This window comes from Antechinus flavipes, chromosome 2, assembly GCF_016432865.1.
Source record: "Antechinus flavipes isolate AdamAnt ecotype Samford, QLD, Australia chromosome 2, AdamAnt_v2, whole genome shotgun sequence".
NCBI classification, from domain to species: domain Eukaryota; kingdom Metazoa; phylum Chordata; class Mammalia; order Dasyuromorphia; family Dasyuridae; genus Antechinus; species Antechinus flavipes.
The window spans coordinates 316,233,408-316,377,586 of NC_067399.1; the positions used below are offsets into that span (position 1 = coordinate 316,233,408).

General features: G+C 37.9%; 1 protein-coding gene across 2 annotated transcripts; it reads right to left on the reverse strand.

The window, feature by feature from the left end:
• Positions 1–19,047: 19,047 nt before the first annotated feature.
• Positions 19,048–84,343, reverse strand: ESRRB (estrogen related receptor beta). 2 transcript variants are annotated; one of them, XM_051977540.1, is made up of 6 exons: positions 83,943–84,343; positions 68,251–68,367; positions 51,380–51,490; positions 50,131–50,292; positions 29,288–29,557; positions 19,048–19,421 (listed from the first exon to the last, which is right to left on the reverse strand). In XM_051977540.1, exons 1-6 carry the CDS (start codon positions 84,334–84,336, stop codon positions 19,177–19,179), a joined length of 1,299 nt encoding a protein of 432 aa, XP_051833500.1. In that variant the 5' UTR covers positions 84,337–84,343; the 3' UTR covers positions 19,048–19,176. The 2 variants fall into 2 exon arrangements, with proteins under 2 accessions (XP_051833500.1, XP_051833501.1); XM_051977541.1 differs by having other exon boundaries at positions 50,131–50,323; positions 51,393–51,490; positions 83,943–84,074.
• Positions 84,344–144,179: the final 59,836 nt, after the last annotated feature.

Here is a 144,179-nt window from a genome sequence, read left to right on the forward strand (position 1 = left end):
ACAATCAGCTAAACTGATTGGTACAGTGAGAAAGCTTCCCTCTTCACAAATGGGCAGATTGAGGCTATTCTCTATGAGAGATAAATAAAGAATAGTATAGTATAGTATAATATAAACATAACTTTTAATGCACTGGGAAAACAAAAATCATGTGACTTGCTTTATTGTGGTATTCTCTTTATTGCAACTATCTGGAACTGAACCTTCAATATCTCCAGAATATTGCAATACAAAGAAAAAAATTCTATGAGCTACCAGAAAGAAAGATTTCAAATAGCAAAAAGTCATATCCAGATTGCACAAAATTTGGTAATAACTATTACAAAGGAGAGAAAATCTTGGAACATAATATTCCAAAAGGCAAAAGATAAAGTCTTACAAAAACAATAACTTATGCTATAAACCTAAGTATGTTTTTAAAAGGAGGTAGTTAAAAATTGAAATTCAGCGTCAGATATTTCTGAGCTGTGTGACCCTAGGCAAGTCATTTAACCCAATTTGCCTCAGCATTTTATCTGTAAAATGAAAGGGAGAGGGAAATTGCAAACCATCCAGTATCTTTGCAAAACAAAACAAAACAAACAAACAAAAAACCAAATGGGATTATTAAGAGTTAGACATGATTGAAAACAACTAAAAAGAGGCTAAATAATAATGAACTCTTTATATATCAGACTAGATTAGATTTAAAACAGATATGCAGGGCTGGTTCAATATTATGAAAATTAGCAATACCATAGAATTGAAGAAAAATTATTTTAATCTCTTTAATTGACCTGAAACTGGGGAAAACTGGGTAATTTTTTAAAACCAAGGTTGAAAAATAGAGGAAATTGCTTGAGGTATTATAGTCAGAGAAGAAATATATCATAACAAATAGTGAGAGTTTATACTTGGATAACTTGAGTTTAAATTTCACCTCTATCACTTACTGCTTGTAACTTTGGGTTGACTTTGGGTGAGCTACCTAAGCTCTCTGGATCTCAGTTTCCTCATCTGTAAAATTATGGGGTTGCATTGATGGTCTCTAAGGCCCTTTCAGTTCTAAATCTATTATTCAGAGAAAGCATCTTATGCTATAAGACATATTCTAGAATTATGAATACTAACTTTCTAGAGCTATTGTAGGGATGGGAGGGCAACTAGCACAATAACTATTGAAACAGTGCTTCAAGGTTGTTTCAGTAGAGTTGGTCTCATGTAGTATTGATGCTGAGCAACTAGGTGGTGCAGTGGATAGAGCACTGGTCTTGGAGTCAGGAAGATTCATCTTTCTGAGTTTAAATCTGACCTCAGATAATTATTAGCTGTGTAACTTTGGGCAAGTCATTTAACTCAGTTTCCTCATATGTAAAATGAGCTTGAGAAGAAAATGGCAAACCATTCCAGTACCTTTGTCAAGAAAACCCCAAATGATTGAAAAATTAGACTTAACTGAACAATAACAAAGTATTGACCTTGCTATATAACAATTCCTACATTATAGCCTGAACGAACAAGTTACTTAAGGTATTTTAAAGTAATAGTGTGCCATCTCATTGTCCCATTGAAGTCATTCCCATTAATCATTCCCTCTCAAAAAGTTCAATTAAATTCACAAACATTTATTAAGCATCTTCAATATACAGGGACTATATTAGGCTCTATGGATACAAAGATAGGAACAAAATAGTTCCTGCCCTTTAAAAGCTTACATTCTAATAATCTAAATAGGGCAGGCCTTGTGTAGAAGGCTTATCTGAGCTGAGTCTTGAGAGAAGCTAAAGATTCTAAGATGTGGAGTGTGAGGATTCAGTATCTTGCAAAATTAGCAGTCATCGGAGATGCTGTACCATATGAGAGGAACAAAGAGAAGGCTAGCTTGGCTGGAAAACAAGAGGAAAGAGAAGTAATATATAATGATGCTAAAAGGATAAATTTAGGACAGTTTATTAATGGCTTTAAAAGTCAAACAGTTCATAAGTTTAAAAGTCAAGGAATTTATAATTTACTAAAGGTAATAGAGAGTCCCTGGAGTTTGTTAAATAAAGGAGTGATATGGTAAAATTATACTTAAGAACAACCATTTTGGCAGCTTTTGTAGAGGCTAGATTGGCATGGGAGAGAGACGAGTCAGGGAGACTGATTAGGCTACTGGTAAGAAATGATAAGGTCTCAAAGAAGCTGGTGACTATATGAGGAGTGAAAAGAGCAGTATGAGAGATGTAAAAATAAAAAAAAGTCAAGATTTGACAACTTATTGGATATATATAATGGAGAGAGACAAATGAGAGATACAAAAAGAGAGAAAGAGATAGAGACAGAGAGAGACAAAGAAATGGGAAAGAGACAGATTCAGATCCATAGAGAGAAAATAAGAGAGACAGAGACAGAAAGACACACAGAGAAAGACAGAGGCAGAGAAGGACAGAGATAGAGGGGAGAAGGAAGGGAAGAAGGAGAAAGAGAGGCAGACAGAGACAGAGACACAAAAATAAAGACAGAGATAGAGACAGAAACAGAGACAAGAAGTTCATAATTCCAAAGTTATAAATCATGAAGACTAGAAGAATGATGCTATCCTCAACAGAAATAATAAAGTTCAGTAGAGAAAAGATTTTGAGAGGAAAAACAATGAGTTATGTTTTGGACTTTTTGAGTTTGAGATATCTATGAGAACAACAAATTTGAAATGTCCAATTGGCTGAGAACTAGAAAGTTGTTTTTTCCCTTTGTCTTCTAGCCTAATTATGAAGAAGATAAGTTTTTTCTCATTTTTCTTTTACCACAAGGAAGAAACTGATTTGTATCCCAAGATTCAATATAAGTATAAAGTCTGTGACAAAGCACAGTTGGCACTGCCAGTTAATGCCAGTGGTGCCAGAATCCAACCTGATAATGATGTTTGAATGATCCCTATGTATTGTGCTCATTGATATATTGCTTGACTTGTAACACAAAGAACTTTATTTTTGTATACCTCTGGAAAGGTTGATTATGATTTGTTTAGTGAGGTAGACGGAATTGTAACTAGAGTGAAGCAAGAAACCAGAGCTCCAGAAACCTAGGGGATATGTATATTACTTTCTCATAACAATTGTCAACCTTGCAGGAATTGTTAACTTTAGTGCCTCTCCCTTACTATCCCATAGAACAATCACTGTCAGGGAAGGGGGAATATCTCCTCTTGATGATCCTAAATAACTATGATCCCCTCCCCAATTCGACTTCCTTTGCCATAGTGCTTCTCTATTATTTTTCCCCATGAATGTTTTTAGGTTCCTTGAAATCTAGCTCATGGACAGCAAGTCCTTTGGTTTAGAGGCAACTCACTCACAATGCAGAAAGAAATGTTACAAAGTTGCCTCTGGAGAAGACTTTGTTAAGAAGAAAATGGAAAGATCATAGATCTGAGACTGGATCTTGCTCAAAAATTCTATTTTACAGTTGAGTAAATTGAGTCTCTGAAAAGGGAAACCATTTGGCTGTGGTCACACTGCACATTAGTGCCAGGTCTGAATCTCCACCCTACATCTCCTGACTCCCAGGTAAGTGAGCTTTTCATCGTATCACACTGCCTCCTTTTGGGGAATATCTGATCTAGTCGGGGAGACAAGAAACAGTGAGAAGATGATATAAGAACACAGAGCACCAAGGCTGAATTTGTGGAATTGTAAGTGCCACAATTCTCACCACTCTGTGGAATTGTAATTTACTGTACCAAGGTTGGGCAACACCATACGATTTTGAACTCAAGAGTCAAATACTGATTCAAATCCTGAAATTTTAGATTTTGAAGAGATCTTTGATGTCCTTCTTCATTTTATAGAGGAAATAAAGCCCTACATAGATTTAGTGAGTAGCCTAAGATGGTAGGAATCATAGGGGAAGGCTTTAAGCCTGTCTTCTCTGCCCCCAAAATGAGGGGATCCTTCCATCATCAATGATGCCATATGTCTCCAGAAGCAAGAAGCATAGAACATCCTTAAGGGAATTCACTCCTGGGCTGAATCTCTGAAATCTATGTAAATACTCTAAGTGGAGCTGACCTTACTTGTTGGGCATGTGTATAAACCTGCCCTTTGTCTGGGACTCTAGGTTTCCTCCAACCCTTTTATCAATCTTCTTTTCAAAAAGCTCTCCTATCACCCAGACTGTCCTTGTTCTGGCTGCCCTGGGTGACTGGCACACATCTGAGAAGTGACTTACAGGGGGCCTTTTCTTCCTGGGCCTGTATTTGCATCCAGTGATTGATGCTGATATGTCATCTAAACACCTCTGCATTTTGCATTTTAAACAAAGCAATTGCAAGAAAAAGGCAGGCTACAGGGAAATTGGAAATTTTCCTATAGGCTTAGAGGAACCATTACTCTTATCTCCTTCTCTTATGCCCAACCCATCTCCTCTCTCTGCTTAGGTCAGAGTATCATAACTCCATAGCATTTTAGAGCTAGAAAGGATCATTGAGGTCATCTGGCTCAACTCCCTCATTTTCTAGCTGAAGAAACTGAAGGGTAAAGAAAGGAAGTGATTTGCTCAAAATCTACTTATACCTGAACATGAGATGGGTCACATTGGGTCTGGCCCAGTTGTCCAGCTCTGTCTGTAACAGGGACACTGAGGCACATATCTGATGCTCAAGCAAAGACACTGCCTGTGTGATGGTAGCTATGTGTATATAACTAACAAAATAATTTCCTTTTAACAGCCCCATGAGGAAGATAGTTTATCTCCTTTCTCAAATGAGGAAATCACATTTTGGAGAAAGGAGATGATCTGAACACCGCTCAATAGTGTCAGAGTCAGGACACGAGGCCAAATCTCACTCCGTTTTCTTTTTATTTATTTATTTATTTTATTTGAAAAAACAGAGTAAGAAAAACAAAAAAGGAATGCAAAACAAAATAAAGTGTAGCAAGCCACAGACAGTGGGGGAACTCTCAGTAAGGTAAAAGACTCTTCAGCCCAGAGAGAACCTGCAGACAATGTCTGGTTCTGCTCCCCATCTCCCCTTGGGGGCATCTCACCCTTATTGAGAAATCAGGGAGCAGAGTGACCATCTGTGTTCTACTTGAAGCAGAAATACTTGCAGTAAAGGGGTATTTACATATCAACAGCAAGATGCTTATGGTTAGCACTTGCTCAGTGTGCTGTGGATATGGTGATGTAATGGTTCTACAGTTGGCACATGCTAAGTGTGCTGTGGTGGTATAATTGTACTAAGGCATTTAGGGGCTGAGAGAAATAAATAGACCATCTTTGACCATCCTCATGAGTCCCTGCCTCATCACTCCTTCACTAAGACCAAGGATTCAGGCTGGTCCCGAGATCCTCCAGAGAGCTAGTCTGGATGGTATATTTTGTCACCCCAGTGTGGGGGCTCTAGAAAGCATAGTACATTTTGGTACCCCCCAAATGCTTTTGAGGGGTCTAGAAAGCATAGTATATTTTGGTACCCCGAAAATGTTTTTTTGGGGTCTAGAAAGCACACTTCAATAAAGCAAAACAAAAGAATACATTGTCATATGCCCAGCTCAGGGCTCACTCCATTTTCAGTGTTCTTTTCACTGTATTACATAGAACAAAGTGCTTGACAAACTAAACTGCTATATAAATTGCTAGAAGAAAAAAAAAAAGAGAATATCAAAAATGATAAGAATAATTTCAGGAGCAAATATAAAGTCCCCTTTGAAAGACTTCCACAATTTGAACCTTTTCTACCATTCTAATTTTGTAGTCTACTCCCTTCCATCTACTTTGTGGTCCAGGGGACACTGGAGTCCTTGCCATTCCTCCTACAAGATATTCTATCTTCTGGCTCTCTACTTTTTTATTGGTTCCCATGACTGAGATGCTCTCTTTCATCATCTTTGTCTCCTAGTTTCCCTGGCTTCTTTCAATTCTCAGCTAAAATTCTCACTTTTTATAAGAAATCTTTCCAGATTAAATCTTTCCTGGTTGACAAGAAAATTTTCCCCCTCAATGCTAGTGCTTTTCTTCAAGTATTATTTATAGTTTATAAGGTATGTACGTATATATACAATTATGCATATGTATATATGTATTCAATGTATGCATGCTATATACAGACAGGTAATACATACATACACAATGAGTTCACCCACATATGTGTACAATGCATGTATGTATGCACAATGAAATAAGAATCCTATATACTATATTATATTCATGTATACATATAACATAATTAAATATACAAATATTAGAGAAGGTGATGGCAAATCATTCCACTATCTTTGCCAAGAAAACCACATGGGTAATACTGACATGCTATGATCCATAGGGTCATGAAGAGTATGAATGAACTGAATGAAGAAAAGTTTTTTTTAAATCTGTGTGTGTGTGTGTGTGTGTGTGTATACACAATTATTTGTGTGTTATTTCCCCATTAGACTATGAGCTAAGAGCAAAGATTGAGTTCACCTTTCTTTATATTACCAGGCTTTAATATAGTACTCAGGACATAGCATACCCTTAATAAATGCTAATTTATTTCAGCTGATGACTTAATAAAAATAATTTTCACTTCTGAATCACATAGAACATGAGTTTGATTTGCATGAGGAGGCAGTAGGAATATCTTGGATTCCATGTGGCTCTAGTTTTAGGAAATTACATATATATATATGTTTAATTTCAATGTTTAGTCAGAGTCAGGCCAAAAAGGCAGTTTGTTAAAATTGCATTTGTGGGGTTGGCTTGTTTTCAAAGTCTTTGATTTCTTTGCCTTTTATTTGTGTAAAACAATTCGATTTATTAAGAAACAACTAAGGATCAGCTTTGTATAAGATGAAAAGATTTTTTTAAAGTATACAAGTTCTGCCCTCAAGGAGTTTGTATTTTATTATATGGGTTAAGTGTTATACACATATAATACAAAGTAGAATAAACAAAAGATACAGATTATTTTTACTGGGAAAGTTTATGAAAAGTTGGGGAGGATCAAGGAAATGAAGAACTAGGAAAGGTGGCTATGACAAATGATTCAAAGTGGGGTTAAATAAGAGGGGAAAGTTAGAGATGTCTCTGAGGTTTCAAACCTGAATGAATGGGAGTACCATAGTATCATTAACAGAAATAAGGAATTTGTGAGGAGGGATAGGTTTATTGGGTAAGGTAATGTGTTCAGTTTTATATATGTTGAGTTTGAGTTAAGAACAAGGAATTCAAAAGAAATATCCAGCAGGCAGACAATTGTAAATGTCAGTTCAGTAGAGATTTTAAGGAAGATTTTATATATTTAGGAGCTATCCAGGGTAGAAGTGATCATGGAAATGGATCAGTATATGTAAGGGATAGGATGATTGGTGATGTTGAAAGGTATAAAGATATCAAATAGAATGAGGGGTGAAAAAAATATCATTGGATAAAGCAGTTAAACCTACAATAAAGACTTTATGAAGAATTTTAGCAAAGTGTAGTCTGAAACCAGGCTGCAAAGGATTGACAAGTTAATGGGTGGTGAAAAAGAGGAAATAGGGACTGAATAGTTCTTTATAAAAGTTTAGCAGTGAATGGATAGTGAGATATTAGCCTATTGAGGCTGGAGGATCAAGGGAAGATTTCTATTTTGGGGGTTTTTATGGTTGAGGAAGATTTGTACATGTTTGTAAGATGAAGAGAAGGAGTGTATAGTTATGGACAAACTAGAAGATAGATAAAGAATGATCACTGGGGCAAAATCCAGAAGGAGATGGAAAGGAATGTGATAAAAAGCATAAGTAGAGGAATTAGTCTTGTTAAAGAGAAATCCATTTCATCCTTGATAATGACACAAAGGAGAAAACGATGAGATATATACTAGAGAGACTTTGGAGCATGGATAAAATTTGGCAAGATAGTATAGTAGTGTTTCAGTCTTCTTAGTAATAAAAGAGAGGAGGTCATCAGCTGAAGGAGTAGAATTGGGGGGCAGGTGAAGTTAGAAGTTTGAGGGAAAAAAGTGTTTTGATTTGGAAGAGCCCGAGTAGGGAGTGTGATAAGTGTAGATATGCAACTTGTAATTTTGGTGCCTAGGGAAGGCAACAGGAAAATAAAATTTATAATCCATGACATAAAAATTGTATAAAAAATAAGACATAAGTGTTTTGGGGAGAGAAAATTGTTTATTCTAGTGATTTCTATACTGCTGAAGGAGTACATGTGTTAAATTTTTGTAACTGCTAAACTTTGGTGCCCAGAAATAAAGCCCTGGAAATCCCATCTAGCTAATGCTCTGGATAAGTACTCAGAAATGAATAAAAGGACTTCACTTCCATGGTGATTGAGCAACAGAACTCAGATAATGTTAATTTGCAGTGAACCCTGAGCTTCAGCAGCTCAGTTATAGAAAAATGGGTGGTGGGAATAACCCAGGAAGGTAGAATGAAGAAAATTGCCCCCATCTATGACAAGAATTGTCTGTGACTGTAGTCACTTATACTTTCTGCAGAAAAATGGGGAAGAGAATTGAGGTAGGTGGGTAAGATGCTGTTGAACATTTTACAGAAGGGAAATGATATGAATAAAAGTTAAGTGATTTGTCCAAGGTGGCAGAGCTGACAAGTATCTAAGATAAATTCAAGTCTTGCTGTCCAGGACTCTACCCTTATGCCAGCTAGCAGATAATATCCAAGTGAGTCAAATACTATTTAGTTGGAGTTGAAATAGTATAAATGAGACAATACTGAACATTATGGTGCTACAGGCTAGAGCCAAAAGTAGATCCAGGAACTCCTAGAGTTGCTAGCCAATACTAACCAATTCTAAAAAACAGTTAACTGTAATGAATTGAAATAAATGATTTCAATTCTAGAGACATTACTAAGGAAACCCACCTGTATGTACTGCCAAATGTGTTGTTAGGTCATTTGACTAAATATTGTTGTTGTTTTGTAAGCTATGATCAATATAGGGGATAGGAGTAGTGATTATGGGGAAACACATAAAATACAGGGACACTTTTGGTGCAGAAAGATATCTTTCTATAGCACTGGATGAGGAGTCAAGAGACCTCTGTTTTAGTTTCAACCTTCCCATTAATGAGCTGAGGGATCTTGGGCAAAAAAAAAATCTTGGGACAAAAAGAAAAGCTTGGATAGGAAAGTCTTGAATGTCTCTTCTAGCTCTAAATTTTATGACAAATACAGAAATCATTTGCCCTCCATAGGCATCAATAAAATGACATCATTGGAGTAAATGTTTCAAAGGTCTAGAGGATAGTATTATTTCAAGATTCTAATCTCCTGAACTTCAGAATCTTCTTTCTATTTTTCTGGCATCCTAACAAGAAGCTTTCTTCTGTAAATGATGGGTTACTTCTCTATTCCAATGAGACCAGAAGAGATAGTGAAGGACTTAAAATTCCTCTCACAAAAAACTAGACAAGCATAAAACATGGCTGTCCCTTCCTGTAAGTGACTCACTAGTGAAAAAGGCAGAGAGGTATTCTGGTGGGTACTGATTTTCTTTTGCTGACTAATGGGGCATGTCCAGGTAGGGTGAGAGGGGTTGTAAAAGTTGTCAAGCTAAAAGGAATTTAAGGTCACTTTAATTCTGAATATATACAGCTTTGAGTATGCTGAAGGGAGTGTGATTGAATGTCCTCCATCTTCTGAAGATAGGGTTAGGACAAGGAAAAAAAAAGAGACTTAACCCAAAATAGCAAAGAACTAAGGAAACACCCCATAAGGTGAGATTAATGGGTTATTAAGAAAGACTCTGCTCCCAGTTCTATAACTTACCACAGGATCAAATTTCTGTCCCTGTCTCTGTACTATGACAGTTCCCTGATCCATCAGGGAACTATGCAAGGATAGTTACATGAATAATGGTGAGAATCTTTTAACTTGATTAAATGAGCAAAAATCTATTAGTGTTTAGTTTATACCAGTGAAGTTTACAACAGTAGCCCAACAATCTCAAATAGATGAATATCCTAACTTCATATTTATCTTTGGAGTGCACTTTACTATGCCCAAATAACTATAAAATTGCAAATAGCCTCTTATTCAGTAGTGTCACTATTGGATCTGTATCCCAGAAAGATCATAAAAAGGAGGAAGTACACCCACATGTACAAAAATGTTTTTAGCAGCTTTTTTGTAGTGGCAAGGAACTTTGTAGTGGCAATGTTCACATTGAATGGATGCCCACTGATTGGGGAATGGCTGAATAAGTTATTGTATATGAAGATATTGACAAACTATTGTTCTATAAGAAAAGATGAACAGGCTGATTTTAGAAAAGCTTGGAAAGATTTGTATGAACTGATTCTGAGTGAAGTGAGTGAACTGAATGAACACTGTACACAGTAACAACAAGATTATGAGATGATCAATTACAATAGATTAGCTCTGTTCAAGCAATACAGTAATCCAAGGTAATACAGTATCCCATAGACTTGGGATAGAAAATGCCTTCTACATGTAGACAGAGAACTATGGAGCCTGAATGCAGATTGAAGCATTCTATTTTCACCTTTTAATTTATTTCCTTTTTCTTTGTCATGATTTTTTCCTTTTGTTCCGATTGCATGTATATAACCTATATCAGATGGTTTGCTTTCTTGGGGAGGAGGGAATTAAGAGAGGGAAGGAGAAAAAAATTGGAACTCAAAATCTTACAAAAATAAATGTTGAAAACTATCTTTACATTTAATTAGAAAAATAAAAATGTTATGGAAATTTTTTTAAAAGAATGCATTATAATTTTGAAACATAGTTACTTTCCCAATTCTATTTTATTTAAATTATTACTTTTTATTCCTAAGTAGAGATCAGGACAAAAGCCATAGGCAGGTAAAGAGAAGTAAGGGCTGGATGATTTAGTTATAGTAATAGTTATGTTAGTATTTGGGATAGTAGTACAAAGGATGATGGATATTGTAAGAAAATAAAGTGTCAATAATTTCAGCTCAACAAATATTTATTCACACCATATTATATATCATACCAGGTACCATAGATTTGAAGTTGGAAAATGTGAGTTCAAATCCTACCCCTTTCACTTCCTTGAGTAAATCACTTAAACTCTCTGGGTCTCAGTTTTCTCATCTGTAAATTGAGAAGTTTGGACTAGAAAATCTCTAAAATACCTTTCAGTTTTAAATTGAGATAATTAAATGGTGTTAAGACCTAAGATTAAATTTAGCCTTAGACACATACTAGCTGTGTGACTCCAGGCAAGTCACTTCACCTCTTTCCCTGCAGATAATAATATATATCAGGGTTATTGTGAAGATAAGTTGATATTTATAAAATACTTTGCAAACCTTAAGTATAATAAAAATATTTTTGTTTATTGTGTTTGGTCATTTTTCAGTCATGTCTGACTCTTCATGACCTCCTTTGGGGTTTTCTTGGCAAAGATACTGGAGTAGTTTGCAGTTCTTTTCTCCAGTTTATTTTTCAGATGAGGAAACTGAGGGAAACGATTAAATGACTTACTCATGGTCACATCTATCGTCTGAGATCAGATTTGAATTCAAGTCCTCCTGACTCCAGGTCCATTGCTTTATCCTTTGTGTACCTTGTGTATAAATGCTAACTAGTTTGATGATGATGATGATGAAATCTGTGATCCTATGAGGGACAGCTAGAAGGCTGGACCTCAAGTCAGCAAAATCTGAATTAAAATTCAGCTTCGGATATTAGTTAGTTGTATATCACTGTGCACATCACTTAACCCTGTTTGCCTCAATTTCCTCAACTGTAAAATGACTTGGCAAAAAAATTGGCAAAGTACTCCCATATTTCTGCCAAGAAAACCCTAAATGGGGGCACAAAGAATCAGAGTGAAATGACTGAACAAAACATATGATCCTATGAAACTAAGTGATATGACATGGTCAAAAGAAGCATGTAGTAAGGATATGGAAAGAGACTTTAGAGATTATATAGTACAGTTTTCTCACTGTATAGGTGAGGAAACTGAGATCAAGCTGTTTTGCCCCAGGTCACATAGATAATAAGTAGCAAAATCAGGATTTATAACTGGCCCACTAACTCCAAATTCAGTGCTTTCCCTATTATAACACACTTTCTTGTCCTCAAGGAGCTTTTCTTAATTTTCAAGAATTAGTTAACTGGCAATATCAGAAAGGTCTAACTTTGCCTCCTCAAATATCATCCTCTGCCCTGGCCCCCAGGTATATCCAAAGTAGGCTGAAAATTCGGGGGTGAGCATCTGTGTATGTGAGGGGGCAGAGGAAGAGTGGAGAAGGGAAGAGGGAGAGAGGATGGGGGAAAAGGTTATATCTGTCATTGTCTATTCCAAAGCCCAAAAGGCTTTGTCTTTTTAGATCATCTGTTATCTGTGACCATTAGTTATGTCAATACTTCAAGAGTCTGTGATTTCATCAATGTCACTATCTGGTCCCTTTGCCATTAACAACTTAATAGACAATTTCAAAAGTTTCTGTGATCAAAAAAAAAAAATCATTACCTGGTATCCAATCTTTTGCTGATGATGAGCTTCTGTAATTTTGTAGGCTGGTCCTCAGACGACAGACAAATGTCACCAAGCCATACTCAAACATTTCATAAGATTTAGAGCTAGAAAGGACATGAAGGTAATCTAGCCTAAACTCCTATGTTTGTAGATAGGGAAACTGAGGTCTGGAAGGGGACCTGCTGGAGATTATGCAGTTAATAAAAGCAACATTTTTACTAAGATCAGGCTGATTTCAAGACAAGCATTCTTTTCACTAAGCTACACTGTCTCTCAACTCCATAGAAAGAGTCACACCTTGCACTCCTCACTGGTGTGCTCTTTAGTCAATTGGTTGCTGTTTTTCCATCATTTCATTTGTGTCTGAATCTTCATGACCCATTTTGGGGTTTTCTTGACAAAGATGTTAGAGTGGTTTGCAATTTCCTTCTGTAGCTCGTTTTACAGATGAGGAAACTGAGGCAAACAGGGTTAAGTGACTTGCCCAGGGTCACACAGCTAATGTGTCTGAGACCATATTTGAACTTAAAAAGATGAGTCTTCTTCATTCCAAACTCAATGCTCTATCTACTGGGCCACCTAATTGCCCAATCAATCCATTAATAAGCATTTGTTAAGCTTCTACTAGGTGTTAGACTCTATGCTCAGCAATGGGGATACAAAAAAAGGGAAAAAATTGTCCCTGCCCTTAAGGAGCTTACATTCTAGTCATGGAGTCAAGAGAGTCTTCTCCACAGCACAATCAGGAATCAGAAGAGAGCTTCAGCAGAGGGAAGCCTTTCCTCACCATTCTCCAAATAATGTCACAAAATGTTGCTTCTCAGATAGCTTCCTCACACCCACATTTTGAGAACACTCTTCCCAACTTATACTCCTTTAGCCTTTACTGTTGAGTAAAACACTGACAAGAATTCTCGTTGAAATTTGGAGATTTTAACACACCTTGGAGCTGGTTCTTCTTTATGTCATGGACTGCCTTGGCAGTCTGATAAAACGTATAGATGGAACCCTTCTCAAACTAATGTTTAAATGCATAAAATAAAATTAATAGAATCACAGAGGAAATCAATTATGCTGAAATAATTATCAAATCAATTTTTTTTAAGTTCAAGAACCAAGTTAAGAACCCTTGACCCTTTGAATCTTTATGAAAATCTTCTCAATAATAGCATGGCAAACATTACTATTCAGTCTGCCTGAAATGGCACTAGAAAGATAAGCAAGGTGGGGGATGGGGAAGAACTTTCCATATACCTTTTATGATTTATTGAAAGTAGGGCTGAACAGTCTTATGGCATTTTGTGCATAAGGAGTTATTTAGGAAAACATAAACAAAGATGTTAGAGTGGTTTGTTGAGACAGTTGAGAGAAATGAGGGATGTTACAACATTGGGATGGTGTCTTCAAGTCTGAGAAACCCTTTAAGCCAAAAAAATAAAGTGATTTTTTTTCAGTGTTTGTTTGTTTGATTGGTTCTTTTGATCCCCACCATTCCCTTCCATGAAGATGGGTTCATAGATTTTCTGAGCTTCCCTATTTTTAAGGGTCAATGCTGCAAGTTGTCTCCTTGCTTCTCCCAAACTTCAATGGAAAGCTAAAGGAGACTCCCTTGTACAAGAGTTTATTTCCCCAGGGACAGCAGCTCAGATGAAAATGTTAGAGTTTAGCAGGAAAGGAAGGGGACCTTCAACAGGGAGGAAAGTTTGGGGAGTCCAACTCCATTTGCCCTAGGGAACCATTGAGAGAATTACCTGTCCAATTTAAAATCACCAGCATGGCCTGTGACACCTTGGTCTGGGAGTGAGTGCTCTGCTGTACTCCACGGGATGATCCCTACATCTTGTTCTTATATCTCCCTCTCTCTGATATGGTGTTTGGCTGCAAAAGGCAGTGTGTAGAAAGCAGGGGAGCCTCTTAGGGCCAGGAAAGTGAACACAAATAATAATAAAACTCTACATCTCTAAGGTTCCTCTGGGAGGAGAGAGGATTCAAGAAAGCCCAGCAAATACTATTTTCTCCAGAGTTGGATTTTTACATTTTATTTCTTGGTTTGTTCAAAATGACCTGTACCACAAGAATACAATTGATTAGAGTGTATTTCTTCTTTACAGATTTTTTTTTAGGAGCAGCTATTTTTGTATAACCTTTAGGCTAAGTTTTTTCTGGGGGGTATGTCAGTGCCCCTGAGTCTATCTTCCCGTCTTTCCATCTCTTGTCCCTTGGGCATCCAATATCCCATCCCAAACCCCTGATCCCCATGCCCAACATTTTAGCCTGCCTCAGATATCAGGCAAAGGGTATAGAAAGTGGAACCACTCCTACTTCTTCCATTAGAGATGGATCAGCTAACCATTTACCAAAAGTTTTTCCATTGTCAGTTATAACTTTTGGTTTCTGGACAAGTTCTGTATATATCTAAGAGGGAAAATTTCTTGATCCTTATCTTTCCCCAATAGTTATGAAAAGGGGGATAGCACAGAAGCACGGGTTCTATAATAATCTTGTTTGGGACAATGATACCATAATTCTGAGATGCAATGTCCTTCCTGTATCCGAGAATGGGACAAAGTTCAGTTTTGTCTGAAAGGTCCATCCCCTAAGATATTTAACCTGAATTGAGTTGACTCTCATAGCTCTGGCAACCAAGGATGTCTCTTCCCATATTAGATCATCAGCAGATAGCAGGAATTGTTTCTGAATCTCTGGGGGCAGAGATGTTTTTAATACTAGATTGGCCAGCAGGTACTTTGTGGGCATGCTGGAAGTGTCACCATGAGGAAGACCTATGGCCTAATTTTCACTTCTGGTGAAATGGGGACCATATCCCCAATGTCATCTACTTTTCCCCTAAGAGTTTTTTTTTGGTCAGAAATCACAAATTCCCATAAAACCAATCCCAATTTGTCCTTTGTGAAGTTCCTTTAGTTCAAACCCTACAGAACATTGGGAACTCTAAGGATATATTTTGTGGGATATTTTTACACTAGGTTTAGTTTCTTAGTTATAATCCCCAGATCCCAGTTTTGTGGCAGAGAGAGATAGAGAAAGAGACACAGAGAGACAGAGAAACAGAGAGGGGGAAGAGGAGAGGGAGGGGGAGGGGAGGGAAGGGAGTGGGAGGAGAGAAAGAGAGAGAGAGAGAGAGAGAGGAGAGAGAGAGAGAGAGAGAGAGAGTTATTGCTTTGGATGCTTATGACTATATAGATGAAGATTAACGGGTGAGTAATTGTTGCTGAGAGTGAAAAGCAATGTATGGGTTTGGGACCCAATGTTTCTACTGATTTGCCATATGACTCTAGAGTCTCCCCAAACCTGTTTCCCTGCAGACACACTGTAGGGCCAAATTGCTTTTTGTAGAAATTACCTTGTGATTTTAGATGAAATAGTCTATATGAACACAAAGTCACTATGTTGCTGCTGCCAACTCACCTATCAAGGCATTTTGTTAAACACTCTGGTTTTCTAACAGGAGCTTGAGCCTCAAAGAATGGCAGAAGACCTATTAGGGGTGTGATGGTTTTGGAATCTGTGGAGGGAAGAGACAGAGGGTATTGAAGGGGAGAGAAGTTCCTGTAACTGCTTCCTACTGAAAAGTTATTCAGGATCAGGGTAGAAGGAATGTGTGATTTCTAGTGGTGGGACCAGGAGGATTCTTGAATTCTTGTCCACTTCTGCCCTTGCCTTGTGGTTTGTCAAATGAGAAAAGGATGCAGCATCTGCAGAATGATAGGGGATTGAGTAGTAAGGGTGAAAGTGTGAAGATGACTGGTATTGGTTCCTATACAGGTGTATGGAATAGTATTTCTTTCTTTGTTCCCTTAGCAAAAACTGCCCTGCCTTATAAGATACAGTTTATATTGTTACAAATGAATCTTCTAGTCCCTCATTCCCTTGGTGAATACATGCAGGATTTCTGTAAGAACTCAAGAGAAAAATCCTTTTTTTTTTTTTTTTTTCAAGAAATGACCAGGCAGGACTCGTGAACAGCTGAATTCTTTATCAGTTGGCCCCTTAGCTAGTTGCAGAGATATGTGAGTTTGGTTCTGACTTTTAGGGGTGATATGTACTGAAGGGCTTAGAGGACTTCCTCAAGTCCCCATTCCCACTTCTAGGACTACTTAATTCTTTCATGTTACCCAGTCAGAGACTCAAGAGAGCCAATGGATTCACAAGTACAACCTCAGGTCAACCCCCATACCCAAAGGAGTCTTTGGGGTACCTCAGAGCATCCTTTATTTCCCTTCTGGGGTTAACCTCAGGGGTTCATTTTTATATATAGTTGATATGACCCAAACAAGTTGAGTGGTCTGGACCCAAGCATTGTTCCTTCTAGGACTAAGCCAGAGGGCAAATAAAACTATTGTATAGCTTCAAGAGGAGTGGTTGGGGGAGCCCAACAGTTTCTGATTCCTCTATCAGGTAATGCTACACGGACTCCCCAGCTAGAGACACAAGCCAGAGAGCACTGACACATCTGGGATTTTTTAAAGCCCAGGATGGAGAGTGACAGATTCTCTGAGGTTGAAAGTGCATTTCTTCTGTTGGATTAGTATGGATGCTGAAAGTGGGGTGAGGGAGTGGACAGGGCTTAGAATAAGGAAAACAACCTTGAGCTTTGCTTTCTGACAATGTTTCAGACGTTTTCTCACTCCCCGTGGGCAGTCGAGTCTGTTGGTATGAATTAAATACATAAATGACCTATGATTTCATCTAACTGGAAATTCTCAATGTGAGATCTGGCTAAAACCTAGTAGGTAAACCCTATGGATCTGTCTGATGCCCATAAAGGGTAAATAACTTGTTCAGAGTCAAGGAAACTAGTAAGCATGAGAGTTAACATTTCAACCCAGATCTTCAGAGCTCTGACCCTTTCACCATGCTGACTCTATTGAATTAAATGCCTCTTTGTAAAATCTTTACAATGAATTTCTTTGGGAAATGAGTGAGAGAGGGTCACAATTAACTATCATTCTGAGCTACTGTGTGGATAAGTGAAATCCAGAGACTATTAGTCTCCATCAGCCACTTTCACTCTTTTGCTCCCAGCTACCAATGTCTGTGACCAGACCAGCTGGCCAGGACCCAGACAAACTAGCTTCAGTGTTCTTCTTTCCCTCTCTCTTAAGCTAGGAATGTGGCTGATGAATGGTGATGAAGGGAGAAGAGAAGGGGAGGGCACCAAGGAGGCTGACCTCAAGAGGCAGCAGGGAGGCTGACCCCAAGAGGTACCAGGGAGGCTGACCCCAAGAGGCAGGAGGTAGACTGTCTAAATACCAGGCTTCTCTTCTAGCTGGATTATTAGCCCCTTACACATTAGTAATTAAGTGAGCATTCTGAATGATCTCCCCCTTATCAGCTCTTTTTTTTTTTTTTTTTTTTTTTTTTTTTTGTCCCTAATAGCTGAGGAGCAAAAGAAAGGATGAAAGATTCTGGTGTGATCTGAAATGCATAAATCTCTCCAAGGGGAAGAAACTCAACCTTGCATTTCAGAGGGTCTACAGATTAGACCCAAAACTCCGAGTCCCTCCAGAATAGAGCAAATTCTTCTTCCTTTTCACTCAGATTCACCATAATTCTGATCCCTAAAACTAATCCGGAGCAAGTTCTACAAGTGCTGTGCAGTAGTTAGTTATATGCTGGAAACACTTTCTGGATTTTGCATTTCTGCAAAATTTTCTCTTCAGATACCCTGCTTCCCTTCTCTATATATCAGTTTGTTTTTCATATTTAAATGTTCCCTTTGGTTTCTATGATGTCACATCACCTTAGCTGGATAACCACCCCAGCCAAATAAGCTGAAGTAAGGTTATATGTAGCCAAGGAGAAATCCTGAAGAAAGTGAGAAGGAAATTTTAAGTTGGAAAAGAACGTGATGAAGGTATTTGTTTCCTGTGGAGGGAATCACCAGGAAGGACACAGATAGGCTAGAGAGCACATTAGCACTGGCTGTGGCTCCTTCATCAATGGGGGTTCTGGTATTGAACTCTGGGGGAGCTTGACCGGGAATGTGGGCAGGTGACTCTCACCTTCCATGCCAGCAGAGAATTGCTGCTAGGTGGGTGAGAAGAGATGGCAGCCTGGGACAGAGGTGAAAAAAGGACTCAGGTCCAGAGAAGTTAGAAGACTGGTTTGTTATAGCCTCTCTGGTGGAGGTCTAACCCTCCTGGCACTGACCCCACTGACAATACAGAGATCCCCGATTGGACCAAATCTTCTCCTCTCTTTGAAATCCCTCTGGTTCCTCCTTCCCCTGCCTCAATCCTACTGGATAAAATTCTTATCTTCCTCTCTCCCTCATCTCATAACTGGCACATCCATGGGCAAAGGAAGGACAAGGCAAGTGAGGTAGGAACTGGGCAATATATGATTGGGGTTGCTAGTTGCAATGTTTCCTCTGGGGATCTCCTGTCTCCTCCCAGGAATAGGCCTTAGGGCTGCCCACCAAGAAGGAAGAAGCACAACCAAAAAGAAAAAAACAAAACAGAACAGATCACCAATGAGCCGAAAAGCCCCTCTTCCCCCCAGCCCTCCCCCTCCCACCCCCCCATATCCCCACTCCCCATTGTACATGTGATTCTGCATACAGACAGATGGACAGATGGTAAATGACTTCTTCCGGTTTTGCTCTTAGCCATAATAAATGATTGGAAGGTAAAAGCCAGTGGCCACGGGATTGATTTTTCCCTCCCTCCCCACGGCTGTCTGTGGGCTGGAGTCTGTGTTTGCTAGGAGTGGGCGCCAGGGCCGTCAGACCTTTGCCTCCAGCATTTCTAGGAAGAGTTTGTGCATGGGCACCTTGCCCTGCAGTTTGATGCTGTAGAAGTGCTGGACGGCCTTGGCGGCCGTTTGCCGCAGCAGGGGCAAGGTCAGCAGCAGCTTCCCGGCCCTTCGAGGCTCCTCGTGGCGCTGGCTCAGCTCGTAGTCCTGAAGGGCCTCGTGAAGCAGGTCCTGGAGCTTCTGCACAGCTTCCATGTCTTCTATGTGCATGGAGTCTGGGGAGAAAGAAAATGCCAGCCAGCAACATGGGGGTGAGGTCTAACTCCGTTATCTTCCCACTATAGCACCTGCCTCTTTCAGTGAGCTCTACCATCCTCAGAGCATGGGGCTGTGGAATTTCCATGGCTAACATACAGGTGCGACCACAACATCCCAACTCTGTCCCCTATGGCTTTGATTCATCACAGGTTGGAGTAAGAAATTAAATGGGAATTTGGGGCGAGTTTTTCAGAAGCCACAGATGACAGAGAAAAGTTTAGAAACTCAGAAGTGCATAATATATATATATATATATATATATATATATATATATATATATATATATATATATGTATGTATGTATATATGTATGTATGTATGTATATGTATATATAATATTGTATAATAGTGACATATTTTATCTTGTAATACCAGAATAAATTCGACTTCTTCTCAGGAGAGGCAAAACATTTTACTCAGATTTTCTAGATTGTGGGAGTGCCCAGTTCCTGCACAGATAATTGTACCTGCATTCCCTTTGTTCTCCACCCCTAGAGTTACTCACATAATTACGCATTAAGGCACAGGTAGAACTGACATTTGACACGTCTGTATTCTCTTCAAAGAATATAGGTAAGCTCTTGGGGCTTAGGGAGGTTTGTCTTTGTATCTCCAGCTCTTAGCAGAGTTCTTTGCATATAGTAGAAAATTAATAAATGCCTGTTTGTTTGAGTTGTCCCTGGTTTCTGTCCTGCTTTGTGTATATTTTGTAAATGACTGCTTTTCTATACCTCTAACCATCATATGGCTTATGCCTCTTGAGGCAGCTAGGTGGTGCAGTGGATAGAACTTTGGATCTGGAATGAGGAACAGTCTCAGATTTTAGTTGTATGAATCTTGGCAAGTCACTTAACCTCTATCTGCCTCAGTTTCCTCATCTGTAAGATGGAGATAATAATAGCCACCTGCCAAAAGTGTTACAATAAAACGTTTGTTAAAATGCTTTAGTACTATATAGATGCTAGCTATTATTATTATAATTTATTGAAGTGCTAACGAACTCCCAAGCATGTGTTCTGAGGTATAATAATAATATTAGTAATTTATTATAAATATTTACAATACATGTTATATTTATGTAACTATAATAATCTTTTAGGACACATGCTCAGAAACTCATTAGCACTTCAATAAATTAGCTAACATTTATTAAGGGTCCTCTATATGTAAGGTATAGTACTAGGGTCTAGGAATATGAAGACAAAAATGAAATAATAAATGTAAGCTCCCCAAAAGTCTTTACAATCTATGAGAGGAAATAGCATGTAGATATGTAAAATACACAACTATATTTGCAGATACATAACACACATACAGAAAAACACATACACATCACAAGTGGTATGGAAGGCAAGAAGGTCATATAAGGTACCTAGAGCCATCTCCCATCATCCTGATCTATACCTGGCTATTGGATCCAGATGTCTCTAGAGGGAAAAATGAGGCTGGTGATTTTATACAGTCCTCTCTAACTTATATCTAATTCACTTGTCATGGTATCACCTCCCTAATGTCATTCACGTTCCTCTTTGTGAATGAAGGATAAACAACAACATAGATGGTGAATGAAACCAGAATCAGATTGATTCTTCATGATGTTCCTTTGGTACTTCACAAGGAGTATAAATTCTGGCAAGACAAAATAAGGCAGGCAAAGTCTGTTGCCAAAATATTTCATCAAACATTGGTCAAAGCCAACTGTAGCTAGTGTTGGGATTATTGGGTGTTTTGAATTATCTAATTGCGGAAGGAAAGAAGGAAACAAGCATTTGTTAAGCATTTACTTTGTGCCAAGCACTGTGCAAAGTGCTTTATAAATATTACTGTGGCAGAGAAACCTGTGTGTAGGGTCCAACCTGACCTAACTGAGCCAAACTTTGGAGAAAAGGATCAGGGAACTATAGGGAAGGAAACGGCTCATCAGTATATTATTTCTCCTTCTTTGACCCTGTAGAACCTTCAATTTGCCTTACATCATGCCTGTACTAGTATTCTTCAGAGACTCTCTTAGCGAGGTAAGAGCAAGGAAAACATTTTTAGTCAAGGGGGGAGAAAAAGATATGCAGGAATATGTGAGTTTTTCTTTATGAAATATAGACATTCCCTTTTTCAAAAAATTCACAGCTGGTCAGATCTTATACCATGGTATGAAAAATTGTGTTGTGAATGTGTATTTTTAAAATATTTACTTTAGTTTCTGAGGAAATAAAATAATCTTGTAAAACTTATGTCCTAGGCTTATGCCTTTCAAAAACCCACTAGTTGGCAAGTTTCTTAAGAGAGAAACTGTGTCTTACTCATCTTTAGTCTCCACAGCATTGAGTACAAGACTTTCCATGTAGTGGGTACTTAATTAATACTTGTTGAATGAATGAATGAATATCCCAACATCTCCAGCTTTTCATCCCTATCCAGTATAAATGTACTAAAGAACATGACACTGGAACTTCCTGAAGTTGAATTGCTGGAGCACGCCAAGGGAAGGGAAAGGAAAGTCAGAATACCTCACACCCTTGCTTAGAAAACTCTGAAAAAGAAAAAATAAGGAACAATTTCTGGGTAGATTCAAATAAAAATATAACCAAAGAATTCAATAAAGTGGATATGTTTAAAGCAAAGCAGACAGGACAGTATACAGTGCCTTTGAGTATATGACAGTTGAAAGAACTGGGAATTTTTTCACCTAGAAAAAATTGAAGTGGGACATGATCCCTGTTTTCAAGTATTTGAAGGGCTATTTGTGAGGGAAAAGGATTTGATCTGACCTTTTTGGCTATAGAAGGAGAAATTAAGAACAATGGATACTAGTTGTAGGGAGGAAGATTTAGGCTTGGTGGAAGCAAAGATCTTCTAGAAATGGGAAGTGTGAAAAGTAGAATGAGCTACTCAGGAAATATAGTCTCTACTCTCTACCATTTGAAACTTTTATTTTTATTTATTTTTTATTTTTTTGCTGAGGCAATTGGGATTAAGTGACTTGCCCAGGGTCACACAGCTAGGAAGTGTTAAGTGTCTGAGGCCAGATTTGAATTCAGTTCCTCCTGACTTCAGGGGTGGTGCTCTATCCACTGCACCATCTGGCTGCCCCGTACCATTTGAAACTTTTAAGCAGAAGTTGGATGACCATTGATCAAATATGTTATCGAGAGAAACAGAATCAATTTCTTTCAGGTATGAATTAAACCAGCTGGTCTCCGGGAGCCTCTTCCTACTCTAAGGTTCTATGGGATTCTGCATGATTTACCAAGCCTTCTCTCTGAGCCAGAAGTTTCTTATTAGACTAAACTTCTGCCTCTGACCTTTTTTTTTTTTTTGCAGGGGGAGGGAGTTAGCTAGGTGAATCACATGATAGTTTTGTATTCTTAGACTCTTGCCTTGTGTCTTATTTTCCCGAAGGATGGCAGAATCCATGATGCATCTGGCCTGGTAACAGTGCCACGTTCTAGGGTGAGTGTTACTGGCTCCATTACCCTTGCTAGAAAAGAGCAGCTCAGGCGTAATGTTGTTCAGCAACCGGTGAGGGGTCAGACTCCATCCCGTGTTAGATCAAGTACATCCTTTCTTTCTTGCTCAGTTGGCAGGTTATAAAGAAATCTCCACTGCACCTGACCACAGTCTATTTGGAACAGAGCCAGCAAGTAGCCATGCAGAACCATGTCTCATCCCCTGGATTCCCAACTGCTGTCTGCTGTTCTTTTTCCCATCCTCACTCTCCCTACCCCCCATAAAGGAGAATGAAATTGGCAGCTGTCTTTAAAAAAAACTTTGCAGGATTAATTTCTTTGCAATCCATCAGCAAGTCTGTATTGATGGCATTGATAAACTGTTAATTACAAAATCAATGACTATGAATTTTTACTGCTGTCAGGGAACTTTGGGACTGCAGTGGTGCAGGGCGAATAGAGGCCAGTGGAGTTCCCAGGGGATCCTTGGCCACAATAGCCATCATGGAACCCGGTGCTCTCTTGTACTGGCATCTCAGCTCCTAAAGAAACAAGCCCCAGATACCTGGTTTGTGCTGCCCTGTTACTTTTAATTCCATAATATTTCCCTCATTGTTTCTACTGCTACTACTGCTAGTAGTACAGGCCCTTATTACTTTAGCAATTTGTCCTGATCTTTCATTCTGCCTTCAGGCCCAAATATACTGTGGAGAAATGTATCTTCCTAAAGGAAAATTCTAATAATATCACTCCCTTTCTGAAGTCTTTAATGACTCCCCTTGCAAAAATCCAAATGTAATACTTTTTATAATTTAGCACCAATCTGTCTTTTCAACTCTTATCACTTCTCTCCACATATACCCTAAATTCCAACCAAACTATTTATTGTTTTAATTCATTTTTCCCCTGAGGCAATTGGGGTTAAGTGACTTGCCCAGGGTCACACAGCTAGAAGTGTTAAGTGTCTGAGACCAGATTTGAACTCAGGGCTGGTGCTCTATCCATTGTGCCACCTCGCTGCCTCCTAATTCTTCCTTTCTTTTATTTAATGTGTTTTTTTTTTAACTTAACAAACACAAAATAGAATGGGTATTTCCACATACACAGTAGAATGGAAACAGGATTGCACAATTGAGTACCCTCGAACATACTTATTCTCTGACATGCCTCTATAAGTCTTTGTTTTTTCTAATTCTCCATCTGAAATGCCCTCCTGATCCACTAGTGCATATTGAAATCCTACCAGTCCAGCTCAGCTCTAACATCACTACAGCTATGGAGCCTTCTCTAGTTTTCCTTCTGACCCCACCATGCACTCTAAACTAAAAATTGTGGCTCTTCCATCAGTCCTCTCAATTCAATCAATCAAATATTTATTAAAACTGACCATGTGCAAGGTGCTATGTTAGGTGTTGCAGATACAAAGATTAAAAAAAAAAAAGTAGGGAACTACACTCAAGAAGATTATACACTAGTGGGGAGGGATGGAATGTGTGTGTGTGTAGAGGGGGAGATGAAAAAGAACAACAATAACAAAAAGAAGAACAGGAAGAGAAGAGAAGAAGAAGAAGAAGGAGAAGAAGAAGAAAGAGGAGGAGGAGGAGAAGGAGAAGGAGGAGGAAGAGGAAGAGAAAGAGGAGGAGGAGGAAGAAGAAGAGGAGGAGGAGGAGGAAGAGGAAGAGGAGAAGGAAGAAGAGGAGGAGGAGAGAAAAGAGAAAAGGAGGGAGGGAGGGGAGAAAAGAGAAAGGGAAGGAGAGAGTGAGATCAGGGAAGAGGAGAGAGGGAGAGAAAGATTTCTATGGAAACATAAGGTAATTTGAGGAGGAAAAGAGAAATAAGAAAAGGGGATGCAATATATCCACAGATAAGGAAATACAAGGTAATTTGAGAGGAAAAGAGAAGTAACAGGTGAAGAGGGGGAAGGTTTCATAAGGAAGAGACACCTGAGATAAGTCCTGAAGATAAGTATCATAGTGGTTGAGACGGGAAGGGAATGCATTCCAGGAATGGGGAGACAGCTTTCATAACTGCTCAGAGTCAGAGATGAAATGACAAGTTCAGAGAACAGCTATTTGTCCTGTGTGACTGGTGGGTAGAGTTCATGCAGAACAGTAATATGAGATGAAGCTGGAAAGTTAAATTGGAGCTATACCACAGTGTGCCTTAAACATCAGACTGTCTAGCACTTGGCATTTTACCTGACACACAGCAGGCAGTTAATAAATGTTTGCTTAGTGCAACATGAATATTTGTTGAGTCCCTAAAGGCAATAGGGAATCACTGAAGGATTTTGAGCAAGTGGTTGGTAGGTCTATGTTTTCACAAAGATTACTTTGGCAGAAGCCAAAGTAGCATTGTAAAGGGGAGAGATTGGAGGGAGGTAGATGTGTTAGGAAGCTATTAAAATAATCTAGTTGAGATGATGAGGACTGAACTAGGGCAAGGACCATGGGAGAGAAAAAAAAATAGAAGTATAGGTGCAAAAAATCTTATAGAAATAGAGTTAACAGAAATTGGCTACTCTTTAGCTGAGGCAATGAGGAAGAGCAAAGAATAGAAGATGACTCCAAGGGAAACAGGGGAAAAAAAAGGAGAACAGAGGAAAGGAAAGGAAAGGAAAGGAAAGGAAATAAGCATTTATTAAGCACCTGTTATATCCTAGGCACTATGCTAAGCATTTCAAAAATATTATTTTATTTGGTCCTGGGTGACTGAGAAGGTGGTTGTAACATCAAGTTGATAAATTATTTGGCAACATGTTTGAGATGCATATTCAAATGGATAAATCCTACAGGCAATTGGCAATACTGGGCTTGAATACAAAAGAAAAAAATTAGGGCTGTTTCTATAAATTTGAAAGTCATTTGTGTAGAGATGGTAACTAAACTCATTGAAATTGATGAGATCACTAAGCTAAAGAATATAGAGCGAGAACAGAACCCTGAAAGAAGCTTAAAACCAGCCAGGCTTAAGAGAAAAAGAAAATACTAAGTCAGGAGACTAAAAGGAGAGTTTAGATAGGCAAGCAAAGCAGAAGGGGGCGTATCATAGAAGTCAAGAGGATCTAGTTTATCAAGGAGTGGAGTTGGGTCAGCAGTATCAAAAGTTGCAGGGGTCAGGAATGATGAGTGCTAAAAAAAGAGCCTTTGGCCCTGGCAATTAAAAGATACTGATGACCTTGGAGAAAACAGTTTCAGAGCAGAGCCCTTATTATAAAGGGTAAAAAATGAGTGAAGAGTGAATTAGTTGGTAAGAGTAGACATCTCTTTCTAGGAATGTGGTTATGAAAGGGATGGCAAAATTGAACAAGGATGGGAGAAGAGCTGAGGATATTTGTAGGGAGTGAGGAAAGTACAAAAGAAAGGCTAAAGATGATACAGAATGGAATGGGATGGTTGCTGAAAAAGAAACCAGAAGAAAGGAAGAGGAGAGGATGAAAGTCACAATACCCTTGAGAAGAATCCCCTTTTTCTCAGAGAATAAAATGGGAAAGGGAAAGAAACAAGCATTTATTAAGTGACAACTGTATACTTGGCACTATACTATAAATAATTTCTCTTTTGAGCCTTATCACAATTCTAGGAGGCAAATGATATTATTATTCCCATTTTAACAGTAATGGAAACTGAGGCAGACAAAAAATAAGTGCCCAGGATCACACAGGTATTAGTGACTACTTCCAGATTTGAACTAGATTCCTTTTGACTTTAGAACCCGCCTTCTAATTATTGAGCTATAAGAATCCAAGATAGATGGCCTTGATTTTTTACTAAAGTGGTTGATAAGAACGTTTGATGAAAGAGAGAGTCCTGGGAGAGATGCAGGTAGCTTGAAGAAAGATGTTAGTAAAAAATTTTTAAGAATTGTAATAGAAGCCAACCTTGGATCAACAAAATAACTGCAATTCAACAGTGTGAGCCAGTTGAGATTACATAATATGAATAACTTTAAATCTCTTCCATTGCACTTTCATTTTTTTATTCATTCATTCAACAAACATTATTAAGCCTATAACTATGCACAGAGTACTATACTGGATGTTGGGGAAGATATGAATTTTAAAGCAGACATAATCTTTGTTCTCAGGGAAATTCATTGAGTAGTCTCCCATTCTACCTTTTATCATAGCTATTTGTTCACATATCACAAAGTAAGAGACAGGAAAAAAATACATCTGAATTCAGTGCTGGGTAAGAATACAATTTGAAGCCATTTCTGTTAGAAAAGTGGCTTTTGGTGGTGCAGTGGATAGAGCACCAGCCCTGAAGTCAGGAAGACCTGAGTTCAAATGTGGTCTCAGACACTTAACACTTCTGCTATATGACCCTGGGCAAGTCACTTAACTCCAATTGCCTCAGCAAAAAAAAAAAAAAAAGAAAGAAAAAAAGAAAAAAGAAAGTGGCTTGTCACTTAACTCCAATTGCCTCAGCAAAAAAAAAAAAAAGAAAGAAAAAAAGAAAAAAGAAAGTGGCTTTTCTACCTCATTTGTTTTTTTTCCATTTAAGTCAGACTCTTAACATAACTATGTTTGCATCAGATACTTGTGAAATAGAAGCTAAGATTATATCCCAAAGAGATACTAAAGAAGGGAAAGGGACCTGTATGTGCCAAAATGTTTGTGGCAGCCCTATTTGTAGTGACTAGAAACTGGAAAATGAATGGATGCCCATCAATTGGAGAATGGTTAGGTAAACTGTGATATATGGATGCTATGGAATATTATTGTTCTGTAAGAAATGACCAGCAGGATGAATACAGAGAGGACTGATGAGACTTACATGAACTGATGCTAAATAAAATGAGCAGAACCAGGAGATCATTATATACTTCAACAACAATACTGTATGAGGATGTATTCTGGAGGAAGTGGATTTCTTCGACAAAGAGAAGATCTAATTCTAGTTCTAGTTGGTCAATGATGGACAGAAGCAGCTACACCCAGAGAAGGAACACTGGGAAATGAATGTAAACTGTTTGTATTTTTGTTTTTCTTCCCGGGTTATTTTTACCTTCTGAATCCAATTCTCCCTGTGCAACAAAAGAACTGTTCAGTTCTGCACACATATATTGTATCTAGGATATACTACAATGTATTTAACATGTGTAAGACTGCCTACCATCTAGGGGAGGGGGTGGAGGGAGGGAAGGGAAAAGTCAGAACAGAAGTGAGTGCAAGGGATAATGTTGTAAAAAATTACCCAGGCATATATACTGTCAATAAAAAGTTATAATTATTTAAAAAAAAAAGACAAGGAGTTTAAAGTTAACATTTTGAACAATAAAAATATAATTAGCTTTAAAAAAAGGAAAGAAAGAAATAGAACCTAAGAATGACAATTGTCCAAAACCAAGTTGGGTCATCTCTGGAACAGCTCTTTGTAATTTGGGGCCCTCAAGGAAAGGTATGGGATGACATGATGAAATAGAATCTCTTGTTGGAAATAAACTGATGATAAATGAAGAGATTAAGAGATCAAAAAGATGTTTAGATAGGTAAGCAAAGCAGAAAGAGGCAGTATTATAGAAGTCAGGAGGATAGTTAATCGAGGAGTAAGGTTTGGTCAATGGTACTAAAAGTTTGATAGAGATAAGGAAGGATATTTTAGAAGGGCTCCTTGCTCAGGGATAAGTTAGAAGAGATGTTCTCTGAGACTTCCTTTCAACTCAGATAATGTGATCTGTGTCTTTTTTAATTGCAAGTTGACTTGCCCACAATGCCCAGTATCCTCCTGGCAGCAATATTATTCCTCTTCCCACTTTGCTTTGTCTAGCTTTCTGCTTCAGTATTCTCAGGAAATGAAATGTAAAGTTGTTTTAATGCTACGCTAAGCAAAATAATTAGGATGGTAAATCTACTCCCTATCAAAAAGTCACCATGCATTCTAGTACATAGTGTAATATAGATAGCATTTTCTAAACTAGGTGCCAGAAGGTCTGGGTTCTAGTCTGGGCTCTGCCACTTATTTATGTGGGAAAAATCAGTTCATTTTCCTAAGTCTCATTTTTCATATATAAAATAAGAATGCTAATAATGATTATGTCTACCTTACAAAACTGATAGAAGAAAAATACCCTGCAAATTGTCAAGTGCTAGATCAAAGAGCTATAATGATTATCATTTTTAATCCCTCTTCCTTAGATGAAATCATAGGAACTTGACTAAATCCTACCATTGTGCCTCCATAGCCTTTGCTAGTTAATTCCATTCCTTCTCTTCTCTTGGCTTCAATCATTGTTGATAGCCTAGACTGTCTAGCTCAGGATTCCAGGATCCATGAGCTCTGTTCTGAACTCTAAGCTGATGCTGTTGCCTATCACCTCCACTTTCCCCTGGCCAAGGGTCTCTCTGGTGCAAATGCAAATGCAGCCTAGACCATTACCTGAGTTGGCAAGGGCGAGGGCCTTGAGAGTCACAAATTCTTCTTTCTCTACCTTGAGCTTCTTGTACCTGCGCACCAACTGCAGGATGGCCAAGTAGAGTTCTAGCAGTCCTGTGAGGCGGGAGTGCTCCTCGTCCATGATGTAGTCCTCAGCGTATACCAATTTGTCATCATAAGGTAAGGAGCGGTACACAATGCCCAGGATGAGGATCTCCATCCAGGCACTCTGCAGCAGGCTCATCTGGTCTCCCAGGGAGAGGTTTGAGAACCCTGGTGTAGAAGAACAAGAAAGCCAAAACACAAGATCCTCGTCAAATTAAGGTAAGGGAGAGAAGCATCTGCCCTGTGGTCTCTAAGGTAGCTAATGCTTTTCCAGGAAAGTAAGGGAGAGAATGGTACCAGCCAACCACCAAACATCTGACCATGGTGTAAAAAGTAGTAGTAATGGACAGTGCAAAATCAAAAGTAATGAACAGGCAGAAATGGCAGAGACAAATTAGACTTGATTACAGGGGAAATGTTCTAACAATTAGAGCTATCCAAAAGTGGAATGGGCTGACTTGGGAGGAAGGTCTTTTTTCATTGATTATGTTGTAAAAAAGATTCTTGTTCAAGTACAGGATGGGCTAGAGGGTCATTGAAGCCCAATTCTACCTCCAAAATTCTGTATGAATCTGTATGACTAAGGAAACTGAGTTTAAATGTCAGCTCTGCCAGTTAGTGGCTGTTGGCCATTTTGCCCAGATAAGGAATAAGAGGCAGCATGATATAGTAACAAATACACTGAATTTGTAGTGAGAGAGCCTAGGGATTTGAATTATATCTTTGCATATATTAATCCCGGGGAAGTTATAATCTTGTTAGATCTTCACTTTTTATATGATAAATGAAGAGGTTGGACTACATGATTAAGCTCTTCGAGCTCAAAACCTTTTGGTCTAAGACCCATCTCTACCTTATGCTTAATCTCAGCTCCTACTGATCACTATTGGAAGAGCATTTGCCAATGACTTGTGTAACTTCATGGGACTTTGTTGGGTAGAGGGCATCCAATACTAAACTGACAAGAGTTGGAGGCTCTAAATGATTGCACTGTTTCTTTCGGTTGCTTTTTCCTTCCTTGGGCAGCCTTCATTTTCAGACTTGTCTGAGGGCACTGAGGGAGTGCCTAGATCTTTTGATTGGACTCAGGGCTTAGGCTTCTCTGTGGAATTTCATTTGTTTTGGATGAGTAGTATGAAAAGGAAGAAAAAGTGCTGAACTTTCAATCATGGGAACTGAGTTCAAATACTGTCTCTGTCACTTATTACTTGTATGACTGGGGGCAAATTAGTTAATCTCTCAGGGCCTCAGTTTCCCTCATCTGTAAAATTAGGGGGTTGGATAAAACAGCCTCTAAGTGTTTTCCCACTCTATATCTATAACATATATCTGGCTTTATGAAGAACTTGTACATCTATCTTTTCCCCCCAAGCCATTCCTATAATATTGAGGGCGTTAAGATTATTTTAGATTATGGGTCAGCTAGCTGGTGTAGTGGATAGAGAACTATAGTGGATAGAGCTTCAGACACTTAACTTCTTAGCTGTATGACCTTGGATAAGTCACTTGACTCCACTTGCCTCAGAAAAAAAATTTACTTTAGATTAGCAGCTGAAAAATTATCCTAAAACTAAACTTGGCTGCCTAAAACAAAACACGTTCTCTTCCTTCCTCAATAAAACACCCTATTTTCTTCCTAAATTTTTGATTTCTATTAATAGTCCCACCATTTTTCTGTCACCCAGGTGTGAAACTTTGGTGACATCCTTAATTCTCCTCTTTCCTTCATCCCTTCCACCATATCCAATTGCTAAGTCTTGTCAATTCTACCCTCCTAAGATCTTTCCCCACCCTTTCTCTTCTCTCCACTCATATATATACTTATCCTTGTCCAGGTTCTCATCTCCTTTCTTCTGGATTATTGCAACAGCTTCCTAATTTAATTTCCTACCTCTATCCTTTCCTCTCTCTAACTCATCCTCCATCCTTTCTTTCCAGACTTAAAACACACTGATTTTCATACAGTCTATGTTCCAGCCACCCAAACTTATAGCTATTCCTCAAGCACTCTCTTTTCTTTGTACCCTGTGCAGATTGGCCCCCAACTTAGAGTTGTTCAGTTGTTTGAGTCATGTCCAATTCTTTGTGACTCTGGAATTTTCTTGGCAGAAATAGTGTAATACCAATTCCTCCTCTAGCTTGTTTTAAAAAATGAGGAAACTGAGGCAACCAGGGTTAAGTGACTTACTGAGGTCACACAGCTAGTAAGTGTCTGACTCTGAATTTGAACTTAGGAAGATAAATCTTCCTGACTCCAGACCCAGTACTCTGTCTACTATACCATCCAGCTGCTCTGTACTTAGAATATCCTCTCTTATAGGTCTCTTTGAATCCCTAGCTTTCATCAGTTCATTATATCATGTCCTATATGATGCCTTTCCTGATCCCTCAGCTGCTGGTACCTCATATCTTCATATCTTTGTGTTTATTTTGTATTTATTCTGTATATACTTAAATAATGATAACAATAACATATAGATCACTTTATGGTTCACATATATTATGTCATTTTTTTCCTCACAACAACCCTGTGAGGTAGGCCTATTAGTATTCTCATTTTACAGATGAGGAAACTGAGACAGGGAAAGATTTACATATATGTTGCCTCTACCAATAGATGTAAGCTCCTAGACAGAGGATCCTTTTTGTTTTTATCTGCATATCCTCATCCCCTAACACCATATTTGGCACAAAGTTCTCTGGTTCATTGTTTGACTGATTTTTGAAGTTGAGGCTACAGATTTTTGTGATCAAATGGAAAGCAAGAAAGAGAAAGCCTTTGAGGTAGTTAAGGGATGCCAAAGTGATTAAATTTTATATTTTGGGGAAAATAGGCAGAATTCTCCTGAATATAAGTCCTGATACTTCTCTGTCTTTCAATCATTTATCAGTTGTTTTCAGTCATGTTTTTCATGATCCCATTTGGGGTTTTCTTGGCACAGATAATAAAATGGTTTTGCATTTTCCTTCTCCTGCTCATTTTATAGATGAGAAAATGGAGACTGATAGAGCTAAGTGACTTGCCCAGTATCTTGCACTTTATAAGTGTCTGGGTTTGCATTTAACTCTTAAAGATGATTTTTCCCAACTCCAGATCCAATGTTCTATCCTACCACCTATCTACTTGGTGGTACTCTAAATTAGAAATAAAGGAACTGAGTTTTGTTCTAATCTGGAGAGTCATTATTTCTGTACATAGATGATGATTGAAAATTGTTTTGATTTATCACATGCTTGTTATATGACTTCATTTCTCACTCAAGGTCTCAGTTGCTTGTTGGGAAGATAGGAGCAGAATATTACCAAAGTCCCTTTCAGCATTTGACAGTCTATGATTCTATGCTTGAGTGTATACGATGAATGCAGTATTTTCAATTTTAACTGAATGTGCATTTTATTTGATTGCTATAATTCCATATATCATCAAAGGCTAAATCCTAGGCTAGTTTCTCCCATGACTCAGAGACTTATAGAAGGCTAACCTTAAACCCATTTCCTCAGTTTTCAAGTTTCCTTCTAGTTTGCTGTGTGTTCAGAAGATGTAGACTCCTTTGAATATTAGCCTTGACAAGATAAAATTAGGAAGAGAAAGTATGGAGCCAAAACATTTCATGAAACATTGGCCAAAACCAAATATAATAGATGTTAGTATTCTTTGATAATCTATGGATTGTCTTGGATAATCTACACTGGTGCTTTTTCCTGTCAACTCCTCTCTCTCCCCTACCCCCATAATAATAATAATAATAGTAGTAGCCAGCATTTTTATTGTGCTTTACAAATATTTTATATCACTTTACAAATATTATATTTTTTGATCCTCACAAAAACCCTGAGAGATAGGTGCTATTTTGATCTTCATTTTACAGATATGGAAACTGGACAGGTTGAACTGCTTGTCCAGAGTCATACATTTGATAAACATCTCAGATCTTCTCCACCCCAAGGTCAGTGGTCCATCTATTGTACCACTCAAGAGCCCCAAAGTACTGTTCACAGCAAATGCCAATTAGATACAAACAGACCTCGTGTGTTCTTTAGTAGCTACTACAGAAGTTAAATTTTGGACTTCACAGGGGTATTTACAGACCTTTTCTTTTCAAGTATCTCTGACTCTTCCCCTTATCTATTTTTATCCTATACCTTCCTATGCCCTCTACCCTAGCCTGCCAATAGCCCTCTTCTAGAAATGGATTTTTTCTATAAATGTACTTTTCCTTTTCCACTTTCCTTCTCCCCAAAAGGGAGAATGTTGAAAGGATCTTAGAAGCCATTTAGTCCAACCACCTTCACTTGAAAGATGAAGAAACTGAGGCCCTTAGAAGTTAACCAACTTGACAAATCAATCACTTTGGATCATACAGGAGTCAATCCTAATTCTCTCAACTTCAGTGCTCTTTCCACCATCCCACTCTGCTTCTTAACATTCCTTTGCTCAACCTTATTCAGAATTCCTTGGAGCAGAGACCCATACTCAGGAAATGAATTATATAGACTCCCCACCACCCTTCTTGTCTGAGCATTCTTGTGCCCGCAGCTGGGTTTGCAGAGTAGAGATCTTCAATGATCATTTGATGTTCCTTGTTATCAAGTCAACAATTAACAAAAGAGCTGGTGATTGCTATATTGACTGGCCATGCATTGAGTTTTGATATATGTGTTATCTCAGCCAAAGATGCAGTAGCAAGGAGAGGGGCAGGTGATTATGTATTTTATCACAATGCTGTTAGTGTGAGAGGATGTGTGCGTGCTATAGTTGCCAGGGGAGGTAGGAGACGATAATGGAGAATCCACGGATGGACATCCAATTTTCCTTATCAGGCCACTGAAGAGGAGAAAGGCCTCAGGCTACATTAATTAACAGATACCAATCAGCAGGCACATGAGTGTGTGTATTGGAATATGTTGGATTGGGGATAGGGGTTGGGGGGGGCGGGGTTAGAAAGCAGACGGGGGAAGGAAGAGAAAAAAGGAGAAGGAGGCACAAGGGAGAGGAATCAATAGACCATTGAGTTGAGGAAGTGGTAAAAGAGGAGGGAGAAAGAATATGGTCAGAGTAAAATAGGGGCCAACACCTTTGGAAGTAGAAGAAAATGCCAAGCAAAGTCTTATTGGTGTAATCAGGAAAATAAAGCAGAAAGATTTTAGATAGCATGAATTCTGTCTAATGGCCATTGACTCCCTAGTTGAGAGGGCATTCCTGTGGAACTTGACCCCGTATTAAGGACAGGACCTTGGAAACCATCCAGTTGAAAATAAACTTGAACAAGTACATGGACTAAGTTTTAAGGTCACTGGCTTCTGCAAACTGTGCAGTGTGTGTGTGTGTGTGTGTGTGTGTGTGTGTGTATGTGTGTGTGTGTGTGTGTGTGTGTGAAGTAAGGGTAGTCCTGCTTTTAGGGAAATAGGTAATTCTATAGAAATTTATGTTGTGTTGCAATTATGTGCCTACCAGGTGTAGTAAAAACTATGAAGAGAATCAAATCAGCCTGAGTATTACTGTTATTAATAGGTGGGTTAGGTATCTGATTTCTCTTTCTCCCAGGTTATTTTTGAAAGTGGCCAGCCTCTTTCCACAGCCTTCCAATCCAAATTCTATGCCCATATGCATATCCATTGAAATGGCTTTTGGATGCAATGGTGACTTCCCCTCTCCTCTCTGTGCTCCTTGAAAGAAATGATCCAAACAAAAAGCGAGAGCCAGTGAAAAAGGATAATCTGAAGTGGAAAAGAGAAATCTTCACCAATGTCAAAATGTGAGAACAAGACACAGAAATGCAGGAGAAAAAGAAGAAATTATCTGAATTATTAATAAGATCCCTAAGTGGGGTGGAGCTCGGCATAAAAAAGTAGATTTGTACCTTTTGAATAAGAAAAGGCATTTTATGCACCATAGAATTATAACAGGAATTTATAGGTGTCAGCAAGCACAAGAAAATCAGATATTGGTCCCAGGAAGAAAATATATGCCATGTGGACTAGGGAATATTAGAAGAGGTCTTCTAGACCCTCTAGAGAGAGGATCCTTTCATGTGACCCATACTGGACCTGGAATCCTTTTTACAACATCTCAAAAAATGGTTACCTAGTCTGCTCTAAAGCAGCTAGGTGGTGCCATAGACAGAGTGCTGGGTCTGGAGTCCAGAAGATTCATCTTCCTGCATTCAAATCCAGCTTCAGACAATTACTAGCTGAGTGACCCTGAGCAAGTCACTTAATTCTGTTTGCCTCAGTTTCCTCATCTCTAAAATGAGCTAAAAAAGTAAATGGCAAACTATTACAGTAATTTGCCAAGAAAACCTCAAATGCAATCACAAAGAATCATATGACTGAAAAAAGAACTGAACAAGAAGCTTCCTCTTCCCAAGGTATCTTATTATACTTTTTGGACAACTCAAGTCATCAGTAAATTTTTCTTTGCATCAGTATAAATATGCCTTGATATAATATCCACCCATTGCTCTTAGTTTTAACCTATAGGACTAAGTATAATATGTCTCAGAGAAAGATGTGGTCCTTCTCCTTGCTAAAGCCAACATTTGTACTTGTGCTTGATCCTATCTATTCCTATCATCTCTGGAAGATTGACCCTTCAAATGGGTATCAAAGAGAGGTGTCCCTTCTCTTTCTTCACTACTTTAAATTAAAAACAAAGATTTTAGAATAGAAGGGAATTTGGGAACATACTACTAGAGAGTAGTATGGCTCTGCAGATCAGACTCTGTAGGTCAAGATGAAGTTTTGCTGATCTCTTGGTCAGCTGTTGACAACTATGGAGAATACTTTTTACTGGAGATTTGCGAAAATGGGCAAAAGAGGGGAATTAAGAAAAACTTCCAGATATAACTGCTCAGTTAGACATCATAATCAACATCTCTTATAGTATGAACAGCAGTGGAATTGACCAGGAAAAAAACAACTGGGAAGATTAACAAAGGTATTTTGATGGTGAGAGCTTGGATAATGATGTGTACTTTAGTAGCAGCTTTTTGCTATTGAAACAGCTAGCAACAAATGTGATAGAAATATTATTGTACTTTTTTAAATGATGATGAAATAGATGATTTCAAAAATACATGAATGTATTTAATTGAACTGATGTTGAATGAAGTGAGCAGAGCTAGAGTGATTTATAGTATAAAAGCAATATCAGGAAAATGAACAATTTTGAATACTTTTCTAAATTGATGGAGATTGAAATGAGCAGAATCAGGAAAATAACTTATAAGATAATAACAGTGTTAAAACACACTGTAAAATGAAAGCTGTAAGAACTAAGAACAAGACAATAACCATTCATGATTCCAGATGATCCATGATAAAACTATTATAGAAAGGCAATGGATTTTGAGTGCAGAATGAGACAAATGTTTGTATATACATATTTAATATGCATACAAATATATTTTATTTGTATATGACTATACAAATAAATATTATGTACATATACATAAAACACACATATGCAGATACCATTGTTCCTACTGTTGTTTTTCAGTCATATCAGACTTTTCATGATCCTATGGATCATCGTGCCCCAATGCCCTTCATGTGATTTTTTTTGGCAAATGTCTGGGAATGGTTTTCCACTTCCTTCTCCAATAGATTAAGGCAAACAGAGGTTAAGTGATTTGTTCAGAGTCATATAGTTAGCAAGTATCTGAAGCCAGATTTTAGCTCATCTTCTTGACTCCAGCCAGACCCAATGCTCTGTCTTTGAGTCCCCTAGCTGCTTCCATTACATATACATATATATAAATACAGCAATTGAGGGAATTTGTTTTGCTTGAATATGCATATTTGTTATAATTTTTTTCTTTTTTCAAATGGGGTAGAAAGTGGGAAAGAGAGAAAATAGATTTCTGTTCATTTTTTTTTAAGTGAGAAGGGCAGTACTATAGACATAAAATTTGCTTATATTTTCATTTGAGATCACTGAAATATTAGTTTTATTTATCTGCTTTATTTTGTTAAAAAAGAGACTTCTAAAAAAAGTGAGAGTAATCTGTAAATGTTTGTAACATCAAAACAAAACATCAATAAACTTTAAAAAAAAAAAAGCCCTCTAGCCAGCAGTTGTAATTGCTGAGTCACTTTTTTTGTTGTTTAAGGAATCAAAACAAATAAGGTGCCACTGGGATGATGATAGGGAAATGAGATCTTTACTTTTTAAGAGAAGAAAAAGGTAGAATCCAGAGATTATAAACCAGAGAGCTAGACATAATCTCCTGCAAAATTCTCAGAAAGATGAACAGGGGCAAGACTTGTGAGACCTTTGAAAAGGAAGCAATGGTCACCATGAACATGGAGAGGTTCACTAGGAACAAATTAAATCATGCAAAATTCATTTCCACTTATGACAATTTTTCTAGATCAAGGAAATATTGTTCATCCTTCATTTCTGAAGAGGACCAACCAAATCATGAGTTTTGACTTGTACATGAATTAAAGTGAGACAGAACTGTGCAAAGTCATCAGCCTCGCTATCAACTCCAGAGTCACCAGAGTCCAATGGCAAGACCAAGACAAGAGTCAAGGCCAAATCAGGGATATACGATAGACTTGGTATATCTGGATTTGAGCAATGTATTTGATGACTTCTCATAAAATTCTGGTGGACTTGAGTAGCTTTAGAGCCAATCAACCCAAAAGAGATCTGATTTCCAACAACATTGGCCATGTTCTATTGAATATTTTATCAATGACTTAGATGGATACTTATTAAATTTGCAGATGATACATAGATTGGAGGACCAGCTGACATCCTGGATGACACATTCAGAATTCAGAAAAGATCATGATTGACTAGAATTATGGCTATGTCTAGTAAGGTGAAATTTAATAGGGAAAAATGTAAAGTTATACATTGGATTTTTTAATATCAACAATACAATTGCAAGATGAGAGAGATATGTTTAGATAATAGTTCATGTGGGGGGAAAAAAAGAATTGGGGATTTAATGGACAATAAAACTCAAAGCCTTCACTTAGGTTGCTTGGAATAAAGAACAATGGTAGAAAGAGAGAGGGCAATTCTCCTTGATTATGTTCATTTCTAGGCACTAAATTTTAAGAGGGATATAAGTGAAGGATTCTTTAGTTTCTCACCCTCAATAAGCTGGGCCTTTACCTTTGCTTTCCTTCCAAATTTATTCTACTTCTTGGTGTAGTGGATGGATTGAATTCAAGAATATCTGGAGTTGAATTCTGCCTTAGATCACTGGATGATCCTAGGTAGGTACTTCACTTAACCTCTTAAATTAGCTTCTTCCTTTTCACAAGATTGTTGCAAATTAAGTGCTTTGTGAACTTCAAAGCTCTATATAAATTCTAGTTATGATTATTTCACTATTCTAGTTTTAGTTATGATTCTAGTTATGATTATTTCACTATTCTCACTGATGGCATTGCTATTTACTAAGGTAACCATATTTATCTTTGTTATCTTTAGCTCTTCCTTTTCTTTACTTATGTAGAATTTTAACACATCTAGTCAATTCTGGCATAGTTAGGTGGTACAAATGGATATAACTTGGTCTATAGCTATTATAAAAACCCAAAAGGTAATGGGGTGAAGGAGGATGACATGGATATTTTGTTGTTCAATTGTATCCAACTCTTTGTGATCCTTTTTGGACGTTTTTTGGGCAAAAATACTAGAAAGGTTTGCCCTTTCCTTCTCCAGTTCATTTAACAATTGAAGAAACTGGAGCAAACAGGTCTAATGACTTGGCAAAGGTCACACAGTTTAAAAGTGTCTGGACTTGAACTCAGGAAGATGATTATATAAATAGCTATAGAACAAATCTTAGGCCATCAGCAGTTGGCTTGACCTGTCTTGTCACTATATTCTGATGACTCTGGAGGAGGGAGTGAAACTGCTTTCTTTGCACAAGTTTCATCTCAGTTAAGTCCAATTCATTTATAAACCAAGGCATAACCATCCCGATGTTGCCAGTCATCTTTAAGAACGAAGGATTAATGACAATAACAAGTCTCACCATCTTATTTTCCATCTAATTTATCCACTGACCACTGTAGAGCAATTGTTTTAAACACAGTTATACTCACCTTATTCCTTTGCTTAAAATCCTCCAATAGTTTGTTATTGAATATTGAGTAATGCTCAGACTCATTTGCTTGAAGGCTGGTTCTACAAAGTGCCATAGTTTTGCTTTTCTAACTTGTTTCTCTCCCCTCACTCCATGTTTCAATTAAGCTGGATGACCTACTACCTGCCATATATGCCTATTACTTTCCTTTTTATATACTTTTACTCAGGCTATTCTTTATTTCAAAAATGTCCTTTTATGTCTTCTCATTACTAAATCCATCCCTCAGGGCCAAACTTTTCTAGGAAGCTGTTAGATAGTAATGCCCTTTCTCTCTTGAGATGTATGCAACTCTGAAGTCCTTGCAATATAACAACATTATCAGTATTTATGTATTATATACTGTAAGAGTAGGATCTAAATCTAGTATCCTACCCAATGCCTAGCTCAGTGTTTGTTACACACATACTACTCCATGTTTATTGAATTGAAGTCACTAGCTGGAATGTGTCCATAGAAGGATAACCAGGATGATGAGGTTATTCAAAGCCATGTTCTGTGAGCAAGATGAGCTGGAGGAATCAAAGATGTGTTACAGGAAAGAAAACTTTGAAGAGGATACATTTGAAGAGGTTATTGTCTTCAAATATTTGAAAGGTCCACATGGGAGTTATAGAGATATTATTTGTGCTAATTACAAATTAGATACTTGTGATATCTAAATACTTTACAATCCTTAAATGCAGTATGTAAGATATTATTGTTATTACTATTATCAGGAGATAGGTAGTGAGCTCATCTATTACTGGAGATATTCAAAGACTAGATGATTTTGGTTTAGAGATTCTGTTTAATGGATTCATGATTCAGGCAGAAGCTCAACAAGTGATTTTTTTTAAGGTCCCTTTGAGTTCTGAGATTAAACAAGTCTACTAAGTTCTCAATAATAATAATAATGGGGCAACAAGGTGGTGCAGTGGATAGAGTATCAGCCCTGAAGTCAGGAGGACCTGAGTTCAAATCTGGCCTCAGACACTTAATTCTTCCTAGCTGTGTAACCCTGGGCAAGTCACTTAACCCCAACTGTCTCAGCAAAATAATAATTCCTTAATAATAAAAATGGTAATAATGACTTTTATTTGTGTAATGTTTTATGTGATAATAATATTAGACATTAATAAAAGTCAATAAGAATTATTAAGTACCTACTATGTGTCAGGCAATCAGCAAGTATTTATTAAGTACCTACTATACTCCAGGCAGTGTACCAAGCATGGAGGATACAATAAAAGACAAAAGACAGTCCCTGCTCTTAAGGTATTCATATTTTAAAAATTCAGAATCTTTTTAAAATTCATTTAATGTCTCAGAGGATGATAACAATAAGCATTAATCAATCAATAAGGATTTATTAAGTATCTACTTTGTGCCTAAGTACCTACCATAGTTTTGGTGACACAAATTTCAATACAGAACTTAGATTTCTAAAGTGCCTTGCATATTCAGGTGGGTGCTATTATTATCTCCATTTTACAGATTGGAGTCATCGGGGTTAAAAGGACTTTTTTAGGTTAACACAGCTTAGTGTTTATAAATTGCTTTCACATGCATTATTTCATTGATGTTTAAAACAAAACAGATAGGTAAGCAGGTAGTGTTATTCACATTAAAAAAAAAAAACAAAACAGTAAATGAAGATTCACTTAAGTAACTAGTCTGAGATTACACAATGACTGAACTAGAACCAGAATCTGATTCTTTTGATTCCCAGTTCACCCTGTATCATGGTGAAATTGCTTTTGGATTTAGACCTGGGTTCAAAACCAGCCTCAGGCACCTACTAGATGTATGACTTGAGTTACCTAGGTTTAAATTTTATGTAACTAGTAGTAAAGGAGGTAGAGCTCTGGACTGGGAGATAGAATGAACCTGAGTTCAAATTCTACCTCAGATATTTCCTACCTGTGTGATCTTTGGAAAGTCACTTTATCTCTCAGTTTCAGCTTCCTTATCTGTAAAAATAGGCTAGATGATAATAATAGCACTTATTTCTAATACAGAGGTATCAAACATACAGGCACTATAATAATATTCTGCATGCAGACCAAATCAGGTTTAAATATAATTAGGAAGTGTTTAACAAAATAAATATACACTGGAACATAGATAATGTTAACTTGTAGTTTTCTAAGTTAACATTGAACTGCCTGGGATCCTTTTAAAATGATTCTGACACTACTGCTTTATGTAAAGCTTATAATGCTACATAAATATAAATTAATATTATTTAATTTCCTTCCCTGTAAAATAAGGACCCTTCAACTTAATGGTCCTAAGGAAACATTTAGGTCATTTTTGGTTCTAAAATTTTTGATCATACTTTTTTCTTTTTTTCTTGGGGAAATTCAGGCATAAGTGACTTGCTCAGGTTCACACAGCTAGTATGAGTTCAGATCCTCCTGACTCAAGGCTTGGATTAAGTGATTTGACCCAGGGTCCCTTGCTAATAGGTCTCTGAGGCTACATTTGAATTCAGGTCCTGCTGACTCCAGGTCAGGTGCTCTATCCACTGTACCTCTTAGCTTTAATCATACTTCCAGCCACAATCAGGTTTCTCCCAATAAAAGCTTGACGAATTTAAGGTCTGAATCACACTTGTGGCTGGTCACTTTCCCTAAGAGTTTCAGAATTCCCCTAGTTGGAGAGCAGCATCCCCCAATGAAGCATATCTACTTTCTCCTAGGACAGGAGTTCATCACTTTTGCCAGTCTTTCCCCCCTTGGGATGGAATGGGCTCTTGAATCCCAGGCCCACTCAGGGAGTACTTTAGTCTAGGAGACAGGTAGAAAGCTTCCCTCACTGCTCTTCCTCTTCAGATCTATACAGGTCTCCGAAAAGTTGCTTTATCGGCACTGTCTAAAGAAGTGACATTCAAGCTCTTTTTCTCCCTCTCCAAGTGCTTTGGCAGTACGAGCTCCCAGAATTTAAAAAAAAAAAAAACATAATTTGTGGCAAGTAGAGTTCATAATCTGTTAATTTATTATCGTTTCTGTCGTCCTGGAGGGCCATTAGCAGAGGTAATAAAGGGAGATGTAATTATAGGATCTGAGGCCACTCCAGACACAGCTGCTGTCACTCGGCTCCCCATATTTCATCATCTGCTGGCGCTCTTGTCTTCCTGGGGAGAAAGAGACAGTGGCTACCCTGGGAGGAGAACCATCTCCCAGAGCCTCCCTTGTCAGGAAGGAGGCCCTCCAGGTGGTCCCTCCCAAACCGCCTGCAAATAGCAGGAGTGATAGATAGCAAGGTGGTAGGGAGGTGGGGCGGCACAGGGAATGACTAGAGAGAAGGGGAGACCTCCCTGCAAAGGGAAAGCCTCCAAGTTACTTGGGGAGGATATTGAGCTAATAATGTTTGTTGAATGCAATTAATCAAGTAATTCCCATTCTTGGTAGTAAGCATGGACTCTCTCTTTAATCTTCTCTCCCACCTGGAATGAAAATACTTTAAAGATTCAGATTTTTTTGCCTGGGAGGGTGGGAAATAAAATACAATGCAAAATCACATGTTTAGGGGCAGATCTAGCCCTTAATTAAGTGGTAATGATACTGTTAATTCATGGAGGGCCTGTCTCTAAGGGGCTATCCTTTTTGCACAGGCAGGATTTCGTTCAGTCCTAAGTCTGGTTTATTTCTTGGTGTCAGACTTTGCAATTTACACTTGTGAATGGGGTCCTGTGTCCTTAGAAATTGGGGGAGCAGGAGGGGAATGATAACTGAGAATTTGTTCCCCCTTTCCTTTCAGACATGGTGTCTTAATTGTCCCTTGAACCCACCTTTGTTCACTGTATTTTCTACTTTTACTCTTCTTTTTCCTTCTCTCCTTTGTTGGTAAATATATATCACTGAAAATTGAGTTTCTCTCCTTACTCTCTCCATGAAATCCTCATGATTTAACCTAGCTCATAGAGCCCTTTCACTCTCTGCACCTCTCTAATATTTCTTGTCTGCATATCACTCATTTGGCAATAAATCACATCTTGCCTCATTAGCTATCTTTTCATGTGTGTATATGTGTGGGTATGTGTGTGTGTTGGGGAGGAGGTGGTTGTTTCCAAACTAGACCCTCAAGAGCTGCTTGGGTGCCATGTATGACTTTCTTCCCCTTCCCCCGACTGCAACTAAGACAGAATCTTGCACATGTTCAGAGTTTAATGAATATTTATTGATGGATTAGGTAATGGGTCCCAGGCCCCTCCTGCCTGGTCTGTCCCTGAACAACCTAAGGAATTCTGTTCTCTATCTCTCTAGGAAAAAAAAAATCTTTCAACCTGAGGAATTCGAGCATGTACAACAGGGGTATAAGAAGCTTACTAAGTTGGAAGAATGAATATTAGTTAAACAGTTACATTATTCTATTGAAATGTATTGTTTTATTTCTTACATGTTTTCATACAATATAGTTTTGTGTAGTTTTATGAAATCAAGATTTTGCCAATCATTTTTTCTGAACTTTACAGAGTGAAGACTCAATATTCATATACATACAATACATCACACTTCTCAACAAAAATACAGCCCTAATGTGTTTGCATGGCAAACTCAAATTCATTTGCTTTTAAAGTCAATAAATGGGTATGAGAAGATTACTGAAGATCTCAAAGAATAGATTCAAAAAAGATTGGTAATTCATGGTCAGGGAAGGAGGACAAATAAAACAAGGGCCCACCCCTACACAGAGCACTCTCTGTCTTGCTTCCTCAGAGACATGGACAGTCATATTCAGCTGAGTTTTGTCATTGATCTCAACTGTGTTAAGTCAGTTCATTCAGAAACATTTGGTGTAAACTTGTCTTCAGAGGGAATTGAAGAAAAGTACCACTCTCTTATCTTTTCAAAGATGGAACATCATAGATGTGGAGAGTCACCTACTGAGTTAAAGCTTAAAACTTCATTGAGATTTTTTGGGACACAATACTCTCTGATATGGTTGATGCATTGATTGGTTTTGCTGAATTGCTTTTTTTCTCTTCTTTCTTTTAAAAAACTCAGTTAAAGGAATGATTCCCCAGATAGGGAAGGGGAGGACATATTCATAAAGGAATAAATGAAATTAAAATATGAATAATGAAGTAATAAATAAAATGATAAAAGTACTTATTAGGTGTTTATTATGTGCCAAGTACTGTGCTAAGAACTGGATATACAAATAGAAAAAGAAAAACAAACAGCCAACTGTTGTGCCAAAGTTCCCTTTAATGTCGTGACCCAGCTTACCCATTGTCCTATTTAGTTATTCTGCCTCAAGTTATAACCTTTCCCTCTTAATGTTTGATGAGATAAAGGTCTACCTCAGTTGCTCTGCCCCAAAACCCCAGGCTATAATCATTCCCTCTTAAATGGTTGAGGAGATGAAGGTTTTATATCTTTAAGTTATAGACATTCCAGTAACTTCCCTCCATTGTGTCATTCCAGGGGCCTCCCCCCCATTAGGTTGTCCCCACCCAGGTACCTCCCTCATTATGTCATTGTTCTTGTTATCTTATAAAAGGCTTGCCCTCTGCTACTTAGTTGCTGGGCTCTTTGAGATGGTAGTCTCATGTAGCCCTGGGACCAACATGGATCAATTGATCCCAGTATCTCTCTCCATTTAATAAACTATTGAATTGGTCTCTAATCTCTGTCTTGCTCAGTTTCTCCAGCATTACACAACCACAATTCTTCCCTTAAGTTAGGAGTGATAAAACATATAAGAAAGTTCAGTTGTATGTGGAAGAAAAGTGAAGATAACCATTAGAAATACAAACAAATGAACTTTTGGACTGGATCTGTGATTAGTATTAAAACTTTCAGATGAGAACTTTCTGCTCTCAAAGAGTTATCTGGCCACTACAAGTTAAATAATTTACTCAGGATTAAACGGCCAATATGTGTGTCAGACTTGTTCCAGGTCTACCGGGGTTGGAGTCTGGTTCTCTAACCATTATGTTATAATTCTCTCAAAAATAAAAGATGAAAAAATTAAGCATATTGGACAGTGGTACTATTAAGATAGGGTTTACCTGTAGTAGATTGAACTTATGCTAATTAATTGTATCTATACCCTTTTAAATAATAACACATATAAAAGTACTTTAAAGTTTGCTGAGTATTTTATCTACATTATGTTATTTGGGGATTTAAACCTAATACTAGGTCCAATATCCTCTATGTCCATCTCAGACACTAGCTTTGTGAACTTGGGCCTGTCTCAATTTTTTTGATTCACAGGTTGTTATGTGAATCAAATGAAGTTATATTTGTAAAAGTGGCATACATAAGAGATGTATGTATGTAAGAGAGGGGAAAAGTCTCTTTAAGACTTATAATAATCTACTGTACCACTTAGTTTTCTCAAGTACAATATGATTCAGAGAAGGGGGAGAGGTCAGTCTTTCATCAGGACAGCAAAAAGAGCAACTGGATTCTGTTTTGTTTTACTGTATTATCAGGAGGCAAAGTAAGTGTATAGAGCTCTGGGTCTGGAGCCATGTATGTGAATTTAAATCTGACTTTGGATACTTGCTGGCTATGTGGACAAGTCACTTAACTCCCGTTTGTCTCAGTTTCTTCATCTACAAAATGGAGATGATAATAGAACTTACTTTCCAGGGCTGTTGCAGTGACCAAATGATACAATAATTCTAAAGTACTTATAGGTACCTGGCATACAGAGTAAACATTACATAAATACTAGCTGTTATTATTATTATCATTATTAATTTGTTCCTCTGAAGCTTACAGTCCTAGAAAACATGTATTGAATATTGAGAGTGACTTGCCCTTACTTCACTATGAAGAATTATTATAATAGCCCATCTTTGATACCACTTATAAGAGATAATTTAGTACAGTGATTAGAGAGCCAGATGTCAATTTAGGACAATCTGGATTCAAGTTCTGCCTCTGGATAGTTCCTGGCTGTGTGACTCTGGGCAAGACATTTGATTTAATTCTCTAGGAAAGTTTTTAAGTCTGTCAGTTGCAGAAGCATGAAGTTCTGCATTGCACAGAGGGAATTTCTTTACCTGGGAATTCCCTAAACCAATAGCATCACAGGGTCAGGCCCTAAACCATGGTTTCCAATGTGTTTTACGCCTAGATTATCACCTAATTTGATCCTCACATCAATCCAATGAAAAGTTATGTGCAAGTATTATGGTTTCCATTTCAGAAAAGTGATGTGTGATAGGGCAGGACAGATAAGACATTTCCCCAGAAGGCTCATCAGCCATAGGCTATACAGGTTAATCTAAGAGATTCAGGTATTAGAGGAAAGCTCCTATTTTGAGTCAAAACAGCTTAAAACCATCTGTATCTCAGTCCCAGTTCAGTGATCTCAACCCAAAACCACATAGATGCTAAGTAGCTGAGAAAGGATTCAAACTTAAGTCCATAGCAGTAAATTAGTTTCAAGGAATCCACAGAAGGATAAGAAGAACCAGAGAAGACCATCCCTCTGAGGGAGACCACAGCAGCAGGAGGATGGGCTGCAATGCAAAGAAGCTCAGGACAGAGAGAAAGGTGGTGACACAATGGTGACACCACGGGGCACTCAGCAGTTGTCAATAGATAGTTCTTTCACCCTTCCCCCATGCTGACCACCCATGAGCTTCAGATTTAATATGCAAACTGGGAAGATTGTATTGGATCCTTAGCTGGGTTAGTGGAGCAATCCAGGCTGAGGTATCTTTAGCAGCAGCCTAACCCCACTATTGGTGCTGAACCAGCAACAGGCAGCTTCGAAATACACTGAGTATATAATCCTCACTGGACTGACCTCCTTAGGAGAGGGTATACCCGCATTAACTGCCTGCAAACACATGCATGCTGCGATGGAATAACATGGATGACTTTCTATACTAAAAGACTTGGGGAAAGGAGGAAAGGAGAAGTGAGTCTGTAAGGTTTAGAAAGCTTTTCTGAAGTTGGCCACGTCAGCTCCCCAAATCCAAAGAATCGAGGAGACACGCAATATGAAATCCCAAACAATCCCAATCCTGGGCTAAATAATGACCATTTCTACTTTTATCTTTTTTTATCCTTTTTAAATGTCAAAGTTTGGGTCTCACCTTCTCCCCACTAACTAGCTCCCATGGTTCAAGCATGAAAGAAGGAAGATATTATAATAAGAGTATTGGATCTTCCTACAAACTACATGATGTTTTAAAAATTATTTAGATTATTGGTCTAATTGGTAAGATTTTTGTGACAAGAGGTGAATTTTCTTGCAGATGATAAGGTCTATCATGCAGGTTCTAGAAAGATAAAGCATAGCCTACATTAAGCTTGAATGTGGAATTAGAAAGGTCTGTGTTTGAATGCAACCTAAGTTATATATTAACTGTGTAAGTCACTTAACCTCTTTGAAACTCAGTTTCCTCATCTGTGAAATGGGTATTAAAATAACACCTACCTCAGGAGACTGTTGTGACGATCAAAAAGGATAATAAATGAGAAGTGTTTCACAAAATTTAGCACAGCATAGAAACATCAGCTAATAAATAATAGGTCAGAGTTTATCTGACACCCCCCCCTCCTTTATTTACTTCTCACCAAGTCTGAGGTATGCAAGTGGGTATACAATTGTCTCCAATTTTGGTAAACATGCTTTTGAAATAAAAGCCCTTGACATCATGTTTTTGTCAGGGCCATGACTAAAGTTACTGAAGTTTTAAAATACAGAGGCTGTATGAAGGTCAGCATGGAGGAATATGCATATGGCTAGAGATATATCAAATCAAGTCACACTGGCTGCTTCTGGCAGAGATGACTGAAGGGGGCTGGGCTCTTTGCATATAGGCTACATGGTTTCCCTGCAATGTTAAAACCTGAAACTCCCTGAAAATCACAGAGCCCCAGTAAAGTAAGAAGACCAACCCCTGCCCAATCCTCGTTGATTCAAGGCAGAAAATACTCAAGTTCAGAATGAGAGTTCCCACCCAACACCACACCCTCTCTGCCCTCCGCCTAAGTCCCTCACAGTCCTATTTTTTTTTGGTTTGTCCTCTCTTTCAACCAAACCTTAGATAACAATAAATGGCCCACTTGAGGCAGGAGGGGGTCCTGCCCCACCCCTCACCCCCCAGCACCTAATCCACCAACAAAAATCAGAGAGCTCTGACGGTGACTTTTGAAGATGTGGTGTACAGATCTCTAGAAATTAGGACAGTCAGAATAAGAAAACATACCTCTGCCCTTTCTTTCTTGACAGCAGAATGGCAAGGGAGCCTGTGACTCGCTAAATCTGTAGTTTTCCACTGCTCCCAGCTGGGAGAGAGTGGTTAGGAAAATCCTATACTTTTGGCTCTCTGGGGTTAAGGGACCTGCTCTCTGAATGCTTTCTGCTGAATATAGGGTAATTAAAAACACCACCTGAGGTGGTGGTGATATCATTTCTCTGTGTACATCAACTGCTTCCGAGATTCATAGCACTTCTACTGCCTCTGCCACTATTGTCTCACCTTGGGCAGGGAGGTCACCTCACCTTGATGAACCTCAGTTTCTTTCTTTGTACAATGGCAGTGATAATATTTCTATTACCTATCTCAGAGTTGTTGTAAAAAAAAGTATTTTCTAAACTTTTCTATGATAACCTTTCAATAAGCACATTCTATAAATATGAGTTTTATTCATTGTTAATATTATTTAATTATTTTTGTTTTGTATTGAATCTATGTTTTCATCTTTGTAAGAGAACTCCTAATGTCCCATTGTGGAAACTATCTCTAGAGATCTAGATTGACAACTCCTTGTGATTTCGACTCTTAGAAAATGTCTGGCTTCACTAAGAGTTTAAATGACTTACCTAATGTCATATAACTATTTTATGTCAGAGAAAGAACTTGAAACTGGATCACTCTGATTCTAAGATTTTTCCTCTATATACCATCCAAGGGCCTCTGCTTTCTCATTTGTAAAATGAAGCTATTGATTCTGATGGTCAGCTAGATGGCAGAGTGGTAGAGGTGCTAGGCTTGGAGTCTGAAATTTTCAGCTTCCTGAGTTCAAATCTGGCCTCAGACTTATACTAACTATGTGACCCTAAGCAAGTCACTGAACCTTGCTTGCCTTGGTTTCCTCATCTGTAAAATGAGCTGGAGAAGGAAATGGTAAGTCACTCTAGTATATTTGTCAAGAAAACCCCAAATGGGGTCACAAAATGGGGAAGTCTAACTAAAAACAACTGAACAGCAAAGTTTCCCAAAGAGCTAAACTAATGCTCCTATATTTCTGACTGTAACACTTTTATTATTGTTATTCATAAAAATTATTGCTATTGTTCATAAATATTGATCAATGATCAATCAAGCAATATTTACTAATCACCTACTATGTAACACGTAACAGGGATAAAAGAACAAACAATGAAACGATTCTTACTTAGAAGATATTTATGTTTAAACTTCTTTCCACCAGCAAAATAGAAGTAAAAGACAAGGAAAAAGTCTTGCCTAAGATGGTCTTGCACAAAGTTGCCCCCAGGCTATCTGTTTTAAACTTTAAAAGGCCTGAATTTGGATTTTCTCCTGCACTCTCCCATGAGTAGGAACAAGAGTACCAACCTTGGTATCTGAGGTTTTTTATCAGCATTTCCTATCTCTGGCCCAAGGAAGTCTCTATCCACATTTATTCCATGGAAATGACTTACCTGGAATGTGCTTGGCCCAGCCAATGATGACCACGAGCTCCCTGTCTGCCAGGTCACAGAGGGTGGTCAGGGCTTTGATGTCACTCTCGGGCATGGTAGGGTCAGGCATGGCATAGATCTTCTCCGGCTCAGCCACCAAGAGATGGGAGACTATCTTAGTCACTGCAAGGGCCAAAGAGGGAAATGTGAGCACCTGGGAAGAAAGACAAAGAGTGCCTGGGGCATGCAGGAGGCAGACAGAGTAGGAGGAGCCAGAGGGCTTCAGCCGGGACATTAGCAACACCCCAGCATCCACAGGAGTGCCATTTGTATGGACTCTGTGCTTTGGATTTCAGCATCTCTTGAGGGTGCACTGATGGAGGGTTCTGATAGGGTTCAAGAGCCAGCATCAACTACTATTCAAGGTAGATTCCTTTCTCTAAGTCTCAATATAGACAGCATTTACATGTCAAGTGATGTTTTTAGTTGCATTGGTTAGAGAGACCTTTGTTCAGTCATTGTTCAGTTATATTAGACTCTTCATGATCACATTTGAAGTTTTCTAGGCAAAGATACTGCAATAATTTACCATTTTTCTTTTCCAGTTCTTTTTACAGATGAGGAAACTGAGGCAAACATGGTAAAGTGACTTACCCAGGTTCACACAACTGATAAGTATCTGAAAAGTTAACTCAGGTCTTCTGACTCCAGGCTGGGTCCTCTCTCTAGCCAGACCCCTTATACTAGAAAGACCTTTGCTAATCATTCTAGGGATAAAAAGTAGATGTAACATTCTAAGAAAGAGACCTGGGGCAAGAACTTGGGTATGAATTCATGAATACTAACTTATAGAATAAGGGAGTATCTTATGGGTGCTAGGATCCAATGGTTGTGTTGCTACAGTCATGAATAAGTATATTAAATAAAATAAAATAAATTAAAATGCCTTAATACTATAAAGTTCTATATAAAAATAAGACTGCATTTCCTTGTTTGGCCTCTATCTCAGTTCTCAAATGAAGTAAATTGAAGTAGGTGATCTTTAAATCCCATTCCAGCTCTAATATAATTACAAATTTTCTTAAAATGAAGCATCCTTTGTAACTCTTCAAGCACTCTATAAGTGGGAGTCATTAATATTCAATCACTCCCCCACCCCCCCACCCCCGCCCCAGGCAGTGTCTTGGAAAAGAATATCAGTTCCAGAGGAAGCCACAGAGTACAAGTCATGGAAGCAGAATGGATGCTGGGACAGGGGGCTAGTACTTACAGGGTTTTTTAGCTGGAGGAGGAATCTGTAAGCTCAGGTAAGTGCTGCTTTCTGAGTCCAGCCTTCGCTTGTATTTCTGGCGACCTCCTCGAACTCTGTCAAGGCGAACCCCTGTCCAGGAAATAAGGGAGGTGGAGAGAAAAATCCTAGATGTTTACTGGCCATACTTTCACTAATCTCTGACCTGGGCTTCTGAATTTCAACATCAAGCAATTCCTTTATGAGATCTTTTTCAAGAGAAGTGGGGAGTGAGGTAGTAGTGGTAGGAGTCTAAAAAGTACTGGGAACAGATATTTATAGTGAGCCTCTATTGGGTCTGTTCTCCATTCAAACACTAATTCAGTATCAGTATCCCAAGAGTAAAATATCAGTATTCCAACACTTTAATCAACACCTTTCTGAGATCAATCTATAGCAGGCATTAACCCTCTTAAACTTGCTGAAATCCTCTGTTTTAAAAAAAAGTGCAAAATACACCTGTGGCTCCCTATTAACTTCAGAATTAAACAATAAACATTTATGAATGAGCTTCTGTGCCAGAGTCTATGCTAAGAGATGGAAATACAAAAAGAGGCAAAAAACAATTCTTGTCACCAGATAAGAAACAAGATACAAACATATATAAGCAAAGAAAACTCTACAGGATAAATAGGAAATAATGAACAGAGGGAAGGCACTAGAATTTAGAATGTTAGGGCAGGCTTCCTGTAAAAGGGAAGACTTTAGTTGGGACTTAAAAAGAAGTCAGGAGGTCAGTAGTTAGGAGCAGAGAAGGGAGTGAACTCTGGGCACGGGAGAGAGCCAGAAAAAAAAAAGTTGGGAATTGAGAGATGGAGAGCCCAATTCAGATAAAAACTCCTATTTGGCATTTAAAGCTGTTCATATGGAGGGGTAGGGGGTCCTGGCTCCACCCTATCTTTCCAATGGTCTTGCATTTTGTTCCACTCCATGAACTCTTTATTCCAGCCACATTGACCTACTCACACACAACACTCACTTTATTTCCTTGTTCTGGCTGTGCTCCAACCTGGAATGTTCTGCCTCCTTCCCTTTGCCTCTTCATTTTCCTTGTTTTATTTTAAGACTCAGCTTACAGTCCACCTCCAAAAGTTCTTGTTTGGTGTTTCCAACCATTAGTGCCTTCCCTTCGGAGAACTTTTCTCTGCATATGTGTTGTATATACCCAGTTATTTATTTCCTTTCTCTCTCATTAGAATCTCACCTCTTTGTGGTAAAAATCATTTTTACCTTTCTTTATATGATCCTTGGTTATGTAGTACCTGATCCATAGAAAATGCTAAAAAAAATGCCTGCTAAGTATGATAGCTAGTACTTACACAGTAATTTAAGGTTTGCAGACAGAGACAGAGAGACAGACGGACAGAGACACCAAGACAGACACAGACAGAAACAGAGAGAAAAGAGAGAAACAGAAAGAGACAGACACAGAGACACAGATACACGCACTCAAATTAATTTAATCCTCACAGCAACCCTATACAGTAGATGCTATTAATATTTTCATTTTAGTGATGAAGAAATTTCACTTAAAAGAACTGCGACTTGTCCAAGGTGATTTAAATGACTTGAAGTTGGATTCAAATCCAGATCTTTCTGACTCCAAGTCTGTCTGTTACCCACAATATAAACGAGTTATCTTCAGAGGGACTCTAAGCACTGAATGCAATTCCCTAGGGCAAAGGGAGAAATATAAAGTAAAGGATGTTTTCACTTAGGCGTGCATAGATAATCTTTGCTAATGGTCCCCTCTAATATGGAATGTTAAATCCCTTAGTGGGGAGTGCCCCCTTCCCTCCTTCTTCCCCCACCCCGTCCCCACCCCACCTCCACGGGAGTGGGAGAGAGCTGTTCCATTTCAATAGCTCCTTCTACAGGTAATAGGGTAAATTGTCAAAACTCCAGAGCTAACCGGGTCATTCCATATCCAAGGAAATCTGGATTTGGACACGGGGCAAATCCCTATTCCACAAAAGTCTCATCTAAAAGAACCTTTCTTGGCCTACAGGTGAACTAACAGCTTTACCCAGCTTATGTGCCTTGGAAGGTGACGACTGCTGCTGACGTGGAAAGGAGCTGAACCAGGACTTTCCATAAGCTTAAGAGTTAGAGACCTAGTATTTAGACTGCGTAATCCCTACCTGTTAGCATGCTGGAGGATTAAAGGACTATGAAAATCCTAACCAATTCTCTCCCTTCCCAGGGTAGGACCAACACCCATGTGCATGTGATGCTCCATGATCAAATTCCCACGCTTTATGTCCCAGACGGTGGGCAGAAAAGAAACACACTAAAACACAATGTGTCTAGGATAGTACCATCATCTTCATGCTTTGTGAATAGTAACAAGTGTAGCCATAGTTGTAACCTCAATTTGTTCAACCTGCTAAGATTCATGGGAGTGCTGCAAATAGACCCAATCACTTATTACCAGTAAGAGAGTTCCTGTCCTTCTCCTCAATATTTTTCTATAACTACTTCCCTCGTTCATTAATAAATTCTTTTTTTTAAGAAGGTAATGATATTTTATTTTTCCAAATAAATGCAAAGATAGTTTTCAACATTCACCTTTGTGAAACAAATTCTTTTAAACCGAAAGTCTGTATAAGAATTTTTTCTCTAATAAAGTCAATTTACAGGAAGAGAAATCTTTGATCAAAAAAAGACCTAGATGCCCAGAAAACAAGTCGTAAGTGAGAATAACTAATAACAATAAAATGTTTACAATTAGCATTTATTAAACACTTTCAGCTTTACAAAGCACTTTACCTGTTATCTCATTTGAACTTCACAACAACAACTGAGAGGTAGATGCTATATTATTGATCCCATTTTACAGAGATGTGCGCAGAGACTGAGAGAGATTAGATGCCTTGTCTAGAGTCACATAGCTAATAAGTGTTTGAGGTAGAATTTGAATTTAGTTCTTTCTGATTTCTGGTCTAGCACTCCATCTGCCTTATCACTTCACATATGGCACTGCTAAAAGAGTTAGCAGCTAGGTGGTCCAGAATATAGAATGTCAGGCCTAAAGTCAGGAACACCTGAATTCAAATTTGGCTTCAGACAATGGGAAAATTGCTTAATTAGTTTGCCTCAGTTTCTCCATCTGTAAAATAATAGTAACCCGTACTACTCAAGGTGGTTGTAAAGATTGGAGGAAATCATAATTACAAAGCTGACCTGGCACATAGTAAAAACCATATAAATGCTAGTTGCTGCTGCTACTGTTGTTGTTGCTGTTGTCATATGACTGCCTTCTCTGATGGTTGCCAAGCAATCTGGTATCACCAAAGTTCATTGGACTTGGTATCAGAAAGTCTAGTCTGGATGTCTATCTTTGCCACCTGCTACCCATGTGACCACGTAGAAGATATTCTTTTCTCTAGACCTCATTTTCTCCTTTGTATAATGAAGGGATTCAACTAGAAAGCTTCTTCCAGTTCTGGATCATAACGATTTTTTATTCTTCCCTCTTAGAACTTTAGGGGAAATATAGGTAAAACTATGAAGAAGATAAACCAGTATGGTTGCCCCTGAAGAGAGTCTTAATATAATTCATGACCATAAAATGTTTGATTTAGAGTTTGTCAGGAAGGTAGGAATGAAATCCAGAGATCTGTGCTTGCCTCTGGTAATTATTGTTAGTTTTATTAATGACATTAGTAAATACACAGCTTACTTGTCAAATTTGCAGACAACAAATTTGAGAGATAGAGCAGAATTTAATGAGAAAATTTAAGAGGGCTAAATATAAAGTTTATATATTCTTTATTTTTTAATTTAACTCCAGTTAAAGAAATCAGCCTCACAAAGACAAGATGAGCAAAGGATGGCTAGACTGCAATTTGTCTGAAAAAGATTTGGGGTTTTTGGTGAACTTCAAATATGAGTTGACAGCATGATATGAAAAATCAGTCAACAAGTACTAATTAAGTGCCTATTATGTGCTCAGCACTATGATAAGTGCTGTAGATACAAAGTGCTTTCAAGGATCTCACAATCTAATGGGAGAGACAACATGGAAACAATTATATTCAAATAAAATAAATGCAGGATAAATTGAGGGTGGGGGCAGATTTCTCATAGGGAAGGCATTAAAATTAAGTAGGTCTGACAGAAAGATAGAGAAGACCTGTGTTATGAAGAACTTTAAAATCCAAATAGAAGATATTATATTTGATCTTGAAGGTAATAGGATGTTAAAGGACAGGTCAATTCTTTGAGAGCCTCTGCAGCTGTTGATCACAGCATCTGAAGAAGTTGCAGGACAGCCTTTGCTGACATAGGTGTTGCAGACTGGGAATGAAATAAATTTGAGGCAGAGGGAAGAGGAGAGAGGTCAAACAACACAATGGCCTCTCATTCAGAGAGATCAGAGAACAGCATCTGCCTCCAGTCTCCTTGTATCATCCTCTCACAGGAGGAGATCCATTCTGCAGGTCTGGGTTGGATCTCCAACAGCCACTGTTAGGTGGCTCCCGTATATTCCATAGCTCTCGTGTATTACAACAATAGGGAGCCATGGGAGTTTATGGAGCAGTCAGATTTGTATTTTAGGAAGATGAATTTGACTGTTGAGTAGTAGCTAGATGGTAGTGAGTAGAAACTTGAAGCAGGGAGAAAATAGGCTATATAGTATAGGGGATAAAGTCCTAAACTAAAGTGGTTGTAGTGTCAGAGGAGAGAACCAAGTTATAACAAGAATTGACCACTGGTTGGATATGGGGGGGTGAGAGAGCATGAGGAATTGAGGATAACACCTAGGTTGTCAGCCTGGGTGACTAAGAGGATTGTGATGTCATTGGTAATAATAGAGAAGTTGTGGGGGGGGGCGGAGTTTTTTTGGGGGGAGGGAAGAGAAGAAGATAATGAGTTTGATTTGAGACATATTGAGTTTACAATGTCTATGGGACACCTGGTTCAGGATGTCTAAAAAGAAATTGGAGGGACAGCTAGATGGCACAGTGGATTAGAGCCCTGGCTCTGGAGTCAGGAGGCCCTGAGTTCAAATTCGACCTCAGACACTTAACACTTCCTAGCTGTGTAAGCCCAATTGCCTCATAAAAATAAAAAAATAAAAGACAGTTGGAGATGTGAGACCGGAGAACAGAAAAGAAATTAGGTCTGGATAAATGGATCTGAGAGGCAAATGCAAGTTCCAAAAAAGTTAAGCAAGAGGCTGTCCCCATAATAAATACAATTTGCAGGAGACCTTGCCTAGAATGCCCTTGGTACCTCATCAGCTTACCCAGGCATCTTTCAGGGACTAGTTTGAGTCCTTCAATCTCCTCTGACTACCTAACTCTAAACTCAGAGAGCACAGTGTGTATCTGTGCTTCATTCTTTTATGTTCCGTGTTTCTTCTCCACAGCATTTACTAGCTTAGCCTTTCTTTTTCCTCCAGATGGCCTCTGGGATTTTAATAGAAGGAGAAGGGGAAAAAAAAAAAGTCTAGTGTGTTCTTTGGAAGGTAGGAGGCTCCTTTAAAGGCAGCTGGATTGGACATTCCCTGGGGGCACCTTCAGTTTCTGTGATGTGCAGTCAGGGAAAAGAGAGGGAGGGAGGGATGGGGGAAGGAGGAGGATTGGCTTTCTGTTTTCCCTAGAGTGACGCAGAGAAGACTATAGTACACTTGCAAAGGACACAGAAGGAAAATGGCTACACAGGTTGTCTAGGAGTATTTGGGATCCTCTATCAGATTATGGTAAGGAAAAAGCTTCATTGCATTAGTGGAGAGAAGAGAGCCACAAGTAGATTTCTTTTTTTTTTTAAACCACCCCAACCCCAAAGAGTAGGACAATACCCATCCCTGCTCATTTAAGGCCTTGGCAGGTTAATTTTATCCTTATCCTTCTTTCCCATCCCTACTTGACATTCCTGAAGGCAATGAAAATCAAAGAACTACAGAGTTGTCAGAGATATTAGAGGTTATCTAATATTGCCCCCCCCCAAAAAAAAATCACTGGAAATAGTTCAGGACCTGAACAAACAACAGAGAAGCCCATCTTGGCATTGGTGTCAGGGGACAAGATGAGAGCCTCCATTTGACACATCCACTTTCTTTGTAAAAATCTGTGCATTTATAGCCTGTGATCATTTATGTGGGACCAGCAAGGGTTCTGATTTGACCAGAATTGACATTCTTAGGAGCAGAGATCTCAACTAATAAGCCAGCTGGTCCAACCCATGTTTCATAACTATACTTTCAAGGTCAAAATTACTACGAACCTGGGGCCTTTTAAATCTGTTTCATCAGACCACAGACCTAGGGTTACACAGATGAGCTTCAAGGAGGTTAAAAGACTTTTGCCCAAGGTCATAGACATCAAACTCAAGTCCTCTGATTTCAGAGGCAGCATTTTACCATCTGTACCATGAAACTTCTCATGCAAGGGACCAAAGATGAACTTGGACCTTTGGGGTCTGCCTTTGTTTCTCACTCATATAGCCCTGTTTATTCTGACTCAGGACCAATATCCCCCCCGGAGTTGGTTTTGTGCCAGTGAGCAAATAATCCCAACCTGAACTTGGGCACAGAACAAGAGAGCAAAGAGCAGTCCTCTCAAGGTCGTCTTTCTCCAATTCTCTAGATAGAGATTTTTGCCTTCAACCAAAAGTCTCCCTTCTATCCTCATCAGGGGATCCTTAGTAGGGAGGCACTCAGGTTGACTAATCCCATCCACCCATCCCCTATTCTAACTTCTTTGCCTTGAGCACTATTATGACACCAGCCACGAGTTTCTTGGGAAGGGGAATCCTGCCAGCCTGGGCCTCTGCAGTACATGCTGATTTGCTGATCTTTCCAAAACCTTTCCATCAGGCCACGTCAGAGAAATGCAGGCATGTCTGCCCGGTGAGTTCTGGATCAGATGTCCACTTGCTCCCTCGATAACATCAGGCTTCTGACTTTTTTTTCTTAATGGAGGTAAAATAATTCCTGCTTCCCCTGACATCCTCCCCCTTCCCACTTCTTTCATTCTTTCTTTTTTTTTTTCTTTCCCACAGCTGGACTAGATCCCAGTCTTTTGGAAGTAAAAATAGCAAAGTGTGCTGAGGAGGGGGCTGGGGGAAGAAAGGGAGAGCGAGTTTAAGTTTCTTTCTTTTATTCTCAGACCTAAAAATAATTTGTGATAGCTTGTGAAGCACAGCCCTAGATGGTGGGCACTGTGGGCCTATCCCAGTGGCAGCTGTCAGATTGAGTTATAGGACTCACATCACTTCATATTGGAGCTGATCAAAAGCTAATGAATTGGTAGGAATTGAGCTAAACCCCTCACCAGTCAGGAAGCTTGAAATGTCCCAATCATCATGCTTACTGCTCTCTCTCCCCTTGCAACCTTCTAAAGGCGTCTGCCTTGTCTGCCTGAGGAAAACCATATTCAAGATAATCATAGATAGGAATGAGGGTCAGCAATGGGTGGCTTTTTTCCTTAAGGGAATCTCTTCTCAAACACAGCACTTGACCAGAAATCTGTGTCCTCCCAATAACTAGCCACCAAGCTGCCTTCATCCTCTCCCATTCAAAAGTATCTTCTGAAAGTACCACCTGCCTGGAAATTTATTCTCTGAGACGAATGGGAATGTTGTCCCTCCTCCCCAATAAAAATAAGGCTTGTTGAGTCATAAGTACTTGCTTCTTCCTCTAAACGAATACTGGGAAAGAAATAGCACAAAAAGTCAGCATCGTTATTGCTGCCTTAAACAAAAGCTTCCCCAGAGCACAAACCATACCTGGTGACAGATGCTTTTTTGATTCATGTTTGTTACAGATTCCACCATCTCCAGTGGGATCCCAGAAGCCATCTGGTCCAAACTGGACCTGACCAGGGATAACTTTGACAACACACACAAACCTTCCATGATAGAGAACCGCACCATTCTGCTTTTGGACAGTTTCTAATCCTCTCATTTTCAACCTTCCTCCATATTCTTTCCTTTGTGGGTCAGCCCACATAAGGTCTCTAATATGCTGAAGATGCGGGATAACTTCAAGTTTATTTTATATTTGCATATATAAAAATATATATAAATATTTATTTGTTACCACATATTGAAATAAATTCAACTCCCACACCATGATTATAGCTGTCGTTCTTCCAACCTCTTTCCTAGTTCTGTCAGGGTTTTCTTGTGAGCTGTAAGAACACCTGCCTGCCTTAGATGTGAGAGTTATTTTTATTTGTCTCTTTTGTCCTGGCAATGTAATCTAATGTCAGCTGGGAGGGGAGAATGACACAAATCTAACCTCTTGACAACATTGAGGCTTCAAAGAGGAAAAATTCATTGATCAATATAGACAAAGAAGTAGACTGTTATTTAGGGTCTAATGTCTGCTACTCAGCAGGTTGAGCAAATAATGTTGTTGAATGTTGATGGTGATGATGATGATGATGACATTTTTCTAATGCTTCAGATTTGCAAAGAACTTTATATCCAATATCTCAGATAGAATATTGGGATGTGAAGTTAGGAAGTTTATGTCTTGCCTTGGACACTTATGAGTTGCGTGGTCCTGAGCAAGATATTTAACTTCTCTCTGCCTCAGTTGCCTCATCTATAAAATGGAGATAGCAATAAAATTTAGAGTGGTTGTGGGGTTCAAAAAAGGAAATATATGTGAAGTACTTTATGAACCTTAAAGCAATATAAAAATATTAGCTATTATCTCCATAAAAAATTATTGTGACATAATTACCATTATTACCCCTTTTTCATAGATGAGGAAAATGATTATGAGAGCAGGTACGATTTGCCCAGTGTCACACAACTCTCAGAAGCATCTGAGGAAAGATATTAAGTGTAATTCAGACTTGTAATACAAGCATCATAGGCATGAGGTTAATAGACAGAGTATGAGCTATGAATAAAGTCAACAGGTCTTTCTATTGATATTTTGTCTCTTATAAGCATATTCATTCTTTAGGCCAAATATACACTGTTTCCATGCTGATCTCTTCCCTTTTCTTGTTGTTATTCAGTTGTTTCAATTGTGCCTAACTCTTCATGATCCCATCTGGGATTTTCCTGGCAAAGATACTGGAGAGGTTTGCCATTTCCTTCTCCAACCCATTTTACAGATGAGGAAACTGAAGCAATAGGGTGAAATGATTTGCTCAGGGTTACAGAGTTAGTAAAAGGGGCTTTATCCGTCCTACCAACTAGTTGCCTGACAAAAGTGACTGCCATTTCCAAAGCTCCTGATTTCTAAGCACTGAACATTAAAAGCTCATAGTCCCTCATAATACATGTTCAACTCAGTCTGTTATTGTCCCATAACAAGTGAAAGTCTTGGCAAGTAGGAGAGGAAACCAATTTACTGCATTTTTCAGTTATTACTTTCCCATCACAGGCAAATGTGAGTGAATAGTCCAGAGTTCAGAGATGTTAAGAAGTTTTGTGTTCTTAAAAGCTGATGTATATTGGGGGATAAGGGAGGGGGAGGAAGGATGCTGACATCAGAGTTTCTCAACTATACTTCTATCCTGTCCTCTGAAGTGCAAGAAAGTTGGTTTGTTTCCGAATATGAGGGTACTTTAGAAAAGAAAAAGAATTTTTAAAAGTGAATCGTCTCTGATTCTCTTTCTTCATTTGGATGCCCAGAAAAAGTGATATTTCTGGTACGGGCTAGAGGCAGAATACTCTATAAATACAAAACCATTAAATCTCATGCAGTCAGGAACCCGATCAGGGCTGCCTTTTAATTTCCTGACATGAGCTGGCCACTAACCCAATTACCCAGAATCCCCGGAGGAGTCCTCATCCTTCCCAGCAAGCACAAAGAGGGAGTGAGAGCATATTGCATGGATGTCAGCCCAGCTTTGGCTGAAATCAAATATCTTTTAGAAAACACATGGGTAAAACTGGAGGAGGGGAGAAGAGATGAAGAGGAGAAGGAAAGAGAGCAAAAAGGGTTTCAATGAGAGTTATAAGGCCAATTTGCTCCATGGACATCCCAAACTGGCCCCTTGACTTAGGAACCATCCTGGAAAATTCTTGGCGAATAGTGTTCCTATTCCTTTATTCCTAGATACAGGGTCCCTGTATGCTATAAGTACCCAGAAAGATAAATCTGGTTTCCCAAAGCCAATTTTAAAAAATCTCTACCAACTCTTTCTTCATAGTCTGTCCTGTATTCTTAGGATCAGGAAAGAATGAAATAGTATTTGGGACAGGGTTTTTGCTTTATTCTCCCAAGAACAAACACGCATGCACTGGAATGAAGCACTTTATTCTTCTTCTTGGCTACTTTCTTCTAACTTTGGACCCTCTGGGGAGGGGGGGGGGATTCCCTGCTCCTTCCTTTAGAATTAAATTCCAGAACAATGATAGAAAAAGTAATTCACACAATTATTAGAGGCAACTAGATGACAAAGCAGAGAGGGCACTGGGGTTAGTGTCAAAAGATATGAGTTCAAATTTGAATTCAGACACTTACTAGCTATATGACTCTGGGCAAGGTGCTTAATCTCTATCTGCCTCATTTTCCAGTTGTAAAATGGGGATAATAATAGCACCCACTTTCAGTATTCCAGTAGAGCAAAGGAGATAATATTTGTAAAGGGCCTGGTACTTAGAAGGTGCATAATGAATGTTTGTTCCCTTCCCCTTTCAGCTTACAAAGCATAATAGATGTTCAGTTTCATGTGCAATCATTTAAAAAAAAAACTCTACTGTTTTATGGAAATGTTTATTTTATTTCATAAATTAAAAATAAAATAAATATTTTTAAAAGCATTAACAAAGCATTTACCTTAAAATAATCTCATGAAAGAGATGCAGATGAAATCCTAAGTGACAAACAAGGACCAGGGAAGTAAATCAACTGGCTTAAGATCACACTGCTAACTAGTGATGGCAACAGGATTTGAACCCTGGTCTTCTTGTCCCGTAGATAAAGGCCTGGCATCAGAAAGACTCATTTTCCTGAATTCAAATCTGGCCTCAGACACTTTCTGTGTGACCCTAAAAAAGTCACTTAACTCTGTTTGCTTCAGTTTCCTCATCTGTAAAATGAGATGGACAAGGAAATGGCAAACCATTCCACTATCTTTGCCAAGAAAACCTCAAATGGGGTCACAAAGAGTCATACATGATTGAAAAATTACTGAATAACAAAAAGTTCAAAAGTATAAGATTTTTGACCTTTTCTTCATGATCACTGAGAATCAAGGATTGAGAAATATTAATTCTGACAGGGACTGAAACATGTTAAAGTAATTTGCTGTGGGTTACCCAGCTGGCTTGTCTGAGGCATCATACCAACCTAAGTCTACTTGATGCCAGATCCAATCCCTTGTCCACTATATCCTTTTTCCCCTTTATTCACAAAAGGGGAGGGGCAATGAATATAAATGCCTAGAACTATTTAATGAATTGCTATGGAAAACCCTGCAATATAGATAAATGTAGTCTAAATGTTGTGAGAGAGAAAGAGAGCAAACAGATCAAGAGTGAGATTGAGAGAGAGAAAACAGAGATAGAGAGACAAACACATACATGAACTCATCAGAGAAATGCAGCAGAAAAATAGGAAAATTACCATATGCTTCCTCATCCTCAAACAGGTCCAGATTCACTCCCATCCCTCAAATTATAAACTAGGAGCTGTCTTTTTTTCTTTTTTTTTTTTTTTTTTTTTTTTTTGGTCCAGAGAATATTATTGCAGTCCTTTGAAATTATCTAGTCTAATGTTTTCTTTCTTTTTTTCTTTAATGCTGAGGCAATTGGGGTTAAGTGACTTGTCTAGGTCACATAGCTAGGAGGTGTTAAGCGTGTGACACTGAATTTGAACTCAGGTCTTCCTGACTTCAGGGCTGGTGCTCTATTCACTGCACTACCTAGCTGCCCTAATGTTTTCTTTTTTACAGAGAAGTAAACAGAGTAGACTTGTTTATGGTCACTAAGGAGCAAAATCCAGCTCTGATCCTAGACACTGCATCAAGTTTCCTTCTTCTATACTCTAGGTTTCCTGGTATCTGCTCTATAGTCATTCTCCATCTTTGAAAATTCACAGTCATGGGTCTTCAAAGGCAAGAACACTCCAGGGATGAGCTTTGGAAAGGCTTGGGTCTTTGGGGAAGATTGAATGGTTTTCCCTTTTAGTGACAGCCTGGGGAAGGGAGGGAAGTTAGTCATAGAACTGCTCCCAGAGGGCATCACTGCTGCCAGCAGAGGGGAGAAGGAGGCACCCAAACAAAGCCGGGAGCAGTAGCTGCTGCCAAAAGCCCCCTATCTGGCAAGGACCCAGTGTAGGGAATGAGGCACACAATTCCAAAGGAGACAGCTCCCTGAGGGTCTTCAGATCCCAGGATTTCTCTGCCAGTCAGCTGGGGCTCAGACAACCAGTGAGGAAATAGACTGAACCAAGATGCTCTGTTCTGTCAACCACTGAGGAACCTTTGTGTCTTTTCCTCTCTGGATTTGGAGATGCCAGTGCTGAGGTCTCTGGTGACTGCCTTTTTGTTTCCTCTTTCAGGATGAGCTATTCTAAGTGAAAAAAGTTTCTTAGGGTCATAGGTAGAACTCTAATGCTCTTCTTCAGGGAGAAACAGTCCAAGCTATGTAACTGACCCTGGAGAGACCTTTTTCTCTCTCTTGAAAGACTTCTCCAGCAGGCAATGTTCATTTTTTTCCCAGAGCAGACCTGGATCTATAGGCATTACCAAGTCTTACCTGTCTCCAGGCTTAGAAGCCTAAGGTTTCAACCCCCCAAAATCCTCTCTGCCTATCCCTTGGGACTGACTTAAAAACAAAATGATGGTAGATAAGGAATCTTAGGACAACTGAGTAATATTTTTTTTTCCAAATACATGTAAAGATAGTTTTCAACATCATTTCTGCAGGATTTTGTCTTCCAATTTTTTTCTCTCTTTCTCCCCCACTTCCTCCTCAACACAGCAAGCAATCTGATATAAGTTAAACATGGTTTTAGGCCAAGTGGGTTCAAGTCTTAATTGTTCTAAATTCTGAAGCCTCCTCTCCAAGAGACTGAATTTCTCCTAAGTTGTCTCCCACTTCCCTCCATCCATCCTTTCACTCCCCTGCCCCAGATACATAGCATTGATCACTATTCTTTTAAATAAAGTGGCCCAGCCGGATATCTGAGCTGTTGCCTATTGATTGTGAGCTCAACAACCTTCCTCCCTTTCCTTTGTGCATCTCTATCCCCTTCCACCACTACCCCCCTTCCTTTTCCCTTACTGCAGGGCCTTTATAAAACTCTCCTTCTCTCTTCCTAGCACCAGGTAGCTCTTACTGAGAATCTATCTTCAGCATGTCATGAACCTCCAGGGATTTTAAGGGGGGCAGTCTCCTTTCTCTATTCCATGCTTTTTCATTCTTTCTTATTCTCATATTAATCCTTCTCCCTCATACTCTTACTGTTCCACATTTCCAAACTCACCCTCCCTCATTCATACATCCTCCCCTGTTTAATTCTCATCCACACCCACTTCTCATTTGCAGGAGACCAAAAATCAGGAGATCTTGACTCTAATTTTGTCTCTGTATTGAAAAACTATTTGGGTTAAAATCACCTCTCTGGTACATAGCTTCCTCATAGGTGAAGGAAAAAAGTTAATTCTCCTTGATGCTCACTGCCATTACTTCTAGCTCTAAAGTTCTAATCACTATCCTCCCAAAATCTTTTTAATCTTTTTTGTGTCCTGGAGCAATATGGCAAAATCTTGGGATCCCTTCTAAAAATAATAATCATATTCATAATTAAAAGAAATGCCTTATTTCATTTAGAGGTGAGTAATAGTAAAAGCATATTTTTTTTCTCACAGAAATTTTTGGAAATTTCTATTTCCCTGAAATCTATGCAGGGATTCAAGGGGTATCTATGAATCCCATATTAAGAACTCCTTTTCTAGGACTATGGTAAGGATCAATTGGCAAGTATTTGGAAGTTCTTTGGAAGAATTATACATGCATTTTGATCATAATTGTGTGTGTGTGTGTGTGTGTGTGTCTTAATGGCAGCTAAATGGGGCAAGGAATAGAGCATTTAGCCTGGAGTCAAAAGACTCTTCTTTCTGAGTTCAAATGTGGCCTCAGACATTTCCTAGCTGTGTGACCTTGGGCAAGTCAGTTCACCCTGTTTGCCTTAGTTTCCTCATCTGTAAAATCAGTGGAGAAAAAAACCCCAAATGAAAAAACAAAGAGTTGGACATAACTGAGATAGATAGTTTTGGTCTTTTGGTTTGCTTTTTTAACCAACAGGAAAATATTAGATCTATCCAGTAGAGTGATCTGAACAAGTCATTTAATTTCTTTGGCCCCAAATTCCCAAATCTATAATATAAAAATGACCAGATCAACTCATTAATCTCTGTATGGTTTAGTTCATTTTTTTTCTGGGCAGATCTCTGATTTTACCTTCAGAGAATATTCCAGATGAGAAATATCTAGTACAAATTGAGATGAGTCCTTTTTTTAAAGCCACTTATAATTCTAGAGAATTGGCTGGGCCATGGGAAATTTAAATGATTTGCTTAGAGTCATATAGGTAGCGCGGGTCAACTAGGAAGTTGTCTTTCTGACTCTAGTTCTCTATGTAGATAAACTGCTTCTCCAAGATGTGTGATGAAAAAATGAAATAATGGTTGTGAAAGCCTGCTAAAAGTAAAGGTATCAAAAAAAAAAAAAAGTAAAGGTATCATGTAGGTACTATGTCATTATAGCTATATAGAAGAGCTGGGTGGTGCAGTGGTTAGCTTACTAGAACTGGAGATTAGAAACCATGAATCTTCAACTCCCCCCACTTCCCATACACACACATTGTAAACTGGAGAGCTTCAGGTGATGAGAAAAGATTTCCACATTTTCTGCTTTAAATCATTACTTTTAAGCAAGCAGGAAAGGTTATGATAAAATCTGGGTAATAGGAGAACCTGAAATAATCTCATTTCCCTCTCTTCTTTTTTTCCTCTTTTCACCCACACCATTTCTTTCTAAATTGTGAGATAAACTTCATTTTTCCCTCAAATTGCAAATCAATATGGAATAAATTCTTAATTCCAACAGCGACTTTTCTTCCCCTTCTTCACAGCCCCTAAACACACATACACATTTAGATGGAGAAGACAAAGGAATGACCTTGGTAACCTTTGTGGCTTCAGAAGGCTGAAATTCAGAAAACTCACTTGATCTCAAGAGGTTAAGATGAGGCAACTATACAAGGATACATAGCATGACATAGTAGGTAGCATTCAAGTCTTATTCCTTCTCTCCCCTTTTCTTCACCTCCCCCTAGCCTATATGTATTCCATTTTTTTTCTCATTCCAGAGGGAATCTGAAACATGAAGCTTTGAAGTAAATCCATAAGAATGTATTTAATTATCATTGAATTCCCAGTGGTTTACTTTGAGTAGAGAAAGAAAGAGGGGGGGGGGGAGGAAAGAAGGAAGGAAGGAAGGAAGGAAGGAAGGAAGGAAGGAAGGAAGGAAAGAAGGAAGGAAGAAAGAAAGAAAGAAAGAAAGAAAGAAAGAAAGAAAGAAAGAAAGAAAGAAAGAAAGAAAGAAAGAAAGAAAGAAAGAAAGAAAGAAAGAAAGAAAGAAAGAAAGAAAGAAAGAAAGAAAGAAAGAAAGAAAGAAAGAAAGAAAGAAAGAAAGAAAGAAAGAAAGAAAGAAGAAAGAAAGAAAAAAAAAGAAAGAGAGTGAGACCCAGCACTATTCAAGGAACCTGAGCAAACCAACAAGGGAAGTGTGAGTAAGATAGAAACAAAAGAGAAAAGAATAATAATAAAAAAAGAAAAGTAGAGAAACAAGTAAAGATAGAAAGGAAAAAGAGAGAAGAAAGGAGGAAGTATAAAAGGATAGTTGGGAGAAAAAGGAGCCAGGGGAGCAAGGAGGAATAGCAGCATCTTAGATCAGAAACAGCCAGCTGTAACAATCCATCTCCTCTGGGATGATCATTTTTTCCCCATGGGCTGTCATAGTAATAGGACCCTACTTATCATTCCTTGGTTTAAAGTTTTAGTCTTTAATTTGACCAGGAGATGGAGGGTGTGAAGGGAAAAGGACTAACGCAACAAGGAGTCATTGGATGATTGTTTATGGAATTGATTTAGAAAGGAAAGATTCTCTTCGTGTTATTGATGAGAATAGAAAAAGGGAGTGGACCTGCAGTTCTATTGATGTAGAGAATTCTCAGATAAGAAAGTTCCTTCTAGCATTTCAGTTTGGAATTTTCTCTATGACTTTTAGTCTGAGAAATGACCCAGCACAGAGGCGTTAGATGATTTGCATAGAGATCATCCAAGCAGTCATGAGTCATACAGACAGGACTAGAGACCAGGACTTCCTGGATCTCTCTATCCACTATATATCTCTCACAGATGAGGAAATTGAGGCCCACAGAGGTTAATAGCAGACCTCATATTAGAACCCAGGTCTTGTGATATCTGGTGTTATTTCTACCCTAATGCAGAGCCTAAACACCTAAAGAGAGAAGGGAAGAGGAGAAAGAGAATAGAAGTGGTGGGGAGCTGGATACTATCTAGTCCCAGCACTGGTCAGGACTCTGAAGAACAACATATTGACCTTCAGTCAAGACCCTTCAACTAAATATCCCTAATATCACCTCTCTGCCTGGAAAAAGGAGAGAAGCCCCTGAATTGTTGGCAGGGTTCATCAAGAATATTTGATGGCAGATGCTGCTTTAAACCTAGATGAGTAGTTTAGAAGTCCTTGTGGGGTAAATGCTGTAAAAACAGTGAGAAGAAATCCAAAAAGGTAGGGATAGTGACTTCGCTGGGCCAGAAAACTTGGAGACTGTAGAGGGATAACAGATTAACAGACAGAAAGCTCCACTCCACCCCCACCCACCATTTCCCCTAGCCTCTTACCTTCCTTCAGCATCCCCACTTTGAGACATTTCATGAAGCGACATGCCTGGCAGGATTTACGCCTCCGTTTTGTGATTTCACATTCATTTGTGGCCGGGCAGCTGTATTCAATGTTCCCTGCAACCAGATACAGAAAGGGTCACTCCTGGAGGGCATCTCAAAGCACCGAATGGACCCTGTCTTGTTCTTATCTGTCTATCCATCCAGAGAGGGTAAGAGTGGAAGGGACAACAAGGGCTGAAGCTGGTAGCTTTCTGCAGCAGTGTTTCTTAAACATTCCCCCAAGATTTCATCACACCTCAATAACCCTAGAGCCATCAGTGAGCTGGAGAATCAAAGCTTATTAAAAATTCCTTTATTAAAGGGAATGGTTTCCCTTTTCAATAACAGAATTAGGAACATTTTCTTACAGCCAAAATCATCTGGAGGTGGGGGGGTGGGGGTGGAGGGAGAGTTACAGTTGTAGACAGCCTTTGTTGGTTTCAGTTCCAAGGTCCTAGCTCCTTTAGGGAAGTCCCTGAGGGTCTGAGCCCATGAAAAACTTAAATCTGGATTTCCCTAGTTCTTGGTAAACTGCCCATTACCTTCCCTACCTGGCTCCAGGGCAGTTCTGAAAAAAAGAATTGAAGTACTAAGGACCAAGGAATTAAGTTCCTTGAAGCTACCTCCCTGGAATTCCCTAAATTAGCATAGCCTTGTGAGGTGTCTATTTCCTTTGAGGAAAGATCATGCTATCTAAATTCTTGTTTGTTGTTGATCAATTATTTCAATTGTGTCCAATTCTTCATAACCTCATTTTGGATTTTTTTTGAAGAAGATACTTGCGTGGTTTATCATTTCCTTCTTCAGCTCATTTTACAGATGAGGGAACTGAGGTAAACAAGATTAAGCGACTTGCCCGGAGTCACACAGCTTTAGTAAATGCATGAAGCCAGATTTGAACTCAGGAAAATAAGTTTGCCTAATCCTTAGGCCATTGTTTTATCCACTATAGCACCTAGCTGCCCACCCTCAGGTGACTGATCTCTGGGAATTCAGTTTCCTATCTCTGACTGGAGCATTTGTCCTCAAATCCTAAATCACTCTTGGAGGCCAGACTTAGCTTAACTCACTAGCAAAGAGAAAAACAATCCAACCAACTCTCAATTATCCATGACTCATTTTCTCCACAATAAAAGCAAACTAATTTCAACATGAAAAGAAGCTAAGCATAATTAAGAAAGTAAAACCAGATGAAGTATTCTAAAGACAAAATAAATGCTCTGGGGAGATTCCATCACCTTAGAGTCACTTGCTATAAAATTAGAGAGCCTCAGAGCTAGACTGGATCTCAGAGATCATCTAGGGGTCCATAAACTTTTAAAAAGATAAATCAATATATTTTCCAATATAAATGGGTTCCTTCCTAATCCTGCATATTTTATTTTATGTATTTAAAAACATTATTCTGAGAAAGGGTCCATAAATTTCACCAGCTGCTACAAGGTCCAGAAAAGATTCAGAACTTTTAATCTAGTCCAATGATTCCCATTTGAAAGTTAGAGACAATGGTCCAAGAGGTTCATCCTAAAATTCACTGGCACTTTAAGCAGTAAATAATTAAAGGCTCTTATGAATAGCATATTAAATTACTCTGGGAATTCACAACACATTTTTATTGAAAGGGGTTCAAGAAATAAAAACCTTTGGGAAACATTGATCTTAGCCCAAACTATTCCTAAACAAAAATCCTCTCTACAATAACTTTGACACATGAGCATCTAGCCTCTCCCTGAAAACTTCCACTAATGAGGAATTCACTCATTTACAAGGTAGCTTATTCTATTTTACAGAATCTTTGCTGGTCCCTGTTCCCATTCATATCTACCTCCCTCCCTACCAATACTCATTAGCACATCTTACTGAGATGGGATTATGTAGCAATAAAATTAAGAAAATGTCCAAATCAGGATCTGCAGTACAGAGAGATCCTGAGATTTAACATAACTACAAAGTATAGTTATCCCCTTTACATCATTGGGACTAGAGATGTGGTACTCCCTCCCCAAATCTTCAAAATCCACATAAAAATTTTGGCCCTCCCTTCACAACCAGAGAAGTTTGAATTATTATGTTATTAAAAGATAAAATATATAGATTTATATAATACTATACATATGCTTTTATGCATTTCTAAACTTTTTCTATGTCATCTTCTGGCTTCTACAAAACTCCCCCTAAATTCCCATTTAATTTCTTACACAGACCTGTGATATATTGAAATCATTATGGAGAAAGTCATGGTGTAGAAGGGAAAACTGTACTCTAAATGACTTTGAATGAAGGTTGTTCAACTACCCTTGGTTCCACATTGAACTCCTTGTGCATAGAATCATATAATTAATCCACAAGCTTTTATCTCTTCATCTTTGGCAGTTGCATTAGTTCTTTTTGGGAAACTGACATCCAGAAGGATGAAGGACTTGCCTTAGTTTACAGGGGGAACTAGAGGCAGAGTCAAGATTAGGACGAAGGCTCTTTCTCTTTCTTTTTCTTTTTCTGTGACTTTTCATTTTGTCACATTATTGAATATGTAACCAGGCAAAGCAGCAAAATTCTCTTTCTTTCTGGCAGGTGATATTTAGATGCATGACCATGTTCAAGTCACTTAGTATCACTTTTGTCATTTATAAAATCAAAATGTAGTAAGGCATCTATGTGGTGTAGTGGGTTGTACACTATCTAGAGTTTCACCTCAAACATTTAATCAGTGTGTGACCCCGAAAAAATAATTTTACCTCTCTCAGTCTCAGTTTCCTCATCTGTGAAATGGGGTTTACTTAACTCACAGAGTTGTTGTGAGAAATAAATGAGATAATATATGAAAGCATTTTGTAACCACAATTAAATTTTAGTGGTAATGGGAGAAGGAGAAAGAGATGGGTAAAAGTAGCTAGGTGATAAAGTGAATAGAATTCAGGAAGAACTGAGTTCAAAATCCCATCTCAGATATATACTATCTGCTTTGTGTGCCTTAATTTTCTCATCTGTAAAATAGAGATGATAATAGCCCCTTCTTCCCAGAAATGTAGTAAGGATCAAATGAGATGATATTTGCAAAGCAAATGCCAGTTATAATATTAGTAGCATTAACCACTTTATAAGACTATAGTGAGACTCAAATAAGATAATGTATGTGAAATATTAAGTAAATGTCAGCTATTCTTAACGGCACTTATATTGTCTTGTGGTATCTCTTGGTGTGGTTACCTAATTCTTGTATTATTAAGGAAGTGGTACAACAAAAAGGTTTGGGTGTTGGGGGACTGGGATCTACTCCTGTCTCTGCTGTCACTATGGACACTGCTGAATCAATGTGTTTGTCAGCTGCAGATGAAACCAGAACCAACCATGGAAGACTATCGATGGCTGGAGCAGAATCTGTGGGTCAAAATTCCCACCATCACTAAAGAATCATGGAATCCCAGAATCTTAGAATTAAGAGGAACCTCGGAGATCATTTGGGTCAACCCCAACCCAAATTCTGAATCCCACATACAATCATCTGATCATATACTAGGGACAGGGAGCTCACTATCATCCAATCTCATTACGAAATAGCTCTAGTGGTTAGGAAGTTTTTACTTATAGTAAGTGAAAATCTGCTTCTCTGTAAATTTCAAATGCTGTTTCTAGTTCTCTCTGGAGCTGAATGCAATCTTTTGACCCTTTCAATAAGTATTCTCTCCTATAGGCTTGACACCCTCAATTCTTTCAATATTCATAAGTCATGATTTTGAATTTGCTTACTTTTTTTTTTTTTTTTTTTTTTTTGCACCTTGCTCTAGATGTGTTCCAGTTATCAAGAAGTGAACAGACTATTCCAGATGTGGCCTGATCGGGAGAAAAATACTTGGACTTCACTGTTTTTTCTCATTCTAAGTATGAAGCTTCTATTGATTAGAACCCATTAGTTTCCCTGGGTCCAACCTCCTGAGAGCAGGTGGAAAGAGGGCCTGCAGTAACAACCTAAGTTCTTGGCCCTTTATGGTTCAGACTGGGACTGGGGGTGGGGGTAGGGGAAAGGGAAGGTCCTGATTTTATTTGTTTATTTATTTATTTATGTCCCTTTCAATTTGTTTTATGGGCCTGGCGGCTGGCTGCCAGCAAAGCCGGCTGGTAGCTTTGTCTTGTAATTTCGGTAAGTGCCCCATGATAAAGTGATGAGATTACCTCATCACAATTCCAGCAGTCTCTCAGGGGCAGGCGGTCACACATCCTGCTCCATATCCCTGTATGCTAAGAAAGGGGGTGACGGGGGAGAGCTTCAGGTCTGGGAGTAAGGCTGTGGGAAGTGCTGATAGGGGGGTCGGGTTCAAAGCTTTCAGAGGTCCTTGCATAAATTATATACATTCATGTGCAGGCAGTGGCTACATTTCAACAGTTACCTGAGCATATATAAACCAGAGTGAGCAAAACAGCTAAATATTTTGTAACTGTGACATGTAGGGGAAATGGTACCTAGTTTGAGACTTTTTTTTTAATATCAAAAACTCAAGAGTCCCATGACTTGGAATCTACCATTGACTTCACCTCAAAACTGGGGTGAGGTGAAAGGCAAAGAACCAGGCTTGGGTTTCTATGTTAATAGCCTCAAACATAACCGGAATTCATTCTTTAAAAAAATGAACTTTTGGGCCTTATCTTATTGTAGTGAGGATCATCCCATATAATATGGATAAGATTGGGTTTATGCCCTGGTACTATTTCCCCTTATTGTAATGTAGCTAAATTGCATTACTCATCTTTCATCTTTAATTTCCCACCTCTGTGGATTTTTTGACACTATGTTCTACTTCTGCTATACCTTTCTTTCACTTCTTGCCATATTTGGAGTCAGAGGCCACAGGTTGATGTCCTGACTCTACTATTTACCAACTGTGTGACCTAAGTCACCCAGATTCCTTAACTATAAAAATAAAATTAGATTGCTACTAAAGCCCTTCTAGTTATCAATCTATGATCCTTTTAACCTCTTTCATGATGCTCCCAATAAAAATATTCTCTGTTATAAATAATCACAATACTTTTTGAATCCTCTTTTATTTGATAATTATCTTATTATCCCTGCTTCCTTGTAAACTCCTTAAAGATAGGAACTCTGTGTTATTCACACTTCCATGCCCCCAAGGAAGCTAGGTGATACAGTAGATAGGCTGCCCAATCTGGAGTCAGAAAGACTCATCACAGGAAGACTTATCTTCCTGAGTTCAAATCTGACTTCAGACACTTCCTAGCTGTGTGATCCTGGAAAAGTCTTTTAACCCTGCTTGCTCAGTTTCCTCATCTGTAAAATGAGTTGGAGAAGGAAAGGGAAAACCTTTCCATCTTTGCCAAGAAAACTCCAAATGGGACCACAGAGAGTCAGAGGAAAAAGGACTTAACAGTAACTAATAGTGTCTCAAACTTGGTAGCTGCTAAATAAACTTTTGAACGAATGGATTGATGGCTGAGCTTTCATGAAGATATGACACACATCTCCTTTCTGTCCTTCATGAGATACTCAGATTGCCTGTCATCCTGAACTGAACTAATGATTCTTTTTTACAAGGATTATCTTCAACAGCTATCAATGAACATGCACAGGACCACAGCCTGTTTTAGATGCAATGAATTGTGGGAACAGAAAGGGGAGTCTGTGATCTCAGAGATAGGATAGGCAAATCTCAAAACTGTTATAGGAGTCAAAGAGTTAAAGAAATTTGCAGGTGTCAGGAATCAGGTTGGGGGGAGAGCAAATTTTGGGTAGCAGCTGGCACAGGGACAAGAATGGGCCTCTCTAGTTTTAAAAATAACCTTGCTATTGTCAGTGTTATCATTTAGAAATGTATAGTCTCAGTATTATTCCCATTTTATCTCAAGAAATAGTCCTACGCTAATGCTCTATTGTAGTGTGGAGGTGACCGTTGGTTGCTAAAGGTTATACCAACTGAAAAAAAGTTTGGGCAAGTTCTACTATGCTGAGAAGGTTTTGAGCAACAGACTGTGCTTTCCAAGGACCAGACTACCTACATTTTTCAAATCTCACTAGTAAATGGCATTTTAGTGATTCTTTGACCAAAGCAACCCATAAAGAATCAAACTTCCCCCAAAAAACCCCGAACTGCCCATAGGCCTGCATGGTGAGTTTCTTCTGTCGTGATCCTGCCCAATGGTAAAAAAGATGATGGGGACAGGAGTAAATATTAAGAATCACACAATTTTTAATTTAATTAATTATGGTGACTCGGTGGATATAGTGTTAAGCCTGAATTCACCTTCCTGAGTTCAAATCTGGGCTGACACTGGCTGTGTGACACTGGGCAAGTCAGAACCCTGTTTGCCTCAGTTTCTGTAAAATGAGCTGGAGAAGGAAATGGAAAACTATTTCAATGTCTTTGCTGAGAAAAACCCAAATGGGGCAGGAAGAGTAAGACAATAATAGCAACAAAACCCACTAATTTAGCAGTTGGCACTCTAAATGTGAAATCCTGGTTCAGGGACTAATGAATAGACACTCCTACAAGAAGAGAACATATTCATCTTGACGTTATCATTATATTCATGATGTTAGCATTTTCTATAGTTCATTAAAGTTTGCAAAACATCGTACAAATATTATCTTGTTTTATCCTCACAACAACCAGGGGAAGTAGATGCCATTTTGTAGATGAGGAAATGGAAAGACACAAATTAAGTGACTTGCCCATGGTCACGCAGTATGTATCTGAGGTCAGATTTGAACTCAAGTCTACTTGATAAGAGATTTAGCACTCTATTCACCACATGACCTAGCTATCTTTCAGCAGCTATAAATAAAAGTTCAAAAAAAGGAAGTTGTAACTCAAGGGACAGATGGCTCAAAGGTTCCTGAAGAGTAAGACAGTTGGGAAAAAGTTCATTGCATTTAAAAGCAACAGATCCATTTCAACTATAGTCCTCCCAGTGTTCTTATTATAGATGATAATGGGTTGATTGCATCAAACATTGCAGAGCCCCCTAAATGACATCTATTTATCACTCAATGAAGTTCACTTTAGCGATATACACTGAAAAATCCAAGTCAATGAAGAATGACTATATGCACTTCAATGGACCCAGAATGCTTGCCCCTTGTTACATACAACTGAGTCCCATTTAGTGTAAATAATGAATTCCCTGAAGTGGTCATGTTATTCCAATACATATGGCATATTTCAGTGACTGACATATAGTAGGCACTTAATAAATGCTTTTTCTAAAAATGACTGCAATCAGGAATTGTTAGAAATTCATAGAAGCCAGTGAACCATTCATTCATAAGTTCATTCATTCATTCACTCAGTAAGCTTTTTATTCATTCATTCACTCACTCATTCATAGTGTATATAAATCATTCATTCATCCCTTGTTCAATGTCATTCAATGATTCATTCATCCAGCTAACTATTAATTAGCATAATTTTCAGTTGTACCAGTCAGTCAGCCAACAAACAATTGTTGAACACTCAAGATTTTTATAGCTTGATATTGTACACCTAATCCTAGGTACTACTCTTCTCTCTTCCCTACTAAGTACCTAAGTAGGATAGGTACATGAGATACTCTGTAAAGTGCTGGATTTGGAGTTAGGAAGATTTGAATTCAAATAGTGCCTCAAACACTTTACTAACTGTGTAACTCTAGAAAAGTTACTTAGTTTTTTCCCCTCTCCTCTCCTGCCCCCTCCCCCCTCTCTCTTTTTCTTTCTCTCTCTTTCTTCCCCCCCCCCATCTTTGTCTTATTCCTGCTTCTTCATCTATAAAATAGTAATATTAATAATACCTATGTCCCAGGTCTGTTCTGAATACTAAGTGAGATAATATATGTAAGGTACTTTAAAAACCTTAAAGTGTTATATGAATGCTAGTCATCATCATTATTATAATGAGTCGATTAATATGTTCTATTACTAAAGGAGTATATTCTCTACCATTGGTGTGTGGACAAGGAAGAATCTCACAAGTAGCATGAAAATTCTAGTTTTTATTATAATTATAATTATTGCATAATTATAATTATTAGATTTTCTTTCCTTCTTTAATTTAATCTTTCCCCTCCTTTACTCCAGCCCTGACTCTTATCACTTCTATGGGCTCCTTGCCCTTTCCTCCTTTATAGAAAGGCCTGGATCCTTTCTAGGGTCTAGAGACCTAACTAAAACAGTTTCCAAGAGGGCTTACCAGAGATCAGTCGAAAAAACTTGTTTAAGTCCAGCTTTAGAACAGCTTGGGACACAGTAGATAGAGTGCCAAACCTAGAGTTAGGAAAACTCATCTATTCCTGAGTTCAAAGCTGGTAGTGCAATCTTGGGCATGTCACTTTACCCTGTTTGCCTCAGTTTCCCTATCTGTAAAATGAGGTAAATGAGGTAAATGAGGTGGAGAAAGAAATGGCAAACTACTCTAGTATCCTTGCCAGGAAAACACCAAATGAAGTCATGAAGAGTTGGACATGATTGAAAGTGACTGAACAACAAAAAAGTCCAGCTTTGGGATGGCAAGAAGGCATTAATTAACAATCATTGGGGTATATCTGCAAAAGCAATGACCATGAGCATTCTAGGAAATTTCCTTGGAAAACAAATTGCTTCTTCATTCAATTTCATTTCTTTTTTATTTGTTTCAAATACCAATAGTAGATAGTCAAATTCCTATTCTCTCATCCCAAAACCTCAATTTTTATTTAAAAAAAAAAAAAAACACCAAAGAACCAAAAACAAAAACAGAAGCTAAATGGAGGAGAAGGAAAGAAACATGCACATTATAAAAACTACTTGTTGTTCAATCATGTCTGACTCTATATCCCTTTGGGATTTTTTTTTTTTATTTTATCTATATTTTAATGAGATTTTCTTAGCAAAGATACTGGAGTGGTTTGTCATTTCCTTCTCCAGCTGATTTTACAGATGAAGAAACTGAGGCAAACAGAGTTAAATGAGTTACCCAGGATCACACAGTTAATAAGTGTCTGAGGAAATGGACATCATCTGTGAAATGGACATCATAATAGTATCTACTTCACAAGGTGGTTGCAAGGCATATAGTAGGTGCTATATAAGTACTTATTTTCTACCTCTTCTAAGCTACTTACTACCTGAGTAACTAGACAAATAACCTAGATTCTCTGGCCTCAGCCAACTGCACAGCAAATTAGCAAGTTAGAACAGATAACCTCTGAAGTCCCTACTAGCTCTAAATCTATGAAATTAGTGATGCATTCTTAAAAAAATCACTTCTCATTTTGGGGACTCATAAAATGAGGGATTAGACTAGACCAGGAGTTCTTAACCTGAGGTCTATGAATTAGTTTTTTAAAAACTATTTTGATAACTATATTTCAATATAATTATGAGACTGACAAATGGGATGATAATTAATAATAATAATAATAGTATTTAGGTATTGTTTTTTAGGCTATAAAGTGTCTTACAAGTTTTAGATTTTTTTTTTTAAATCTAAGAATCCCTGGACTTTCTAGCTCCAATATTCTGCATTTGTGACCTCCTCTTGGTTAAACCCACCAAGGCTGAGAGCTATCTGGGACAGAGTGTATGTTTATACATCCAGTCCTTGGGGAAGCCAGGAGGGGACCCTCGGCATTGAAGTGACTCTTGGATTACAGCATTTCCCAAAGAGATCAAGAAAAGCAGATGGAAATCAGCTCCAACAATCCCATCCGCTACTGGTGCCAGACACCACCCTTGTGCCGCTCTAGTGTCTGCCTGTTTTGGAAAGGTTTTATCTCTAAATGCCCATGTGTGTCACTGAACTCATCTCCCCTTGGATCAGTCAATGTTTTCCAGGACAAAAGGCCTTGGAAGCAATCCAGAACAACTTGGATCTAGACAAGTACCAGCCAAGCAGACCCCGTTTCTGATAACTGATCAATCACCTCCTGCCATTGCTTCTCCTTGAGGGAATATTCTTTCCAGTCTCATATTTGGGCCCAAAGTGAAAAACAAAAGCATTTTGAAGGTCTTCCTTCGGTCTTCCTCCCTCCCACCATAATCCTGGACACCCTTTGCTTTCTCTGTAAATAAAAGATGTTGGAGCCATAATTAACTGCTATGTGAGCTGATAGTTTCCCAATTCCATGCATGTCTGCTCAGTGCATGCCGCAGAATCCCCCAAAGTAATTCCCTAAGGGAAAGGAGCCCCATGCCATATCAAAGCTTCATCTAATGCTATATCTCCCTCCCTTCGGCAGGAAAGAAAGCTAAATTCCGTATGGGCAGGCTTGTATTAGCATTGTTAGACCAAGTGGGGGCTCTTCAGATAGCTCTAAACTGAAGACATAGAATCATAAAATGTCAAAGCATGAAAAGAGCTAAGAGGGCATGTAATATAAACCCCCTCATTCAGGATGAACATCTACACCTTGGAAATTGGAAAATGCTACAATTAAGACTTGATTTATTGTCTAGACTCAAGAAAAAGTGATGGAGAAAATGTTAGTAATGCAAATTTAACTTAAAAGTGTTCTTGAGCAATTTTATTTTTCTAAGCCTGTTCTTAAACATTTATCAATACTCCACAAGGCAGTGACATGACTAAGTGGATGGGCCTGAATTCAAGAAGACTCATCTTCCTGAATTCAAATCTGGTTTCAGACACTAATTATTTGTGTGACTCTGGGCAAGTCACTTAACCCTGTTTACCTTAGTTTACTCATCTGTACAATAAGTTCGAAATACTGGAGTAAACCACTCCAGTATTTCTGCCAAGAAAATGGGTTCACAAAAAGTTGAACATGATCAAAACAACTGAATAATAGTACACCATTGATTACACTTTATTTCTGAACAAAGTCCTACCTTTCTTCCCTCTTCCTCATTTCTAATGCTGAAAAGAACCTTTAAATTTGATTGAAACAAAGGGGATCTCCAGGAGTCATTTTCTCAAAAGATTTTATCTCTAGGTCTAATTCTTACTTGTATAAGGATATTCAATTCAATAGACATTTATAAAATACTACTATGCATAAGAAACTACTGATATTTTCCATGCTTTACTAATATATGTCCATTTTGTTTCCTGTTTCCTAGACAATCTTCAATACACATGAACACAACAGATTATCATCCCTTTAGTAAAAACTTATAAAATAAATCCTCAAAATATTAACAAAGTCATATCCTACATCTGTTTTTCTAAGTTTTTTTTTACGAGATGTTACTGTGATGTTTCTCCTTGTAAAGCAAACAAATAAAATCCTCTGATTTTTCTTTTATAAACATTCACATTTCTGAATTATATATTTCTTAAAGACTTACAGATGTATTCCAGATTTATATCCAGATTTCAGATACATTGTTTACCACCACTCCCAACTAGATTTGACTGTCAGTCAGCATGTGTTAAGCACTATTTGCCCAGCACTGTGCTAAGCATTGGGAAACGGGGAACAATCAATGCACAAGTATGGATGAAGATATGATGTTATTTGGGAGGAACAACAAATGGCAACGGATCTTAAGTAGGAAAGGGAGGTGAAGGAAACTAAAGGCAGGAAGAAGTCAAGGACTTTATATTTGAACTTGGAGGCAATAGGGAGCCATTTGAATGAGGCAATGACTTAAGGAAAATTACTTTAGCATCTGAATAGAGGAAGTATTGGATGCGTAGAGGCAGACTCGTCAGCAGGTTTTTGCATAATCCAGGTGTGAGGTGATAAGGTTTGTACCAATGGTAGCCATGTCAAAAGAGAGTTGGAGACATTTATAGGAGATTTTGCAAAAGGAAAATGACAAAATTTGGCAAGACAGGGGTTATGGAGAAGGAACTTGAACATGATGAGGAGTCAAGGATGATGGTGAGATTTCAAGGCTTACTTCACAGGAGGATGTTATTGTCCTCAATAGTAATAGGAAAGTTAGAAAGAGAAGCAAAACCCCGGAGAGGTGAAACCAACTTTCTAAGGTCACACTTGAAGAACACTACATAGAATGCTTCCTTTCTTTTCTTGTCTAATATCTCTACATCCTTTAAATAAGTGTGATGATGTAAATAAGACACAATCATCTCCCAAAGATTTGATGAATGCAATGCCATACAATGCAATGCAATGGGAAGGAAGGAATCCTTCCCAGCAACTGAAATTCAGGATCCTGTAAGTACCTCCTGTAGCGTGCTGGTATTTATTACGTGGTACTTGACTATTATCAGTCTTTGACTAAATTACTAATATTTTTGACTAATATTAAAACTCTGACCACCCAGGCTAGTCTTTGCTTTCTCCATCTTTCTCCTTCCTCAAATGGTCATGTCAAATTTTTGTTTCTTGGTTTTCATAGGAATATCTTTCTAATTTAGCAGGCCATTTTGGTCTTTATTTTCTCTACTCTAGCATTTTAATAACTCCAACCTTCTAATAAGAGTTATCTGCAGATGTAACAGATATAACCTCAATTCCTTCATCATCAAAAAAGACATTGGTTAGTTAAACCTTGGGGCTGGTTTGTGAAGACCCCTCTCTTTATTGTATTTTAATTTCAACATCACGAACTGGGGTTATAGGAAAATACAAAATCCAGATGAGTTCTAGAGAAATCTGCATGTTGTCAAATGCATCCCATCCACATATGAAGAGCCATTTAGAGAAGAGCTTCTTAACCTGGGGTCTGTGAATTTGTTTATTTTTCCCATCTTGATAATTATTTCAATATAATTAGTCAACCAATACTCATTTATTAAGTGCCTAGTCTGTGTCAAGCACTGTGCTAAGCATTTTGGGATACCAAAAATAAAATCCATGTCTTCGAGGAGCTCATAAACCAAGTGATTTTTCTTGTAATCTTATGTATTTTATTTTATACATTAGAAAAAAATATTCTGAGGAGTTCATAAGCTTCACCAGATTGTCAATGGGGTTCATAACACATATACAACACAAACACACACACAAGTTAAGAACCATTGCTTTTAAATCATTAAAAGCCATTAATGACAGTTCTAATCTGACCAAAGTAGAAGAAATTCTGTCTATTGCTTTTATACATTCTGAAAACTTTGTTTGCAAGGCCTGAATATCTTGTGAGTATATTTTAATAGGCTTGTTATTTATCGGACTTAATGAAAGTTGGATAAATGACATTTGCATTACTAATAGGTCTCTTTCACAGCATGTTGACACTTCTCTTGGTTATGGATGATTCTAATGGTTCTCTGAAATTGGGAAGATCCCATCTGGCCATTTGCAAGCACACACAGATAGGTTTCTACCCACTGGCCTTCAGCACATGTGTTTTGTACACTGCAGCAACTGTCTTCAGCTACTCTCTGGCACCAATGTTTTATTTGAGGTTAGCTCTTGGAATATATTTATGATATGGGATCAGAGACCAGAATCCAGGTCTTGGCTTTGCCATTCACTAGCTCTTTGACCTTAAGGGAAGTCACTGTGTCTCAACTGTCTTACTTTCATCATCTACAAAGTGAAAATTGGACGACATCGAGGTTTCTTAGCCTGGGGTCCACAAATCACCAAGGTCCATACATAGATTTCAGGGATCCCATGAACTTGGATGAGAAAAAATTACATTGTTATGAAATATATTTGTTTTTCCTTTGTAATCCTATATGTTTTATTTTTATTTATTTTTTAAAAAATTATTCTGAGATGGGATCCATAGCCTTCACCCGAATGCCAGAGGAGTCCATGGTACAAAAAAAGATTAAGAACTCTTAGTAGATAATCTGTAAGGAGAATTATGGCTCAGACACTCTCTACTTCTATATGAGGCCTATTGCCCTGTGTCTATTTAGTCAATGAAAAGCTGAAAAGATAACCGATATCAAAAGCAACTTGGTCAAGAAGGGATTTCTTGATTCTCAAAATCCAATTCTCAGTTCTGACCTGTCAAATATTGCTTTCTGTCACTATCCCAACTGTCCATCTGCACTGGCCATGGCAATATTTATAAAGAAGAAGTCAAGATTGATTTCTAAGCAGAGATCATTATCCTATTCATGGTAGCAAATAATTATATGTATTTACAGATTCCCAAGACAGTTTGCTCTTCTTATTTGCTGATGCTGTCTGGGATTCTTCCCTCAACCCCATTTTTTTCTAAAGCTGAAATTGGGTCTACTCATATTTCTGTCAGAAAGTCTTAGATTATAGAAAACTTGAACCAATTCTATTCAGTTAGTCAAGGGTTTTAGAAATTGTCTTTTTCCAAAACTAGCTTGAACCTTTAATACAAAAAGTAGCTCTAGAGACCAAATCTGTGATTTCACTGATATAAGGAACTCCTAGGTGAAAAAATTCCCTTTATAACTGTAGGTTACCATTTTTTTCTGTAACTTCTGTAACTTTCTGGCCTAAAATGACTAATCCAAAGTCATACATTCAGTATATGTCAGAGGTAGATATATGATAGAAATAACACTAAAATGAAGCATATATTACTCTTCTTCCTACTCATGTACATACATGAACTATGTATACCCAAAGACCTTTGCTTCTTGGCCTTTTTTTAAAAAGTAAATATGTTAAGTTAATCAAATATGTGAAAATACATTTTTATTAGATAAATTAATGGAAAGATCTTCATTTCCAAAGAATTTAACATATCATAGGCCTGAAAATAGCCAGCTTCCCTATGGCAATTAAAATGTGATTCAGTTTACAAAAATTCAATTTTCATGTAACATTTTCAGGAACTCATCAATTATATAAAGTGAGGGACCTTGTAAATTCAATATTTCTGCCCTTTCAGGATGAATGGCAATAGAGTTTTTCCAATTACAGACCTTTTTTGCATATCTTTGAGCATTTGCTGGCATAGACATACACGCATACGTATGTGTCAATAATAATGACAATCATCACATCTAACATTTTTACATAATCCTTTAAAGTTTGCAAAATGCTTAAAATCTATCATCCCAATATCTGTCACAATCTGGATGTATCTTGTAGCTGTATTGCTAAATATGCCCGATATATATCTATATATATGTTCCCAATAAATTACATCTGTGCATACATATTCATTTTCAAGATGCCATTGTAGAAATTAAGAATTATATAACTATTATCAAGGTTGATGGCGAGACTTGGAATTTTAGAATTAAAGGATAATAGGATTATAGACATAAAGTTCAAAGGGACCTCAAAGGTCATTTAGTCCAAGTTCCTTATTTTACAGATAAGGAAATTGAGGCCCAAGAAAGATTTAGTGACTGCAGTTGGAAAAGTAATAAATTGCAGAGATGATATTTAAAAAACAGCTGATAAAAAAGACTGCAAGCTCAATGGGAAGGTTAGCAATCTTTCAGCCATACACGCTGTTCCCTGACTCTTGCTCCCCAAGATGCAATGGCTTGCCAAACCAACAACATGGGAGAAATCACAAAATCACAAAGAAGAAAACAAGAGTTTCTTTGACAAGGTCACTTGACAAGGCTTCTCCTTAAAGGCTCCCAGTAAAAAGGGATCATTTGAGACAGCCAATGCTTCTTTTGATCAATTTTCATGATTGGGAGATTTTCCTGTACCTCAAAGCCAATCCCTACCTTCCTACAATCCCGTAGATTGTTTTTATGAACAAGCAATCTCCCTTCCTTCTGGTAGTCCTTTAGTGCTTTTGATTTCCCCCAATTCTCCATCATCCCCATTTCCCACATTTGGATACAAAGACATCACTATACCTTGAATAGTTCTCTTGAAGAAAGCTTTGCAGGCTTCACAGGAAGCTACCCCATAGTGGTACCCAGAAGCTATGTCCCCACACACCAGGCAGAGCCGCTTGGGGATGGCATTGAGCATATACTCGCACTTGGTGGGCGAGTCTTCCATGATGGCACTGGCACAGTCGTCATAGCGCTTGCGGCAGGAGGTACCACCCAGGCCTGTGCCGTTGAACATGGGAGGTGAGTCCAGGCCGTTGGGATGACCCATGGCCAGGCCATAGCCACCGCTGGCATCAGAAGAGCCGCTGGGACTGTGGTGGCTGATAGCGTCGATGCCGGAGGATGGGCTGGAAGGCTCTGTCTTGATAAAGGAGCCACAGCTGGAGGTGAGGTGCCGCTCTTCTGCGGACATCCTATTCAGCAGCCTGTAGAAAAAGGGCAAAAGGAGTCACCCACTGAAAGGAGCCAGGATCTGGGTCCTGCAGGGGAATGGCAAGGGAGAATTGACCATAGACTAGGTCCCTCGCATTGGCAGAGGAGGAGATGGGTTCTGTATTATGTGACTGGGATTGCCAAGAAGACCATACCATAAAATCCGCTAATGGATCAAATAAAATTATCTTATTTTATGACTGATAATAATAATAATAATATAATAGTGTCTGTCTAGATAACACTGTTAAATTTTACAAAACACTTTTCTTGCAACAACTGTATGAAGTAGGCAATACAAATTATTATGATCCACGTTTCCATTTGAGGAAATTAAGGATGAGAATGATGAAGTAACTGGCTTCAAAACTATATAAATATCACAGACAGGGCACATAGATTCATAGATATCAACTGAAAAAGATCTCACTTGGCTCCGAATCTATCCCCCTAATTTTTTAAATAAAATATCAAACTCAAATAAAAACAGGAGTTACTAAGCTGTATATAAGGGTTTCTGCAGGCTGCACATTCATTTAGTTTTAAAGTATGATATTTATGTTTTTAAAAAATAAATTATATAGATCCTAAAAAGAAAAAGAAAGCAAGAAGAAAGTGTAGTAGGTAAAAGCGAAGAAGGAAGGAAGGAAGGAAGGAAGGAAGTGAAGAGGGAGATAGGAGGGAGGGAGGGACAAAGAGAGGGAGGGGAAGGAAGGGCAGGAGGAAGGAATGAGAGAGGGAGGGAGGGAAAAAGGGAGGAAAGGAAGAAGAGACAGAGGAAGGAAGGAGGGAAGGAAGCAAAAAGAAAGGAAGAAAGAAGGAAGGAAGTAGGGAAGGAAGGAAGCAGGGAAGGAAGGAAGGAAGGGGGGAAGGAGGGAAGAAAGAAAAAGAAAAACAGAAACCAGAAATACTAGGAAAGTTAAGTAATTTGTCAAGTATACCCAAGTACAAAGTATCAAAGGCAAGATTTGAATTTTGAGTCAGCTAGGTGGCTTAGTGGATAGAATACCAGGTCTGAAAATCAGGAAGTCTTCATTTCCTGAGTTCAAATCTGGCCTAGCTGTGTGGTCTTGACAAAGTCATTTAACATTGGTTACCTCAGTTTCCTCATCTGTAAAATGAGTTGAAGAAGGAAATGACAAGCACTCCTGTTTTTCTGCTTGAGAAAACCCCAAATAGGATCATGACAGACTCTCATGAAGAGTTAAACAGGTGAAACGACTGAAAAGTAACCTCTTACTAGAGAGTCAGTGTACTTCATACAGTTCAGTGCTGATTCAAATGCAGGAAAACAGGTCTATACCAAGTACAGTGATGGTTTCACTATATATCTGAAGCTGCAACTTCAAGATCTTAATTCATCAAAACAATATTTTTCTTCCTTCTTTTCTTTCTTTTTTTTGAAGATAAGGTTGAGGATAGTTAAGTGACTGAGTGTTACATAGCTAGTAAGTATCTGAATTCAAATCCTACATACTACAGAGCTGGTACTCTATCCACTGTGCCACCTTGGATGTCCCCAATATTTTTTCTAACAGTAACATTTTAGTATTAAATCCATTTTAAAAATCAGACTAGTGATTTCATTGATGTTGACAACTTTCAGTGAAGAAACTTCCTCCACCAAATCATATCAGCAATTGTTCTATAACTTAACATCATCTTAGAAAGTCACGTGGGTCACGGGGACTTTAGATGGCTTAGTTCTCCAGGATTATATGACCACCATGTTTCAGAAGCAAGACTTGAACTTCAATCTTATTGATGTCAAATTGAGCATTCTAACCACTAATCTAGGCTGCTTTTCAGGTTCATTTTATTGTCTACCAAATTGCAATCAATTGTATTCTAATTCTTTGGAAATTATTTTTCATGATCACTCTAGTAAATATTTGATTATATTTGATTAACCTGAATCTCCTTTCCCAACTATGCTGAATAATATATACTATTATTCATATATGATTATGAACTCAGCTCCCAAAATCAGTTGTCAGTTAAATATATTTCCCACTTACTTCACAGTTATGGTAACCACTTGCTGATTCTGCACCTTTATCCTATTCCTTCTATGTGTATCAATACTCCTTTTCAAGGGCAGCTAGTTGGCACAATGTTTAAAGTGCCCATCCTGAACTCAGGAAGACTCATCTTCTAGAGTTCAAATCCAACCTCAGATACTAACTAGTTGGGTGACTCTAAACAATTCCCTTAATTCTGTTTGCCTCAGTTTCCTCATCTGTAAAATGAGCTGGAGAAAGAAATGGCAAACTGTTCCAGCATCTTTGCTATTAAAAAAAAGCCCAACTGGGATCACAAAGAGTCAGACTCAATTGAAAAATAACTAAACAGCAGCTCCTTTTCAAGTCAACTGGTCAGAACTAGAAGGGTTGTTTGTGACTAAAGGGCAGAACCAAACTAATAGGCCCACAAAAAGATTGGCCCCATGACCTTGGGCTTATTAACACTCATCAAGCCTACCAGCCACTGAACACCAGCTTTAGGATAATCAGTTGCAGCCTCAGAAGGGTGTTTGGAGGCTGCCTGACATCACTAGGCAATTGATAATTCATGAACTCATCCCTTCAGTTATTTTAGACCCAATTCATTTATTTTCCTTTTTATTCTAAGATTAGATGAATCAGACTTCTTCAGTTCCTTATATATATTTTCCATCACAGACTCCAGGGAAATGCTGCACTAATGTGTAGTAATTACAGGAGTAATCTTCTCTTAGGGTCTCAAGTTTGCTGGTGAATCTGAGTCTCAATCATCTGATACCAAAGTTTGGAAATGCAGACAGTCATAGGAACCTTTGTGGGGACACAACTACTCCCCGGCCAGCTTCTGCGTCTCAAAGGGCTGTCATTTCCTCATCTCCAGTGGCACATTTCTTGGTACTTTTCCACCAGGTTATGTGGGTTATTCTCTGCCTACTCCCCCATGAATGGCCTGACATGGGGGACCTCACACATACACACACACACACACACACACACACACACACACACACCCCTCTCTTTCCACTTCCCTGACCATTGCTAGTTCCCAGTTCCCCAATACCCAACTCAGCCTTATCTCTACCCCAGGAACTTCCTTGTGCCCTCTGAAAATTTTCCACTATTTTCCTAAAGTGGAAAGGGTACCAGATTTAGCATTAGCTCACCTGAGTTAGAATCCTGGCTCTGTCACTTATCAGATGTGTGAATCTACATGAGTCTTCCTTCCTCTGGCCTCAGTTTCCCTATCTTTAAAATTAAAGGCTTGGACTAGATGACCTCTGATTTATAATCTAAGAGCCAATGAAAGCTGATCTAGGTTAGCAGCAAGGAGAGGATCCTCTTCCTTTCCTTTAGCAGTTACTCTGGGAGAAACCAGCAGTAGAGATGCTGAAGAAGAGATTTGTGTTTCAGGTAGAGGCTGGACCAACCGATCCCTGAGGCCCCTTCTCACTGTGTGTACTTAGGGAATGCAAACATTTTAATATCAGCCTGAACAGAGCCTAATTAGGAAGGTAAATCTGATGGGAAAGAATTACATAATGATAATTTGGCTATTATCCACTGTTTAGGATAATCCTTACCACTGCTTCCTTTTGTTAGCTCAGGTCACTGTAAATTGACTAAGTTCGCTTTAATTTTTTTTTTCATTGATGAATTAATTGGGTGCCTTCTAGATGGAAACACCATATTTGGCAATATGGGAGATATAAAGAGGGATAAAATACTGAAATCAGACAATTTAATTCAACCTTTACTTGGTGCTGTGTTCAGGTATTTAGTACAATCTACTATGTACAGGGGGAAAAAATTAAAAATAAACCCACAGGAAAAGAAATAAGTTCTATAGAAGTTGTACAAATAATCCGTATTGTTTTATAGCTTCAGTTATTGCTGATCAATCTTTGGAGAGAATAAAATTATCCTACTGGAGAAACAAGCAGAACACCAGCAGAACACTAAGACTTCCTTTTCACCCACATCTGTTTTGATCACTCTCTTGAGTAATATAAGGTGTGTAGCCCTTCTCCCAGTCACAAGGTGATCTGGGTAAATGACCAGATGAAATTAGACAAAGACCCACCTCATGGTCCCTGTAAAGGATACTGAGGGGGGGATGGTTGCCTCATTACCTGTCACTAATTCTTTGTCGAACTATATCATAATGGAAGAAAAGGGAGAAGACAATACTCGGAGTAAACTAGCTTTTTGTAGCTTTGCCTTTATTTAAACATGCCCTCAGCAATCTTTTCTTGTTCCATCCTAAATGTTTACTCTTTGTTTTAGACCTAAGGGAAGGGCAACAGGAAACGTATTACCAGTACACGGAGCTCCCATCTTATATACAGATTTGATTCATAAGACCCTGCTTCATCCTGCACAGAAAATGCCAGACATGTTCATTGAATTCTGGTGACCTCAAGAATGAAAAGGAAACAAATTTGATCCTGCTCTCCTCGGAGTTGGCCGGGAAGCTGTGCTGCTATTTTGGTGCCCAAGTCACGGGCTTGAGGATGTTAGGGGTTGTGTGAGTGGGGAGGGGAGTCTAAGTATTTCATTCCCTTGGTGTCTCCTCTGAGGTCATTCTTTCTACTCGCTTTGCCATTTTCGTAACCATTTTTTAGTCGTGCCTTTACCCCAGAGAGCCCCTTTCTGTTCCGAGATTTCTAGAATTACATATAGTGCAAAGGCTATGTAAAAGTGTGTGTGACAGCTGGGGGAGTAGCCAAATTCTAGCTCTTTTGGCTGGAGTGAGCCAGCTAAGGTATCCATTCTTAGGATCCAAGACTGGAAAGGATCTTAGAGATCTCAGAATTAATGGATTTAGAACTGGAAAGAACTTTAGAAACTGTTAATCCCAACCCCTTCATTTTACCAGATGAGAAAACTGAGGTTATAGGATTTCTTAGGGTCGCAAAGGAGCAAGGATTTGAATCCAGGTCTTCTTGATTCCAAAATCAACACTCCATCCATTACTTCGGATTGCTTCAGGTATAGAGCTACTTTAGATAGCTCAGTCCTTCAGGTGAGGGGGGAAAAAGACATAGAGAGGAGATATGTTTATCAAGGTCACCTGGTTAGAAGGTAGGATTCAAGTAGGATTCAAGATCCAAGTAAGTGGCTTAAAAATCTATTGATTTATGTTTCCTTCTATCTCTATGGGAATGTGTAGATGCAAGTTTTCTCTCTATCTCTCAGGGAGATTTATGCTTATCTCAAAGTAGGGACTAGTAAATTTTTTTGCCTTATAAGAGAGATTCCAATGAAATAATAACTGAGCATTTGACCTTAAAGACACCTTGAAGTCTCAGGAAGGTAAGGGTTTATTGAAAAGGACTTAAACTCTAGGGAATGAGAGTATTAATGATAGAGGAACAGTGGGTCAGGACCTGTTGCCAGAAGACCAAAGGAAAAGGGTCCTCAAGGTACCTAAATCTTCAAAATGAGTGCTTGATTGGGCCTGGGTGATAATAAGTGATTAAACAAGTAGTTTAATTTTAATAAGTAATTTTTCCTGTCTTAGGAAGAACTTAACACCTTCCCCCAAATCTGTTTCTGTATTTTAGCCAGCAATTAAACTGGGTTATAGTGTTACACATGAATTATTAGGAGTGGGGATAGGAGAGGAGACAGTGGCTCCTCCAAATATGTTAAGTCATTCAAGTAGCCTGGAAGAAACTGAAGTGATATCATCAACGTTATCATCATCATAACCATTTACATACCTTATTAAGGTATTAATTAAGGTACAATTGCTATTATTATTATTATCTTATTTGAATCTCACAATGGCCTTGGGATACAAGTGCAATTATTATCTCCATTTTATAAATGAGGAAACTGAGGCAAACAGAAGTAAGTGACTTGCACAAGGACACATAGCTAGGAAGTGTCTGAGGCAGTATTTTAATTCAGGTCTTCCTGCTTCCAAGACTGATACCCTATCCACTGTGCCATGTAGCAGCCATCTAGAGATATGACTAACTCTGGAAATTGTTTTTGCTACCATGAAGTTAAGAGCCAAGAAGAAAACTTACACCTTGGTCCCACTTTTTTCTCTCTCTTCTTGTTGCTATCTAATAGTTTCCTACTTGTTACTCTCTTTTGGTGAGCTCTCTTCTTAACATTGCCAAAATTCACAACTAAATTAATTCTATAATAATTATGGGTGATAGCATGTGATAGGGATGAGGTAGAGAGAAAATGAGAAGAAATTCATAAGAGATGAAAGTTAGAGGAACTGGATTGAAACCAGTGATCAAGGAGCACCCCTTTTGCTGCATCCAGAAATTCTTTCAGTGTCTCTGAAGTGGTGGTGGGAGGCAAGGCCAGGAAAAGGAGGAGGAGGGGACTGGTTTTGAACTGCTGTCCTCACTCTGGGGAGAAGTGGGTCATATCAGGTCCATTGTGCATTCCTGGCTGGAATCCAGTTCCAAAATGGATCAATGAAAATTGACTCTTTTTGGGGGGAGGGACTCGAGGCCAGAGTCAGAGCTGCCTTTTGTAAAAGCAATATTCTGTGGCCTAAACCCCCAGAGGTATTGTTTTCCTTTTGATCCATCTTGTAACTAGATCTGAGCTACATATTGATAGACCTGCCCTGACCTAGATTTTTGCCAACATCCTAACCAACACTGCCTCCCCTCTAGTCCCCCCATGCCCACCCTATTCCAGTATCACCCCTCTGGACACCTAAAAAGAGGTCTTCTTAGGGTAAAGCATTTTACCACCACGTTCTGGCAAGATTCTTAGAACAAGGAATGAGTACTTTAGAGGTTTTGCTGGGGGTGAGAGAAGGGGAAAGCATCTCAATTTGAAACTGAATTACAGGATCTATTCTGTCTTGTTCCATAGCTTCAGAATTCTGCTCTCAATTTTAGTGCTCCACCTATTATTATCTTTAATTTATCTCATCTATTTGTGGGTGTACATACACCTATATTTACATAATATGTATACATTACATGTATTTTGTTCTATATATGTATATGCACATATATGTGTATATAAATATATGCATAGGCAATTCATATATACATATATGTGCATGTACATTTCGTTCCTGTGTACATGTATGTGCACATAATATATGTATAAAGATACACCCATATATATATATATTGTACTATGTATATATCTATAATATATATGTATATAAATATATGTATAGGCAATTCACATATACATGTATGTGTATCTACATTTCATTTCTCTGTACATGTATGTGCATATAATATATGTATAAAGATACACCCATATATATATACATTTTGTACTATGTATGTATCTATAATATATGTGTACATAAATATGTGTCTAGATCCATTCATATATACATATATACATGTATACACATTTTGTAACTATATATGTATGTGTATATAATAAATGTGTATGTGTGTATGTACATTTTGTACCCATATGTGTGTGTGTTTTTATATATGTATATTATATATGTCGAATATGTTTTACATACATAGTTTGCATGTTATTTCTCCCATTAGACCATATGCTCCTTCAGATCAGGAACTGTCTTTTTGCCTTTCTTTGATGGAGGCAGCTAAGTGGCTCAGTGCATAGGGCCCTAAGCCTGGAGTCAGGAAGACCTGAGTTTAAAGACATTTATTTACTTCTCCGACACTTACTAGCTATGTGACTCTAGCAAATCACTTCACCTCTGTTTGCTATAAACCATTTTGTTGTTGATAAGGAGCATCAGACATGCTCTTTGACCAATGGTTTCAATCCAATCCCTCTAACTTTCCTCTTTTATCATTTTCTCCTTGTGTACTGCCTACCTCATCACTGTCATACCTACATCATCTACCTCACATGTTATCACCCATAATAATTGCAGAATTAATTTAATTGTGAAATTTAACAATGTTAAGAGCTCATCCAAATAGAAATGGTAGAAATCCACTTCAGTATCTTTGCCAAGAAAATCCCATGGACAGTATTGGTATACCATGGTCCATGAGGTCACAGAGAGTTAGACATGACCGAACAACTCAACAACAATAATAATGGGCCAAGATAGTAAGACAATCTGATCAAATCTGTGTATTTACTGTAAACTTCAAGAACAAAGGACAAAAATAAGTATTACCATTGGTATTCCTGTTACTGATAGTGTTGTCCATATTTCAGTAATTTATTTCATTATGAGAATACTTCTTTCATTTTGTAGCTTTCCTCACTCAACTAATATTTTGCTATTTAGTCATATCTGGCTCTTTATGATCCCATTTGGAGTTTTCTTGGTAAAGATACTAAAGTAGCTTGCCATTTCTTTCTCCAGCTCATTTGATAGATGAAGAAACTGAGGCAAACAGGAGTAAGTGACAGCTGATAGATATCTGAGGCTAGATTTGAACTCATGAAGATGACTCTTCTGACTCCAGGTCCTGGACTCCAGAGTCCAGCATTTTATCCACTGTACCACCTAGCAGTCTCATAAAGAAACCAGTATGGTAGAAACATACAGAGAAGTTGGAAAGGAACTAGATTATTATCTAGTCCTGTATCTTTCAAACTATATTTCATGAAACATTGAGTTCCAAATGAAATGCTAGATCTTTTGGATCATTTTAATACCATTGATATTTCCCCCTTTAAAAAATATGAAAATACTTTTTTTTTCAGTTCTTTGTCTCTTACTGGAAAGAATTTCATACCTGAAGAGGTAGCTAGATAGTATCATTCTATTCACTGATAGAATAATGAATTTGAGGACAGGATAGATTTGAATTCAAATCCTACTACAGAGGTTAACTGGTTATGTGATCCTGGCTAAGTCATTTAAGTTCTTTGTGGTTCAGTTTCCTTCCCTGTAAAATGGGGATAATAATAGCATCTACTTTCCATGGCTGTTTTGAGGATCAAATTTTATAACATAGGTAAAGTGCTTTGCAAACCTCAGAGTGGTATTTTAATAATAATGCTAGCTATCCATCATCATCATTATTAAAGACAATCAAGAAATTCTGCATTCAAATCACACCCCTGACATATACATGGTTTATGACTTCTGGACAAGTCATTTGACTCTTTATGCTCCAGGTAATTCTCTAAGACTAGAAGGTTCCTTCACTGGGAATTTCCCAGTGAAATCATAGGTCCAAGTTTTTTTAAAAATAAGTCTCTAATGTCCCCCTTCCCAAGTTATATTTATGGATTTCATGAATATAGTTCAAGCTCCAAACTGTTCCAGGGCAAATTAGTTTGGAAACTGCTGGTTTAAGCTAATGCTTTCATTTTTACAGATGAAGAAATTGAAACCAAAAGTGGTAGAAATGACTAGAATAAGATCACATAGCCAGCATGACAGAGCAGGTGTCCCAACTTCCAGTCTAGGCTATTTGGAGATAAAAAGAATCAGAAGATCAGCCTGATATAAACATAAAGCAAAAGGTTGTGTCTGAAGCATTCCATGACGTTGTTAGCTCTCACGAGGTTTGACTTTATTATGTCTCCTCAAAAGCTGTTGCTGTCTATTGTGTCCCTCCCCACTCCTCCACCCTCTTTCAGGGACCCCTCTATGACCCTTTGTTGAAAAATGACCCCAAAGCAAACACAATGCTCTGGAATGTGAGGCTGCCTGTTCAGTGCCCACTGGAGCTCGGGGAGAAATCTGTAATTAAGTGTCGTGTAGTTAGGAAGATTAGTCAAAACCAGGCTGATCCCGGACAACTGATTGAAATCTCGTTCCACACAAATTACAGCGTGGAAAATAATGATGGGTAATTAGTGCTTTTCAATCAGGGTTTTTTATCCATGACTTTCTTGGAAGCATCAATCAGGATGAGCAGGGACAGAAGCAAGTGCATAGAAGAACGAGGAACAGCATGGCGCTCAGGGGCCCTGCTGAACTGGGGGGAAAAACAGATTGAAACTGGTGAAAATTTAGGCCTAGCACTGCGTACACAATCATGGGGCTGGGTTAAGTCATTAAAGCATAAGAGCTGCTGTGGAAAGAAGAAAGGAAGGAAGGAAGGAAGGAAGGAAGGAAGGAAGGAAGGAAGGAAGGAAGGAAGGAAGGAAGGAAGGAAGGAAGGAAGGGAGGAAGGGAGGAAGGGAGGGAGGAAAAAAGGAAGAAAGAAAGGAAGGAAGAGTGGGAGGAAGGGTGGGAGGAAGGGAGGGAGGCAGAGAGAGAAGGAGGAAAGAAAGGAAGGAGAGAGGGAGGGAGAAAGATGGGGAAAGAGAGAAAAAGGAAAGGAGGGAGAGAGGGAAAGAAGGAGGGAAAAAGAGAGGAAGGGAGGAAAGGAGGAAGGAAATATCCATTTTTAAGTGCATACTATGTGCCAAACATTGTGCTAACCATTTTATAAATATTATCTCTTTTGAAATCAACAATAGCCCTAGGAGGTAAGTGCTATTATTTTCTCATCTTACAGTTGAGAAAATTGAGGCTGAGAGCTTAAATGACCTGCCCAGACTCACAGAATTTAATGTCTGGGGTCACTTTTGAACTCAGATCTTTCTAATTCCAGTCCCAGAATCATACAATTAGTTAGCATTTTAGGACAGATTTTAATTACCAGGCCAGAGCTATATCCAAATATACTACCTAATAGCCTCTGAATCTTCCAAAATTTCAGTTTCAAAAATATTAGGATACAACCACAAATATCTCTAGGAATCTATCATGTTTAGATTTACTTAAACTCTTTTGTTGTTCAGTCTTGTCTGACTTCATTTGACTCCATGGACCATACTGTCTAGCAAAGATGCTAGAGTATTTTGTCATTTCTTTCTCCAATGGATTAAGACAAACAGAGATTAAACTTTTTAGTCAGGGTCATACAACTATTAAATATCTGAAGCTGGATTTGAATTCAGGTCTTTTTTGACTCCAGATCCAATGCTCTATCCATTGAACTATCTTGCAATTTTCTGGGCAAATAGAGGTTAATTACAAGCCCAAGGTCACAAGGTAAGTATTTGAGATCACATTTGAATTTAGGTTTTCCTTAAATAGTTTTTAAATAGTTTAAATAGTCTATTTTTTATAGCAAGCCATACCAAAAAGTAAAACAGATAGAACATTGGATTAGGAGTAGAAGCCCTCACTTTGCTGTGAACAAATCACTTCACCCCTATGTTACAAGGATTGTAAGGGAAATATGGGTAGGGAATAATTTCCCTCCAGTTCAATGGAAAGGACAAAATTTGGAATTCATCTCTCATTGCTCTCTTCCCCCAAGCCAGAGGGACACCAGGCAAAAAGAAAAGAAAAGAAAAGAAAAAAAAAAAAGACACTCTCAGAGGAACAAGACAGGTTTACATGTGGTTCATCTTCATGCAAAAACCAAAGCTTTCTTTCCCTTCTCTTCCCAGTTAGACATTTCTAGGGGACCAAGATTATTTTCTCCAAAGAATTCCCTGAAGATCTTCCTAAAGTCCAGCTCTTACCATTTCAGTCCTCAATAAACTCTAGTGGGTCCATATTGCCTTCAGGATCAAAATAAAAGTCATCTGTTTGGCTTTTAAATCATCTTATAACCTAGTTCCTGCTACTTTTCCAGTCTTCATATGTTTTTCTCTTCTGTACATTAAGATTCAGGCCATAATAAGATGGCCTTATTATTTCTTCTATATGACCCTCCATCTCTCAACAATGTGGTCTTTCATTGGCTATCATTTATGGCTTCCCACTGTTGACTGTCTCCAATTTATCCTGAGTATACCATGTTTATATTTAATTGTCTGCATGATGTCTTTCCCCTTAAACTGTGAGCTCCTTAGGAGAAGGGACAATAGTTTGCCTTTCTTGTATACCAAACATTTGCCACATTACATGATACAAAGTAAACAATTAATAAACACTTGTTGACAGGTATCAATTTTTCCTTCTCTAAAACTTCTCAACCTAAATCTAAAGGGTCCAAATTGAACTAGATGGTAAAGTCTCACAATATTTATATTTGTTTATCAGATCAACAAAATTTCATTGGCAACTAAGATCAGACAAGCAAAAATGGGTTTGAAGGAACAGTTCATTGGTAGGACTGACCCAAGGAAGTGAGGCCTTGTCTAGAAAAAGAGAAAGAACTGCCAGAAAGTGTCATAGAGTAAATATGGAATAAGTCTGACCACTCCTGTCTTTGATCTCCACACTTTCTCTCCCCACCACAAGTCATCGCCAGCTGTAGTTTTGGGACCTCCAGTCTCATTTTGTCTGGTGGATAAAGATGGATTCTCCTTGTCAAGTCTGGGCACTGCTTGGCCATGACCTCTAACCTGATTCTACAGGAATTTATCAGGGGTCCTTAGTCAGGTGAAATCTACAGGGAACCAAGAGACAAACTAGTTTGTCTTGTAAGTAATTAGTTGTATAATCTAGGAGCAGATTATCATTCACAACTGTCTGCTCACTCTCTCAATATTAAGAAACACAGGAAAAACTTTCCCAGATTGCTTTGGGGATGCCAGAGGGAAGTACATATGGAGAGAAGATATCAAAAGAATTAATAATTAGGTGAAAGAAAAGAGTCACTGGAGAATGTTCTAAAGGGAGGTCTAAGAGCCACAGAATAGTCACATTTTTGACCTAAGAAGAGATCTAGGGCCTTACTAGTAACATTCAAATTTTATAACTCCTAGAAGAAGTGCCAAATAACAAGAGACTTGCAAGAACCTCGCTCCCCTCCCCTCTTGAAATATGAACTACTTTGACACTAGAAGAAATTGACTGTACCTCAGTAATTCTGACAACTCAGCCAAGTATCAATTCTAGCTCCATCCCTTACCACTACTGTGCAGTTTTTTGAACTTGTATGGGTGGAACAGCATCTCTCTAAAACTGAAGGGTCAGGAACTCGGGAGCAAAGGAGAGAAGGAAGGAGTTATAGAAACAAGGGAGTCCCAGATCAGGGAAGCACACGGCATTTCTGTGTAGGCAACATCATTTAGCTGAACATTTTCCCTATCACTTCAGGGAAAGAGAAAGATTTATAGACCTAAGTCACTTCCTTTCTTATGAGAATAGGAACTAACCCAGCAAATGGACAAAAAGATGTCTTGGACAGGGTGACATGAAATTAGAAGTGTACCTAACTGGTGAGATTATTATCAAACCTGCTGCATTTGTTAGCCCACAGCCTCATTAAGAGGCACAGTCTTTTCCCCAAAGACCTGTGCTCCAAACATTTTAGCAGTCTTTTGGCTAACTAGTGGAAACAAGGTCACTATAGATGGCAATTCTACAATTATCTCTCAGATAAACTAGCAGATAGGAAAGAAAGTAATCAAATCTACTTGGCTTGGCAGGTCTTGAGTGATTTCAATTGTGCAGTATTTGAAAACATGCACGAGTTTGGGCACTTTCTGTTACCTCTAGGTCAGAGCTAATCAGACAAATTAATCCTTTTTAATAGGTTATCCTCTGGGATAGTGCCCTCTCCCCATCATCCATGCATATTCTCATTTAAAGCATACCATATAGACCTTTCTACCTTCATGTTCTCTTTCTGCCAAGGTAGATCTGGCCTTCAGAGCAACAGTAATTTACCTCCCATAGATATTAAGTTTAGTGGACTACCAGATGTTCAATATATATTTGCTGGAATAAATGTTTACCCTTGGCAAAGCAGAGGGAGGAGATAGAAAGGAGGGAAATACAATAGTGAGAGTATCACTTTAGCTTGCTTTATTTTTCATATGCATGGAGACTGAGGATACTGCCCCTCCCCACCCCCCCTGGGGCAGAGAATTGCCTTTTGGGGAATAATAAAGCTACCCATCCCACAGGAAAACAACGTACACGCTACACATTAGTCACACCAAATCAGTCTCTCTGTCCTCAAAGAAAGAAGAATGAATGGACTAGGTTGTGATTTTCTATTTTCCAAAGGTAAAAGTAAAGTTTTAAATACTTGTTCTCTCTTTCCTTATTCATCTTCATCTTCCCTTTTTCTCTTCCATTATTAAGACTTGTGATTCTATTATTTTTCTTCCCATAGGGCTTTCTTTAGGAGAAGGAGAGTTTTATAGAAACTAGGGCTTTGAGTCAAGAAGACCATAAGTGTATGGAAAGAAAGAAAGAGCATTTTGAAAAATTGGATATAGAGTAAGCCTGAGATTATAGAACTCTCGTTTAACTCTGGTATCAGGGGACAAAGCATAGAATGCATTAAAGGATTGTCTGAAAATGCTGCAAAAGATGCATTGTATGTTACTGCATGGATGGGGGCTATAATTTGACTTGCATTATATCCAAATCTGTCTTGCTTTTAGAGAATTTAGATTTTTTTTCCTTTGGCTTCAGAGGGAAGAATTATGAGGAAGTGGCAAACAGGCAAATTTTAACTCAATATTAAGAAAAACTTCCTAAGAATTCAAGTTGTCCCAAAGTATAACAAACTACCTAGAGAAATAGTGGGTTTCCAAACTTTTGGTTTAAGAACTCACTATTTGACAAAAATTGCTGGGAATATTGGAAAAAAGTGTGGCAGAAACTAGGCAATGACCCACACTTAACAGTCTATCCCTAATACTCTATAAGGTCAAAATGAGTTCATGATTTAGAAATAAAGAGTTATACGATAACCAAATTAGAACAAAGGATAGACTACCTCTCAAATCTGTAGAGAAGAAAGGAATTTATGGCCAAAGAAGAACTAGAGTACATTATGAAATGTAAAATGGATAATTTTGATTATATTAAAGTAACAAATTTTATACAAACAAAACCAATGCAGACAAGATTAGAAGGAAAACAGAAAAGCGGGGGTGGGGGGGTGGGGAGGGATTTTATATCCAAAGATTCTGATGGCCTCATTTCTAAAATATGTAGAGAATTGATTCAAATTTGTGAGAATACAAGCTATCCTCCAATTGATAAATGGTCAAAGGATAGGAACACACAATGTTGCCAAAGGAAAAAATTAAAACCATTTGTAGTCATGAAAAAATTCTCTTAATCATTGATCAGAGAAATGCAAATTAAGACAATTCTGAGGTACCACTATACAGATTCGCTAAGATGGCAGAGAAAGATTATGATAGATGCTGGAGGGAATGTGGGAAAACTGGGAAACTAATACATTGTTGGTGGAGTTGTGAACTGATCCAACCATCCTGGAGATTGATTTGGAATTATGCCCAAAGGGCTCAAACTCTGCATACTGGGCCTGTATCCCAAAGAGATTATTCAAAAGGGAAAAGGACCCACATGTGCAAAAATCTTTTTGTAGTGACAAGGAACTGGAAACTGAGTGGATGTCCATCAGTTGAGGAATGGCTGAATAAATTAAGACATATGAATATAAGGGAATATTATTGTTCTATAAGAAATAAATTAGCAAGATGATTTCAGAAAAGCCAGGAGAGATTTATATAAACTGATGCCAAGTGAAGTGACTAGAACCAAGAGTTGTACACAGTAACAATAAGGTTATGTGATGATCAACTGTGATGGACTTGGTTCTTTCCAACAATGAGGTGTTTCAGGCCAATTCCAATAGACTTATGATGGAGAGGGCCATCTGTAACCAGAAAAAGGACTGTTGGGACTGAATATGGATCATAATATTTTTACCTTTTTTGTTGTTGTTTGCTTGCTTTTTGTTTTCTTTTCTTTTTTTTTCCTTGTGCAGCATGATAAATGTGGAAATATGTATAGAAAAATTGTACACATTTAACATATAATGGATTACTTGCTGGTTAGGGGAGGGAATAGGGAGAAGAGAGGAATAAAAATTTGGAACATAAGGTTTTGCAAGGGTGAATGTTGAAAACTATCTTTGCTTGTATTTTGAAAATAAAAAGCTATTATTTTTTAAAAAGAGAGAGATAAAATAAATAGTTGTTTTCCCTACTTTGGAAGTCTTTAAGCAGGGTCTGAATTACTAGACGGTGGGAATGTTATGGGTGGATGGGAGTTCCTATTGGGCACAGGTTGAACTAAAGATCACTAAGGTCCCTTTCATCTCTCAAATTCTGTGATTGTATGAATAGACAATTGTTCCTTCCACATTTCAACTTGCCCCATCACAGCTTCAATATATTTTGGCTCAGCACAAGAAACTAAATGGGATTTTTAGAGGGAGATTTTGCAGAAACTGTAGACAACATATGAAGGTCCAACAGATGACACAAAAGTTTAAAAACTCAGAAATACATAAAATACATGTATAGTATTGTATAAATCAATGGACCTTTTTTCTGGTGTGAAGGGAGAGTCAACATATTTTATGAGGATTTGCTAGATTGTGGAGGCACTGTGTAGAAGGGAATGTAGAAGGGAAAACTACAATGGAATTTTATTGGTTTGCTTTTCTATGAGTTTACACAACAGAAACTTAAAAGTCCAAACCACAAACCATATGATTACATCTACCATCACTACCCCCAACACTCTTAGTTAACAGGGGATAAAATGTCAATGAGGAAGTGGAGTGCTTTCTACTGTACCTCCCCAGCTCTTTTCCCCAGAGTAATTTGGAAAGAGGGTTGAGTCAACACTTTGAGGACTTCAGTGTCAGTTTCATTTTCTGACTTGATTCTTCAATCTTCTTGATAATGAACATGGTAGGTAGGTGATAGAGAGATAAGGTAACTCAGGTAGACAGTCACCTGGGAAGGAAGGGGTAGGAAGTAAACTGTAGCTGGATCTAATACTCACATCTATAGAGAGCTCATCTCTAAGGAGAGATGAAAGGGCTAAAGGGACTGGTGGAATTTGAGAAATAAAAAACCTGATTAGTCAAATACAGAGCCCACTGAATATGTATTTAGATGCCACAGTGAAGAAGATACCAGGAATTGGTGAAATTGAGAAACTGTACATACATAAGAGAATTGCCAATTCCCCATTTACCAATTCTTAATCCTAATTTCCTAACTTTCTCCTCTATAAAAGGAAAATGTTGGACTAAATGGTTATCAAGATTGCTTCTAAATTTCTAGGCTTCTATCCAACTCAGAATGGCATAGTTTTCTATAGCTCCTGCCCAGGTCCCATTGCACTGTTCCTCATCCAAGATCCCATCCCCTATGGGAGCTTTGTAGACATTAAAGTAGAAAAGGACCTTAGAGATAATTAAACATGAGCATATGACCAAGTTTTCATTTTTGATATAATGGAGACTTCTTTGTTATATGAGATGGACTATATGGTAAGTAAAGTCCTTTCCAATTCTGAGATTCTATGATTATAAGGGGTTTTTTATAAGGAATATTTATTAGATTCACTGTTCTATCAGGTTAACTGTTTTCTATGAGATTCTTCTGAGTTACAATAGAAACCTCAAAGTCTAATAGAAACCATTCAACTATCTGGATCCCCTTTTCCCACTTTCCTTCCCCAAAAAGTAAAAGCTGGTGAGAGTTTTCTACTATCTTAGTCCTTTCCCTAGAGTCATTTGGAAAGACAGCTAAGTCAGATCCCTGAATACTTCAATGTCAGTTTCATTTTGGGTCCTTTATTTTCAGTCCTAATGGACAGGGTAGGTAGGTTCTGAGGGTCTAATTCAGTGGTTCATAATTTTTTGTGTGTGTGTCCTCAATTCCTTTGGCAGACTGGGAAAGTCCATGGACCCCCCCTTCTCATATTTATGCTTATTAAATCTATCAAATAAAATATATAGGATTAAAAGGATCAATTATATTGAAATCTATTTACCAAAATGTTTTTTTTTTTTTAAGAAAATGCATAAATTCAGGAAACTCATACACTAAAGCCTGGCTTCCCATTCTGTAGAGGAAGAAATTGAGGCACAAACCTACTTGCCCAAGATCACCCAAGTAATAAGTACAGAGCTAGATTCAAATTCAGGTCCTCTTATGCCAAATTGGATTCCTTTGTACCCCATCATACTGCCCTTATCCCACTATCCCCTTCCCGCATCTCTCTCACCACACAGTTACAACGAACAAATGTCTTTTGTCAGGGAAGACTCTCCTTGATCCTCCTCCTAGTCTGGGGAGTCAGAGCTCTCCATCTTGCTTACCCTTGGAAATGCTGTCACTTATTATCACACTGACTTCTCCAGATGGGGCATTTTGGCTATTGATCTGATAAATAAACAGCCTGCTTGCTCGATCAAAATGTTATTTTGCATTTCAATTACTGCTCACTAATGCAACCTTCATCTCGCCAAGAGAGCTGCTGGCAATGACACCCGACCTGGCACCGGCATCGGAGCAGATTCGGCAGGACCCGTCGCAAGGACCTAACAGGATTACCACATTCCATTAGCTGGGCTGGAGAAGAGGGAGATTGGAGATGGACAGACAAGCCTCAGACCATGGGGGCACAGACGTGAATGGAAAGAAAAAGCAGCCGTGGGGCGCAAATGGTAGGAAGTAAGACAAGCTCCAGGTTGAGGAAATAGGGATAGAGTGAGGTGATTTGCCAGGATGGCCAAATCGACTAGAACATTGAGAGTCACCTCTTTCTGAGAAGTGTATTGTATTGCTCAGCTTGTGGAGAAACCCAGACTGTCTAGTCTGCTTCAGAACCCGGAAGTTCTCCCCTAAAAATTTCAGCGACATATGATTGACTCTGTTACTTCCGCTATGTAACCTTCGAGTTGAATCTTTTAACTTCTCTGAAACTCGTTTTCCTCATCTGTAAAATGGGTTAAGAATATCTACTGTTGGGGCAGCTGAAGTCAGGGAGACCTGAGTTCAAATCTGATCTCAGACACTTAACACTTCCTAGCTATGTGGGCTAGTCACTTAATCCCAACTGCCTGAAGGAAAAAAAAGAGTATCTGCTATTTTTACTTCAAAAAAGTTGTATGTCATGAATTTTGGTTTTATCCAGACCTGGGTTTTCACAACTGTGGGGAGACCTCCCAATGTGGAAAATCCCTTCACTGATGCAGATGAAAAATTTGTCTGGAATCTATATAACAATCCCTTCCTGAAACCTACACTGAGAGGTTATGTAATTAACCCATACCAGAATGAATCAAAGGCAGGTTTTGGGGGGAAAAAACTCTTATTGACTCTTTCGTCAACCTTCAATCCAATCAGTCCATACTGCTTCTCTATAGGCATATAAAATCTTTGAAAAATAAGTTTAAAAAACTATGCAATATACAATTGTATTATAATTTTATAATTTACATATGTTATAATTTGAAGATGCATAATTGATATATTATTTAAAGATATATTTTATATACACAAAGACATATATAATTTAGAGGCAAAAGAATATTGAGACTTCAGGTATTTTTCCATTTCTTTTTCTTGTTATGACTGGATAGAAGAAGTAGTATATATAATACAAAAGATTTGGGGAAAGATGAATAATCAGGATGAGAAGAAACAATTCCAACCTGTTCACTATAGCTTGAAATAAAGAGAGAAAATTCTGGACATTTTTGAAGGCTACAGCTGATCAAAAACCCACTGGTCTTAGATTTTAGGTTTATGTCCTGTGGTGCAAGAATTCAAGACAGTAGAGAGAATGTTCAAGGAAGAAATCAAAGACTTACAAAGCATCAAAAATCAAACTCTGAGAAGAAAAAATACAAGAAAAGAAAAGAAAATAGGCCTAGAGATCTGGACTTTAAGAGCTGGTAGAAATTAGATCAATTTGAGACCACTATATATTGGTCCTGGACAAAGAATATGGGAGTAATTTTCTAAAAGGAAAACTAGAAGAATTATTCCAAATTTGATATTTTTTGGACCATAACAGTCCTTTTCAATCACCAACCTGTTATTCATGTTCCCCTCACCACTCTTTCATCTAACTTCCCCAAACGTTGGAGCTGGGACACGTTTTTTCTCTGATTTCAGATTTCACAATGAAAAAAATCTCCATAGTCTAATGTTGAGTCGTCATCTAATGGAAGAAAGCACTGGGATACTCATTTAAGATTGATTGATTGATTTGGGTTCTGCTCTCAGTTCTACCACAGACAATATGTCCTTTGGAAAGTCATTCAATCTAATATTCATTAGACCTCACCATTGACAAAATGGAAACAAATCTGCCTATATCCAGAACAGTCAGTCAGTCAACAACATTCATTAAGCACCTACTGTGTGTCAGGTAATGTTCTAAGCATTGGTAAGAGTGCTATCATTCGTTTCTAAATTTCTAAACCAAGAAATGAAAAAAACTCAGCCTGACCTCAAAAAGTAGTTAGAAAGAAAGAGCACGTTAAGGAATCAGAGGATCATTCTTTACTATCTTGTTTACTTCCTCATCTGTGAATAAGGACTGTGGAACTATGATCAATACAGAGACCAATCATGACTTCAGAAAACCAATGATGGATGAAACATGTTTCCCACCTGTTGGCAGAAAGATGATGAACTAGAAGTATAGAATGAGACAAAAATTTTAGACTTGGCAAGCACAGGGCAGCTAGGTAGTGTAGTGACGAAGAGCTAGTCTTGAAGTCAAACACTTAAGTAGTTACCAGGGTCTATAAAAGTCACTTAACACTATTAATTTCAGTTTCCTCATTTGTAAATAAAATGAGCCAGAGAAGGAAATGGCAAACTACTCTAAATTTTTTGCCAAGAAAACCCCAAAAGGGGTCATAGAAAAGTGGCATATGACTAAAAAAAATCTGAACTGCAACATATTTGTTAAAAGGGAGCACTTTTTTCTTGTGTGAAAAGGAGTGAGTGTTAGATCCTGATAGGAATGGAAAAAGAAAAGAATGAAAGAAAAAATCATCAACAAAATACTTAGAGAACAAAAATTTCAGAAGTGGGTGCAAACAGGGTTATTTTATAACTCTACTGAATTTAAAATATACTTTAAAACCTATATATAACTAGACCATGACTTCTTTTTTTTTCTTCATAATCAAAATATTCATGTTTACTGGTAATTATTCAATTAAAAATAAAATAAAGCAATTGATTTGAAGACCTCTAAAATCTTTTTTGGTTTCAAATTTTAAGATAGCTAGAAAGATGATAAAGATGAATGAAGCTGCACACAAGATAATATTCTGACTCTTAAATGAAGATGTGATATCAATGCTAAGGATAAATAAATGATATAATGAAGTAGAAAGAGCGCTGTATTTGTAGTTACAGGAAATGAATTTGAGTCGAGATTCTAGCATTTATATTGATGTGATCTTGAATAAGTCATTTCACATGTTGGGATCCCAATTTCATCATCTAAAAATGGTGGCATTGGACTAGCTGATCTCTAATTGTAATGGTACAACTATGCCCTTGAGATGGTTGTCATTATCATCATCATCATCATCAAGGACTATTGTCATCTTGAAATAATGTTCCTCTCTATCTAATGACATCTTTTTGCATGTGCAATTTTCTCCTTTCTGCCCACAGTAAACTACTAATGGGAACTCCAAGGTTAAAAATAAAGTTGACCAATGTAAAATCCACATTACACAAATGAAGCACTCACATCTCACTGGAGTGAGATCAATATGATGTGTGAAGACAGAGAATCCATAATTCCCTAGCCTCCAACCTCAATCTACAGATGTAACCAAACCACACTCTCTGTCCTAATGCTAACTCCATTCAACCTGCTTTGGGGCATCTACTTGCCTATTTCATCTCTCTGACATAAAGTCCAGACAGACTCCAAGTTTCATGTTGTATCATTTCAGTGACAAAGGATGAGGAATGAAATTGTGAAATTAGGCAGCAGAAAACTTGGTTTCTCAGTCCAGTTTTACCATCACCTATCATGTCTCTTTGGCCAAATCCCAAATCTCTTTGGATATTAGTTTCTTTACATGTGAATGGGAACCTCAAAGATCTCTTTCAGTTCTGTGATATCTTGAGCTAATCAGCTTTTTCAATCCTCTTTCCTTGTTCTAGTCATTTAAACACATCTCTTCTAGCCTCAAAATAATACTTTGAAGTGTTCTTATATTGGATCACACAAGGTATTAAAGAGAATAATATATTAACTCATTTTTATGTAACCACGTAAAGGTTTTCAAATGTTTCCATGTGTTATAACATATATAAAAATATGTTTTCATAATTATTTAAATATGATTGATTTCCTTTAAAATCCCACATATTTTATTTTATGCATTTAAAAAATGTTATTCTAAGAAAATATCCATAGGTTTCATCAGATTGTGAATGGGTCTATTATTCAAAAAAGATTGGGAACTCCTGGCTTATGATATAGATAATATAGGTAGTATAATTGTTATTGACCCCATTGGACAGATAATGAAAATGAATCTTTTATAAATGAAGTGAATTGTCCAGTGTCATCCAGCTAATAAACAGCAAAATCAGGGTTTGGGCTCAGGCATTTGACTTTCAAATTATATCCATTCAACAATAGTCAATAATTATAATTATGTAATTAATATGTCAAAGATTTATTTTGTCCATGTGGCTCTTCTTTCAGCAAAATAGCTTACAACCCTACCACAAGTTTATAGATTAGTCTTTGAGAATTTGTATGACCAAACATAATAACCAATAATAAAACAGCTGACATTTATATAGTTTGATATAAATTTGATTTATTCATTTGATCCTCATAACAACTCTAGGATATAGAGGTTATTCTAATCATCCCATTTTACACATGAGGAAACTAAAGCAAATGTTAAGTGACCTGTCCAAAGTCATACAGTTAATAGGTCTTTGAGATTGCATTTGAGCTTATTTAGTCAGGTCCAACCCCATTTGGGGTTTTCTGGGCAGAAATACTGGAATGGTTTGCCATTTCCTTCTCTAGCTCATATTATAACTGAAGAAACTGAGGCAAACAGGGTTTAAGTGACTTGCCCAGAATCACACAGCTAGGAAATGTCTGAGATCAGATTTAAACTCAGAAAGATGAATCTTTCTGACTCAAGACTCAGAGTTTTATCCACGGTTCCACTTAGTCTCAGTTGAATAAAGGGCTTATTAAATCCAAGTCTAATGCTCTATCTGCCATGTGACTTAGCTTTATCCTCTGATCAACATTCCAAATTTTGTTAGGCTGGTCTTTAGGTAAGACATGGTAGGTCACTGGTCCTACGAAGGAAGCTTTTCTAGCCTCATAGAACCTGCTTATGCCATCAAATATCAAAGACTGACTTTACACCTCAGTGAAGCATCAAAATACTTTAGCACAAAGATTGCAATTAACACAATATCAACTTATCAAATGAGAAAATGAAGAGAAAAAAATGGAGCACTGTCTCTTTAACAATAATCAATATCTGAAAAGGATCTTCAAAACTATCTTATTATAGGACTATAGATTCCCAACAAAAAGAGATCTTGGATGCCATCCAGTTCAACCCCCCTCATTTTACAGATGAGGAAATTTGTGACCCCTTCACTTCCAAAGAGATGAGGTCACTTGCCCGAGGTCACAGATAGTAAATCACAGCAATCAACCACTAAGTATTTATCAAGCATCAGTTATTTATACAAGAATACATAGATCCTTTATGAGGGATACAAAGTATAGAGTGCCTTTAAAAAGGGTTCATAATTCAGAAGCATACCAAAAAAGAAAAGAATTCATCAAACAGTCCATGAATTGTGCCAGATGAGCAACACAGACAATAACTGCTGAAGGAAGATAATATGTGAACTCAGTTGCTTTCCAAGGTACTAGACTTCCCATTACTGAAAATATTCAAGCAAAAAGGAGATAACTCTATGTGGCTTCTGGGGAGACTTCTACATGAAAGATGAGGCTGATCTTTATTATTTCTAATGTCTCTTCCAACTCTCAGTTTCTATGGTTCTGTGAGTTCAGGAGGGAAGGATTGATATCACTGTGGGCTAAGGTCATCAGGGGTGGCTTCATGGAGACAGCAATGTTTTCTGTAAATCTACCAAATTTATCTCCCAGCAACCCAATTTGGGGAGATGAGACTTACCTGAGTCTCAAACAGTCCTTGAAAACTAGATCACATTTCAAAAGGGAAATCTAATGAGCATGGCCTAATGTAAAAAGTAGGGAGCTAGGAGTCAGGGAACGAGGTTGGCCAAGACCCATAAATTTGGGGGATAATGCTATCGGATAATGGATGCAAATTTTAAACATGGCATAAATGCAAGACATTAGCATTGGCTTACATGTGTCATATCTTAAAATATATAAAAAACTAGAATTTTCAGTTTTCTGGACCTGAGGCAATAGCAATAGAGAGAGCTATATCTTGGGGCACCAAGCATACTGTGGAATCCTTCTCAAAACCTAGAACATTATTAACCTTCTCCAGTCTATGAAATCTTGAGGATCTTCCCCTCCCAGATCCATTTATTCATTTGGATTTTGTTTTTTTGGACTAGGTGAAACAGGAGATTCTTTGCTTCAATGCTACCTAGCCTTAATCACTGAATCGGTGCAGTCTCAGTCAAACTGAGACCTATTGAAGACCTTAGCTAAAAAAGGCCAAGGTCTCCCATTTCACCCAGGGCCAACTCCAGCCATCTTGATTTATACCTGGCCACTGGACTCAGAAGGCTCTAGAGGGGAAAATGAAGCAAGTAGTCTTGGACAGCCTCCTTCACTTAAATCCAATTTACTTGCATATTATCTTGGTCATCTTTGAGACAAAGGATAAACAACAAACAACAACAATAACAATAATCTCTACCCAATCATCAACTAGAGAAGGTGTTCCAGGAATAGATTATAAGCTGATAGTGGCAAGGAGGCCCCTGCCCACAATGATAATTCCCCAAAAGATAAGCCTTTAGGATTCCGAAAAAGAGGAATGAGGGTGGGACAGAAAAATGTGTCTGGACAATAGGTTATTTATGGAAAATCCAATTAGTCAAAAACATTTAGTAAGCACCTCCCATGCACCAGGTATCTTACTAAACTGAAGGAGATGGGGATACAAAGAAGGGCAAAAAGCCGTCCCTGCTCTCAGTGACCTAATAAAGGGAGAACACAACATGTAAACAATTATGCACAATCATATATACCAAGATATATAGATGGCATAAATTGGAGATAGTAAGCAGAGGAAAGGCACTAGATTTAAGGGGGATTATTAGGAAAGGCTTTCTGTAGAAGGTGGGATTTTTGCTGGATATTGAAAGATGTCGGGAAGACAAGAAGTGAAGCTGAGGAGAGAGAATATTATAGGCATAGGGGAACAATAGAGGAAACCATTAACCCATTGGAGAAGGAAATGTCATTCTAATGTCTTTGCCAAAAAAACTCCATGGATGGCATTGGCATGCCATGGGGTCATAGAAAGTAAGATATAACTGAATGACTTAACCTTATTTGCCACAGTTTTTGCTCTTCTTTAAAGTGAGTTAGAGAAGGAAATGGCAAACCACTCCAATATCTTTGCCAAGAAAATGCCATGGAGAATATAGGGGTGCCAAGGTCCATAGGGCCACGAAGAGTAGGATATAACCAACAAGAACAAACAAAGCTAGGTGCAGAGTATAAAGACCATCTCTCTAAAGACTTGGAAAAAATAAAAATAAAAGTTTGAGGTATTTCTTGATTCTTGTAGTTGTTATTTCTCCTACTCTCAAGTGACTATTTTGATTGTTCTTGTTTTTATATTATTTTGAGTGTATAGGTTGCATGGCCCCTTTCCCCTCTCTGACCTCACATTTACTGAGTTCCTTGGGGACAGAACAATTGGGGTTTTATATTTTTATGTGCAGCACTCAGAATGCAATAGGTCCTTATACCCCAATTAAGAGGAGAAGTTCCAATCATTATAAGGAATTAGGAAAGGCTCCTCCTAGGAGGTAGCATTTGAGCCGAGCCTGCTAAAGGTAGAGATAAGGAGAGAGAGCATGTCTGTGGCAAGGGGCAAGGGCAGACTGTTCAAGGGCTTAAAGAAAAAAGACAACTGCCATGTCGGGTTGTATGAAGTGTAGAAGTTTGGCTTTGATGTGGAATATGTAATAGGGAGAAATATGAAATCAGACTGGAGAAATAGATTAGAGCCAGATGGAGAAAGGCTTCAAATGTCTTAAAGTTATTTATAAATTTGAATATAAATTTGACTTTGTAATTGTTATTACTACATTATGATATTATTGGATAGGTAGATAGCATACTGGAGTCAGAAAGATCTGAATTCATCTCCTGCTTCTGATATTTATTAGCTGTGTGGCCCTGGGCACATCTATAAAATGGGTATAATGGGGGCATCTAGATAATGGGGGCAGTGGATAGAGCACCAACCCTGGAATCAGTAGGAACTGAGTTCAAATCCAGCCTCAGACATTTGACATTTATTAACTGTGACTCTACGCAAGTCAGTTAACCCTAGTTACCACACACATATACATACAATTAAATGGAAATAATAATAGCATCAATCTCTTAGGGTTATGGTGAAGATCAAATGAGACAAAAGTAATAATGGGTGGTGCAGGACATGGAGCATCATGTCAGGGAGATCTATGTTCAAATTCAGTCTCAGACATTTACTAACTGTGTGACTCACACAAGTCACTTAACACTGTTTGCCTCAGTTTTCTCATCTGTAAAATGAGCTAGAGAAGTAAATGGCAAACTCCTCCAGAATCTTTGCCAAGAAAATCCCAGATGGGGACACAAATCATAGAACACAACAATAACAAAAATCTTAGGTGAGTCATCTAACCCTTCTTTTTGATTATTTTAATTTTATTTTATTTTTACCCAGGGTCACACAGACAGCAAATGTCAAGTATCTGAAACTGAATTTGAACTCCTGATTCCAGGGCCAGTATGCTGCCCCTTCCTCTAACTTTTCTGAGAGAAATGGGATTATGAAGAGTCAAACATAACTGAAATAAAAGAACAACAGCATTTGCATATTATTTATTATGTGTCAGGCACTGTGCTAAACATTTATCTAATCTGATCCTCACAACAACCTGTGAGTTAGATGTTATTATAATCTCAATTTTGCAGATGAGAAAAGTCAGGCAAATAGAGATTAGATGATCTGCTTGAGGTTATTTAGCTAATAAAAGGCAGAGCCAAGATATGAACTCAGGTCTTCTCAAGCCTTATCACTCAACTCATGCTAGCTGACATTAGTAAAGTATCTTTGCAAACCTTAAAGTGATATCCAAAGGATTATTATTATATGTAAGTTTATAGAAATTTTAAAAAACAACAAGAAAATGATAATATTTTATCCTATCAATCAGTGTTGTTGTTGTTGTTGTTTACCCATTAGGGCACATCATGGTAGTATACTGTTCTAGGCTGGAGCATCACTTGAGCTCAATACTCATCTGCCATTCAAATAAACCCTGCAAACTACAACCATGGGATGGATTACATTTGGGAAATTGTCATTTATTACCATTAAAAGACAGTGTGGTGAAGAGTAACAAGCATTGTTTTTTTTGGAGTTCAAGGACATGGATTCAAATCTTATTTCTTTTGACTTGGGGCACATCACTTGGGTTCTCTAAGCTGAGCTTTCCTACTCTCTGAAATAAGGTGTTGAATTAGAAGGTTTCTGAGATTCCTTCTAGCTCTAAGTCTAAGGGAGAACATGGGGTATAAAAATCTGTATTTTTGGTATGGATGTTATTCCATTGACTGTGTAAGGTTGAGAATCTTGGAAAACCCAATCTCTGAAGAATTAAATTTATAGGTGGTCTTTATAAAGGGCAGTAGGAAGGGACAAATAGTGGAATACTTTTTATCAGTGACTTAAAGTGCTTAATACCAATGGCTGACACATAAAAAGTACTATGTAAAACATTAGCACAGTTAGATTATCAAATCAATAGAATATTGAGCTTGGAGTCCATGCTCTTCTAAAATCCAAATCTGGCCTCAGACACTAGTTGTGTGACTGTAGACAAGTCCCTTAATTCTGTTTGCCTCAGTTTCTTCATCTGTAAAATGAGCTGGAGAGCAACAACAATAATAACAATTCTTATTATTATCTCATTTGATCTTTACATCTCTGAGAAATAGATGCTATTATTATTATTCCCATTCTATAGATGAGCCAGACAAAAGTGATTCTAAGAATCACAAAATTTGAATATAGGAAATGGCATTAAAAAAATTATCACCCAGGAAATATATAATTGGAAAAGGAATTTGACAGGAGGTGATAGATGAGATTAAGGGATCATTATCCTAGTGTTCCACTTATCTTCAAATACTGTAGAAAGAATTAGAGAAAGATCCCTGGTCACTGAATAGATCTTCTGGGGAAGGACTATGAGGAAACATGGATAAGAATTTCAAGCTCTTCAGATTTCTCCTACAAATAGAACTGATTTGCAGCTCAGAGCAAAATAGACTGATGAAAAACCAAGAAAATTTGGGGCCGCTCAGGGGTCTTCCTGATACAACTCCACAAGGTCTGAAGAAAGACCCTAGAAGGAGATTAACCTATCTGAAGTGCAAATAACTCCGGGCTAGCTCTGCAGAAAATCCAAGCTGGGGATCTCTGGGGCTAATTGGGTGTGGCTGGAGTCTGGGAGAGAATCACAGACACTTTTCACTTCTGTTAAGTGGGGGTTTAAGTCCCAGAAGACAAAGTAAACCTCTGCTGACTGAGAATGCCAAGCCCAGCTGTGCTGTTGAGACATGGCCCTGGGCAAGAATCTAGCCCCTGGTGAGTGCGGTAGCAATGGAACAGGGGCATTATTGATTGTGGGCACTTGCAGGAGGGTGGAACTCTTGGCTTGGGATTCCTGATCAGAGTGGAGAGCTGAACGGAAGCTTGAGGCATCATCCCTCCTCACCCCACTAGTAGAGACGCTTACACTAAAACCTCTTATTAAAAAAAAAAAAAATGAACTGGTAAAAAAGAAAGAACCTCACCAATGAAACATATTATGGGAACAGGGAAGACTCCTCTTTAGAGGAGGACACTTTAGTTTTTTTGTTTTTTTTTTTAAAAGCTTCTCCCCTTAAAGAGTAACATGAAATGGCTCCATGCCCAGAGAGAATTTATAGAAGAACTCAAAAAAGAATTTAAAAGTCAAATGAGAGAGAAAAACTAAAGAAAAAAAATTAAAACTATTCCCAGAAAAACAAGATTTTGAAAAAAAAAAAAAGTTAACCAATTAGAAAAGGAAATACAGTCTCAAGATGAAAATAAATTCTTTGAAAATTAAAACTGGGCAAGGGAAGCCAGTGAAGCTATGACAGACCAAGAAAAAACAAAACAGATTATAAAGAATGAGAAAATAGAATAGAGTGTGAACCATCTCATAAGAAAAACAACATATCTGGAGAACAGATCAAGAAGAGATAAAATAATTGGATAGCCAGAAAGTTGTGACCAAAAAAAGAACCTTGACACAATAATGTAGGAAATAATACTAGAAAATCATCTAAGAATGATAGAACATGAAGGGAAAGTAGAAATAGAAAAAAAAAAAAAATCCGCCAATCATTATCTCAAAGTGGAAAACATTTAGGAATATTATTGCCAAATTTTGAAACCCCCAGATCAAAGAGAAAATTTTGCAAGAAACAGGAAAAAAACAATTGAAATATGCTGGAACTACAATTAAAATTGTACAAGACTTATCAGCAGCTACAATAAAAGACCATAGGTCTTGGAATCATATCTACAAACAAGCAAAAGAACTAGGCCTGCAATCAAAAATATCATATTTAGCAAAATTATCTATAATTTTCAATGAGAAAAAAAACAGACATTCAATAAACTTGTAGAATTTCAGGACTTTCTATAAACCAAACCCAAAATTAACAGAAAATTTAACATATCAGCCAATATCAAGGAGCAATTTTAAGGAACTCAACATGGAGAGACTATTTAAATATAGACAGTGTTTTGTTTTGTTTTTTTAACATGGGACATATCTACTTTATATTTAAGATTTATATCAACAATGGGGTAAGCGCAAAAAAAAGATTGGTGGAGTAAAGATAAAAATAGTATTCATGTAGGTGCAGAGGAAGAACAGACACAGAGGCATTAGAGGGGGATGGAGGGCTCCTAGTTCTGAAAACCTACTCACATTAATAAGTTCAATGGGCTACTTTACACATACACCACGAAGGGTATAGCACCCTTCAAAATCTAAAAAGAAATAAAGAGAGAGGAATAGGTAGATGAGGAAACAAAGAGTGAGGGAAGAAGACAAGGGAGGGATCTCTGGGCAATGAATTATTTTCACTGACAAAAATAAGAATTACTGGTCTATGATTGAATAAATGGGTGAATTATGAAAAAGCACATATTAAGCCCTTAGTGTATGCCAAACATTTTGCTAAATATTGGGAAATGACTCCATTGTCCTCTGGGAAGAAGCAGGAGAAACAATTGCTTAGCAATCTGACTGGGAGGTGAATTACATTGTGCTTTCTTCTGGTCTGAGGCATTTATTCATGAAATCATACAGTGTCAGAATTAGAAAGGACTTAAGAATTAATCTAGTCTACCCATGAGTAAATTGAAGCCCCTTTTATAATTGTGGATAGAGGAAAAGAGTATCAATTCTGGAATCATAAGACCTGAGTTCAAATCCTACCTTACTCATATTACCTGTGTGACCCTCAGACAAGTCATTCAGTCTCTTTGGGTCTCACCTTCTTCATCTATAAAATGAATGGATTGAACTGAACTGATTTTTTTTTTCCCTAAGATGCCTTCTAGTTTTAGATTTATGATCATAGTCCAACCCACACATGAAGAAGAAGCCCTCTCATAATTACATGACCATGGACAATTGATTTAGCATTTCAAAACTTCAGTTTTCTTATTTCTAACATGAGAAGGTTATACTAGATGTTTTCAAAGGTTTTTTCCTGCTCTAAATTCTATGAGCTAGTCGATTTTTTTTTTTTTTTACAAAATTTCTTCATTAGCTTTGAGATCATCTAATCCTTATATTATAGATACAGAAACTAAAATCTAGAGACATGAAGTGATCTTCCCAAGAGCACCAGAGTTAGAACTAAAACCTAGGTATCCTCATTCTCAGGTTATTATTACATTTGGCCTCTCCTCTCAGAGAATGAGAGGAAAGGAGAATAGGGTTGCAGAGGAGGCTATCCAATCAGCATTTATTCTAATCAATCAACTCAATTCAATCTAGAATGCCCCCCCAAAAGGTAATAAACAAAAACAGCAGCAGAAAGTAATTATTAATAATCAAGTAAAATTGGATTATTCCCCTGCACTGCAGTGCTGACTGCATAGGAGGATAAAAAAGTGAGAAAGTCCATTGGAGCACAAGAGACTGAACAGAATGTACCAACCTCAGCAGCAGCACATCATATCCTGTGGAGGGCTGGGGGGAGGAGCAGAGTATGGGATGGGAAAAAAAAATCACAAACCTTCTGGGGACATCACTGACAGAGGACAGCCCTCCCGGGATGCTGAGGAGGCAGGCTCTATGCCGATAGATGGATGAATCCAATTCTGGCTTTTAGCTTATCTCACAAAGAAGGCAGAACCCAGTACCCAAGAGGAAAATTTTGAAGGTAGTAGAACCTTGGGTTCATTTTCTTGCCCCAAAGAATCTTGACCCTGTAGACAATTCTGAAATCCAGATTCAGAGACTCTAAGATACCATTCCTAAATTAGGATGTAATAATTCTTTCAAAAAAAGAATAAAAGTCAGTTGTATAAGTTCTACTTTTCCTTTTTTCAATCAGGTTTCTGTAAAGTAAGGTCTGGAGCAGCTAAGTGGTACAAAGGCTAGAGCACTGGATCTGAAGTCAGAAAGACTGATCTTGCCTAGATACTTACTAACTGACTAAGACTGGGCAAATCACTTAACTGTGTTTGTCTCAGCTTATTCATTTATAAAGTGAGCTGCAGAAGGAAATGGCAAACCAGTAGCTGAGTGATTCTGAGCAAGTCACTTCACCATGTTTGCCTCAGTTTCCCCATCTGTTAAATGAACTGGAGAAAGAAATAGTAATTCACTCCAGTGTCTTTGCCTAGAAAACTCCAGATAGGGTCATGAAGAGTTAGACATGACTGAAATGATTAAACAACAAAAAAAGAGATCCCTTACTGTTGCAGCATTTTCTTTCTGAAGATTATTGGTTAGATCTTAGAGATCATCTGTTCCACTCCTTCATTTTACCAATGAAGAATCTATAGCTTTTGGAGATTAATTGATCTGCCCAGGATCTTACAAGCAATAAACATCAGAGGCAAGATTTGAATCTGGATTCCCTGGCTCCATATTTTTCCACCGAGAAAGCAGAGTTAGAACAAGTGCAGGAGCTGGATATAATTCTATTGTGGGGTGTTGGTAATGGAGTTGGAGGGAAGGATTATATGGAAGGAAACACCAAATGGGATAAGATGGGGCAATGAAGAGTAATTTCTCTTTCCATACTGGTATGATTTGACCTTCACATGCAGCTCATATGTTCCTGGTGGAATGAGGCTTCCATAAGGTTTGTGACAGAAGAGCTGGATTTGGGAAGAAGAGGTTAAACCTTGGAAACTTGAGTAGCTTAAACACCATTACATGTGTCACACTGTTCACTTACCCAACATGTTGAGTTTCTTCAGTTGTTTCAGTCATGTTCAACGACTTGTGACCCCATTTGGAGTTTTCTTGGCAAAGATACTAGAGTGTTTTGCCATTTCCTTTTTCAGCTCATTTTCCAGATGAGGAAACTGAGGCAAACAGGGTTAAGTGACTTGCCCAGTGTCACACAGGTAGCAAATGTCTGAGGCCAGATTTGAATTCAGGGCTTTCTGATTCCAGGCCTAACGATCTATCTACTATACCACCTAGCTGCCCCACATAGGGAGGAGACAAATATCATTCTCTCCCATATGAAGAAATGGAGAAATAATCTGACCCTAAGGTTCCTTATGAATATCCTTATGATATTCCTTATGATAGGCTATGATAAAATAGCCAAATACAACTTCTATCCCTGTGTTTTAGATATTATCATCAGTTTACCTGGTCTTTGTAGCCATTCTTTAGAGAGTTAGGAATGGAGTCTACACTAATTACACACTTCTTTTATTAAAGCTTTTTATTAGCAAAATATATGCATGGGTAATTTTTCAACATTGACCTTTGCAAACACTTTGGTCCAAAATTTTCCCCTCCTTCCCTTCACTCTTCCTCTAGATAGCAGGCAGTCTTAATACATGCTAAACATTACATACTTTTTTTAAATAAGAAAAAATATGTGTAAATATATACGTGACTTTTGAGAATCAGGTAGATAAAATTCTCCTCCACTTTTCCCAAACCTAGTATTAACCCCAAGTCTATGGTCATTCACTACTTCCATTTCAAAGTCAGAAGCCCACAATGAACATTTTTAAATTCCATCTCAGAAGTTATGTTATTATTGAGAAGTAATAGGCAAAAAAATGAGGATAAGGAATACGTGTCCTATTTGTAGGTTGGATTCATGTCCTTTGTCAGTGACTTGTGTGTCTCACACACACAACCAAGAATTCCATCCACATGATTCTCAGGAGGGCACAATGGAGAGGATGTGGAAAGTCACTCGGGTCCCATGGTACATGAAGGGTAGGTGTTTAGGTAACACTTTGTAGAGGGCCTACCCCAATGGATTTATCTTACCTATAAGTTGATTAAAATATGGCATGATAGAAGGATTTGCAGTGAGAAGAACCAGCTTCAAAACTTTTCTCTGCCATTTTCTAACTCAATGACTTTGGGGCCCCAATTTTCTAATCTATAAAATAAGAGGTTGGACTAGAGGACTCCTAAGGTCCCCTGTAGCTCAAAATCTATGATCCTAAGGTTTTGTCTAAAAGCTGATTGTCTTGGATTGGATGGAATGAAAAGATGGATAACACTTTGATAAGGGGGAAAATGAGTTTGGAGAAGTGCCAAAATTAAACTAAACAAAAGTGTATCCAACTGTTCTATAGTCTCAAGTATTTTCCTTGCATCAGAAACAGTCATGTTTTCTCCCTTTCCTAAGAAGGCCTCTGAGGCCAGCAATTAAGTTTTCACTCTTACCTATTTTCTTATTAACTCTAACAATAATATATACCTAGGACTTAGGCTGAATTCACAATCACCTCTCTGGGTCGTCAATCTGCCTACCACCTCCCCTTACCAATTCCTTCCTTAAAATGGGCCTCCTGAACTCGTTTGGCTAATGTATTCTCAAACCATATTAGGGGCTCTGACTCCCCAGGAAGTTCTACAAAGCCACTTGCCACGATGCACTGAATTAAAGATAACATCTTGGACTCAAATCAGATTAGAGCCCCCCTCCACATGCCCACCACATGCAAAAGCCCACTTTCTAATCAATTTTACAAAGGGCCTTCTGCAGAGATACACTAATGGTATTGAGCTGAGATCTTTAAACTAAGTCTGCAAGAAGTCAGGGGAGATAAAACACATTCTGTATTAAGTAAGAAGTGAGCCTGTCGCCATGTCCTTCCCCTCAATGAGAGAGCGGCATGAGGAGGGAGGGAAGGGGGATGGTAGCAGAGACTTTATTTTTTGAACAGCCTATGTCCTCCTTGCCCCCAAGAAAAATGTGTTGCTCTTTCACTTCAAAATTCCAAATTTTATTGCATTTTTTTCATTCTCTCCTTTCCATATTCTTCAGTGAGATTGCACCAGAGGTTAACTGGGTATGTGCCCATTAGTCTGTAGTGGAACTTGGTGGTTTTCCTTGGAGGAGAATGGAGGGAGAGAGAAAATATCAGTGGTCTGCTGTCCTTGGAAGCTGCCTGGATTCATAGGGATTTCCCCAAAGGAATGACTTAGGAAGGTCATTTAGTCCCACATTTCATCACTGTATCTCTGGTCTTCCTATTTTTCTTTAGATGGCCTCTATTTCCCTAGCCCAGTCCCCTACATCTCCCCCTCCCCACAGAAGACAGTTTTCCCTGTAAGTTCAGGATGGGAGTTTCACAAGAATCATCAGAGCACCCAAATGACTAGAGAAGCTCCTAGCTTGCCAGCCATACATGGAATCAGATTTAGAAGCTCCAGCCAATTTCGAGTTACTTGCCCCCTTGTCAGCTTCCTGACTCACTCAAGCCAAAATCTTGAAAGCCTATTATCCGGGGGGCAGCTAGATAGTACAGTGGATAGAGCACCAGCCTTGAAGTCAGGAGGATCTGAGTTCAAATCTAGTCTCAGACACTTAACACTTCCTAGCTGTGTGACCCTGGGCAGGTCACTTAACCCCAATTGCCTCAGCAAATTAAAAAAAAAAAAAAAAAAGCCTATTATCCTGAGGATCTGTAATTCAGTTAGTCTCTGGCTAACTGAGGGGCTGAGCAGTCTCAGTCTCCAAACCTTTCCCAAGGTTCATGAGATGAGCTCTGAACCTCAAATTATACTCCCCTGAAACATCTCCCACTGGCTTCTGCTAGACCCCATAACTTTGCCTCAGTGCTCAGAAAGTAAAAACTGAAAACGGATGGAATGCCACAGTGCTGTAGCCTCTGTTGGTAGAATATAAGGCATATTCTGCAAGCAGTTCCTTGCACTAAGAAATAGTTTCTCTTCCTTTGGTTAATAGAAAACAGTGGAGAAGGTAGGGAAAACTGGGGATCTTTTTTGTAATGCAACCTTCTAAGGGAGAAGAATTGGAGGATGAAAGACATAATAGAGATTGTGTACTGTGGGTCAGGTCCAAATGGTCTCCATGAGGTAGGCTGTCGAGGCTCCTAGGAAGCTCAGAGATCAGAATATGTCACAGCTTCAGAACAAATGCTGAAACAAAGTGAGTGGGTGGCCCCATGTTGTGAAGAGGACCTAACACTTTTGAGGTGGCCTTTTGTACAAGGGACAATGTACCCACTTCCTAAGGCCAGCCCAGGGACTTATACATAAGCCCAGGACCCGATCCAAAAATGATTTAAAGGACAAAGCCAGCTGTTATTCATCCCAGAAGCAGACAGAGTCTATAGGGGGTTAAAGCCCAATCAGCGAGTTCGACTCTGATTCTGGCCACAGGCTGAGAACCTCCGTAGTCTAGGCTTGTCTCTTGAACCACAAAATGAGAGGATAAGGGCTTTGGCCTCCCATGCTAAGTCCTGAGTTTGCTTTTGACTATTTATCTCTGCTTCCCTCTCATGTTACAGAACTCTGCTAATGCTTCACAAAGACCGTTTTCCCCCGGGCTCCATCCCAAGATGTTAAGGCGGCAACAAAGGAGAGAAATGGAAAGAGTTCTAAAAGCATCCCTTAGCACCTGGGAGCCCAGCTTCCCGTGGCAGCTCTGGCTCCTTCAGGGGCGTTCAGAGACATCGGGAGCAGTGCTAAGAGGTAAGGGGGTGAGGTTCAGACCAGTTCACAGAATCGCCCTGCATCCAGAGTAGTGGTTCTGTAGCCAGGTACATTCCCTACGCACAGATTTACACACATCCTCCTTCCCCCCCCCCCCAAAAAAAAAAAAAAAGTAGCTTAGGAGAAAATTGAATTTGGCCCCGTTATCCCATCCAGCTTTAAACCTATCATCCTATGTCTGGAATAAGCTACCATCTAACTTCCACCCTATAGAATCCCTAGCTTCTTCCAATGTGTGACTCCTATACCTTTTACATGAAGCTTCTCTGACCCCTCAGTTATTCGCAGTATGTCCCATTAGAATGTGAACACCTTGAGAACAGGGACATTTTTGCTTTTCTTTGTGTTCTAAGTCCTTTGCATAGTATCTGGAACCTAGTAGGCACTTAATAAATGCTTGTTTCCTGACCACTTGGAACAAAGGTAAACTGTCTTAAAGCTATTTTGTCTTTGAATCCACAGAGCTTTATGCATAGTTGATGCTTAAGAAATAGTCATTAAGTACATTAAATAAATAAATAAAATTGAGCCGAGTCTCATATGTTCTTTCTGGGGATTAAATTCTCTGTCCTTCCTGTGGGCTTCAGCCTACTCCTAGAACTCAGTTATCCACATTTTACTGCATCACCACTCACTTTCACAGTGTTCTGAGGATGGAGAATCAGTACCAAGCCCTGGAGAAGTGTGCTTTGATAATCTATCGATCAGGAAAGAAGATGGTACCCTATTGGGTCAAAGGAAAGGGTCTTCCAGAAATGAATCACTTAAGAAAGAGAGAAACCATAGAATGGAACTGAAACATCCAAGGCAAGAGTCCCAAGTCAATGCTAGAAAAGATTGGTACTCTTAGTACATCAATAATCATTTATTAAGCGCCTACTCTTGCTTTTGAATTGTGGTACTGGAGAAGACTTTTGAGAAGCTCTTGGACAGCAAGGAGATAAAATCAGTCAATACTTAAAGAAATTAATTCAGGCTATTCACTGGAAAGACAAATACTGAAGCTAAGGTGGAAATATTTTGGCCACATAATAAAAAGACAGGACTCTTTGGCAAAGACCCTGATGTTGGGAAAAATTGAAGGTAAAAGGAGAAGTGGATGGCAGAGGATGAGATGAATAGATAATGTCATGAAAGCAACAAACATGGACAAAATTCAAGAGATAGTGAGGATAGAAAGGCCTGGTATCCATGGGATCGAGAAGAGTTGGACCCAACTGAGTGACAGTACAACATACGTCATGCACTGTGCTAAGTACTAAGGATATAAAGAAAAGCAGGATAGAGTCCTTGTCCTAGAGGAGCTCACAATCTAATAAGGGAGTATTTTATCTTCATGGAGATGAGCAGAGGGGGTCAGATTGAAGAAAAATGTCCTATTTCGTTAGACATTTCTTGAGAAGCCAGTAAAAGGGGTTTTAAAGAAGCAAAAGGCTAAATCCAAAAAGATTTTTTGTTGATATAACCTAAAACTTGACATTTGCCAATTCACCTGTTTCTTCAAGATCCCCATTTTGTTTGTTAATGTAAGATTCTACCCAGATCCCACACCCCATACTTGAATTTAAGTAAAACCTTACCTAATCAGTTTTGTTGATTAAAAAAAAAAAAAGCTAATAGGAATGGAGCAAGTAAGAAGCTTAAAGCAAAAATTTTAAAAACTAAATGCTGATTAGGTGTGCAACTCAGAGCAAATCACTTAAGCTCTTTGTGCCTCAGTTTACTCATCTGTAAAATAAATTGAAGGGCTAATCTCACTCAGGCACCTTCTAGCTCTCAATTTATAATTCTATGATATATATTCTCTTCATCCAACCCCTTGTTAAATCAATTATTAATTATAGCCTGGTGTCTAGTATGGGACTTACACCAATTCTGTCAATGCTTAAAGCATTTTGGAAATTCCACTTTTATATTTGCCTTTAGGATCAGTTTAAAAATCACACACACATACACACACACACACACACACATCTTAAAAATAGCTTAAAAGAGTTAAAAGAAAATTGAATTTGCAGTCCCGGCCATTTAATTTTCATATGATTTTGGACATGTCACTTGAACCTTCATACGTGGAACAACTGTTTCCCTGTCTCTCTTTGTCTCTCTCTCATTTCATGTCTCTCTCTTATTTTCTTTCTTTTTTTTTCTGTCCCTCATTTTCTCTCTCTTTCTCATTCCAGTTCTCTTTCTGTCTCTCTTATTCTCTTTTTATTTCTCTTTTATTTTCTTTCTCTCATTTCCCCCTCTTATTCTCTCTTGTTTTTTCTCCCTCTCTTCTCTTTTTTTCTCTCATTGTTTCTTTTTCTCTCTCTGACTCATTCTCTCTGTCTCTGTGTGTGTGTCTCTCTCTCACACACACACTAAGTATACACACACACACTTATATGCACACAAAACCAGATTTCATCTTCTACCCTGGAGGTACATTTTGTGTTTCTGTTTTTATTTTTTAAATGTTGTGACCCAGTTTGGCCTCTCACCTTATTCATTAGAGTAGGCTCCGAATTTCTTTCAGTGGTTTCCAAAAATCAAATTCCTCTTCAAAGAACAAAGATTTACCAAAATTGATATTAACTGCAGGTTTTTCAAAAGAGTTCCAAAAAATGCAATGGCAATGATAACCTTGACTGAAATTAAATATGTAGCTTTCCAAGATAACTACTTAGAAGGCAACAGTGACCATTTGGATGCACAGGTCCTGGTATTTTTGTAAATATTTTAAATGCTTAGTATTGTTTTCTTTTAATTCAACCATACTATTTTTTAGTCTTACTTTATTCGTGAAATAAGGACTAGACCTATCATTTCAGTGTGATATAGGGAAAACTCCTTCTGTAAATCAGGTTGGTACCTTCTCTGCAACTCTGATCTCTGCTTAGAGAATTAAGTCTTTGAGTGATTTGGCTACAATCAGTCAACCAGTATGTGACAAAGATAGGATCAATTTATATTTCTCATTTATTGTATACATCCATTTATACATATGTGTGTATATGTATGCACATATGTGTAACAGCTTGGTGGTTCAGTGGATAGAGCGTCAGCTCTGGAAACAGGAGGACCTCAGTTCAAATCTGGCTTCACATGTTTCCTAGCTGTATGATCAAGTCATTTATGCAAGTTATTTAACCTCGTTTGCCTCAGTTATTAATCTATAAAATTATCTGGAGAGTGAAATGACAAACCACTCAAGTATCATTGCCAAGAAAACCTCTAAAAGGGTCACGAAGATTGGAAATGACTGAAAAATTACAACTGAACAATAATATACAATATGTCTGCTTCCTAGATCTGCATATATGATGTTTACCTTTATCTTCCATTATAAAACAGGTTTCAACACCTCCTACAGGAGTCACTCCTATTCCTCTCAATTACTAGCATTTTCTCTCTTTTGAATTACTGTGAATAAATTTTGTTTTTACTTCTGTTTCCATGTTGTTTTGCCTCAGTAGAATGTAAACTGCTCTAAGGCAGAGACTATTTTCTATCCCTAGTGCCTTGTGCATTGTTGAATTCAATTGAATTGATTATGACATGCACATAAGTATATGCAAATCTGTTGAGTATAGCCCAGTGTCTGACGAGGATCCCCCAAGGAGGTATTTTTGCAAGTCCTCATGACAAGCTGATAAATAGACAAGTATGGTACCATTCATTCAGTAGGCACCTGGTAAATATTGACTGCTGACAATACACAGAAACACATTCAAGATTATTTTCTTAGAAATCTATACTGCAAGGTACAGCATATTACCATTGTTCAATTAATGAATGACCAGGCAGACATTGAGGGACATTCAGATTTTACCAGGTTACACCAAATATTGACCCAGGAGATTCTGCTCCAGTCATTAAGATGTCTGATTTTTAGTCCTAACTTTTCCTTTGTAGTTTTCAGAGTCCTATTCCAAGGGTATGGGGAGGTTCCTATGTCAGGGATGGGGCAGGGAGGATCTACTTGCAATGACCAAAATGGGACATTGGAGCTCAAGCATTTCAAGCAAATGCAATGCCCTCTTGGGCAAAATATTTCCTGCCTCAGGGAGCTTACATTCTTAATTTAAGGCATACGCAAGTATAAACAAAGCACATGGTTATCTTGGTGGGAAAGGAGGATGGAATGGGGAAGGAAAGAGACAATTTAAGTTGAAGAGGGTGAGGAAGAAAGGTTCCAACTGCATCTAGAAGGAAAGCAGAGATTCCACAAAGCAGAGATGAGGAGTAAGTCTATTCCCTAAGGCAGCTAAAGTAGCACAGTAGATAGAAAGCTGGGCCTAGAGTCAAAAAGATCTGAGTTCAAATATGACTTCAAATACTTACTGTGTGACTTTGAGCAACTCATTTAATTGCTGTCTGCCTTGGTTTCCTCAAGTACAAAACAGGGATAACAATAGAAGCTACCTCCCAAGACTGATGTAAGAAATAAATGAAATATGGTATGTAGAACACTTAGTACATTGCCTAGCATGCAGTTGGCACTTAATAAATGCTTTTTTATCTAGACATCTTAAAAAGCCAATGAAAATACACAGAAATGGAAAATGTGCATCATGCATGAAGAATCATGAAGAAGGCCAGCTTATTTAGACTATAGAGTGTACAGAGGGAAATAAGGTATGATAAGACTAAATAGAAAAGAACCAGATTGTCAAAAAATTTTAAATGACAAATAATGCTTTCTATTTCATCCTAGAATTAATAGAGAGCCACTGGAGTTTATTGAGTAGGGCAGTGATATGGTCAAACCTATAACTTTAGGAAAATTATTTTGGCATCCTTGAATCAAGTCAAGACAAGGCAGAAGAGTTATTATTGAGGCTATTGCAATAGGCCAGGAAAGAAATAGTGAGAGCTCAAACTAGGATGGGGTAATCTTTAAATTCCTTTCCATTTCTAAGTTTTATGAGACAAAGAAATATTTGTTGAATTCTTTTCCTTTTCCATCAAAACTATCTCAATGGCAGGGGAAAGGACCCCATGTTTCTGAATCACAATGAAATCTGGATTGTGAAAACTCAAAGGAAACAAAAACAAGAAACAGGTAGTGAAGGAGGGATGTGTAATCCTAGATACCAGAGGAGGTTCATTATTAGAGGGATTGGAAGTTTAATGCAGGAAGAGACCTCAAAAATCAACTTATCTAAACCCTTCATTACCTCACACAAAGGTAGACTTGGGACTGAACCCAATGGGAAGGATCATAGATTTGTATTTCTGGAAGAGACTATAAGGGAAATCTAGCTAAACACATACTTTGGCAGGTGAGAAAACTAATGGATCTGGGGATGAAAGGCTTGTCTATGGTCACATAGGTAAAGCATATCAGAGTTTAAATTTGAATCTAGGTTGACTTTGAATCAAGAGAGCCAATTTCAAAACCCAACTCTGATATTAGGGTTGCCTCTTAAAAGACCCAAACTCCCTGAGCTTGAGAGTTCTCTTCTATAATATGAAGCTGATACCTAACCGGACTAAGGAAATGGGAAGGTTTTACATATTTCAAGGCACTACAAAGTTGTTATTTTAAGTAATTTGTGTTTGACTGTGAAAGTATCATTACACAGAAATGTATATTTTTAGCTTTTTCTTTCATTCCAAAACAAGGAACCTCCTACCCTAAGTCAAGGTGAATTTCCTAGATATTTAACTCCAAAATACAGTTTATGTATGTCGATCAGCTGGGATATAGGTGGTGACATAAATTTTCTTTTATTTTTAATGTATAAGATAAAATAAATATTTCCATAACATAGTATAATAAAGAGATAATTGTACATGAAAATGCAAATCTATTGTATATAATTTGCTATTCCTTTTAAGTATACAACATGTAAATTTCTTTTTTTCTCTTTTTTTCATCCCCTAAGGAAAGATACCATTAGACACAAATTGCTGTGTGTATATGTATTGTATATATGTATATGCAAACATATATATGTATATATGTATAAAATTATTCTCTACATATTTCCATTTGTTAATTCTGTCTTCATATAGATAGCATCTTTCTTTATATATCTTATAGCTAATATAGGTATTTATAATATCAAAATAATTTATTCACTCAAAGTCATTTTTAAAACAATATTGCTTCTAACAAATATGCAAATGTATTTAGAAAACTTGCCCATGTTTAACCAATATCGGATTGCTTGCTGTCCTGGGGAGAGGAGAGGAAGAAAAAATTTGGAACACAAGGTTTTATAGGGATGAATGTTGAAAACCATATTTGTATGTATTTGGAAAATTAAAATAAAATATTGCTGAATATTTTGTATGTGAAAACCCACATACAGTTTTCTCTTGGTTCTGCTCATTTCACTCTTTATTATTATGTGCGGGTCTTTCCATGTTTTCCTAAGATCACTGAGCTCATCATTTCTTATAACACAATTGTTTTCCATCCAATCATATCCCACAACTTGTTCAGAAAAGAAATACTTTCAATTGGTAATGTTTTAAGGGCTTTTGATATGGCATTTGTGAAGGTAACTAGAAAGAAACAATCAACAATTAGTAGCAGCTTTCTCTCTATTGCCCAGAGGAAGTGAGAGTGATTCCCTCAGAGAAACTAAAGAATCTCACTAGTAGAAAGGAGGATCTCAGAGGTCAGCTATAGAGCCTAAGTTTGAATTTACTCAACCCAGTGTTGAAGGCACCATGATTTAGTAGAAAGACCCTGACTGTCACTTACTCCCTATGTGACCCTATTCAAGTCCCCTTCAGTTCTCTGGATTGCAGTGTCTTCTTCATCTGTAAAGTGAGGTCATTTTCTAGCTTTATGAATCTAACTTTCTAGAATCTATGATTCTAGGATAAATTTTCATTCAGTTCCTTTTTGAAGACCTTCAGTACCAAGGAGCTTACTAGTTGTAAGTGGTCCATTCTGATTTGTAAAAGTTCTTATAAAGAAAAATCTTCTCATGCTGAGATAAAATGTTTATTTATGACGTCTGGGCAGTTGAGTGGTGCAACAGATAGAGTGCCAATCAGGAAGATTTATTGTCCTGAGTTCAAAACTAGCCTCAGACACTTGTCAGTTATCCTGGGCAAATCATTTCACCTTGTCTACTTTAGTTTCCTCATCTGAAAAATGAGCTGAAGAAGGAAATAGCAAACCACTAGCTGTGGCACCCTGGGCAACTCACTTCCCTCTGTCTGCCTCAGTTTCCTTATTTGTAAAATGAGCTAGAGAAGGACAAGTATCCTTGCCCAAGTATCTTTGCCAAGAAAATTCCAAATGGAGTCACCAAGATCACGATAAAAAAAAAAAACAAAACAAAACTGAACAACAACATGGTCTCTACCCCTTGATTCTAATTCTACCCTCTCAAATAGTTCTGTCTACAGAGGTAACCCAATCCTGATCCAAATATATCCAAATTACAAAGAAATCTTCTAGGGCCAAAAGACTAGTAGAGAAACACTAAAGGTGACTTCCACTATGAATGGCAGTCCTGATCTGAATCACATTTAATTTTTCTTTTCCCCTCGAGGCTGGGAGTTTTGTGCTTTTCCTCCAAAACATTTGTCCCAACTCTCACAATCCATCCCAAGTGAATAGTATTGACTGTGCCCAGCACGAACCATGGCTTGGGCCCAGAGATCAAGATGAAGGGTAAGAGGAACCTTTCTTACCCAGACATGAGTCTGGCAACGCAGAGCAGGAGACATGAGCTCAGTGTAAACTCCGGAGGGACTTTGTGGATGGAGAAGAGGCAACCACATTGTTACTATCTGCGGTACTCAGAACCAATCATGAAAAGAAATCTTATATCTCTGGGACCTAAAATCGGCTTCCTGCCTGCTGAACAAAATGAAAGAGGAGAACTCCATGTAGGCAGAATAGAATTGCTGGGATGGACTGACATATGATCCAATCACATTCCTTCTCAGCTTAGATTGCCGGCTGTAATATTTGTTTTCCCTGATTTTCTGGGGGTACAGATTCTCTAGTTGGTCCTTCTGCAGGGTTCAGGGAAGACATTACTCCTGGAAGATCCTCCAAGGTCCTCCCAGCCTTGTTCTTGACAGCTTGCCATTTTTCTTATTCCAAATCTCACAAGCTCTCTAAAGAGCAATTTTTCTTGGATCTTTCTAAGAAGAGAAAATGTCAGGGGGGCTGTGACCAAATGAAAGAGTATGTAAAGATTTGATTCTAGGGTCCTACAATTAGGTTAATTTTCAAGAGCAAATAATATGCATTGCCATTGGATCGTATGTTTGCTGTCTCCACTAATTGGTGACACTGACTAGGTCCTGATCATTTGGCCTTTCTGGCATGTTTACAGCTAAAGACAGGATCAGGGTTCTTCTGGGGAATTGTCAATTTTTGACAGTAAGAAACATATTTGGGGCTTGTGAACGCAACCCTCATCTGCCATCAATTTCCTAAATTTTCTTTGTTTTCTTTGTTACCAATCTGGATTCTCGCAAAGAATGCTAAAGAACATTTACAGATGAAGAAGACATTTCAATCCAGAGAACTGAAGGGGACTTGAATAGGGTCACATAGGGAGTAAGTGACAGTCGGGGTTTGGAACCAGGTTAGTTGATTCCAATTCCATCAGTTTTTCTACTAAAACATGATGCCTTCAACACTGGGTTGAGTAAATTCAAACTTAGGCTCTATAGCTGACCTCTGAGATCCTCCTTTCTACTAGTGAGAATCTTTGGTTTTTCTGAGGGAATCATTCTCACTTCCTCTGGGCAATTTTTTTCAGTTGGTCTTGGGGGCTCTGGGCTGTAACTAAAAAGCAGAACTTTTCTTTATTTTTCTTTTTAACAAAACCTCCAGAACTTACACACTTATCCAAATGGACATGATTACATAGTGCAATCTCCCAGCATTTCCAAAAGTTCCCAAATTCCCAAATTTCCCAAAAGAGAGATTGAAAAAAAGGGGGAAGAGGGAACTGGGGAGAAATGAACAGACTTCTAAGGTGATGGCACTGAAAACAACAACATTCATTTGGACACATTGATTCTAGCATTTTTGTTTAAAAAAAATATTGGTCATTACTTTCAAGCTATCCCTTGAACTTTCTTCATGGACCTGTGAGATGTTTTTATTGTCTCCATCAGCAAAAGGGAATATGGAGCAAACTAAAGCCTTGATTAGTCATTTTGACTCTGGAATAAGCATCACAAAGTGTACAAGGTAAAATAGGAGATCAGGTAAGATAGGAGCTCAACTCCCCTCTCTGTGTTTTTAACTAATTTTTTTAACTAATCATTGTTTCTAACTCTATACTATGGTCTCATACCTTCTATATTTCAGTGTTTTGGGTCAAGGCCTTGGACTTTGTTACTCTTATGAAACAAAAAGACAAAAGGAAAATCTAAGCATGGTCAAATATTTACTGTGCAATCTCAAGAAAACTCTCTGAGGCCCAATATGAAAAAGATTAACAGTAATTTCTCCTCTATACCTATTTTGTTATAATGGCAAACCACTCCAGTATCTTTAGAGAAAAAACAAACAAACTCAAATGGAGTCACAGAGTTGGACATAATTAAAATGATTTAATAACAAACATGTCTCAATCAAGTTTCCTTTTTTTAAAAAATTGAGAACTAGGTAAAATATTTTGAGATCTCTAGAAGAAACATCATAGCTCAAGTCATCCTATAGTCATCCCTTCCTAGTTCTGATCTGATCCTGCTTACACACTTGTCTCTGCTCCTCACCTCCTGGTATAGGCCATCAGCCCCATAAACCTTGTTCTACTACCATCCACTATTCCTATATGTCCACCATTTACATCTCATCCCAACACCCACATTTGCCCATCAGGATCTGTCAAATAAAATTTAACCTTTATTCTAGACAAGTACAAATGACGTGGTTTAAGGATTATGTTTTTTTTTTTAAGGATCAAAATCAATAGTGAAACAATATTCTCAGCCTACCAAAAAAAATGGAGGAGAAAAAATGAATTATTTCCAATAAGGTGGAGAAAATATACAGGTGAGTCTACTTATCTACCTCAAAGAAATATAACAATCCACCTTTTGTAAATTGAATCCTATTTTAAATATGCTAAGGCAGCTTATTAAAGGAACATTACATTGTGCTTTTCAGCATTTTGAAGAATACCTCTATAAAATCAATAAGTAAACAAGCTTTTGTCTAGTACCTACTATGTGTCAGGCATTGTGCTAAGTTCTAGAGACACAGAGAAAGGTAAAAAACATTTCTTGCCCTTCAAAAGCTCATAATCTAATTGTGAACAAAAGCATGAAAAGAGGTTGTGGGTGTGAGTGGATGGGTGATAAATTAAAGATAATATCAAAAAGAAGGCATTAACACCAAGACAAATAAGGAAATGCTTCTGGAAGAAGGTCAATAATCTCAATTTGAATTTTGATATGTTTGAATTTTCATATTTGGGATTTTCTGAAAGCAGGATGTATTTGTGTTCTATTTAACAAGTATTATATACAACTATAGAGAGTGAGTTTTTAGGGGGACATAAAAGATGTAGAGGTACAAGTTGTTCCAAGGGTTCAAAGTACTTTTAAGCTTTACTAACTTAAATATATTTATATAATACTACACATATACATACACACATGTATATATATATATTTAATATATAAAATCTAAATATATACATACATATATAATGTGTATTATATATAAATAAAATCTTAACATACTTTATATGTATATAAATGCATATTTATATACTATATACTATACCATACCTATACACTACACATATATATGTATATATATAGATAGATATAGACACATGCACTTGAATGACTTAACTAATATAATAATATACTGGAAAACCCAATAAAGATGTGAGTAAAACATCTCCCCCTATTTTTCTTTCTGTTCAGAAAAAAGAAACATATGGGACCATCACCTACCTCTTTTCTCATTGCATTACCAAGGCATAGAGGTGACCCAAGATTTCAAACTATGAGGACAGAGGGCACGTAATGTCCTTCTTACCAAGTTAGAAAGGTTCTGAGTAGGGACTTAACAACAGATTATGTCTTTCATTGAGGAATCAGCCTGGTTAACTGTCAAGAGACTCATCGTCGGGGGCTGCTCACTTGGCATGAGTGTTATTCAAGCATGGAGGGTTTATGATCTATATTGAAAGCAAAAATAACCATACCGATAAAATCACCACATTTTAAAGCATCTAGACATAGAAACATAGTAAATAATAGATCTGGAGGAAGAAGTAGTGCAAGTTTGAACTGACAGGATGGAATAGTGGTTAGGATACTGGATTTAGAGTCAAGATCAGGGTTCAAATGTGCCTCTCACTCTTAAGTATGTGTGTGACCCCAGACAAATCATTTAACTCCTTTGTGCCTCAAGCAACAATCTGGGATTTATATGCTAAATCACTGACAACTGAGGGCTGCTACTTGCATTAGTGGAATACTTCCCCACTTCCTGAGGAAACAAAACTTTTATAGTAAAAGGAGAGACCAAAGTATCCAGACTAATCAGGAGTCTGCTCTTTTACTAACCTCACCTGTGAGAATTATCTCTGCATGTGCTCTGTCCCCTATCTAGAATTTAACAGTGAGCTCAAGTACATAATTTTATGTCTTTGCTGGCCCTCATATCTATTAGTCCTAAGGCAGCTAAGTAGCACAGTAGATAAAGAAGAAATCTGAGTGTGAATCCTTCTTCAGATAAAAGCTGGCTGTGTGACTCTGGACAAGTCATTTAACCCGCCTCAAGATTGATCATCTGTAAAATGCCCTTATTTCCCAGGATTGTCATGGGAATCCAATAAAATACCATATGTAAATCATTTTGTAAACTTTTTAAGTCACTATAAATGCTAACTATTATTATCATAATGATGTCCTTTAATTTTTATTTAATATTTTTATTTTTGCCAGTTACATGCAAAACAATTTTTTTACTTTTGTTTTTAAAACTTTGAGTTTTAGATTCTCTCCCTTCCTCTCCACCCTTCCCCTATTGAGAAGGCACATGTGAAGTTAGGTAAAACATTTTCATAAAAGTCATGTTGCAAAATAAAACATAGATCTTCCTTTCCTTCCAAAAAAAAAACACAAGAAAAATAAAGCTTACAAAAAAGTCTGCTTCAATTTGTATTCATCCTAAGCAGTTCTTTCTCTGGGTATGGAAATCATTTTTCAAATACTCTTTTTTTAAACCCCAGAGCTCTTAGTGGCTCCTGCCCCCCACCTCCAAATCTTATTTTATACTATTTATTTATACTCCTTTATACTATTTATTTTTATTTCATTTTATGCCATTTATTTTATTTTAAACTTAGATTAAGAACTCACATGCTATAGTTAGAGAAAGATGTGACCTTTAAAGGTAGACCCAAGTTTGTAAAAGATCTTTGATTATGTCGATCACTATATGATCCTAGGTAAGTCATTTAGCTTCTCAATGTTCTAGGCAATTTTCTAAAACTATATATTGCTGATCAAGTTCCAACACAGTATTATAGAATTCCTCACCCTGTATCAAAAAAAAAAAAATCAAAAGTTTAACCCCTAACCTTATGTTTCATTTCTCTATAAAAGTATATGTTGTCTCCCCCATGGGCCATTCATTTTTGTCATTGTAGCCCAGTGCTTAACACAGTCCCTGGCATGGGGTAGGTAGGTAATAAATGCTTGTTGGTTCGTTGATCTTTATAGCTGGCAACCTTAACATTTTCCTCACTCAGAAAATTGGTTCTGTAACTCAAGACCAGTTTCTTCAGGTCAGGGTCAGACCATCTCAGAGGGTAAAAGGTCATTTGTTCATTCTTCTGTGAGGTCTCTCATGCTTTGAGTGTTTTTAGGGTGGAAAGAGCAGAAAGAACGAAAGAAAAGTGAAAAGAAATTCCGGTCCAGTATCACCAGCTGGTCCAATGTCATAAGAACTGCTCAGCTGACAGGATGGAGACCTTCAAACCCTGAGGACTTCATGGATGTTTTCTTTGTACTAAATAGAGCTGATATCCAGCTCTGCTCTGCAAGCTTATTCTCAAGATCCTACACTGAGTATGTGGCTGCACAGACTGCCTCCAAAGGCATGTGCCTCCCTGTGACCTTGAATCCCCCAGATCCCACCAAAGGGGTAGCAATGAGCAATGTCGGCTGACTCTCCTTTTTGAGCTATCCCCAAGCTAGGGAATTAGAGTCAACATTCACACAAAGGCAGATAGTCTTTTCCCAGGGTCTCAGGTCCACTACGGAGAAGAACCCAGAGCTGCCCTGCACCAGGATAGTTAAGTACAGAAAGGAAAAGAATGATGAAGATGAATGGTCATTCCTATATGGGAATATGGCTCCTGGGGAGCCAGGGTCCCCAGGTAGAGACATCAGCACATTCTTCGGATTGGTTCCTTCAGGAACAAAAGATGAAAAACACGAGGGTGAGAAGAACTCAAGGGTTTGGTTTGTTTTGGGAAAGGGGGTTCAGGAATTATTTGTTTTTCAATTCAGGGTAGCAGTTGTCACCAGGAAGCAAATTCTTTAGATTTAGAATCATAGCATTCAAGGTTGTGATAGTATTATAGTGAGGTAATGGTGCTGAGGACTCCAGAGGAAACGGTAGAACTAGAAGCAGGAAGAGTCATTTAATACTTAGTGACCTTGGACAAGTCACCTAACCTCAGGTTCCCTATAAAATGAGAGTTAGACTAGATGGCTTCTAAAGTGCCTTACAGCACAGAGGGAGAAGGAGAAAGACAAGGACAGTGACAGAGACAGAGACAGGGTGAAGAGGGAGAGACAGACAGAAACAGAAAGAGGGAGACAGACAGAGAGACGGAGACAGGGAGAGCCAGAAACAGAGATAGAGACAGACAGAAACAGAGAGACAGAGAGAGACAGAGACAGGGTGGAGAGAGAGAGACAGACAGAAACAGAAAGAGGGAGACAGACAGACAGAGAGACAGAGACAGGGAGAGACAGAAACAGAGGTAGAGACAGAAACAGAGACAGAGAGAGACAGAGACAGGGTGGACAGAGACAGACAGACAGAAACAGAAAGAGGGAGACAGACAGACAGAGAGACAGAGACAGGGAGAGACAGAAACAGAGAGACAGAGAGAGACAGAAACAGGGTGGAGGGGGAGAGACAGACAGAAACAGAGAGAGACACAGAGAGACAGAGAGGAAAAGGAGGAGGAAGAAGGAACAGATAGACAGACAGACATTAAATGACACATAGATAAATAGATAAATAGCTAGGTGGAACAATGGGAAAAGCCCTGGCCTCAGATCCTTACTAGCTATGTGATCCTGGGCAAGTCACTTCACCCTGTTTGCCTCAGTTTCCTCATCTGTAAAACGAATTGGAGAAAGAAATGGTAAAGTGCCCCAGTATCTTTGTCAAGAGAACCTAAAAGGGATTGTGAGGAGTCAGACATAACAGATGACAGAAAGACACATAAAAGAGACAGACAGGGTAACACACACACACACACACACACACACACACACAGCAAAACATTTCTTAAGCACTTAGGCACTCAGGCTTATAATGTATCACTATTGTGATACAAAGATGATCCCAACTCTCACGAAGCTAACATTCTAAGAGAGCAAGAGTTCTTATCCTGGGGTTTGTGAACTTTTTTTTTGGTTTTAATTTTTAAAACAGCATTTTAATAGAATTGGCTTCCTTTGTAATCCAATGTGCTTTACATTTTATGCCTTTAAAAACTTTATTCTGAGGAGGGAGGTGATGAACTTTACCAGAAAATAAGGCTAAGTAGCCCTATGATGGGGAAAACAAAACGGAATGGGCAAGGCTATTGGCAAAGAAATGAAGAAATCCAGAAAGTGAGTCAAGCCCCTGGGAGTAAAGTGGACCTGCCTGGAGCCCCTCATAAAATTTCAGTCCTATCCAGGGACTCACCAATCAGGGAGCAGGTCTCAGAGCAGAGGTATCTCAAGGGGAGGCAGGGCTGCTGGCGAAGAGGTGGAGGGTGGGAGAGGTCCAGAGCTGGGAGTGAATCCCCTGCAGGTGTTGCTGTTAAGCTTCTCCTAATGTAGTTCTTTGAGGAGAGCCTGTGTCACAGATTGCTCCAGCAAGCTAAGACTTCCTGAATAGAGCTGGGATGGAGGCTTGATCACCTCAGCTGCCAAATTGCTCTGAGGCAGAGAAATAGTGTGCACCTCCAAATGTTTGCTCACTGATCTCTTCAACTTTATAGTCAAACTCTATTCCTCCTCTTTTCCAAGTGTCCTGAACAGCTTTCTTCCTCCTCCCCCCCCAATGGGAGACTGCTCAGTCTTACAGATCAGCATTATCCCCAACTGCCACAAACCAGCATTTGTCCCACCAGGCATTGGAATACCTCCCCTAATGTTTTTAAACCTGTCTCTATTGTTTCTTCATGTTAATATACGATTAATTGGTTGATTGATTGATTGATTTAGCTAAGGCATTTGGGGTTAAGTGACTTGCCCAGGTTCACACAGCCAGGAAGTGTCAAGTGTCTGAAGTCAGATTTGAACTCGGGTCCTCCTGACTTCAGGGCTCATGCTCTATCCACTGCATCCCCTAGCTGCCCCATGATTTATTTTTTAATGTATTTTTTGTTTTTGCTGAGGTAATTGGAGTTAAGTAACTTATCCAGGATCCCATTGTTAGTAAGTCTCTGAGACTGAATTTGAACTTGGGTCCTCTTGACTTCAAGACTGGTACCCTATCTACTGTGCCACTCAGCTACCTCAATTTTTTTTTGAATGCACTCTTTTTTTTTTTTTAAGCCATTGGAGTTAAGTGACTTGCCCAGAATCTCATGACTAGCATGAGTACTCAGGTACTCCTTACATCCGGCTATTTTTTTTAAAAATAAAAATGGGATTTAATAATTCCATTTTACTAAAATTTTTCACGGGCCTATATTCCATAGATTGGATTTCCATAGAATTGGAAGAGGTCTCAGAAATCATTTAAATAACTAATTCCCATTTATAGGAACCTTCACGGTTTGTAAAAGTTCTTTCCTTGAAATCTAATTCTTACCCAAGTCAAGTTATGAATGAACTTTAACAAAGAATAACCATCCAGCTTTTGCTTGAAAACTACCAGTGATAGAGAACTCACTATCACAACTACAAAACCTCAAGAGATAGCCAAGGACAACTGTCATGATTACAAACTTTTTCCTTTTGAGGAACTAAAATCTGTCTTCCTGTAATTTCCACCCCTTACTCTTAATTCTACCCTCTGAATTTAGGCAGAAAGCACCTAAGCTTATGGGAATTATGTTGCAAAACACATAAAATATTGTGTCTGAAATCGAGAAAATCTGAGTTCAAATAGGCTACAGTTCATTTAGCTATAAATGTAGACAAGTCACTTAACTGGTCTGCCTCAATTTCCTCAATTATTATTAGGAATAATAATAGCATCTGTCCTTTAGGATTATTATATGGACCGAATGAAATATTTGTAAAGCATTATTTATAAAGTACCTGGCAAAAATAGGAGCTGACAAATGATTGTTTCATTCTTCTCCCCTTCTCTTCATTCATACAATATCCCTTCAACTAACTAAAAAACAGCTATCATTCTGTTGCCAAATATCCTCTTATTTAGACTAAATATCCCCAATCTATGTGTCCTCATTCTCCAAGTCCACCTCTTTTAGATGAGGGCTCTAGTTTATGATTATTCTAAAATATGGCAGCCAAACTGATAATACTCTATACATGGTCTGACCAAGGCAATGTTTATCACCTAATCTACTCTGGGATTTTCTGTTGTTCAGGTTTTTAGTCATGTCCTATTTTTTGTGACCTCATTTAAGGCAAAGAGACACGAACAGTTTGCCCATTTCTTTCTCCAGTTCATTTGCCAAATTTCCCTCCATCTTGTATTTGTTGAGCTTTAAAAAAAAACAAAAAACAAAAAACAAAACCCAAATGTAAGGCTTTATGTATTGGTATATGTGTTTGATAAATGTCCCCCTCCCCCCCGCCCCATTCACTTATTTGACATTATCTTAAGGAGTTGTAAGAGAGAGGAAAAAAATCTTCTAGACTGTAATGTCCCTTAGGGCAAGAATTAAATCTGTTATTTTTTAAATTCTTCCCAATACTGCTTATTAAGGTACCTTACTCACTGAAAGTACTTCTCAAACCCTGTCTGGAAATTCAGTTGAGATTAGACTATCATCACCACTCCTTTTAAGTATCTATGAAGACAGATCTGCCTGAGCCTGAAAAATAATGGGTGCTCAAAAATATTGCTTTATTAATTAATGAATGCCATCTTCTAATAATAATAATTACCATAATAACAAAAATTGCTAAAGACAATAACCGTAGGGCCTTTCATGTAGCAGACAGTTAATTATTTTTAAATTTAAAATTATATAACACTTGAAGATTTACAAGGAGCTTGTCCCATAACAACCTTGTGGTATAAATAATGAGAGTAGTATAAGCTCATACCTCTAGTGTGTCAATTGTTAAATGTTCAAGTGAGATTTACGCTTCAAAAATCAGCAAATGTTACAAATCATGATTTGATTTGTTGTTTTGTTTATTGTCCAAACTAGGCCAGTGTTGGAGAAAATATTAATAATGCAGATTAAATTTAAAAGCATGCCATTTTTTTCCTTCAGAAAGCTGATTGTTAAATATTTATCAATGTGTCCCTATCCCATTTACAAGGGGGAGAATGAGGTTGAGGGATTGACTTTATTATGCAAGATATATGTAAAGAACTTTGTAACTTTAAAGTGTTTATAAATTACAACTATTATTAGTGTTGGGGCTCATCACTAATATTACACACTTTCTTTCATAATGTAGTTATTAGCAAAGCTTAATGCTATCCATGAATGGGAACATAAGAAGGAAGAAATGGTAGTTGCAGAAGAGGATGGAAATAAGATGCTGAGATCTACCTTTGAAGATATAATTACTAAAAGAAAACTTGTATCATCCCAATATTTCAAGGACTTTTTCCCCAGGCTCTTAGACTCACTTTTCACTAGTAGCAAATATATTTGGTTAGACTACTCAGGATACCCACAGAAATCACTTGTTCAATCTAGCAACCCTGGTGCTGACCTTGAACAGACTGTGTGTCATCTGGCAGAGAAATGAAGTTGGCGGAGTTATTAAAGACCCAAGAGGACCAAGGTGTTCACTTCTGCTGGAACTTTTAACACGTTACTCTGATCTGTCTGACATCGTGCTGCTTTTCCTGGATTATAGGACAGTGAGCTCCCTAAGGATACACACACATACATAAGGACCAGGTCTGGGCATTGCACTGCACTTTATGCACAGCCTAGCAACCAGGCAGCCATAAATAAAAATTTTAAGAAATAGATAAGGCTGATCATCAGTAATCAACCTGTCAATAATCTGAAGTACTTATAATAAGCTCTTTTTAATTCTCTTTGTCCTGAGTTTTGCTTAGTTATTCAGGGCAAAAAGCCCAATGGTAAAACTTTCAATTCAACACTTTTCCTCTCTCTATTACAAAAGGAAATTCATTGAACTTTGAATATTTCCTGGAATTCACTCCCCCCCCCCCAACACATAGTAGGAACTTAACTTGTTGATTAACTGACAAAGACTTTGTTTCCTTTGATCTCGCATAAATGATAATACTAAAAAACAGTTTGTAACAGCTTAAGAATCATCTTTTTCAAGTAAGTATCTTTTCCTCTCTAAAGAGCCCAATGTGATCTGACCCAAAACTTCTTTGTCCTCTCTCTGGGTCACAAAGCTCAGCTGGAAAATACAAATACACACACATACACACAAATACACACGTACACACACTAATATTCTCTTTTGGTTACCAAATCACATCTTCTTCAATCACAACTGTCTTGGGAATCTTTGTTTTCTTTTTTTATTTGTTTTTAATTTTTCATACATAGGTAGCCACAAAAGTATCTAAACACTCTGGTGGGCAGCCTAGAAATCATACCTCCTGGATTCTGTTCCCAGCTTTGACTTGAGTTTGCTAGATGATTTTAATAACTCATTTCAAAACGTTTGTGCTGCATTTTTACTTCCTGTAGAGGCTTCCTGAAGGATGGCTCTCCTCCAAGTACCAGAACCTTCAGAAGGGTCTTAGTCTATCTAGTCCAATCTTCTTATTTTAAAAAATGGGAAAATTAAGGTTCAAGATAAATAAGAAAAGAGAAAATTATTATTTAAAAAAATGAGAAAAATTATATTATAAAAGGTCAAGTGACTTTTCCAAAGTCACACAATTAGTTTTGGGCAGAGTTGAAACAAGGAGCCCTTCTCTCAGCTTCTAGGTGAGTGCTTTTATCCAATACACAACACTGTCTTCTTAACATCTCAAATCCAGAAGAGATTATTGCTTAGCATATTTGATTTACCTTAATATTTGCTTTTTTAAAAATTTGGTTTAAGGCAGTAATTCTTAAACTTTTTGTTCTCAGGACCCCTTAACCCTCTTAAAAATTATGGAGGACCCCAAAAAGCTTTAGTTTATATAGATTCTAGTTATTGATATTTATCATAAGTTAAACTTAGTAAAAAATTTAAAACACTTAATTCACTTAAACAATAACAATTTCATTAAATAATATTTATGTAAATAACATTTTAATGAAAAATAAAATATATTTCCTGAAACAAAAAATGACAAGAGTATTATTGTTGAAGACAGCTAGATTCTCATATCTGCTTTTGCATTCAATTTGTTGTGATATATTGTTTTGATTAACATTTATAAAGAAAATCTGGCCTCATATAGATATATAGTTGGAATGAGATAGAATCCTTTAATAAGCAATAATGTCTTAGTCTCATTATGAAAATAGTTCTTAATTTTTCCCTGCCCCGAAAAGATGTTAAGATCCCTAAAGGATGTATATAGACCATAATTTGAGAATCAGTACCTATCCATACAATGAGTAGGGGAAAAAAAGTAATAAGATGCAACTAGGTGGTGCAGTGACTGGAGAGCTGGCTAGAGAGTCAGGAGACCTCATTTCAAATCTGTCCTCAGATATTTACTAGCTGTGTGATCCTGGGTAAGTCACTTAACTCCAATTGCTTTCCCCCTCCCACAAAAAAATGGGATGAGAGGCATGGATAAATTAGGAGATTGAACTAGATAATTACTGAAGTCCTTCCTAGCTTTAAAATTCTATGACTGCCTATGACTCAATTTTCCTAAAGTAAATTCCCTGGAACCTAGAATCCAATAGATTGACATAACACCAACTTAATATGTAGGCTTTTTATAGTTTTCTTTCAATATATGCATTTTCTCAGAATATTGGTTGACTAGCCTGTATTCAGGGATTATTATTATGTTTTTGTTCAAAAACAAAAGAGAGAGACAAATGGAGAGACCAGGATAAATAAGAGAGAAAATTACTATGAGAAACAAAAATAGGAAGTGATATTGAAAGAGATGAAAAGAACACATGCATATATACAAATCTATAGATACATATGAATATATATTCATGTAGACATGTGTATGCATATATGTGTGTATATATAAACATATATGTAATATGTTTATATAAACTATATATAGATATATATATATACTCATGAAGGGTCTGGACTTCATGTACCATGGACAAGAGAAGTTTTGTTTTCACTTGGATGGGAGATAGTGGTATTTAGAATACACTAGTAAAGCAAGTTGGATAAGTTCTCCCACTGAAAAAATCTCACACCAATAAAAATTCATAAAAGATCACAAAATATAGCAATAACTTCTGTTAGAGATACTAAAGGAATACATGCACTCTGATATATGGTTTATGGAACTACAAATTGGTTCAATCATTCTGGAAAGTAATTCAGAATTATGCTTTTTTTTTAAGTGACTAAAATATCCATTCTTTTTGATCCAGAAATCCCCCCTGCTAGATATAAGCTAAGTCCCAATTAGTGGAAATAATGACTCCCCCGAAGTGGTCACATGTATTCAAATTTACACTATCAGAATTTATAATTATGTAAAATATGGATCATTGGTTCCAGTCCAATGGAAATATGCAATATGAATTCAAATAATGCCATCACTTCAGGAGAGACATTTATTTGCACTAATCAGGACCTAGCTGTATAGCCCAAAGAAGTTAAAGACAGAAAGGTCCTTTATACCTTGTAATATTCTTGGAACACTTTTTTTACGGTAGCAAAGAACTAAAAACAAAATGGATGCCTATCAATTAGGAAAGAGTTTAACAAATTGTGGTACATGAATATAAAGCAATATTGCTTTACTTTAAAAAATGATGGCCATAAAGAATTCAGAGAACATGGACTTAAATGAAATGATACATAGTGAAAACCAGGAAAACATTCAATGACTCCAATGCTATGAATGAGAACACCAACAATCAAAAAAATCCATCAAAACTGCAATCTACATAATTAAAATGACCAAGCTTAAGGCTTCAGAAAAGAAATGAAAAAAATTAGATTTCATTGCCTTCACTGAAAAGGTGGAAAGACTGGGGATATAGAATATATACCTTAGAATTGGAGCAATATATTAAATTTGATGAACTCTTTTATTCACTGTATATTTATTGTTACATGGAATGGGTAAAGAAGTAGGGAGGAATATCTCTGGAAAAGGTGATATAAAACAAAAAATAGCAAAAGAAAAAATAGCACAGAGAAAGGTGGGTGTAGGATGCTATGCATACTGCCAGATGTGTTGTGTATTCATTATTTTACTAAACTGCTTTGTTTTGCTTTCTTTTTAAATCTTTGTTACAAAGGAAGGATCGCTGGAAAGAGAAAGAGTAGAGAGACATATATTAAAAAAATGACATTTAAATAAAAGACATTGATAATAATGGGAGGGAGTATCTTAACCACTTTTCTTCCAGTACTTATTCCTGGATTCTCCAGTTTACTTTTTTATTATCCTACTACCTATCTTACAGAACTAAACCTTATTAGCAGTCCACTCAATTTTTCCAGGAAATCCCATATTTATTTATTTATTTATTTATTTATTTATTTATTTATTCATTCATTCATTCATTTTTAAAATAACTTTTAATTGACAGAACCTATGCCAGGGTAATTTTTTACAACATTATCCCTTGCACTCACTTCTGTTCCAATTTTCCCCCTCCCTCCCTCCACCCCCTCCCCGAGATGGCAAGCAGTCCTTTACATGTTAAATAGGTTACAGTATATCCTAGATACAATATATGTGTGCAGAATCGAATAGTTCTCTTGTTGCACAGGGAGAATTGGATTCAGAAGGTATAAATAACCCCCATATTTATTTATTGCTCTTTATGTTCACAACCCAGTAACTATCAATGACTGGCTGGTATTAAATAATAAAAAACAAGCAAGTTTTCTAGTCTAGTTTCCATATTCTTTATAAGAATATGGTTTTCTTTATATTCTTTATAAGAATAAGCTTATCAATTTGTGATAATCTGGTGGTAAAGAGTATGAGCATCCATCTCCTTTGGAAGTCTTTTGACACAAAGGATCTATTGGATGAAGCCAGAGAGACCATTTGACCAAGCCAGCAAGATTTCTATTGTACCATTTCAAAATGAGATTTATCTCTCAGGAATTAATATAATCTTTACTCTGAGAACTATCCAGGGACAGTGAGAATAGACTGGCTTCTGATGACATTCTTCTGTCCCAAAGGTAAGAGTAATCCTTCTGATACTATCTTTCATATTGTTGTTTGTTCTTCATTTTTTGAGAGAGAATCATGGGTAATGTCTTGACTTGCACATGAATTGGATTTAAGTGAGGTAGAAGCACAAAACTGTCAGTCTCACTCTCTTTTGGTCATTGATGTCCAATAACTAGACAAAAGTCACAACAACTGATGACAACTCAGGAAGCAGTGGATGATCTTGATGTTTGTCCAAGCTCTAAGTGTTTCCCAGTGCTTTCTTCAATTGCCTTCATGAAGATTAGAACAAATTATTGTCATCTGCTTATTCTACCAGGCTAAGTCTTCATGTGGTTGGGGTAGATGGTCCCCTAACTCATGTATAGGTTTGAGACTCATTGGATACCTTCAACTTGGTTCAGTCTGCCTTCTTTCATATACAAGATTAAGTATGCACAGGGAATCCTAAAGTCATTGATTTAAAGTCAGAAGGAACCTGAGAAGTCATTTGGTCTAGCTCATTCATTTTAAAGATGAGAACACTGAGGCCTGATCATATGATTTGCAAAGTCACAAAAGTAATCAGCATCCAAATCCAGATTTAATTCAGGTTTCCTGACTTTAATGTACCAATGTATTCTCCATTGTACCAGATTGCCTCAAAAGGATTCCAGGTGCAGAGTGAAAAATACATTTTTAGATACGAACCATGTTGGAATTTATTTTGCCTAAATATACATATTAGTTACAAAGATTTTTTTTCTCTTAAATTGGAGCTGGATGGGAGAAAGAGAAATAAATGAAATAAATTAAATAGATAATAAAAATTATTATTAATTATTATTAGAAATAAATTAAAAGAGAAAGAAATATATTTGAAAAAATAAAATTTTTTTTTAAAGAAAGAAATTACTAACCTCACATATGTATCAAAAAACCCTACAAAACAATCCTATCTCCTTAAGTACCACAGGAAATACCAACAAGACCCTTGCTCATTAACACTAAGTACACATACTTTTCAGCAATTAATATTTAGTAGCACCCCCCTCCAATAATAAAGTGTACATTGAGGTCAAACACAAGTAC

Excerpts from the sequence above, each read along its gene's own strand:
- ESRRB (XM_051977540.1), bottom strand. The coding sequence starts at position 84,336 with ATGTCCGCAGAAGAGCGGCACCTCACCTCCAGCTGTGGCTCCTTTATC. Across the intron at positions 51,491-68,250 it reads AGTGGGGATGCTGAAGGAAG|GGGTTCGCCTTGACAGAGTT; the intron begins GTAAGAGGCTAG and ends TTTCCTGGACAG. Across the intron at positions 50,293-51,379 it reads TCCTCCAGCTAAAAAACCCT|TGACTAAGATAGTCTCCCAT; the intron begins GTAAGTACTAGC and ends TGGCCCTTGCAG.